This window comes from Antechinus flavipes, chromosome 1 (genome assembly GCF_016432865.1).
Source record: "Antechinus flavipes isolate AdamAnt ecotype Samford, QLD, Australia chromosome 1, AdamAnt_v2, whole genome shotgun sequence".
Classification (NCBI taxonomy): Eukaryota; Metazoa; Chordata; class Mammalia; order Dasyuromorphia; family Dasyuridae; genus Antechinus; species Antechinus flavipes.
The window spans coordinates 437360053-437504231 of record NC_067398.1 but is presented as its reverse complement, the minus strand read 5'-3'; the positions used below and the strand labels follow the sequence as shown (position 1 = coordinate 437504231).

The window sequence follows — 144179 nt, the reverse complement described above, 5'->3', positions numbered from 1 at the left end:
ACCATTTTGTCAGAAAGTAAGTTGATTCTTAAAAAGAAAAAAAAAGTATTAAACTTTTTGATGTTAATAGAATAATCATTATCAAAAGATACTTTCAGATCTGTTATGATCCTGCTTTGAATTAATGCTACCATGGAGAAAGTGGGGCAAACCTCACTATATACATATTTGATTTTTCTCATACCATCTAAAACAGAAGAATTAGCTATAAACAGGAAATAATTATGAAACTGATAGCCAGACTAATGTAGGAACAAGTCTATCGAAGAACAAACACCACTTTTTCACAGATCTCAAGGACTAATATTGCAAATATCATACATTGTCTTGTACTGAAGGACATGTGACAAAATACAGCAGCCAAAACCAGAGAAAGCCAGGAGGAAGTTCCAGGACTATTTAATGCTGCAGCAAATGGTCTTATACATCCCTAAATAAAATATCCTCTAAAATCATCAGTGGGTAGTTAGGAGTGAAGGTGGATGGGAGAGAAAGAATACACTAGTGTGGGAAAATTCCATAATATGAGGTAGGTAGATAGATGGATAGATTTTCCAAACCAAAAATCAGGAAATAGTTTCACAAAGTATGCTTTAAAAAAAAAAAAAAAAAACAAAGCCTTATTATAAGCAATTTCTTTTCCAAATCAGGACTTTTCCAGGAAATCTGGGACATACAGTCACTGTACCTCCTACAGGTTATGATTTTATTACAGTTTAACATAATGTAATGTTCTTAATGGCCTTGAGTAGGAAAAAAAAAAAAGATAATATTCAGCATACTCTAAATTGAGTCAGAACAATATTTAAAACCATCCAAAATATTTCTAATAGCATTTTTATAATAAAGGGCCAATCTTCATTTTTATAAAAAATTTTTTACTTAAGAGAACTTCACTTTCCAGTTATGCTAGATAAATGCAGTATTATTATAACGAGTGTCTTTGATCTGTTTATCAGATTGATTTTTGCCATGGCATACTTTGTTTTCCTTTTGGAAGGAAATTAGCAAATTCTAATTATCTAATGGAAATTATCTATGAAATATACATCAACTGATGACATTTAGAAGACTGTTCTATAGTCATATTGCTGGAAAAGGGAGAGATTCAACACTGACAATCTACATTTGATTATTGCAAGAACTGGTGGCAGCTTGTCAAATCTTCTGATTGCTCTTTGTTTTTCTCAAAGTTGTCTATCTTTAATCCATTTCACTTCTTATTAACACCTCTGCCAGAGGATAGGCAGAGGGTTGAATCAATTTAAATACTCATTAGCAACTCTGACTGAAGATTGAAGGGAGAAGAAATGTAAAACTATTTATTAAAATTAGGTTTATGGATTATCTTCAAAATCATTGCATCCCAATTGTTCTAAAATAATGGAAGATGACTGTATGTAAAGCTCTCAATGTTGAACAATTCATCATATTTTCAGCTGTTTCATTAAACTCTTTCGGCTTGATCTTGCTAGAAATTATTTTAACACAAAGAAATAGGAACCCTTACCTAAAAATAATCTAGGAGCTGAAGGATTCTGATTTCCCTCCTCTATTAGAAAGCAAATCACAAAAGTGGGTAGGACATAGATGTTTGTGGTGGTGATAGGAGGGTTCCTTCATTTCTCCTTAAGTGATGAAGTCTTGTCTTCGATCTTCTGTTTAGCGGGGCAGAAACTCAGAACTCTCCCAAATCAAAGTTAAAAATAGTGGCTGGAGAGTGGTTGGAATGTAATGATTTTTATTCAATTGTTATGTGTTACATTACAATAGCTATCTGTATTGGAAAGCTAATGAGATGAAATAGAGTGGGGGAAAAAAGAGGTCTGGGAACAAGTCTTTTGGCCATGACATGATACATTCTCAGTTCCATAAAAGGGGGAGAGGGGAATCAATTAGTAAGTTTTCAATGAAATAGATACATTTAATTATCTTTATATTATACCATAATAAATGTTTGTTGAATTTTACTTGAATTAAATTGACTTTCTGATGGGAAAAAATTTTAACAATAGTAATGTAATAGATATGTGTGGAAGTATTCAAGAAGGATGCTTTTAGTTACTAATTGTACATTTTGAACCAGATTTCTCATAGACTTTTTAATATGTCCATGACCAAACTTACTATATTTCCTCAGCCAAGCCTTATCCTTTTCTTCATTTTATTATCACTATCAAGGACATTATTGTTCTTTTAGTCAGCTGGTCTTAAAACCTTCAGGTCATCCTCAACTCCCACCTGGCTGAACTCCCTTTAAAGAAGGGACCCCCAAATTCCAAAACTCCTTGAAGGAGAGATTTTCCTTGGACCCTGCTTCTGTGGGATCTTGCCGGAGGGAAACAAGATAAACAGCTTCATTCTGTTATCTAGGTGGGACTAGTTGAGTCAGGAGTTGGAGAACCCTATTCAGTTGAAGATTTTCTATTCAGTTCCAGCTCAAACTCCACCTACCAACCTCATCAGGAGGGGGAGTAGGTCTAGGCTTGTAGCCAAAGGCTTCTATTATACAAATGGCTATTTTAAACCCAGTCCTTGTAGAGGACCTCACATACCAGGCCATGCCAAGGAACCCCTGCTCGCTGGGATTATTTATTATTTATCTTCACCTATTTCCATAACAAGACTTTATATCTCTCTGTCAGGATTTCTCTATTAGAAACTTTACTTCTCTGCAGGACTCCTCCACTACTTTACTTCCCTGTTGGGACTTTGCCACTGAGGAATTCAGCCTTTCTATTCATGCATAGCAAAAGCTGACTTCCCAATGCCTATAATAAACCTCTTTTACCAATCTAGGTTTTGGGGTTCATAAATTCCCTAACAAAAGATCTTTGTACCACCAGAAAGGGGGGTTCCCCAAACTCCCTACCCATGAGCCAAATCCTAAGGGGATTTAAGGGAGCCAAGCCTCTTTATTTGGTTCCCTGAACCCTGAACCTCTCACTAACCTCATCATTTAACTCCCTGACCACCAGGAACTCTCTGACCACCAGGAACCATAATCTCATCATTTTGGTTCCCTGAATCTAATCTCATCATTTGGTTCCCTGACCCAAAGGGAACCCCAAAATATAGATCTCATCACCTTCTACATCTTTATCATGCTCCAAGAACTACTTCACCATGGAACCAGCCTTGGTGGTACTCTCTGCTCCTTTGATTGGAGCACAGGGCAAAGAATACTACTCTAAACCTCTCACAGAAAGGCTACTTAGGCCAGTCTAATCTTCATTAGTCCTTCCCACTCTTTAAAATTCTTCACATTTCTTCCCCCATAATTTCCCATTCCACTTTCAGTTTCCTTTTGTGTATTGTCTTCTCCCATTAGATTTGTTCCTTGAAGGTAGAAATTGTCTTTTTCCTTTTACCAGTTATCCCGACTTTTGTCTTGCCGCTACTTCTCTGGAAGAGTCAGGCTAACAGTTTTACTCAACTCTGCTTCCTCTTTGCATACACAGCATTTAGCACCATATTTATTGAATGTTTACTTACTGATTCACTTTCTCTGCCTGTCTCCCTTTTCCCCTTCCCCTTTCTCCCCCTTCCCTTCCTCTCTATCTCTCTCCCCCCACCCCCCTCTTCCCTGCCAAAGCCCTCATCACCTTACACTATTGCAATAGCTTATTGATGGATCTCCCTATATTGTGTATCACCCTATTCTAATCCATCCTCAATTCAGTTGTTAGGCTGATCTTCCTAAATAGTTTGACCATATCAGTTACCACCTCCACTACTATTATCTAGTAAATTTCAAGGGTCCCAATTAGCTACAGGATAAAAAAGAAAACCCTAGTATTTAAAAATCCCTCATAACCTGGCCACTCTCTACCTTTCTAGTCTTCTTGCACCTTACTCCCCACTCCCCCAACTCTACATTCCATATGCTCCCGTGACACTGATCTCCTTGCTATTCCTCAAATAAAACACTTTCCTGATTGTTCTTTTCACTGGCTGAGTCCCATGCTAAAAATGTTCTCTCTTCTCATTCTGCCTCCTGGTTTCTTCAATTTCCCCCAAGTCTCAATTAAAATCCTACCTTCTGCAAGAAGTCTTTCCTGGTCCTGTTAATGCTAGTATCTTTCCTTTCTTGACAAATTCTGATTTAGTATATGTGCATATGTGTAAATAAATATATACAAATGTATGTATATATACATGTTTTGGGTGCACATCTATCATCAAATAGTTTGCATGTTGTTTTGTCCATAAAACTATGAGCTCCTTGAGAACAGGGATTTTCCTTTTTTTTATCTTTTTTTGATAAAAGGGATTTTCTTTTTTACATGTTTTTCTGTATCCCCAGTGATTAGCACAGTACACAAGACATAGTGTGAATGCTTAGTAAATGCTAATTGATCAGATTTCTATGTTAAAAGACACACATAAGAAAATCTGTTCTGAAAACAAGATTTCTCTTTCTTCTTGTCAATCGGCAAGCAGTTAATGAAAATAAAACCCAACTGAAATTTTAAAATCTTTTGTTCTTCTTAGCTGTTACCCTTAAATCCTATAGTCCAGCAATCATCCATCATAGATATTTAAGAGGAAACATTGCAAAGAGTTGTTACAAGAGGAATGTAAGAGAGTGATGATGCTCTTTGTTAAAAGTCAATTAACTACTACTTTGTTAATCTCTGCAGCACAATTTATCCAGTGCTTCACTCCATTTCAGTGTTCAAAGGGACTTCAAAGGTCTCTTTACCTGAATATTTACCTATGTATTTTAACAGCTTGTGTTGGCTGAACATTTTTCCCCTGGATACTTTTAGGTATCATACTTTTCATCAACAAAAACATTTTCTATAAGATGAAAAATTTTCTTTTTAGTAGAAATATTTTTCTATCCCTTTCAGCACTAAACTGTAACATGTGAGAAGTCAAAACCTCAAAGAGGCAATATTCATTATTATTCCATAGGAAATAGTTGCTTTAAATATTTTTTTCCTACTAAACGCTGATTTAAGGATGCCAGTAAGTCTCTTGAGGTAAATTGCAATAGTTTCATATTTCATGCATTTTTTTTTTATGTTTCTTCCCAGGAGAGAACCAAGACATTTATAAATATCCTATTTAAACACTGATTCAGTATGTCTTTCACATTCAAGCTTGAAAATTGTCTACCTTGACTTACCTTATGAATTTTATATTTATCAAATCCTAATTATAGTTTAAATATCATTAAAGAAAGAATCTACAAGATGCAAAAACTTCTAAATATTTTTTCCAATGGAGCCATATAACCTATTATTCAAATGCATCAAGTGATTAATAAAATGTTTTAGTATGACTTTCTCTTTAACTTAGAAGTCTCTATTTAAGAAAAGTCATGTTGGTTCAAAGCTAGATGAAACCATAAGAGATAAACTGTCTCCCTGAAAGATATCATCTTGATATTGCATTAGTAATGCATTTAAATAGAAAGAGTTCTTGATGTATACATCACATATTCTTTAACTCTTACTCTGCTTGAATCTATTTTATATATTTGAAATAAATTAACAAATCATGACTGAGGTACCGAATCGAGGACCTTTTAATAATCAATAAGGGCAATATACATGGTGTGTTGCTTTCAAGCAATTTGTACAATACCAAATCAATGATAAATACCTTCTTATAACCCTGGGTATTTTTGGTACACCATTTTTGCTCTTTGGTTAATATGTAGTTTTGTATCTTAATAAAAGGGATTGAGGAGATATAAGATGTCAGTGCTTTGTATAAAGTATATAAATATTATGAAAGGGTCACTGATGTTCTTATCTTTTATTAAAAGATGAGATCTTATACCTTTTTTAAAAGAAAAGATTAACATGTCTGAGAGGAAAGTATTAAATTAAGGTGGTTTTGCTAGAAATTCATGTATCACTATGAAATATTTGAGTCAATAACCATGGATTTTATACAACTCCAGAGTTTTAGTCATTAATAGTCATTATGCTCTTACTGTTGTTGCTGCTGCTGCTGCTGCTACTACTGCTACCACTATTACTACTGCTACTACTATTACTTTTAGGTCAGCTAAGTGGGATAGAGTGACAGGCCCTGGAGTCAGGGAGACTTATCTTCCTAAGTTCGAATCTGGCCTCAGAGACTTACTAGCTGTGTGATTGTGGGCAAATCATTTAACCTATTTACCTCAGTTTCCTCATCTGTAAAATGAGCTAAATAAGGAAATGGCAAATCACTACAATATCTTTGGTAAGAAAACCCCACATGGTGTCACAAAGAGTCAGACATGATTGAAAATGACTAAACAATGATGACTTTTTACCACACTTTACAATGTTACTCCACAGCTATTATTATTTCTGCTACTACTGCCACCATCACTGCTACTGCTACTGCTGCTGCTCCTACTACTTCTACTTCTACTCCTACTGAAGAAGGGATCCCGAGACTCTACACTACCACTCTTACTCCTACTGCTTGGAAATAACATAATAGAGACCCAGCCTTATGACCAGAAAGATCCAAGTTCCTGTACTACCTCAGACACATAATGACTGTTACCCTCCCTCACTCAGATTCAAATGGCTTTCATGTCATGGCATCACCTCCCTGAGTCATGGTTATCTTCGATAGTGAAGGACCAATTGCCTTTCTCCCTTCCTTCTTTCCTTCCTTCCTTTGTTCCTTCCTTCCTTGCTTTCTTTCTTAATTCTTATGGGCTAGATTTCTTTCTTAAGGATCATGCCTTAAAACCAAAACACTTACTCAATAAAAGGTCCCAGACCAAGAGGCTTAGTCTTGTTTTGTCCCTGATAGCCTCAGAGTTAATTGTTGGTTTTGACCAGCAACCCTAAGGGTCTTCCCCTCCTGGATTGATCCTTTTTTTTTCCCCTTTGAGTAAAAAAAGGCTATTTTTTGCCTCATTTCTTTTCTTACCTCGCCTTAATCACTGAATGGATGGTTGGCTCAGTCAAACTGAAACATATTAAAGATCTTAGCTTAAAAGGGCCAAGGTCTCCCACGGCATCTGGAGACATCTTCAATCATTCTGGTCTATATCTTATCTTTGGGCCTGGATGGCCCTGGAGGAGAAAGTGAGGCAAGTGACCTTGGACAGCTCTCTCCCACTTAAATCCAATTCATTTTCAGATTAAGGCATAATCTCCCTGATGTCAAGGTCAGTTTTGAGAACTAAGGATTGAACAACAATGACCTATTACCCAGGGAAATCACTTAACCTCACCAGATGGTTGTGATGTTGTGAAGAACAACTGAGATAATTTGGTGAGGCACTTTGCAAACTAAAATGCTTTGTAATGCCAGCCATTTTTATTAATTTGTCAGTGTTCTAGTCAACTCTATAAAAATGCAAGTGAGGTGGTGGTAACCTGCTGTGGGAGAGGGAATTGCATTATAAGAGAGTTCCCTATGTAAGAAAAATTACAGATTCCAGTCCTAGTCACTATCTTTGTGCTTATTATTATTAAAAACAAAAACAAAAACAAAAACAAAAACACAAGTCCTTTCCAGTTCTGAAATTGTGATCCTAATTCAATTGCCTAAAATGTGTAACCAGCACTAAACACCATTTTGCAGACATGATCTAACATGGAGAAAAGGAATGAAGTGATCTACTTCGAACTAAACACTTTATAAATACTAATGTTATCTATGAGAAGAAAAAGGGAAGGAAATTAACATTTATATAGGGTCTACTATGTGTCAGATACTCTACTAAGTGCTTTTTACAGATATCTCATTTGATCCTCACAATAATCTTTCAAGCTAGGTGCAATTATTATCTCTATATTACCACAATGGAAATTGAGGGAAATAGAGGTTTATATCTTGCCCAGGATGACAAGTGTTTGAGACGGATTTGAATTCATATCTCTAGGTTGAAAGTAACTGCATTATCCAGCTGCCTTTGTGCCTAAGATCATGTAAGCCTTTTTCTGACAGGCAAGTAAAACTATTGACTCTTATTGACCTTCCAGACAGTTATCCCATTTCTAAGAAATCACTTTCACATGACTAGCTCTCAACTATCCTGTATGTGATTTTTGAATACTTAAAAAAATATATTTGAAGCAAATTCTGAGATACATTTTCTAAGTTATCAATAAGAGATGAACAAAAGATTGCTGAACTAAAGGTAAAGATAAAGGTTGAAGTAAAGCTCAACTGAAACAATAATTTTGGCTAGATTTTAGTGAAATGTAGGTAGCAGCTTACCTATAAACATATACCCATTTCTGGATTTTTGTTTATCTGAATGTGGCACGATCATCTTAGTTTCTTAATAAACATAACTTTTGCAAACTTCCAACCTCCTGTAAGAGAAGAAAAAGTATTTTGTTCCTATTTTTATCAAGATCAAGGTGGAATCAATATTTTGCAAGAGTTATAATAATAATAGTATCAAAGCTATGAAGACAGGAAACTAAGGAAAGCATTTAACAGAAATCCAGTAGGGATAGGGTCCACACTCCTCTCATCTTATAGCATTCCCTTGTATTAAATACCACATATAAAAAAGTAAACTATAATCTGTAAAAAGCAGAATCAAAGTCCATTATCCCTCACTGTCCAATACCAAAAATTATTTGTCATATTTTTAAACTAAGTTGAAGGATTGGAAGTAAAAAGGTTGAGAAAATTTCAAAAAAACTTCGGGAAAATCTCACCAGCATTTGGCATCAAAGCAAAATTAAAGCCACACCCAATGCTATTGGTATTCTGTTTCATCTCACCAGAGGTCCTAGAGATCCCAGGATCTCTCTCTATAGTTCTATAGTCATACCAGGGATGGTTATCTGTTCCTTCATTTAGGCAGAATGTAATAAATGCAAATGTACTCCCTTTCGGCTATATTCCTTTAACTGATATATTGAAAGCGAATGATGACATTGCATAAATTGTTCCAGGAACAATTAAATATAGTTGTTCTTCAACATGTTTGGGCAATATTCTGTCCTGCTAGAATATTTCACCTCACACTGATTTTGTGATAGTGACTCCCATGGATGAAAATTGTTTAATCTCATGTAGGTATTAGGCTAGGGGATAATGAACTGTAGTAACCCCAACAGGCTGTAAGGATTGAAACTTTTATTAAGAGCACCAAGTACTAAGGAAGTGGTTTTTTTTTTTTTTTTTTTTTTTTTTTTTTTTTGCTGAGGCAATTGGGGTTAAATGACTTGCCCAGGGTTACACAGATAGACAGTGTCTGAGATCAGACTTGAATTCGGGTCCTCCTGACTTCAGGGCTGGTGCTCTATCCACTGCGCCACCTAGCTGCCCAAAGGAAGTGCTTTAAAAAATGATAGCCAATATTTAGCATTGTCAGCAGTTGTTGAGAGTTTGGATTTTAGAAAAGAAAGCTGATTAAATCTCATATCCCATGGTCAAAGTGAAAAAAATCTTAGATGTAGAGCTACAAGGCATTTCATAGATTTTCTAAATTTACCCCTTAATTTTTAGATTAGGACACCTGGGCCTGAGAATATTAAGAGACTTCCTCCAAAATCACACAAGTAGTATGTATCAGAAGCAAGCAGTGATATCATTCATATGCTATATTTATGTAAAATTAACTCCTATGCCACTCCCTTTAGCAAGACTTCCCTGATTAACTTCTCTATTCTCCACCTCTTCTATTAGCAATGATCCCTTGTTTTATATTCTTGCCCTTGCTGATCTCATCCTATTCATTTTATGTAGGCATTGAATAAATATTGTTTAATTGAATTTTTCCCAACTATAAATCCAGCTCTAATGTCTCTCCTGAACTCCTATTATATCCATATATATCCTGTTAATACCTCAAATAAAGCATGTCCAAAACTGAACTTATTATCTTTTCTCCAAAAACACTTTCCCACAAACTCCTTTAATCCTACTGAATACAATAACATCAACTAATCTTGTTAAATTAGAGGGTACTACAAAACAACCCAAATCTGAAACTTCAAAGTCATTTTTTTAACTCTTTTCTCTCCCTAATCCCCCATAATATGCAATTAATTACAAAGCCCTGTCAATTTTATCTCCATAACATTTTTCACCTTTGTCCCTTTCACTCTATTCACACAGTTGCCTTACTAGTTCTAGACTTAATCACCTCTTGCTTATTTAGCATTGTAATAATCTTATTTTGAGTGAATTTCTTTGTTTTTCATATTTCTTTTAAAAAATAATCAAGCATTTATTTCTTCTCCTTCCTTTCTTCTTAAAAAAGAAAAAAGAAAAGTAGACCACCTTAAAAAAAAAAAAAAAGCTTAGCCAAATAAAAAAAAAATTCTCATATTGGTCCAAAACTCTGTATCCCATTATACATATTATTTCATCATCTTTATGTCAAGACGTAGATATCCTGTTTATCAGTGTTCTGGAAAGATGACTGATTATTATGTTGATTACAGTTCTTGAGTATTTCAAAATCATTCATTTTTATAATGTTGATGTTACAGTAAAAATTCATTACCAGAATCTGCTCACTTCATTCTGCATCAATTCCTACAAGTCTTCACAAGCTTATCTGAAACTGCTTCTTCTCCATCTCTTTCAACACAATAGTATTTCATTACATTAACAGCCATAATTTGTCCAGCTATTCCCCAGCTGATAGGCAATCCTTTAGTTCCGAACTCTTTGTCTCTACAAAAAAAACTAGTCAAAATGGGATGTGTATATGTGTATGTGTGTGTGTGTGTGCATGTGCATGTGCTTACACACGCATGCACACCCATGTAGCACATTAATTACTTTCTTAATTTTTTTTTTTTTTTTTTTTTTTTGTGGAACAGGTTTAGTAGTGGATCAAAGAATTTATTAACTTTTGGGCATAGTTCCAAATTGCTTTCCAATATCTCCTCACAAATTCACAAATTCACAACACATTCACCAACACTGAATCAATAAGCTAATTTTCCAGATGCCCCTCCAATATTTGTCATTTCCCCATTTTGTCCATTTTTCCAGTCTAATTAATGGGTATATGGTAGAACTTCAGAGTTGTTTTAATATGTATTCCTCTAATTCTTAGTGGTTTGATTTTTTTTTTCATTTTTCATCCTTTTCCTTTCCTTTTCTTTCTTTCTTTCTAGAATTTTTTTTAACATAACTATTGATGGCTTAGATTCTTTCTCTTAAAAACTACCTCATCTTATGAATTTGTTCAACCATTCTGGAGAACGATTTGAAACTATGTCCAAAGGGCTATAAAACTATCCATTCTCTTCTACCTAGCAATACCACTACTAGGTCTGTATTCTAAAAAAATAAAAGGAAAAGGAAAAGGGAAAGAACCTATTTATACAAAAATATTTATAACAATTCTTTTTTGTAATGGCAAAGAATTGAAAACTAAGGGGATGCCCATCAATTAGGGGAAAGCTGAATGAGTTGAGGCATATGATTGTAATAGAATACTATTGTGCTATAAGAAATGATGAGCAATATAGTTTAAGAAATACCTAGGAAGTATTAAATGAGTTGATACAGAATAAAGTGAGCAAAATTAGGAGAACAAGGTACATAGTAACAACAATGTCATAACAATGATAAACTGCTCTGATTAGCTGCTCCAGAAACAATGATCCAAGACAATTCCAAAGGACTCATGATGAAAAATGCAATCCACCTCCAGAAGGAGAACTGATGAACTCTGAATACAAGTTGAAGCACATTTTTTAAAATTTCTTTATTTTTTGTCTATGTCTTCTTTTACATCATGGCTAATAAATAAATAAGTTTTTCATGACTTCACATGTATAATTGATACCAAAGTGCTTGCCTTCTCAAGGAGGGGAGGACAGGAAGGAGAAAGAATTTGGAATTAAAAATAAAATTTTACAAGTTATTAGAAAATACTTAACAAAATAAATAAAAATACATCGTGGGGGAAAAGAGCTACCTCATATCCTTTGATCATTTGTCAATTAGGAATTTAGAATAACATCTAGTAAGTCATTCTCTTTGTGATCTGCAACTTCTCCCTTTCTCATAATTCTCTCATTAATTTCCTGTTCTAACTTCATTCACTCTTTCCTAATCTCAACCTTTTAATTAAGCATTTAAAAGATGCTCCCACAATGATTTAAATCTTACAATCCATATTCTTTCTCAGTCTCCTTCAGAAAAAAAATTCCTGCATTTTATCTTGTTGCTCTACCACTTCATTGGGCTATCATGAGGGTCATCTATGTTAATGATTGGGAAGATGCTTTGACAAGTATTAAAATATTATATAAAAAAGATTTCTAATTACTTTAATCTCTGTCTTCAATATGTTGGTCAATTTCATTATCAACTAAATTAAACAAATGTTCATTAGGTAAGTAAATATGTTAAGCACTGGAGATTCAAAAGCAAATATAAAATAGTTCCTAATTTCCAATGGAAAATAATAGCTCATATTTGAGAACAATGCCATGTGATTTCATAAATATAATATCCTTACACCAGTAAAATCACACATCCACAATAAAAATAAAACAATAGCAACAATAATAATTCATCTACGTAACACTTTAAGGCTTATAAATTTCTTTACCTACAGAATCTAGACCTTCCCATTACTCAAACCAACCTTCTATCTACCACTCTCTGCTGCTCCTAAACTTTTGCCCCTCCTCATGCCATAGAATCTGAGTAAGGGAAAGAAGATGAACTGGTTTTCCATCAGTACTTTAGTAATTGAATTGCTTGTCCTCAAACATTTTGATTGCAATCTTCAAACATTTAGCGCATTCACCTGTGGAAGATTAGTCTTATTGTTCTTGGCTCCCATGAGTAGGACTAGAACCAGTAGGTGGAAATGTCAGGAGGCAGATATCAGCTCAAGATAGGAAAAGGTTTCCTAATAATTATAGTTATCCAAATATGCAATGAGTCGTATATAAAACTCTAGTAAGAACTTAAGATTATTTAGTCTTTTCTATGAGGTCTTCATCAAAATGTTCCTGATATTCATGGTGAAGCCAGATAGCTTGTTGGAAATAATGCAGAAAGGATCCTTGATGTTTATAAAGAGTGAAATTACTTTGGTTTCTTCTAAGTGAACAGAACATTCTATGAAGCTAGACCTAGATCAAGTACCAACATTAGCCCCCAAATAGGATTTGGGGCTACATCAAAGTGTAAATTATTTTAAATTATTAAAATCTCTCAGAAGAAATTGCTTAAGGGGCAGCTAGGTAGTATAGTGGATAGAGTACCAGCCCTTAAGTCAGGAGGACCTGAATTCAAATTTGACCTCAGACACTTACCCTGCCTAGCCGTGTGACCCTGGGCAAGTCACTTAACCCCAATTGCCTCCTGGAAAAAAGAGAGACATTGATTAAAAGGAGTGGGTGGCGTGGGGGAGGAAACCAATGTTTTTATTGATCTTTTGTTCTTATATCACCATTTCTAACAAATATATTCTTCCTTAATTCCCTATCTAGAAAAATCATCTCCTGTAACATTTTAAGAGGATCAAGAAAAGAAAACACAATTTATCAAAATCAACCAACATATCAGTCATTTGTGAACAGACTCTGCAATATTCCAGTCATTTCTCCCTTTTTCTAAAAAAGGAGAAGGTGCATTTTTCCTCCTCTTCTGTGGGATATGTTACAATTTTAAAGAGAATCAGCAGGAATAAAAACCCAAAGAAAAGCATATGTGGAGCTTCAGGTGCTTTGGTACTGAACGAGATGAGCTGAGATCTTTCAAGACAGTTGTGAAAATCAAGTAAGGCTTCATCTATTTCAGAGTTTGTGTAGGCCTGAAGGACTTTGAAGATTGAGTCAAGGGCATATCTAAGTCCCCTTCCTGCTATCCTGACATCAGCGTTTCCCTATTTTAATCAAATATGGGCAACTATGTACTTAATGGTCAAGTTCAATTTCTTGGGTAGTTCCCGAGTTTAGAATGTAAGATCCTCAGCCAGTAAGGATGAGGGTCAGTGGTAGGAGCGGGTATTTGCTTTAGGGATTAAAAGTGTTGACCCTGCCCCCCATGGGGCTTCCTCTCTTCCATTGTCTGCTCGATGGGTGGGATGCCCTTCTCTTGAAAATGTATAATAATCTTTGCTTTGCTTCTAGAGATCTCTTCAGCTATTTTTATTAAAATGGTGATCCCTCGCCATTTCTGAACCACACAGTACATGGGGTAGAGAGAGGATTTCTGGGAACAGAGTTTTTCTGAGTTTTTCTCAGTTCATATCTATAGGTACCTGCTTACTCTGCTAGCACAAAACCAACTCAGATTGCCTAACCAGTTTTATTTTCCCTGTGACAAACTGAAAAATTAGATGATTTGGGGGTATATTGTGAGTTTGTTCTTAATCATGATCCTAAATTTTCAGAGAGAAGACCTTTTAACTCTAGAAGGGAAAATATTTGAAAGGAAAGTTTAAATTGTTAGTTAAGCTACACCCCTATTCCTCTATTATTGCAAAAAGTTCACTCAGCAAACTCTGCCCAAAATTAGGATCTTCAATTGAGGTTCTCTCCTGTCAAAGATTTTAGATTTGAGATCTAGCAGAATCTGACCTACTTTTATTGTTATTCCTGTTATATAGATGAGGAAGCAGAGAAATACAAAGATGTCAGAAGATTTCAGCATAATTCATGAGGTAGGGTTTCAGTGTAATGAGTTAATTACTTGGCAGTACCACCTCCACTTTACCAGTTCCTTAGTGGCAGAGGAGTACTTATTGAGAGGTTACTTTTGCAATTCAGATTCCCACAAGGACCTTAATTAGCTTAACTGGGAATTGATGCCAACCTGAAGTCATACCTAGGTGTGTCAATATTACAATGCAAAGTCAGCCTTTTCCAACCATTTGACAAAAATAGCAATAAGAACATGAAAAAAATAGAATTTATGAGTTCTTTTTTTCTTGATAATAGAAAAGAATGCACTAACATTCACATTCTTCTTGTTGGGTAACAATACAGTGATGTTTTCATTGAGTTATATAATTTAAAATGTTTTGCTTATTAACTTTTGAGATCCATTTAGTTAATGTTCCAAAGGACTCTTGCATGTCACTGCATTCCTGTTTGCTCTGGGAACATTGGAAGAATTTTCCAAGACAATTTGGCAATTCCTTATTTCAAACTTTAAGAGTGTGTCTCTGGAGGTTGGGGGGAAAGGAAGGGCAGCCAGATTGCACAGTGAATAGAGCATCAGTCTTGGAGTCAGGACTTCCAAGTTCAAATCCCACCTCATATACTTATCACTTACTAGCTATGTGACTTTGAACAAGTCACTTAATCCAATTGCCTTTCAAAAAAAAAAGTGTGTGGAATTGATCATTTCAGCAACAATTTATTAAGTCCCTGCTATTTATTTCAACATTATAATCAGGATGTGGAGATTCTAAAGGAAATGCCTTGGAGACCATGACTATCATTTGCTGGGCCTGGAATCAGGAAGAGCAGGGTTCAGACTTTGTTTTTGATACTTACTATTTGGATGACTGAGATAATCTCTCCAAACCTTAGTTTTCTCATCTGTAAAATAAGAATAATAGTCAATCTGTCAGTCAATATGTATTTAATTCAGCACCGACCCTATGCCAAGAACTAAATTAACTACTAGGGATTAAAAGACAGTCCCTGTCATCAAGGAATTCACAATCTAAGAGGGAGAAAACATGAAAACAAATAAGCTATACAAAATTAATTAGACATAAATATCGAGGGAAAAAACACAAGAACTAAGGGATTTAGACAGGCTTCCTTTAGAAGGTGAGATTTTCTCTGAGACTTGAAAGAATGGGAAAGAGAGATAAGAAAGTAAAGCTTTTCAGACAGCTATCTATCTTTCAGGGATTATCATGAGGCTCAAATGAGATTCTGCATACAAAGAGCTTTAAATACTTTATAAATTCCAGTTATTATAATGACTCCTCTCCCTAAAGGAGTTTTGATCCATTTTGGGGAGACAAAGTACACACATTGGAAACATTAGAGAATAAGTATTGTATGGTACTGCCAATAAATGCAATTCAAATTTCTAAAAGGTCAGTGGTCAGATTTATTAAATGGATCAAGCTTCATGGAGGAAATAGAATTTGAGCTGACCTTTGGAGGGTAAGTAGCATTTGAACTAGCGGATGAGATAAAGCCATGAAAAAGCATGGAGGTAAGAATGAGTAGAATTTACACATGATAAAATGTGGAGACTGAATTTAACGGCACCTTCAAGTATTTGAAGGATTATAAAAGAGGCACTAATGTCCTATTGGTCCCAAAGGTCAATTAAATGATATAGTGGATAGAGTACTAGGCCTGGAGTCAGAAAGATAAGTTCAGATCAGATGTCAGACACTTTCTGATCTTGGGCAAACTACTTAACTTTACTGTGCCTCTGTTTCTTCATCAATAAAATAAGAATAATAAATTCAACTATCTTTTAGGATTATTGTGAAGATAAAATGAGTTAAAACTATAAAGGGCATTATATATCTCAAAGTACTACAGAAATATTAGCCATTATTATTATTAGGAATAATGGGTGGAATCAAGAAACAGATTTAGGCTCTATATCAAAAACAAAAACGAACACACAAAAAAACTTTCTAACAATTAGAATTATGCAAAAGCATACCTTTTCATTATTCCCATTCATTAACAATCTATAAACCAAGGCTAGATGACAACTTGTCTGTTATATTGTAGAAATGATTCTTTTTGAGATATAGGTTAAATTAGATGGTTGCTAAGGCAGATTCCTATAAGATAGCTAAGGGACATAGTGATTAGAGTGCTAGGCCTAAAATCAATAAGACTCATCTTCCTGAGTTCAAATTTGGCCTCAGACATTTACAAGTTGTATGACCTTGAACAAGTCAATTAACCTGTTTGCCTTAATTCCTTATCTATAAAATGGACTGGAGAAGGAAATAAGTGCTTAGACTAGCACCTTCCTCCATATTTCACAAAATGTTCCTCTAAATAGATATATGACCTTAAAAATCAAGAGAAATAAATCATAAATCTCTCATAGGTATAGGGAGGAGATGTAGTCTTAATCAAATAAGAAATAGAGGCAATAACAAAGATTAAATAGATAACTTGGATTATATGAAATTGAAAAGCTTCATAGACAAAATTAATGTATCTAAGACAAGAAAAGAAGTGGATAAATGATAAAAATAATCTTTGTATCAAATTTTATATCAAGATATGTAAGCAATTAACATGTATATGTAAAGCTATAGTCATTCCCCATAAGATAATTAGCCAAAGAATATTTTCAAAAGGATTGCAAAGTATTTACAACTACATGAAAAAATGCTCCAAACTACCGATAATAAGAAAAACATAAATCAAAATAACCATGAGGTTTCACTCTTGCCCACCAAAAAATGGCAATAGTAAGTTTTTTGATGGCTTAGGGGATGATAGACACACTAATATATCATTGGTGGAGCTATGAAATGGTATAATCATTTCATAAAGCAATTTGGAATCAAGCAAATTAACTAAAATGTCCATACCTTTTGAACTACACTCCATGCCTGGGCTAATAACCCAAGGAAGTCACTGTAAAGAAGAAAGTTCCTATATATGCCAAAATATTTATAACAGAATCTTTTATGAGAGCAAAGAATCAAAACAAAGTATTTTCCTTTTGATTAGGGAAAGGCCAAACAGTGATATATCAATTAATCAATCAATAAACATTTATTAATATGTGTCAGGTTCTCTGCTAAGTGCTAGGGACACACAAATGACCAAAGATAATCTCTGCCTTTCAGGAGTCTAATGAAGAAGTCAACATATAAACAAAAACATACACAAAAAACAATCCATATACAGAATAAAAAGGAAATAATTAATCGAGGAAAGGCTTCAGAATTAAGAGCGTTTAGGAAAGTTCTTCCTGAAAAAAAAATTTTTAGTTGGGACTTAAAGGAAGCCAGAGAAATCAATAGAAGGGATGGAAAAGGGAGAGCATTCCAGGAATTGGGGTAGTAAGAGAAAATTTCTGAAGCTGAGAATTGAAGTATCTTGCTCATGAAACAGTCAGGAGGCTAGTATCATTGGATTGAAGGGTACATATTGGGAGGTAGGATGTAAGAAGACTGAAAAGGAAGGAAATGGCTAGGTTATAAAGGATTTTTAAGGCCAAACAGAATATTGTATCTACTTTATAATGTGCTTTAGGCAGATTAAATTGTAGCATTTTCATTTATAGTATTTTCCATCATAGGAATTCAACCAGAGATTATGGGATTGGTATCCTCTGTGTCCTATCTTTCTGTTTCTGAGTATCATTAATTCTACAAAGCACATACCACTATCTACCTATATTCACAGATCACTACTTGATTGACAGTACTTTCACAGTCCTCTTGTAACCCATTCAACTAAGGCTATATATATACATTTTTGAAATAAAATCAAAATGGCCATCCAATAAACATTTGTACTTAGGCCATCTTTACTTATTCATACAGTCATTCTTTTCAGGCCTTTCGTTTAAAAAGCAACTATCTCATTTTCCAAGATTTCCTAATGAAAGGTATAAAAAACTTTCTCTTTCTTGCTACTGCTCTAAATAATGGGACAAAGGGATAAGACAAAGAGATCAAAATCAGAAAGCACTAGATTCAGGTTCCACATGATCCAGTGGTTCATTCTAAAAACATGGAGGAATATGAACCAAATATGAGAAGTCATTTAGGAACAAAAAGAATCAAATCTTTTTCAGATGACATCTTGGCGAATTGACTGCATTTCTTTTTGTGATCAGTCAAAAGCTTGTTTCATCATGACAAATGCACAAGAAATAGTAAATAGTGGAAGCAAAAGAAAATTCAAAGGTATTTTTTCATAGGCATACCTTCTAAGAAAGTATACATCATTACCTAGAGCAGGATGTTACAAGCAAAGCCTAGGGCCAAATGACTTCATTTGACTTCCTACAAATTTCATCAGGTACTCCACATTTATTTTATTGAGTGTAATAGTTTCAGTTCTTTTTATCCTCAGTAGTTACTGTCAGACACATTGTACACTGTCAATTATTGCTTCATATTTGGCTCTGTTCTATGGCTTTCACATTATAACAATGTGGGGAGAGTACACAGTGAGACAGAACTCAAAATGGCATCCAAAAGATACCATCAAAATTAGACATTGAAAATATTTTTCCTCTACTAAAATCTTGCTCCTATACCTTTTAGTGACTTGGAAGTGAACATACATTGTGCCAAAGGAACTGAAGCTCTAAGATGTTCTGCCAAAATGAAAAGATTTATGCAGAAGTCTAACAATGAAGAGCTATCATCATCCCATGATCTTGAAGAGGCTTATCACCCAGAAGGTTTACCACCAAGAAGTGACTATTTCTGTCTATTGTCACCTATGAAGGTGACTACTATGTATGAAAGCACATAGTAGAACACAGAGAGATGGTAATGTGTATCTACTCACATGGAGGAAGTCACAGACCTTTCACTATAATGCAATATCAACATTTCAAGGATGTTAAGTCCTAACAGATTTGAGAGTGTTAAAGCCTTTAAGGATTCAAGGTCTATTTTATTCTATTGTACTTATATGAAATCCTACAGAATTGTTAGCACAAGATCACAAACTATCAAAATAGAGAGATAGAGATCATCCAATCCTACTGATACCTAAGCATAAATTCCTTCAACAATAACCCAGATAGATGGTCACATACCCTATGCTTACAGAGTTCCCATGATGAATATCCAAGATTAGCCAAGGCAGTCTATTGCATTTTGGGGCAATTTTAACTGGGGAGAAATGTTTTCTTATATCGACATAATCTTCCCATCTTTAGTTTGAATCTATTACTTCATAGTTCTGCTCTCTGAGAGAAGCAAATCAAAATTAATACCTCTTCTAAATGACAGCTCCACAAATAAATGTTTATTAAGCACTTATTGGTGGCACTGTGCTAGATATAACGTGTGGGGGGAAAAGAATTGGAATAAAACTTCTCGGCCTTCCAAGATGTTATAATCCAGTTGCAGAAACAAAATACAACTAAAGTAAAAATCAAGAAATGTAACACAATTGGATTTCAGAATTGATGTAATACATACACACACATATATGTATATATATACATATACATATATCCTCTATTGTGAGATTGTGTGGGAAAGATGATAAGATCTAAAATGATTCAAAGAAGGAAGTGCATATCATAGAATAAGAAATCTTATCTAAATTGGTATCTGAGGAGGAACAACTATGACAAACTGTTACACATAAAGACTTCTAGTGATGGGAAACCCATTGTTTTATAAAATACTTCACATACATTTGAATAGATTCTATATAATGCTAGCAAGTTTTTCCTTCTAATGAATCAGACTTCACTCTAATTTCCATCCAACACTCTTAGTTCTTTCCCCATCTAGGGACAAGCTAAACAAATCTTATCCCTTCTCTAAATGATTCAATACTCAAATGGATTTTGTGATTTCATCCATTCAGGGGTTTCTTCCAACAAGGTTGATTGCCATCCATGCATGCCTTTCCTTCTTTTATGTCTCTCATCCATATCCTGAAATTTTGCTACCCAAAGTACTGAAAGCCTTTCTTTCTCTCAAAATGAAGAGGGTACTAGTGTAGAATTCTAGTTATCCATCTTTTGCTCTTGCCATGTGACAAGTCCATCTTCTCTTTCTGTCATATAATTTTTTATAATAGACTTTATTCCTGTTCTTCAGAACTATTAGTTAGTTCTATTGTACTTCATTCACATCTATCATAACCATATCCAAATGAGAATCTTTCAAATACTTGAAGACAGTTAACACAACCCCATTCTCTTTTATTCTCCAGGCTTAACCTTCCTAGTTTTTTCACTCATTACTCAACACAATTTCAAATCCTTTTAACATCCTCATCCTCTTCCTAGAAGGACTTGAGTAGTCAATATTCTTCCTAGCAGCATATTATTTCATTTCTTATTATGATCAGACAGAATATAAACTGTCTGGTCCTTAATTCTATGATTTTATTTTTGGAACTTTCATTAACTTTTTTGGTTCTCATAAAATACTGTTGACTCCTTTTGAGTTTGAAGTAGAGCTAAAAATTTATTTTAAAACTTCTCATATTTTTTTACACACATTTTTTGTCTAGCTATCTTCAACCTTCATTTGTATAGTTGATTTTTTTAACCAAAGTATAAAACTTTATATTTTTCTTCATTGAATTTCATTTATTAAATTTAGCCTATTGTTCAATCCTGTTGAATACTTTTTGGATTTTGACTTTGTCATCTAAGGGGTTGGATATTTTTCTCAGTTTTGTATCATCAAATGATTTGACATGGCGTATACTATATATACCTTCATACAAATAACTTAGTGATATTGACTAAAATAAGGCCAAAGATAGATCACTAGTACATTCTATTAAAGATCTCCCTACTGAGTGACATTTATCTACTGATTTTTATTCTTTGGGTCTGGTCATTTACCTAAATTTACTATTATCTTGCCCACAACTCTCTATCTTGTTCTCAAAGCTATCAGAAGAGGTTTTTGTCTTTCTGAAATCCAGGAACACTACTATGTCTACATCATTTCCAAATCTATTAATCTAATATTATAATTATATATTTGTATGTAGGACTATATAATTATATCATATTACAATATAATAATAATAGTAATATTAAATAAATAATAATAATCAACTAATGGACATACACAATTTCTACTTCCTTGCCACTCTAAAAAGGGCTGCTACAAACATTTTTTGCATGTGGGTCCTATTCCCTCTTTCATGATCTCTTTGGTATAAAGACCCGGAAGAGATACTGCTGGATCAAAAGGTATGCACAATTTTACAACCTTTTGGGCATAGTTCTAAATTGCTCTCAATTTAGATCAATATGACCTGTTCTTGAACTCATACTAGTTCTTCCTGATTATTATTTAACTAAGTATTAACAAACTATTTCTTTGGTGATGCATCCTATTTTCCCCCCAGGAACTGAAGACTTCCTTTAAGATCCTATGCTGACAAGGTAGAATAATTTCTGGGAAGCATTCAAAGATACTCACTTGATAAGAGACCACTGTTGAAATATCTTGTTTCCAAAAAGTAAACTATCTCCTGACTCGTCGCCTTGACTCACCTTCTCTTAGAACTTCCATTACTAAATTTTGTCACATTCATTTACTCTATCTGCTTTTTTTCTTTCTTTGACCAGCTAACATGGAATCTCCTTAAGAATCCTAGCTCTGTTAACTATATCTTCTACCTATCATCATCAATTTCTACTATAAGTCAAATATCATTCTTTAAGCCATTTGCTAAATGATGCTGTAACATACCTATTGACCAAAATCTGCTTAGCTAGTGATTTCCTCAGGATTCTAGACAAAACAACAATAACAGTAAAATTAGCATTTACACAGCACTTTAAAGTTTGCAAAGCACTTTATAAACTTATTTTATCCTCAAAGAAATCCTGGTAGGTAGGTGGTATGATTTTCCCTATTTTACAGTTGAAACACCCAAGACACAGAGAAGTTAAATGATTTGTCCAGGGTTACATGGCTTATAAGAGCTAAAGCAGGATTAAAACTCAGGTATTCCTGTATCCACTATACCAAGCTACCATCATAACACCTATCTGTCTCAGGTAAAGTACCATCAATTCACTTAAACAAATAGTTAACGACCTGGTTTGTGTACAGCACTGTAATGGACCTGGGGAAAGAAAAACAAAAGCAAGATATCCTCTATCCTCAAAAGGCTTATATTCTATTGAGAAGTGGAGAAGATAAAATATGTGCCTAAATACAGTCTAGTCCAAGAAAAACTGGAAGAGTAGCATTAAAACCTTAAGGTATTAATGAAGACTCCTTGGAAGTGGGGACATCTAAAGAAAGACTAAGCTTTTAGATGAGGGAGAAGGGCACTCTTACATGACAAATGCAATTTGTCCAATTTGGCTGGAACAAAGAATGTATTTTTTAAAATGGTGTGAAGTTAAGTATCTAATGAGATAATGAATGAAAAGTGTTCCATAAACTTAAAGAGTTAGATAAAAGCTGACTATTCATATTACCATGGTAAAGCAGGTGAAAATCAGATTGCAAAGGACCAAAAATACCAGGCTAGGAAGCTCAATGATATTCTTACTAGAAAAGGACTAACAGAGTTGGCAAAGAGGAAATGGAAATATTTGATAAATGAAGAGATGGTCAGAGAGACCGTGGCTGATTTAAATATATTCAATATCAAGAATCAAGATTTTAAAAGGTAGCAATTATATGCCAGGATATTAAAATGACTTTAGTGTATGATCATGCAGTATTGATAATCTTTTTTAAAAATCATGGAACTCTTAAGAATTACCAACAGACTAGAGATGAGCATATTGCTCAACTTTCATAAAAGGGAAACTAGCTTTCACAAACTATAACCTAATGAACTCAATGTCAACACCTTTAAAAAGAAAAAAAAAAAAAAGAATGAAATAAGGGGCAGCTAGATGATACAGTGGATAGAGTACCAGCCCTGAAGTCAGGAAGACCTGAGTTATAATCCAGCCTCAGACACTTAATACTTCTTAGCTGTGTGACCCTAGCTAGACTGCAGGACATGGAAAAATGACAGAGACCTTAGATAACTGCAAGCTAAATTGGAGCCACTGATATGTCATGGCAGCTGCAAAAGTCAATACAAACTTAGGCTACATCAATAAATACTAGAAAGAGGGAGAGGAAGGAGAGGGGGAGAAAGCTGGCTACAGAGATAGTAAAGGATCTAGAAACTATATTACATGAAGAATAGTAAACCAAAATGCTGGTTTAGTTTAAAAAAGAGGTTTGATCTTAAGTGATCTGGTTTTGAATCTGGATTCAAACTTATCAATGTCTATGTGATATATTGTATTTAACTTATACTTTAATATATTTAACATGTATTGGTCAACCTGCCATCTGAGGAAGAGGTGGGGGGGAAGGAGGGGGAAAATTGAAACAAAAGGTTTTGCAATTTTCAATGCTGAAAAATTGCCCATGCAATCTTATCTTATCTTGTAAATAAAAAGCTATAATAAAAATAATAAATTTAAAAAAAGAGCAATAGGAAAGTTTATTTGTCTATATGGGACCTCAAGTTGAAAGTAAGTCTGCATTCTGAGACTATATACATGATACTAAACAATTCTTAAAGTGGAAAAATTTTTTTTAAATTGATGTCTATGTGACCCTATGAAGGTTATCTCCTCATGTTGGGCCTCAGTTTCTTTATCTGTAAAATGATATTTTATAAGGTTAGCTCTAGACTCACTTGCATTTTTAAAACTCCATGATTCTAGGTAAACAAGTAAACTTTCATTACATTCATCTTACAAGGGAAAAAACTGAGGCTTCAGGATGCTAACTTACCCCAAATCACCCAACTAGTTGGTACTAGAGCCATTGAATTGATCATTTTGTTGTAGTAAACTTTTGGTTTTCCTTGCCAATAAATGGAGAAAAAGAGATTGATTATAGCTAGAGTAGATATTTAAATTATAAACAAATGTTAAAATTTTAAGATAGTAGATATTTAAAAGATCATTTGCATTTAATTCTGGAATTGGGCATGGTCAGATACATGCTAAGCTCTTCCCCTTTCTGTTCAGCCCTGACCTCTGTCCACATGGCCCAGATTGATGATAACCTAGGGTTTGACCACATAAAAGGTATAGAAGGCTCTGATTAATGTAGATAATTAGAAGTTGGTTCTAGGGAACAGTGATTTTTAAATGCCAAATGGAAGCCATTGGGACACAGCAGGTTGGGATTGCAAAGTTTTCCTTTAGGCCAAATGGACATAAAGATTACATGAGAGCTGCCCCTATCAAACAACAACCACAAATAGTTCTTATGACACATAGCCTACTGGTTTTCCCTGGTGTCATTTCCCAACTAAAGAGGAAAGATAAATTAATACCTGTCATTAACTGGCATCTGATCTTTCTCAAGGAAAGACTAACAAAAATTTTCCCTTCATTTGAATTCTATTGCTGCATAGATAGTGGTATTAATATGTAAGACTGGTCAGAGGAAAGAAGTAAGTGTTCCCAATTGTCCCACAAGAATATAAAAAGTTCTTAAAAATTTAGAGATAAATTAATTCTTTTTGTTATTTGAGTTTTGAGATACTCTTGGCCATAATGGCCACTTTACTAAAAACTACTCATTTATGCCTTTGTATCACAATCCATAGCAGCATATTCCCTAATTCACCCTTTTCTCCTAGGCAATTCTCTCCTGGGCATCAGCTCAGAGGACAATAGACATGTGACAAGAAGGGACTCTCTTGGTGTTTTCCTTGCTGTATGGTTCCATTCCTGCTTTTCAACCTAGCTCCAATTTGTCTTTCAATTCAATAAGCACTGATTAAGTACCTGTTTTGTGGAAGGTCTGCACTGCTAAGGTTCTGGGGACACAAAGGCAAAAAAATGAAAGTGATTTTCTCAAAGAGAAAGTGAATCAGTGCTCTTAAATTTCTCCTTTACTACTTTCTCCTCCCTTGTTTTCTCCTACCACATTCTCAAAAACGAATAAACAAATTCTTGATTTACTCTTTCCTGTAGTTTGAGGATTAAGACTTGCTCTAAGTGATACTGACTTTATTCTACTTGGAAATGAAGAGAGTTGTAGGTTGGAATCTGAGTTAGGGTAAAGTAAGGCTAAACAAAAAATACCAATGCAGTTAGCATGAGCCAATAAGGAACGTATCCAAAGGAGAAGACCTAATGAGGGATTGTCTCATAGAGAGGGGCTTCTGGAGAAATATTTAAGGGTTATCTAACCTGCTCTTCAGAAATTTCTAAGACCTTTGAAAACTTAGTTGCATGAAGGCTTCCTCTACCCATCATCAGGATTACCTCCAACAATAATTGTTTCTTCCTCAAGCCATCTTCACTCATAACACCAAGGATTCTTCACAAGAACAGAAAAATCAGAGAAAGCTGTACTCACTAACCATCTATGTGTCTGAATTGGTTGTCATTTGCCTTCTAGTACATGAAAGTATGAGGCACTAAGCTTTTGAAATTTCTTCTACAATAGACTTGTCATAAAAATCATAATCAAACAAATCCTTAAACCATTAATGGCTATAGAGAAAGAAAAAAAAAAGGTTGTCCATATGTGAAGAATTTCCTGAACTTCCCAGAAGCTGAACAAGAAGATAATGTGGGTTTTTGTTTTTTTTTTAGTTTTTTAAAAATGTAAATAATATTCTATTTTTTCCAATTACATGTAAAGACATTTTTCAAGATTCATTTTTATAAGATATTGAGTTTCATTTTTCTCCTTTATTCTCTTATTCCCTCTCAACGATAGAAAGAAATCTAAGTTATACACGTGCAATCATATTAAAGATATTTCTACGTTTACTCATTTTATGAAGGAAACAATATGAAAGAAAGGGGGAAACTATGAAAAAAATTGAAAAAAATATGCTTCAATCACATACTCTGCATATGGATAGTATTTCTCATCATGAGTCTTTTGTAATTGTCTTGGATCATTATATTGCTGACAAGAGTCTATCATAGTTGATCATAATGTGTCTTTCTTAAGAACAGGGCATGTATAGGACCTTATGAATCAAAAACATGAAGGAAAGTATTCCAAGGAATCTCCATTGTATTTCCTTAGAGCTGTTCTGTTTGGTACTTGCTGGTCTATTTTCTTTGTGCTTATTCTCTGTATTTATTCCCAGCTATATCTGTCAATAATACTAAGTGCTCACTATATGCAAAGGACTATGCTAGGTGCTAAAGACATTTTTTTTAAATGGTTCTTCTCTTCACCCGTATTTTCACTAAATTATACATTCTTCAAAGACAGAAATTAATAGAGTGTAGACTAATGGAGAAGAGGCCTCTTGGCCTATCTAGCTTTGTACTAGAGTGTTCTCAATGACACAAAAATGACATTAAGGGAAATTAGATGATAAATTGTCATTAGCTTGTTTAATAATCATGGGAGAATGTAAACGCAAACCCCCATATCTCGCTTTGCTGCCAATAGGACTGAAAAACTCTACTCCCAGCCATACTACAGCATAGGAACAGGCATCTTCCAAATGACTGAAAACCTGATAGAATTTGGAATTAATGCTTTGAAAAGAAAATGAAAACAGACAACCCACAGAGGAAAGTGGAAGGAATTTCCCCCCTTGTCTTGGAATCATATTGTCTCTGATATCATCAAGACTTAGATTTAGAGTTGTCTGTGTTTGGACCTTTGGCCATCAAATTGAATTGTCTTGTTTTACAGGTAAGAAACCTAAGGCCCAGCGAGGAAAAGAGATTTACTCTATGTCCCAAAAGTAATAATTATTAAAAGCTGGATTTGAATAAAAATCTCTGATTCCATTTCTCTCGACAGCATTGATATGAGATCAAAATTTCCCATGAGACTTGAGGAGCTTTGTTGAGTAAGGTATGGTATTCCTAATGCTAAGCACAGTGTTTTGCCATAAGTACTTAATAAATTCATTCATACATACATATCCAGGAAGATATTATAGTTAGTAAGCCAGTAATTTCATAATCAAAAAACATTTTTATAAAACACCTAGTCCTACCCAAATCCAATAAGTTTAAAATAAGGTTAAAAACACAGGAAGACACACAACATCAATATTACAAGGATATAAAATATCATCATCCTACTCATGCATATCATGATTGTCTATAAAATAATTTTATAAAATTGCCTGAGACTCGGAGAGGTTAGATTATTTGTCTGTGTTCACACAGTCCCTTGGCTCAAAGTCCAGTGCTCTGTCTTCTATTACCCCCACCTCTTATTTTACTAAGTTAAGTCCTCCATATTGTGTGAATCCTTTTATGAAAGTTTATTTTGTCTTTTTCAAATTTCTCTAATTTTATATATAACTGGCACTTACAAAGGTGTAGACAATAATATTTGAGTTGCAAGATTCCTCAGAGTTCAACCTGACCAAGAATCCTTTCTATCCAGGACAAGTGATTACCCAACCTTTATTTGAAAACCTTATTTAGCAAGGAAGAACACATCCTACTTCTTGAAGTAACAGATTCCATTTTTTAACATAGCACCAATTATTGGGATGGTCAATTAACTGGGTGGCACTATGGATAGGGTGCCAGGCTGGAAGTCAGGAAAACATCTTCCTGAGTTTAGATTTGGCATCAGACACTTGCTAGCTGTGTGATCCTGGGCAAGTCACTTAATCCTGTTTGCCTCAATTACTTCTATAAAATAAGGTAGAGAGAAAAATGACAAAATGTTACAGCATCTTTGCCATAAAAACCCCAAATAGGGTCACCGAGTGATATGTGACTGAAATCATTGAACAACAAGAACAAAATTATGAGGATTCTTTTCCTCACATCAAGCCAAAGTCGGTCTCTCTAAAAATTGTCCCATTGCTCCTTATACCCTCTGGAGAAAAAAAGCTAAACAAATCTGGTCTCCTTTGCTCCCTTCCACATGGCAGCTTTTCAAATATTTCAAGAAATATTCTTCCCAAAATCATATTCCCCCTGAGCTTTTTCTACTGGAAGACAAATAACTCTAATTCCTTCAGTCTATCTTTGTAAGATATGATCTCCAATCCCCTAGTCAATATAGTTCCTCCTCAGGTCATATTTAAGTTTATCAGTGCTTTTCCTAAGAAGTAGCATTCAGAAATGTGTGTGGACTATGGCAAAATAGCTAAAATTCATGTTGTAGATTTGTCAGAAGTTGTTCTAGGTTTCCTGCAGATTGTCTCCCACAGATGAGGATTTTGGGCTTCCATTATTTATGTCTCTCTCTACAAAAGGAAAACATTCTTTTTGCCTCTTGATGAGGATTTTGTTTTAACCTTCTATCTATTTGTTGAGATCCAAAATATTTGTTTTTACCTGAATTGCCTATTAACATCACATTGAGGATTACTAACTGAGCTGTGACCATTTCATGTACTGGTTGTACCTTTAGACATGGTCTTTAAAAATGAGAGCAGAAACAGAGATTTCATGAAAACAAGAGCTAGAAAGTCAAATTAAGAGAACTCAGTCAGATTTATACTGCTTCATTTACCACAAATCACATGCAACAAGCAATCAGTAGGGTATTCTGGAGTATAAAAAGGATCATGCGGAGGTGACCATTGAGGTCCCTTCATCTCTAAATAGTCTTGGAATGATTTGGCTCATCTGGATGGGTTATAATATGGATTGTTGGCAAGGATATGCATATCAAAAAGGTTGCAGATCCATTAAGTGTCCAAACTGGATCTCAGACCAAATTTTCTGCAAATTAATTTTCTTCTTGACTTCTTTTCACAGTCTTCTTCTTCACTTATTTTCACAATAATGATGGGTATTATTGTGCAAAATATCTTCTCCTTTCTTTCTGTATTGTCTATAAATAAACTTAGACACAATAAAGAGAGTGCTGGTCAAGATCATATCTGAATTCTGGCATCCTAGCTGTGGCAGTTGTTTTGGATAGGTTCAACTCCTCTAGAAAATTATTATGATCAAAATCAATATCTTTGTGCTTATTCATTAGCTATTTTCAAAGTTGGGCCAGTTAGGTAGAGGACAGAGAACTAGACTTGGCATCAGTATGACCTGAAGCCAAATTCAGCCTCAGATGCTACCAGCTGTGTGATCCTGGACAAATCACTTACCTTTGTTTGCCTCAGTTTCCTTGTCTACAAAATGAGCTGGAAAAGGAAATGACAAACCACTCCAGTATTGTTGCCTAGAAAACCCCAGATGAAATGAAGAGTAGGATACAACTGAAATGACTGAACAACCACAATAATGCTTTCAAAGTTGATAGATTATTTTAAAAAATAAGGCTGTGATTAAATATATACATACATATACACACAGATATATTTATGTATATTTATATATATATGTCTATATAAACATACACATACATATATACATATATTCTCTCTGGAGAGAGAGAATACTTTCTATAGTATGTGTGTATGTGTGTATATATACACATAGATATACATATACACGTATATGTGTAGTACTTTCTGATCTTTAGTTTTTTCTCTAATTTAGTGTCTATGTTCAGCAATTAACAAATCTATACTTTGATCTATGCATGCACTAACCAATTGTTAAACTAACTACATATACATGTAGAGTATATTCTGAAGTGACCAAATCAACTTTTTATTGTCTATTAGAGAATAGTCCATTCATTATTGCTTCTTGTCTTCAGTGTCTGTCATATTCAGAGCTAGTCTTGAATGAATAAATCAGTCATCAAGCATTTCTAGCATCTACTATGTGTCAGGCAATGTTATGGATAATGAAAAAAGTATTCATGATATAATTATGAAATTTCTGAGTAATCTGATTTTTTAGTTTTTGGCTCTTTCATTTTTTGATCCTGAACTTTATTTTTCAACATAATTTTCATTGTTTCTTTCAATCTCATTTACCTATCAAAGTCATTGAATACCAAAGTGTACATTGACTTTGGAGTCTCTTTTCAAATTGAACTCTTATGTTTCTTTATTTATTCAAGTAGATAGGCTCATAGGATTGAGAACTAGAAAAGCCTAATAAGGCTTATGAGTAAATCAAGTCCAGGGCTTCTTAAACTTTTTCCACTTGATGAAAGTGAGCCAAGATGGCAGAGTAAATAATGGCAGGAAATTTTTCCCTTTGCAACCTCTTTTTGCCCAAAAAATTTCTACATGATCCAGATATACATGACCCATATATATAAGTATACAAATCAAATATTTACTGATAATAAATCATAACTTGATGATCCCCATATTCAATTATGAGACCTCTATTGGGTCACAAGCCACAGTTTAAGAAGCTGGAATCTAGTACATCTTTAGATGTTTAGAAACTAAGATTCAGAAATACTAAAAGACTGAAAGTAGAAAGACTCAGAAATGTTAAATGACTAAAGATAGAAGGAAGGTAGAAACTTAAATTGAGACCAAAAATTGAAAAATGAATCACCTTGCTGCCGTCTATTAACTTAGGTGTCTACCTACTAGAAAAAAAATTGTTAGATTGAGTAGACTAAAGTAACCTTTTGCTTTTGTCAACACTATTGACATTCTTGCCCATGTGTCAATTTTTTAAATGCTGTTTTGACAAGACAGAACTTTAGCAGAAACTGAGATGATCATCAAATAGGTTCTTGTTAGTGTGGCTTATTAATTGGGTTGTGCCTAGTACTAAACTAATCATATCACATTGATGACAGTTAGATGTGATGTTGATCTTAGTTCATACTTAACTATGACGTTGCATCATGAAGCAAGTTGGAAAACTCGATTCTATAGGTAGAAGAGTCCACATAGTGCCTTCCCTTATCTGCTCAAGATATCTGTCTGTGAACTGGAAAAAAGAGGAAAATAAAGAATTGAGGAATACACCTTTTCATTCAAAACTCCTACAAAAGGAAGGAAGCAAAAATGAACCAAAAAGAAAGGGAAATGCTTGCCTCAGCATTATGTTAGCAATCAACTATTAAGCACCTATCCTTTGCAAGGTGCTATATTAGATTCTGGAGATACAAAGACAAAAATAAACTAATCTCTGTCCTTAGGCAGATAATATTTTACTGGAAGAAAACTCTGAAGTGAAAGCTTTTGATTTGGGGATCCAATTTATGAGCCTTAGAATGAGAAGTATATATTTTTAAAAGAGTCTTATAATGAAAAATTCTCCCCCCCCCACTCAGATGAAGAATAAAAGTAGCATATAAAGCAGAGAAAACTTCCTTTATATTTGTTGTCTAGTAATATAGATAGAATCCTTATATTTGTACCATTGAAAATGGCTATTCTAGCAGAATGCTGTCATGGCTCAAAGTAACAAGCAATAAGTAGATTATCACTTCTTGGCTTTTAAATGTACCTAAGTCTTCTTCAGGTAAGCATATATTTTGTCTCCAGCTAAATTATGGGCTTCTTAGGTATAGTCATCTCTTACCTTTTCCATTTAGGTCCTCTGGTGAGGACACATAACAAAGCAAAAATCTGATTCTTTGTGGGCTCATTAGCTTAACACAGAGAAAAATTGTTCTATGATTATAGATTGAATCAATATCTTCCATAGCTATCTTTAAGTAGTAACAAGGGAGCAGAATGGGAGAATGGGATTTTTTTTTTTTTGGAAATGTTCACAAATGTTGGTTCCATTGCAACCATGGACAATGTCAACTCTTACAGAGCTTTCTAAAAGAGTTCCACATGGATCTATTCTGTACCTGTTCTATTCAAAATTTTATCATGCTTTGAAAAAAAAAAACATGGAAAGGTAAGGGAGGATATTATTTGAGATTGGGAATAACATTATGAAGGGACTATGGTCTTTTTTAAAAGGAGCATAAACAAAATGTTTTTAACATAGCTAAAAAACATATATGGCATGCTTATCCAATCTATAAATGATACAAAGTTGGGAGGAATAGGCAATATATCAAACAATAGAAACTGTATCCAAAAAGATCTCAGCTGGCTAAGAGAACAGCTAATATTAAAAATTCAAAAAGATAAACAATCCACACAAGTATAGGACTGAATAGTTTTGTCTAGAGAGTACTTCATGTGAAAAAAAGTGCAGGTAGTCCTCCATACTCAATTTGAGGCAACAGTGGGAGATGGTAGCTAAAAAATGCTAATGTGATTTTAGGCTGAATTAAGCCAAAGTACCCAGAAGCAGTAAGACTGATTAACTCAGTAGATAAGGTGGTGGACCTGGAGTCAGGAAGACCTCAGTTCAAATCTAGCCTCAGATATTGTGTGACCCTTGTCAGGTCACTTAATATATAACTTTAATCTCCTGGAGAAGGAAATGACAAACCATGGCAGTGTTCAGTAGAGTCATCAAGGCCATGAAGAGTCAAAAATGACTGATTGATGGAACAGCTCCAAGAAAGGGAGATAATATTCCTGCTGTATTCAATACCTACTCAAACCAAAATCAAAATATTCGATTCCCATTCCAGGTACTACATTTTAGGGAAAACATTGGCCAATGAGTATATAACCAGAGAAGAGAACCCAAGGATGATTAAGAAAGTGGAAGTCATATCTAAAAGATTTGGTGATTTTTACCTTGGAGAAAAAAATACTTTACTTCTCTGAGTCTTAGTTTCTCACTCTGGGATTAAAAGGGGAGAGGGTTTTCCTTTCTAGCTCCAAATTAGGAATACAACAATAGCATTTTTAATTTATCTAAGGATGACCATATGGAAAAAGGAACAGGCTCATTCTCTTTGGTATCATAAGGTAAAACTAGAAGCAGTGGGAGGGAAATGTCAAAGAGAAATTATTAGATTCCATAAAAGAAAAACCTTCCTAACAATTAGTGGAATGAATTGCCCCACAAAGCAAGTTGCCCAAGTGGAGGCTTCATTAGTACCTACCAACAAATGTGTAGTTTACCAAATGTTATACTATACTGCTTCTGAGATTCCTCCAAAATCCGAGAGCTTTTGATGGTGATTCTGCAGCTAAAACAAGACAAATCTCTCTTCATATATCTTAAATTAAAGTATTCTTCTTAAATCCATCTATAAAAAGTAAACACCATGAGGGAGACTATAGTCCTTCAGAAGGGCTGGCTGACTGATTAACAGTCTAGGAAATACCTTGATTTAAGAGTTGCTGAAAGAAATGGCTTTTCTAAGACTTTTAGAAGTATATAGGTAACTAAAAAGAAATAGCATAAAACACAGAGACATTGTCAAATCTTCACATTCCTGACTACCAGCCAGGAAGAAAGGGCTATGTATGTATGATATGCAATGTCATATATTGTATATAATGTAGGATAGTCTTGAATAGTATAGAGACTAAATATTAATAGTTCAGAGTTTAAAAAAACCTAATTTTTTCATAAAGTCCAAATATTTTAGGAAACAAATTAATAAAAACTCCTGAATCTCCTCTAAAACATTTTTATAATCTGCATTTTGCTTCAATGAAGCTTTCAAGTATTTATGAAGTGTCTACTATGTATTAAGCACTGTGCTAGGCATAAAGATACAAAGGCAAAAATGAAATAGTCTCCATCTAAAGGAGCCTACATTCTATTGCAGAGAAGCACTTAGATGTGCAAATAAATAAATGGAAAATATAAACAAAGTAAATACTAATTACTGGCAAATGGATCATTCGCTGTTTAATAAGGGTAGTCAATTCAATTGGGAAGCTTTTATTGTTTGAAAATACTTTTTTTTTCTTTATGTTAAATTAGAATTCATCTCATAATTTCCTTCCATATGTGTAAAGGGTTGAAACTCTTGAGTCAATGCACTGAAGTTGGACAACCAAGCACTTAAGGCTAATTATTGATTGGACAATACTCTATAAGCATATGCTTGGAAAATGGCCCTTCCCACTATCCTATGCTGTCTCGATAATTAGTGTATACAGAGAATTGTAGGAGGAACTAGGGGATGGAGTAAGACTAGCCAGGGTCACTTCTGGGCGGGAGACAAAAAGGAGAGGTTGTGGAGATTCTGCATCTATCCAATTCAATCCTATCCTTAAAGACCAAGAATAAAGACCAAGGACTTTTGCTTATCCTGACTCCGGATGATTCTAAGGTATTCAGGGTACTAAAGCGGTCATCACATATATGTTCCTAATTGAATCTCTGTAGCTTCTTAGAATGTGTCTTCTAACGTCATCCTAAATATTTGAAGTCACCTATAATAGTCTTCTCCTGGCTAAACATTCCCAATTTATTCAACCATTCCTTAGATGATAACATGGTTTTGAGTCATTTTCATCCTCATTGTCTTCTTTTGACAAAGTTCTAGTTTTTTAATTTATGCCTTGAAATAGGGAACTCATAACTAAATAAAATAAACCAAATGTTGTATGAATAGTGCTCTAACACTTCTCTTGATTTAGAACCTATCCTATCAATATAGCCCAAGTTGCATTAGCATTTTAAATAGATGATAAATTCTACACATAATTTTCAAAACTGTACTTCATTCTGAATTTCCTTAAATTCTTTGTGAGATTTTTTTTAAAAGAACACTTTATAAATGTGAATGTCATCCTTGTGCTGGGGCCATGTTAATCTTCTCTATGCTGCTCCATTTTTAGTATGTGTTACCAAAGTGAGCACTGTATTTTGGGGTCTTTTTATGTTAAATTGGTCTTGTTTGGTATTACTTTTGCTAACCTCTTCCTTATCTATAATCTCCTTTCCTCCACTAATGGAGAGTAAAAAGAAAAAAAGTCTTCATTACAAATAATAGTCAAGTAAAATGAATCTATATAATGACCATAGCCAAAAATGTTTGTACTCTCTATATCCATCCTATCTTTTTCAAGAGGTGGGCTACATACTTCCTCATAAGATCTCTGAAATCTTATGTTTATATTCCAAAATTCTTACTTAGCTCCGTTTTTTTCTTCTTTCTTTTTTGCTTGAAAGTTGCATTATTTTAAAACAATAAACATACTGTATATATTAATTCATATTTTGTTAATCTAAAGCCCCTTCAGTTTTTTCCAACAAATTCCTATCACATCTAATCTAGTTTAACCTATACATATAATTTATGTTTTAAATCTAAATACTAAACATTATGGTTTTTTTTACAAGTTTACTTTAGTCTGGTTTCCTCATTTTAATTTTTTAAAACCTAATTCTGTCATCTATTGCATTAGTCATCCCTCTGAATTTTATATCATCTTCAGATTTAATATGTATCTCACCAATATCTCTATTCAAGTTGCTGAGAAAAACAAACAAAAAAAATATTGCTTATGATAGCATCAAGGATGCAATTCTTTTCCACAACTCCCTCTAGATTGATAGTGATCCATTACACAATATTTTACATATGATTGCTCGTGCTGCTATGATTCCATGTAATTATATTATCAATCTAGCTATATTTTCTCATTATATCCACAATGATATCATGAGAATTTTCAAATGCTTTGGTGAAGTCCAGATATATTTATTTGTAGCATTCCTTCAATCTACATTTCTAGTGTAACCTATCAAAAAAAAAAGTACTAATTCACATTATTTACTATTTATAATGTAAAATATAAGACACAAAAAAACTGTCTTTTTTCCTTATATCATTATATAAATAATAAAAGAACTTGAAGTAACCATAAATCTATCTGAAAAACAACAACAACAACAAGATATCACTTAAGGATATCACCAAATATAGCATATAATTTCAATCCGTCTGTGAAAGACAATAGACAGTACCATTCTTTGGTATATATGCATAAGTTGTTATATAGAAATTAAAATGGGAAGTCTCCATCAGTATCACTTTTAATCATTTTAATGGGGAAATGTGTAATATTTTTCATAATAACAATACATATATATTTTCATAATCATAATATACATAATGTATAAAGTCTTACATATACATATAAGTCTGAAACATGACAAAGGGCTAAACCAAAAAATTAAAAAATGAATGACAAATTTTTAATAATTTAATTACTTCTATGTATTAAGGCTAGATTGGAAGGAATCATTCTTAGAACTAGTTTATCCTGTTAACTCCCTTATCTCAGGTCCAGGTGTTGTCCATGAACAAATTAATGATAATAGCAAGGAATTAATCAATGGTAGCAACAGCTGCAAAAATAATAATAGGATCAAAGATTTCAGCCTAGACAGGACCTTACAAGTCATCTAATCTAAACCCTAATTGTACAGATAAAGAAACTGAAGCTCAGAGAGATTAAATTATTTGTGCAAGATCACACAGGAAGGAAATGTAAAAATCAGAATTTGAACTCAGATTCTCGGCTTCAAATTCTGTCTGGGAAAAAATAATGTTTTGCTCACTTTGAACATTTATAAATACTTTAAGGGGATGAAAACCCCCGAAATCCTTATTTTTGAATTTTCAAGCCCCATTCTTACCCTTTAACATTCATCTCATCAACCCAGCTCATGATTTGTGCCAAAATCACACTCTTAGTTTAGTTTTTAAAAATCTGTCTTTTGTTCAGAGAGTGGGTGATGGAAACAAACACAAGTGACTCAGTGAGATTCTTCCTGTCTCCCCATTCCTGCTTCCATCTCTGTAAATTGTTTTCTATCATCTTCATAAAGGACAGCTCTGAGGACTGCCATATCTTGATCCTTAACTATATTGTTGTTTATTTACTACATAGAGTTTTAAAACTGATCTAAAAATTTAAAAATCACATACAATAAACAGTGGCATCTTAATAAAAGGAAGATCATTCAGGTAACATGGTTTTCACTGATGTACACAAGACTAAAATTCTTCAGACTTCTAAATGATTTGCAGTATGACTTTGGCTTGACTTTCTTTAACTTTGACATAGAAATAAGATATTAACTTTACTAAATGTTACTAGATTTCTAATAAGGCATTAAATATAACTGAAATAGATGTTAGTTTCATCAAATATAAAATGAAGTTGCCCTCCTATTTAATAAACATCAGAGGTTTCCTATTACCTCCAGCATCAAATATAAACTCCTCTATTTTTCCCTTTAAAGCTTTTTATAATTTTCCTACCTTTCTGGTCTTTTTATATGTTACTCCCACCCATACACTATATAAAGGTCCAGTGACATTAGCCTCTGTATGGTTGTTCACATGTTACACTCCATCCCCTAATTTTGGGAATTTTCACTGACTGTCTCCCCTATTACTGGGATTCTCTCCCTCCTCATCTTCAAGTCCTGACTTATCTGACTTACATTAGGCCCCAGCCAAAAACTTATATTCTATAAGGTCTTTTCCAATCCTCCATAATGCTAGTATCTCCTGATTATCTTCAGCTTATCTTGTATATATCTTATTTGAACATATTTGTGTATATGTCATTTCTATTAGACTGAGTTTTTTGATAACTGTTTTGTTTTTGATATTTTTTGTGTTGGGGATGTTTTGGGAGATTTCCTTTTTGTTCTGTTCTTACTTTCTTCTATCCCTCTCTCTTTTTTTCTCTCTTTCCTTTTTTCCTTGGCTCTTTTTTCCTTCCTCCTTTCCTTCCTTCCTTCATTTTTCTCCCTTATTTGTATTTTCAACAATTTGCACAATACTTAGAACATAGTAGGTAATAAATAAATGCTTCTTGACTTGATTCAAATTACAATAGATGATCTTTTGTGTCCCTTCCTGTTCAATCATTTTGTGATTTAGTAGTTTTCCAGAAACTGTGTAAATTGGAGATATATTATTTAAGCTTGAATAAGAGAAGAGAAAAGCACCTGCTATAATATTTGATATTTACCATGTCTAAAAGTCATAACTAAAGTTCTTCACAAATGGTAGGACTATTCTCATGAAAATGAAGCCAGAGAGATGCTAAGCATCTTAACCAGAATCATACTGAATATTGATATTTTGTCTGTATTAGAACCATAGTAGCCAAATTATAGACCATTGAGTATCCTATTGGACCTTTCATTCAGTTCAATTCCACTAGACAAGTATTTATTAAGAATCTACTATGGTGATATCATCATTAAAAAGTAATCAAGAAATGGAACAAACATAATCTCTGCTCTTAAGGACTTTATAGTCAAAACAGACAAAATGTATCATTTCCCAGAAACTATTTCAATATATTCTCAATATAGAGCCCGCTGGTCTTGCTCAGAACATTTGTAGCAAAATATGGTAGACTTCCTTTTATTGTCCAGATCACTGTTTTATTTGTGAGGGGAGAGTTCTTAGCAAAAAAGGGAAGTCATATTCTTTGAGGCCAAAGCACTCCCCAGTGGAACATTAAAGAAACTAATGATGTCCCAGTAGATTTGTGACATTAATTTTACAGCTTCCTTCTCCAGAACCAAATGAAACAATTGCAAACCAAGTTGAATTTAGCACTATTACTAAAATGAGCGAAAAGAAAAGAAAATAATAAGGGAGGATCCTCAAATTAAGAATATGCTATTTTACTTAGTCAAGAGAAAAGCTGAATCAAGTTGTCAGTCCCTAAAATACAAACAAACAAAATCACCATAGTTTAGAAGGGGGAATCATTTTAAAATCACCTTACCATCTCATGTGGTAAGAACATGAAGCTGTTTTCAAGGAGAAAAAACTTTCTCTCCATCCAATTTCTGTTGCAAGGCCAGATAATATGACCCCAGTATTAATCAAGGCTAAGGTCCTATTGAAGCTTCATGATGTTCCAGTGTAGGAGTGTTCCTGCCAACTCCTCTCATTTCCAACCTTGGCCACATTTCTGACTGATGCATTTTGGCTTGCCTGAATGTTTAATTGGGACAGGACTTTCTGGTTAATTTCATATTCATGAATTAGATCACCCTTACAACCAGCCCAGTGGTCTCTTCCATTTAACAAATCTTTCTTAAGTGCCCACTGTGTAGAAGGCAATGTGATTACCACTTAGAACTAGATAACTGCAGTCAACCACTTGGAGTATAACACAATGTATTTTGCACCATGCTATCATGATTAAGGCTAAAAATGGGCTTGAAGTGATTTGTTAAAAATTGAAGGAAGATAGAAAAGCATATAGACACTTTCTTTTATTTGAGTATGAATATTTGTAACAGTGGCTTTGCTTTGGTTTTGTTTTCAGGGAAAAGGGTGAAAGAAAAGATGTTAATTGAAAAATTTATAAATAAAAGAAAATATACAAACTAATGAATAATGAAAAATTTAATGATCTGATGGATGTGGCTCTTTTCAACAATGAGATGATTCAGGCCAGTTCCAATGATCTTGTGATGAAGAGAGCCATTTACACCTAGAGAGAGAACTGTGAGAACTGAGTGTGGATCACAACATAGCATTTTCACTCTTTTTGTTGTTGTTTGTTTGCATTTTATTTTCTTTCTCATTTTTGCAAGGTTTTGCAAGGGTTAATGTTGAAAAATTATCCATGACTATGTTATGAAAATAAAAAGCTTTAATTAAAAAAAGAAAAAATTAATGAGAAGTGAATATATACATATTTGCAAGCAAAAGCAAAGTTAAAATTATTGACATAGCAAATACAAAAAGAGTCATGGGATTTAATAACAATAATATCTGATACTTATTTAGCACTTAAAAATTTACAAAATGCCTTACATAGATTTCCATTAGATCCTTATAGTAAATCTATGAGGTAAGTACTAAAAGAAATTATTATGATGAATTGAGGATCAGAGAATCAGAGGGTCAGGGAAATTAAATGGCATGTCTACAACCACCCAGCCAGAAAGGATTAGAAGAGGGATTTGAATCTAGGTCTTCAAATTCTAGCATCGTATGCTCTGTAATATACTGTCTAATCATTTCAGTTGGTCTCCTCTCTTCAAAATTAGTCAATGAAGAATTCTCAGATGAAGTGGAAACTTGGAAGCTTGATAAATGTCAGGAGGGAAAGGTCATTCCAAGTATTTCAAAAGGGGAGATTATATAGGAATTTAAAATAATAAATAAAAAAGACATTTCTGGCATGAAAGAAAGAAAGAGTATGAGATTTTAATTGGCCAAAAATATAGTAACCAGTACCTACTTGAAGCCTATGGCTTAATCCAGGGGATGGGGATTATCTCAGAATTATTCTATAGGAAAAAACACCCACAAAACTTAAAAACTTTGGCAATAGATGAGATGTGTGGGCACTAGTTTAGAACTTTAGAGGATTATAGCTCATAAAAATTTGAGGTATCTGATGTATTCAGATCCCTTTTCTTGTCAGCACAAGAGAAACACTTTTCATTCACATTACATTCTGAAGTAATCATACTCATTTTGAGTTGATAATGCTGTCAAATCCTCTCCTGAAAATAAGTAGAACAAGTTAGGATTTGGAGGACTAAAAGAGAAAAATAATTTTTGGTGTTTTAAAGAAATTTTTTTAAGCTAACAGTTTTTCTGATAATTCATTTTCTTAGACATTCATTTTCTTTATCTTCATCGTGAAAATATGTTGTGAAGTTTTCATCATGTCTTGGTTAGAACAATCTTATTTAGACTCTCCTAACCTAGAATTTATCAGTTCTGTATAATATATATCTGTCTTAGGATAGAGGCCATCACTATTCTAAGAAAAACAATCCAAAAACCTAACTTGCCAAAGGAAAATCACTGGAAGATATTAAGCTTAAACAACTGTGGCTAGAATTAGCCACAGTCAACAAGTCAAGTCAATAAATATTTATTAATCGTTTACCATGTACCAGCATGTAGTGCTAAGCATTAAAATTAGAAGAAAAAAAAAGGGCAAAAAACTATACCTGCTCTCAAGGAGCTCATAGTCTAATGCAGAGCCTGTGAAAAGAGAGAAGGAAGATAAGTGACTTCAGATAAAGAAAATTCAGCTTTCCTGAAATACAGAAGGATGTTTGATCATTTATTATCTATGCACCAAAAGCTTTCATATTTAAATAGGGTTTTTTTTTAATGTTTTCAATTATACCTCAAACATATACTAGACCCAGATTATTATCCATTTGCAGTATTTTTCCAAAATGGATATACCAGTTTGATGAACTCTATGATTTATCCATCCAATTGACTGTCTGGACAAATGGCATTCTTGTTATTGTTATATAATTAGTTAGATTTGCTTTGTTAAACTTGCTGTGCTCTGTTGCTTAACAATTTAGGATTACTTGCTTTATACTTCACTTATATTGCTTCTTTTGGTATGTCACTGAAATATTCTGCTAGTGATGCTTTTGAAAGATATGCCATCTCTTTAATATCCTTTTCATAAGAATCAGTTAATGATGAAAAGAATAGTCTTACTGTGTAAAGAATAAATTTAAGTTTGTCAATGATACTAGTACAGATGAATATTGTGATATGCAATTTGAATAGAAAAAAAACTTTCTTTTCATATATATACTCCTAAATAGAACCATTTTGAACTGATTTGGACAATTTTGGGAAGAAAATGATCTGATATGAGGTATAGATTTGAGGACTTGGATAGCTTTATTAATAATGAAAAAAATTGTGAAAAATTTAAAGTTACAAAAACTAGAAAATATATTTTCTGTAATTAAAAAAATTGGGAAATATGAGTGTAAAGAAACATAGCTTCAAGGGCACTAGAGATTAACCATGATGCTGAAGTATTCAAACTACAAAGTAGGTTGTGTACCTAAGCTAAAAGAAATTACATAAAATCTTTGGAGACTGATGTATAATTTTATAAGATGATCCATTTGTTTGAGGAGATTTGAGGAGCTCTGATATTTTAAACAAAAGATCCTTCACAGAGATTCTGTAGGCTTTTCTTTGAGCAGCCACAGCCTCTGTAGCAGGGGAGCTGAAGGAATATAACAGAGGGGCTGACAAAAGGGTTCCATCTTCCCTTACAGGTAAGAAGCTGATAGGAGACTTCAGGTAAGTGATTCCTGATTGGTCAGAGAGATAATTAATTGATTGACCCTAGTGAAAGCGATTGCCCTTCCTTCCCACCTCTCTTAGCTTGATTTATTTATTCAATCAAATGAGTAGGGTAGTTGTGAAGGATCAGACAGCTTTACTGATCCAAATAACCAAAGGTATAAACATGGTAACAATCAAATGAAAGCCAATGTCATATAGGAATTATCTTACAGCTGGCTGCAGAGAACCAATCATATCCTCTGAGATTTGGCTAAAACAAAGAACCCTGATTTGGAATACAGCAATACATTAGCAGGACAAGCTCTCATAGGGTAGAGCTTGCCACCCTTTTGAGAGAGAATCACTTGGCCTTTTTTTGACCTATTTTGCATGTGCTTTCTATATATTTATATATAATTAATTTATTGAATCAATAGGACCTGTTCACAACTATTTTACACATTTGACTCTGTTAACTCAGAATAAGAGTGGTTCTCATCTAAAAATATATAACAAATCATTTTTGTTGCATTAATTTCAACTGAGAGATTTGGGATACTTCTCTTACATTTGCACGGCACAGTTATGAACAATTAATATCTTTCAAATTATTTGAGTCTTCTTTATTTTTGTAAAGGATGTTTTGTAAGTTGAATTAATGCTATATCATTCATGGGCATGTTTTATTAAATAGATTTCTACGTATCTTATATATTCTGAAGAGAATATCTTATTCTCTCTTCTTTTGGTTTTGTTGAGAATATGCAAAAAATCTGGAGATTTCTTGGGAGAGTTATTCTACTTTGCTACTTTGAAGAAATTATTAATAGCTTCAATTAATTGTAGTTGAACCATTAGAGTTATCTAAGAAATTCATATATCTTCAAAAAGAAATCTTTTTTTAATATTATAAGCTCTTGATTTTAGACAGACACTATCATAATGAGAAAAGGATCATTTACTTCAATATGTTTAAATTTTTAAATATAAACAGATATTGTATTTTATGTAAAAATTTTTCAGCATCATGTGAAATAATTATGTTTTTTGTTAACATGGTCTTTTATGATTTTTGTTTTCTGGATATTGAATCAACAATGCATTAATTATTAGTATGAATCCAATCTCATTCTAATTTAAAATAGTTTTTGTAATTCTTTGCTAATATTTTATTCAATGTTTTTGCACTGGTATTCATTAGAAATATTGATCTGTAGTTTTCCTTCTCTGTTTTACTGATTTTACCTGTTTTAGATATAGGGACTATATTTGTCCCATAGAAACAGATTGGCACAATATCTTCCCTCTCTATTTTTTCCAAACATTTTATATAACATTGAACATAATTGTTTTGAGGGATAATTAATAGAATTCATTTGTACACCCATCTGTACAAATTTGTACATTTGTTTTCTCCTTTGGGAGAATTTATTGATATGGCCTAATCAATTTCTTTTTCTGAGATTGGGTTATTGTAATTATTTATTTAGGATACTAGACCTGGAGTCAGGAAGATCTGCTACCTTAAACATCTATTAAATGGGTATTTGGGCAAATCATTTAATCTGTATGTCTCAATTTCTACAACTTTAAAATGGGACTAATAATAGCATCTACTTCACAGGGTTCTTATGAAGATCAAATGACATAACATTTGTTTAGTGTTTAGCATAGTATTTGCCACATAGTAAATACTTAATTTTATTTTCTTCTGTTAATGACTTTTATGTTTTTCCATCTAGTATTGGCTAAGAAATAGACTAGTTGATAAATAGAATAGGTTAGGTTCAAAGGACAAAACAGCTAATAACTTTAATAATCTAGTGTTTGACAAACCCAAAGACCCCAGTTTTGAGATAAGAACACATTATGTGACAAAAATTGCTGGGAAAATTGGAAATTAGTATGGCAGAAACTAGGCATTGACCCACACTTAACACTGTACACCAAGATAAGGTCAAAATGGGTTCATGACCTCGGCATAAAGAATGAGATTATAAATAAATTGGAAGAGCATAGCATAGTTTACCTCTCAGACCTGTGGAAGAGGAAGGAATTTATGACCAAAGAACTAGAGATCACTATTGACCACAAAATAGAAAATTTTGATTATATCAAATTGAAAAGTTTTTGTACAAACAAAACTAATGCAGACAAGATTAGAAGGAAAACATAAACTGGGAAAACATTTTTACAGTCAAAGGTTCTGATAAAGGCCTCATTGCCAAAATATATAGAGAATTGACTCTAATTTATAAGAAATCTCCAATTGATAAATGGTCAAAGGGTATGAACAGACAATTCTCAGATGAAGAAATTAAAACTATTTATAGCCATATGAAAATATGCTCCAAGTCATTATTAATCAAAGAAATGCAAATTAAGACAACTCTGAGATACCACTACACACCTGTCAGATTGGCTAGAATGACAGGGAAAGATAATGGGGAATGTTGGAGGGGATGTGGGAAAACAGGGACACTGATACATTGTTGGTGGAATTGTGAACACATCCAGCCACTCTGGAGAGCAATTTGGAACTACGCTCAAAAAGTTATCAAACTGTGCATACCCTTTGATCCAGCAGTTTTTCTACTGGGCTTGTACCCCAAAGAGATACTAAAGAAGGGAAAGGGACCTGTATGTGTCAAAATGTTTGTGGCAGCCCTGTTTGTAGTGGCTAGAAGCTGGAACATGAATGGATGCCCATCAATTGGAGAATGGCTGGGTAAATTGTGGTATATGAACGTTATGGAATATTATTGTTCTGTAAGGAATGACCAGTAGTTTGAATACAAAGAGGACTGGCGAGACATACATGAACTGATGCTAAGTGAAATGAGCAGAACCAGGAGATCATTATATACCTCAACAACGATACTGTATGAGGATGTATTCTGATGGAAGTGGATCTCTTCGATAAAGAGAGCTAATTGAGTTTCAATTAATCAAGGATGGACAGAAGCAACTACACCCAAAGAAAGAACACTGGGAAATGAATATAAACTGCTTGCATTTTTGTTTTTCTTCCCGAGTTATTTATACCTTCTGAATCCAATTCTCCCTGTGCAACAAGAGAACTGTTCGGTTCTGCACACATATATTGTATCTAGAATACTGTAACCTATTTAACATGTAAAGGACTGCTTGCCATCTGGGGGAGGGGGTGGAGGGAGGGAGAGGAAAAATCAGAACAGAAGTGAGTACAAGGGATAATGTTGTAAAAAATTACTCTGGCATGGGTTCTGTCAATAAAAAATTATTTTTTAAAAAATGACTTTTATGTTTTTGGAAATATTTATCCATTTTAAGCTGTCAGTTTTGTTGGCCTATAATTGATCAAAATATTTTCTAATAATTTTGTTATTTCTTCATCTGTTGTGAATTCTCTTTTTCACTTTTAAGTATAGTAATTTGGTTTCCTCTTTTGTATCAAGTTATTGAATATTTTAATCTATTTTATTCATTTTTTCAAGCAATTTTAGTTCTACATATAATTAAATGTTTTACTTGTTTTCAATTTGTCTCTTAATTTGGTTTTTAAAATTCTTATTTTAATATTTTATTTATGTTTTTATATTTGGGTTTTCTACCTTTTTTTTAAGTAGCATGGTCAATTCATTGAATAATTGTTTGTTTGGTTTTTTTTTCCATTAATGTTTAAAGGTAAACATATTCCTCTAATGACTGCTTTGACTATATCCCAAAAATTTTGGTATATTGTCTCATTGTCATTTTTTTGATGAAATTATCTGTTGTCTCAAATTATTGTTCTTTAACCTACATATTCTTTAGGAATATATTATCTATTCTCCATGTAAACTAATTTTTTTTCAAAAGTCGTTTATTATTTATAATTATATTGTATTTCTGAGCAGCAAAAATATATCAAATTCTTTTTCTTTTACAATTGTTTATGAAGCTAAACCCCAGCACCTATACAATGCATACTATACAACCAAGAATAGTATCTTCTTTTTAATTTCCATTCATTGTACACAAAAGATTTTATGTAGCTAATCTTTCTAAAATTCAATTCTAGTTTCTTTCTTCTTTCTTGATTTTTTGGGATCTATTTAACTCTGAAAGGGGAACATCAAGATCCATAACTATTATAGTTTTTATATCTACATAGTAAAAGTAATTTGATTAGTTTTTATCTTAATTATTAGATTCTAAGCCATTTTTATGTTGGTGAAGAGGGGTTCTAAAACTATGAAATTATTCCAATGACACTGAAACAGTCACTGTTTCAACAACATTGACACTCAAAAACATTGAAATTATGTTTTGGTATAAAGAGTCAGACATGACAAAGAGCTAAATAATAAAATCTTCAAATATAACATTAATACTAAATATAATGCTTATTTATCTTAAATACATCTACTTTTACTATTGTCTTTTCTAAGATCATGATTTTGTTTCAATCCCTCATTTTAATTGTATAAAACTGTATCCCTCAGATATGTGAATAACATTGTTGGATTTTGCTACTACTACTTTTTTTCATCATATGAATAAGTTTATTACATTCACATTCATTCATCTTTATACCCAGCCCGGCTGCTTTTCTTGCCCTTGAACCCTTACAAGTAGAACTCTAGTTCCTACTTCATGGCCACACTAATTGCTTCACTACTTGTAATTGGCTCTATACACTTGACTATGTCATTCTTTTGCCATGCTTTTATGTACTTCCTTACTATCCCTACTTTCTATCTCCTACTCTGGAAGCATAATAAATAATGCATTGTTTCAGAAAAAGCCATGCCATTATATTGTCCTATAACTTCACTCTCTAATCTCTATCATTTGCCTATTCTTACTATAAAAACAACTGACATTCATAAAGCTTTTTAAGTTTACAAAAATCCTTTACATACATTATCCCTTTTGATTCTCATATTAATCCTATGAAGTTGTTTATTTGGTATTATTCCTATTTTTTTTAAAAAAAGGACATAGAGATTCTATGACTTATTTATGATTAGATAGTATCAGAAACAGAACTTAAAACTCCACCTTTAGATCCAGCACTCTCTATTAAGCTATATTGCCTCTCAATATCTTAGGATGTACAAATTAAAGATGTGCTCCAAAAAGATTGGCTTACCTACTACCATTGCCAATAATCTTTAATTCCTGTCTGAGGTACTAATGATGGAAAGAGAAAGCAGAAGATGACTAGAAAAGTTTAAGGTCACAAATTTCCATCTGTGTTCAATTTTGAGTTTTAGGAAGAGAGTTTGGTAGCTATTTCTGTAAATTACAGCATAATAAGGTCAAAGAGTGGAGGAGGCCTTAGTAGTTATTAAATGAAATCTTATTTTACAGATGAGAAAAATGAATCAGAAAGAGGTTAAGTTCATTACTTAAGATTACCCAGCTAGTAAGATGTCAAAAGCAGAATCTGAACTCAAGTCTTTCTGTCTCCAAGTTTAGTACCCTATATACTTACTCCATTTAATTTTATTATTAATTGAACTTGAGAAGATCTTTGACTTAGAAATACATTGATAAGATTTCTAGTAATTGAATAAAGATTCACAGCAATTCTGTATTATACTTAGTCTTATCAAAACTTATAAAATCCTCTGCATGGGGGCAATCTCTGGGAATAAGGGAAGTGATTTTTGGGATTTAGCTAATGTGCCTATTTCTCCATTCCAAGCACTCACACTCTCCTAGTATCTGGTCTCAATTTATTCTGTGTTGTCAATCTACCTATGGTACTTCCACTTGGTTCTTTTATAGGTCCAGTATAAAGGGAGTCTTTATTCTTGTAGTTCTAAACCACAAATGTGTGGGTCAATCAAACCATATGTAGAAAGTTAAAATTAATCATATCCTCTAAGATGTATGAACGGTTCCAGGAATACCCAGCCTTTGAGATCTTCTCAACCGTCTCAGTGAAGTAAAACCATCAAACTCATATAATTTAGAGAGATGAAGTCAAAGACCCTAAGATTTGCTTCCATGAAGGTAACACCATCATGGAAATTTATCTTTAAAAAGTAATTATTTCGACTGAGATCAGTTCCAATGATCTTGTGATGAAATGAGTCATCGATACGTAGAGAGAAGACTGTGGAAACTGAGTATGGCTCACAACATAGCATTTTCACTCTTTTTGTTGTTTCTGTATTTTGTTTTCTTTCTCATTTTTTTCCTTTTTGATCTGATTTTTCTTGTGCAGCAAGATAATTGTATAAATATATATATATATATATATTGGATTTAACATATTTTAACATTAAAAAAATTTGGAATACAAGATTTTGCAAGGGTCAATGTTGGAAAATTATCCATGCATATGTTTTGAAAATAAAAAGCTTTAATTAAAAAATAATAATTTAATTATTCCTCTTTTATACAGACAGTGAGGGTCTAAAATTAGCTGGTAAAACTATAAATAGGAGAAAAAAAAAGATAATTTCAAGAGATTCTGCGGACTCAACAAAATTTGGCAATCATATTCAGAATAAGAAAAATAGGAACAGATACAAGGAAAATATGAACTTTGTTAACTGGAAAGAGAATGGTATATGCAATTAGAAATAGGTTTGGATGGAGAGGAAGTTTGGGAAGGTAAAATAATCAGTTTCCTTTTTGGACATGATATATTTAGGGTGCTGATATCCAAATGGATATGTCTATCATGCAATAGTCCATATCAGGGTGGAATATAAGAAAAAGATTAAAGAAGAATATATGATTTGAGAATCTTCTTCTTGGGGATAATTGAATCCAAACGTTCAATGATGAGACTTCTGAAGGTAAGTTATAGAGTAAAAAGGGAAGTAGGTCCAGGATGCCTATAGGACACTACCTTAGGTAAAAAATGATTAATAACACATGAAAGGATATGAAAGAGAAACAATCAAGCAAAAAGAGGAAGAAGTAGAATTTGGTGAATGTCACAGGAGCTAAGAGAAGATAATGTTTAAGAATATCAAAATATGTTGAGAGGTCAAATAGAATGAAGCTTGAAGGAAGTAATTGGATTTAGCAGTTAGAAGGTCCCATGATAACACTGAAGAAAGATGTTTCAGGAGAGTGGTGAAATCAAAAGCCAAATTACAGGAGACGGAATGGAAAGTGAGGGAAATAGAGGCAATATTCTGTCTAGGAAATCTTCCAAAGTATCTAATTCAGCAGTTAAAAGGCTGACCAATTGAAGGAATTTCAGGGATAACTCAGTTTTTTCCAGTGCAGCTAGGTTATTATCTCTTAGGTTTAGTGTGAGGTTTGGGGGATGCCCTAGCTCTTATTCTAAGTCCTATATCCATTAAAATAAATATTAATAATCCTCCAATGAGGCTCCTTTTCAAAATCTTTTGGTAAATACAGATTGCCTCCTCTGCTCCCTAACCTTGTCTAAAGTTTATTTACTGCCTGAAAGAACTCTAATAAATTAATCAGGTTTGGTCTTACCTTAGGGAAACGAAGTTCCCTTCCTCAGTAAATAATGTTTGCTTAAATGTTAACAATTATTACATATTCACAGAATTATCCTTCATTCTTGTGAACAGACCCCCTCTAGTGGTTAAAATTGGCAGGAAAGCAGTTGTTTCATTTATTTAGCATTTGTTCAAAAGTTTGGGAATTAAATCATAAGTCAGTTTCTAAACACAAAGCTTCTGCTGCTCTTTATGCCTGGATTCCCTGTTCTTTCCGAGGCATTATCAATTACTATCAATTAAGCATTTCTTTTGCTAATCAGTTTGTGGATCATTTTACTTTATTAACAGCATCTTGACCAGAAGGATTGGTTGATGGAGGTCCAACATGTTTTTGTTTGTTTTGCTAATGTCTTTTGCTTTTACATTAGTCAAATCTCTCTTCTCCCTCACTTACCCTGTGCATAATCCCCAAATATAGAGGGGACAGAGTTAAACAAAAATAACTAACACATTAACATTGTCTGAGAGTATATGCAACATTCCTGGCTCTAACTGTTCTTAGCTCTTCATTGAAAGGAGACAGTTGCATTTGCTTATCTTTTCTCAAGGGCATTATTGTCAACTGGAATGTTTAAAAAAAGGAGAAATCCCCATTTCCCTCTAGCGTGGATGAAAATAATCTGGGTTTCAAAGAAACCTTAAATAAGGGAAAGGAACCTGTATTTGCAAGAATGCTTGTGGCAGGTCTCTTTGTAATGGCCAGAAACTAGAAACTGAGTGGATGCCCATCAAATGGAGAATGGCTGAATAAATTGTGGTATATGAATATTATGGAATATTATTGTTCGGTAAGAAATGACCAGCAGGATGATTTCAGAAAAGTCTGGAGAGATTTACATGAACTGATGCTGAGTGAAATGAGCTGGACCAGGAGATCATTATATACTTCAACAACAAGACTATATGATGATCAATTCTAAAGGACCTGGCCATCTTCAGTAATGAGATGAATCAAATCAGTTCCAATAGAGCAGTAATGAATTGAATCAGCTACACCCAGCAAAAGAACTCTGGGAGATGACTATGAATCATTACATAGAATTACCAATCCCTATATTTTTGTCCACTTGCATTTTTGATTTCCTTCACAGGCTAATAGCACACTATTTTAAAGTCCAATTCTTTTTGTACAGCAAAATAACTGTTTGGACATGTATAGTTATATTGTATTTAATTTATACCTTAACATATTTAACATGTACTGGTCAACCTGCCATCTGGGAGAGGGGATGGGGGAAAGGAGAGGAAAAATTGGAAAAAAGGTTTGGCAATTGTCAATGCTGTAAAATTACTCATGCATATAACTTGTAAATAAAAAACTATAATAAAAAAAGAAAAGAAAAGAAAAAAAGAAAATAATCTGGGTTTAAAGTGATCCTAGAGTCTATTTATGTTATCATAACCTTTGAGTTCATAAAGAAGTAATATCTTACTGAGTCAAATTTATTAAAAAAAATAAGTTATTCCTCAAATGATAAATAAAGGATATGAATAAAGTATTTTTCAGACAAAGTAATCAAAGCTATCTATAATCATATAAAAAATGCTCTTAATTACTAATGATTAGAGAAGTGCAAATTAAAACAATTCTGAGATACCACCCCACACCTGTCAGATTGGCTATTTATTAGACAGAAAAAGAAAATGACAAATGTTAGAGGGTATGTGAGGCAGTTGAGACACTAATATTTGCATTGTTGATGGAGTTGCAAACTGATTCAATCTTTCTGAAGAGAAATTTGGAAGTATGACCAAAGGACTATAAAACAATGCACATCCTTTGATCTAGCAATATTAGGCTAGCAGGACTTTAGCCCAAAGGAAAAAAAAAGGAAAGGAAAAGAAAATAGTTTATTTGTACAAAAATAGTTATAGCAGCTCTTTTAGTGGTGGCAAAGAATTAGAAATGAGGGGATATACATCAATTGGGGAATGACTAAACAAATTGTGTTATATGAAATTGATGAAATACTATTGTGCCATAAGAAATGATGAGCAGGATGATTTCAGAAAAACTGGAAAGACTTACATGAACTAATGCAAAGTGAACTGAGCAGAATCAAGAGAATAGTGTAGCAAGGGTCCTCAAACTTTTTAAATAGGGGGCCAGTTCACTGTCCCTCAGACTGTTGGAGGGCTGGACTATAGTAAAAATAAAAACTTTGCTTTGTGGGCCTTTAAATAAAGAAACTTCATAGCCCTGGATGAGGGGGATAAACATCCTCAGCTGCCGCATCTGGCCCGTGGCCGTAGTTTGAGGACCCCCAGCAATACAGTGATCCAAGACAATTTCAAAGGACTAATGATAATAAAAAAAAATGCTATCTGTCTTCAAAGAAAGAACTGATGGAATCTGAATGCATCAAAATAGAAGCATACTTTTTTTTTTTAGTTTCTTTTAATTATTGTTGTTGTTTGGTCTGTATTTCCTTTAACAATTTGACTAATATGGACATATGCTTTGCAGGAATTCACATATATAACCTATAACAAATTGCTTTTCTTCTAAATGAGAAAGGAGGAGAGAATTTAGACCTCAATGTTTTAAGAAACAACTACTAAAAATTGTTTTTATGTGTAATAGGAGGAAAATAAGATTTTTAGAGGAAAAAAAATTTTATATAAAATGCTTATTATTTCCCCAAAACTCTTTCCTAACTTTTGTATTCACTCAGAGCAAAAAAATGTATATACTTAGAGAACAAAGGGGGAAGTTATTTAAAAAAAAAAAAAAAGCTAAATCTCTTTTGAACTAGGTAAACCTCAGTTTTGTACTTTTATGACTAGAGTGGGCCTTTTCTGCCTTCAGATTTATTGCTCAGGCTCACCTACTGCATGTATCTAAGAAGTTGAAAAGGATTGATTGCTACTCCATGGAACTCAGTTACCACCAGCTTCATTTTCTTAATCTGTTCTACTGAAATCATTACCTTATGTATTACCTATCATCTCTCATTATCTGAAGGTAACCAAAGGAGGCTGAGCCCAGTATCTCTTCAACAAGTCTATTAACCTTTCTCTGTTGATGTGTTTGAATGTCATTACCAGTACCTGTGCATTAACAAGCTAATAAGTTGCCAATCATAGACCAGTAAATATTGAAACAGTCATCCTGCAGCTTGGAGTACTTCTAACTGTAAATATATTTGTCTATTTAGGTTGCAGATTTGTACAGGTAATTGCAAAGGTAATGAGGCAGTATTAAAACATGTTTCTCTCTCAATCACCTTTCAGTGCTTGGGTTGGGCAAACAGGAAAGCTAAATGTCTTTACCCACAGCTGCTGGAGTAAATCTCTTGGCCCTGTGGATGTGTTTGGATTTTTTTTTTTTTTTGAGGAAGAACTATCAATCTCTATTCTTTCAGGCTATCTCTACATAAAGTGCAAGAATCTTTGAGATTTGACTAATACAAATCAAAACCTATATAATAACTGTAAGTTATCCTCTCCATGGCTTCAATTTCTCTGTGAGATTGTGCCACAGAAAGTGTACCAAATGGCTTCCTGTTCTTTTCTTGCCTTTCACTACATCTCACACAGATTTTTTTTTCCTCACAAATTACATTCAAAACTGTCAACATCCCATCTTGAAAGTTCAAAACCAATTGTACCATTTCTATTTTAATTTTTACACAAAAAACCCTTGAAAAACCTGACTCCCAAGTTGGATATATCAGTTAGATTATGGTCTAGAGACTCCTCAAGGAGGTGTTAAAGTTATTTTTACTGATAGATATCAATAGCCCATGAAGGAATGAATAAGTTTATCTGCAATTAAAGAAATAGTTATTTGAAAATTAATTTGGATTGCTGAAGGGATGAAATATGGTTCCTGTCATTATTTCTATTCTTATTAATGATGTACCAACTATTAGCATATATATGCTAAGACTAAAATGAAGACTTCAAACCATTTGCAAGTAGGCTAACAAATCAAATAACCACTGCAGAAAAGAAGAGAAGGGCTGCAGGAGCCAAAGTAGTCTGTTGTTGGATCTGCCAATACATTTTGAGATGGTAAATTGGAAAATCATCAATAGTATTTGTATATCCCCAATCTGAATTAACAGCCTATTTGTTGATTAAGGACCTGAGAGAACTGATTTTTTTTTTTAAGAACAGTGTATAGAGTGTAGCAAACTGTCTAACTCAATCACCTGCACCAGGTTTCATTTTGACCAAGTTTTATCAAAGGAATATCATCACGGTAAGCATATCTCAACTAGGGAGGCTTAAAATTTATTTTGATTTGCTACTTGGAATGATTTGGCAGATAATCCATAAAGATGCTGGAATATCTGATTTAAAGTGGTTTAAGTTCTGTTTCTCCTTCCTTATTTTCTGCCCTATATCAAATCCCATATCGTAGTTATTTGTACACATACTATATTCTATGTTGGATTGTAAACTCCATGAGGGGAATGTGTCTTTTAAACAAGGCGTTTCCTCTTATAACTAGTACAAAATTCTCCAAATAGTAGGTGCTTTTATAAATATTTATTGAATTGAAGCCATTAAAGGAGATGAGAAATATTTTGGCCCAAATAACCCAGTGTGGCTTAGAACCTTTTAGCTTACTTTCTACATTTATCCTGTTTTACCATTCCCAGCTATCTTAATTTCTCTCTATCTTTCTTTTAAAATACTTGTAGCCTATTTAACATGTATTTGTCAACCTGCCATCTGGGGAAGGAGGTGGGGGAAAGGAGGGGAAAAATTGGAACAAAAGATTTGGCAATTGTCAATGCTGTAAAATTACTCATGCATATAACTTGTAAAGAAAAAGGTATAATAAAAAAAGTGATTAAATCACTTTAAAAATAAATAAATAAAATGCTTGTGGCCCATACTACACAATTTAACTCTTGATTTTATATTACCCAATATTATTCTCTATCCAAAAGAGAAGATGGAAAAACTAGGTTTAGAGATACTAAGTCATACTTGACAAGACACAAGCTTGTAGATAATCAGTTTATTTTTTCATAAAATGAGAATAAGACATGTGACCTGGAAATAATATCATTAAGTATAAAAAAACTAATCACAATTACTTTTCAGTTTTATTGTAAAAAAACATTGGAAATGTTAAAAATACAATATAAAGTGAGTAATTATTATCTATTTGAAACACATGGTATAGACACATAAAAGAAACCATTACCTAAGCAACCTCTCAATTGTAGAGAACGCAATTCTTCTTAATATGTTCATTTTAATCATTTAAACTAGAGGACACTTGTAAGTTCTTTATTAAGAAACTAATATAGAAATATTGAGTGGGAAAATCCTAGATAAAGATATAGCAATCAATTGTTTTGTATATCTAACTATGGAGGAATCCTATTTTAAAGTTGGTATTAAAGAAACAATTTTCTATTTTCTAGTTATTTGAGCATATCTGATTTGGTCCATATCAATCCAAGATATAATTCAATTGGATTCTATATTTTTCAATGAATGAATGAATAATGAGCATTTTGTAAATATATTAACTGTTAATCTCATATTAAAAAAACTGGGGGAAAAAATGTCTCCAGAATAGAACTTCATTCTGTTATTTATGTGTGGTCTGCCACCTAGTGTTCAAGAACAGAAATGAAAAATAATTTGGAGCAGCCACCACCTGATTTTCTCAACCTACCTATGTGGCAAAGCAGAAAACACCTTGAAGTATGACATATCTTAAAAAAAAAAAAAAAAAAAAGAGGCTTCATTGTAAATCTGAAAGAAAAAAAAACTTAAGAATTAAGTAATATGTGAAATTAGGGTAAAAATTAAAATGCAACATATAAGAGACAGTTTATAGAGGAAGACATTTTTAGCAGATTTGTATTCCTCTTCAAAATAACCAAATGGTGTAATTTCCCACTGGCCAGCTGGGTGCCAGGGTCCCTATCCACCAAGAATACTTCCTCTGTCTTGCCTAAGGAGTGGATAGAGTGCTTGACTTGGAGTGAGAAGATCTCAGTTCAGATCTCACCTTGGATGCTTAAAATTGGGAGACATGAACAAATGACTCTACTTTTCTTATTCTCAGTTTGCTCATTAGCAAGTTGGAAACAGTAATAACTGTGGCTCAATTATAGCTCAGAGAGTTGTGGTAAAACACAAATAAGACTGCTATTGTTAATTACTATGGGGGAACAGATAAGTATGTGCAAGGTATTATGCTAAGCACTTTACAATTATCATCTCATTTGACCCTTACTATCCCCACTTTACAGCTGAGGAAACAGGCAAACAATGTGGCTTGTTCAGGGTCACATAGTTATTAAGTGTTTGAGGCCGATTTTAACTTAGATCTTCTTTTTCTAAGTGGTACAGAATCACCTGTGACCGGACCTGGAGTCAGGACTCATCTTCTGGAATTCAAATGTGGCCTCAAACACTCAGTTACTAACTGTGTGACCCTGGGCAAATCACTTAACCCAGTTTGCCTCAATCTCCTCATCTGTACAGTGTGCTAGAGAAGGAAATGTCACACCACTCAAATGTCTTTGTCAAAAAAAAAAACCCCAATGGGGTCATGAAGTCAAACACAACTGAAAAATGCCTGAACAACTTCCTGATTCTAGGTGTTCATTTTTAGACAATAGTTATAAAGGGCACTAAACTTGGCCCAGGAATTGTGGGTGTGAAGTAAAGTCAAAGAAAACCAAAAGTGCTAGTAAAGACAGCACTGATAGGTTAAACACCATTTTGTATTGCCTATGTTGACATTTCCATTAGCATGAAAAATTCAACTTGATTCACTTACTCACAATCAACTGGAGCTTAAATCTTGTACTTTCTTACTCTTTAGCTTCTGATACTATTCCCCTTCTAAATTCTATCTCTCTAAATACAAGAGCATATTGTAATAAAAATGAAATCAAATTCTCTGAAGCCAGGAGTGAATGTGAAAAACTTTATTAAAATTTTGTAATAAAATAACAGAAGAGAAGAAATATTGGTAAACATACACACAGTCCTCCAAACAGATCTAGAAAATTCATGAAACCCAGGTCAACATAAGTCAGCAGAGATATCTGTGGACATTTAGGATTTGGAATCTTTGACCAGATCATAGATCCAAGGGGCCTACTGAAAAGAACACCTGCACTCAGGAATGCCATTCTGGAGTAGGGAGTGGTTAGAAGTTCTAAGTGTTATACTGAGGAGCAAATTCAGCAATCAGCAGCTACAGTGTTTGGAACCCTAGAAGCAGATAAAGTTCTCAATTCTAGCTTTTAGTCTGAAACCTGAAGAGGAATAATCAGTCAGGAAACCTCAGGTTAAACAGAAGTCTACAATTATGTTACTCTGACTCAAAACTTGTCAACTGGCTAATAGTGGCTAAGTCTAGCAGCAAGTTACTGTTGCTCAGATCCAAAGCCAAGTCAGGAACTTGCAGAGCTAAGACTAGGGGGACAGCAATTAAATTTTATTTTGAACTTGCAGAGCTAAGACTAGAGGGACAGCAATTAAATTTTATCCTGAAGAAGGTCATTTTGGGAAATAGTCACCAAAAGATTGTCAGTGCCCCAATGCAAGCTTGTCTCTGAAGTAATAGAATAACACAGCACTCAGGTCCTGACTTTTTTTTCCAAAAGTACTCAGAATCTGACAGTAACATCAAGTATGAATTCAGAAAGTCATGAAAGAATGACTAAACAAAAAACTTTCACCACAAAAAAAGCTATTAATTATGATAAGGATGCTCAAAACAGAAATCCAGAAGAAAATGACTGCAAAATATTTCCAAGCAAAAATCTCAAAGAAAAACTTACTTCAGATACATATTTAATTAGAATTCCTAGAACAACTGAAGCAATTTTTTTTAAAGTTTTAAATTGCTTTTATAAATGAAATGAGAGTACTAGAGGGGTAAAATGAAAAAGAAACATGAAGTATAAGGAAAATAAGTGGAAAGGGAATTAACATTTTGGCAGAAGAAAAAAAAATCTTGTTTAAGCACCAAATCCCTGAAAATTAGAATGAATCAAATACAAAACAAAAATAATGATACCAGGAAGGAACAAGAAATATTAAAACAAAAAGAAAACCCCCAAAATAGAAGAAAATAAAAAGTGTCTCAGAAAATACAACTTACCTAGAAAAGAGGTTAAGGAGAAAAAAAATTAAATCACGGAACCAAGAAGAATTTCAACACATTTTAAGAAATATTAAAAGAAAATTGTTCAGATTTCTTAGAACCAAAAGGTAAAATTGTAGTGTTCTGGTTGGTTTTCTGGAGGTCTTTGGACTAGCCTTCCTTTCAGCAGAGTAATCACAAGAATAGCCAAGGATAAAGTCCAAATTCTTTATTATCTGCTTCACAGTCTATTTCCTTGCCTGGGGCCTGGGCCAGCTTTCTAGAGGTCCTCCAGAATGTGTTGTGGTTTGTGGGAGGGAGGCAGGAGGACTACCATGACTGTCTTGAAGTCTCCCTGAGTCCAGGAGCTTGTGCTCCAGGCTCTGTCTTCCCTCAGTCTGTTTCAGTCTCCTTCTAGGTCTGACTTTAGCCTCTTAAATACTCTATTATAATTAAATTCATTTATCATACTGCGTATAAGCCAATCATTATATCACTAGGAACCATTATTTGTTATAAGATTAATTCAATCATACTGAACTAGAGAACTATTAATCACCATGCTAAACTAGATAACCATTGTCTTATCAATTCCACTTAGTTAATACCTTGTAAGAATCCTGGTTTCAGAGTTCTGGCCCATTACACAAAATAAAAATAGAAAAAATCCAATTGTCATCTACTGAAAGAGCTTTGAAGTCAAAGAAAAATTACTATAAATAATAAGAATTCGAGTACCAAAAAAAACCACAGTCAGGATTATAATAACATAATTTAGCCATCACCACTTTAAAGGAGCAGAGCTTGGAATAAAATTCCAAAAGCAAAGGACACAGGCTTACAAACAAGAATAACTTATCTTTCAAAACTGAGTAGATTCCTACAAGGGAAAATATGAACTTTTATTGAAATTTTAGAGGATTTCTAAGCATTTCTAATATAAAGACCAGAGCTGCATAATAACTTTGAAGTTCAAACATGGAAGTTAAAAGAAATATAAAAAAGCAAACATGAATGAACAATTATAAAGGACTAAATGAGAATAAACTGCTTACATAAAAATGGAGAGACAATACATATTCTTCTCTGAATCCTATTATTTTAGGAATCACAGAGAGAGCCATTTAAATAGAAGGCCTGAATTGCTGATCTTAAAGGAAAGCAAAGAGAGAAGGGGAATATACTAGGTAAGGAAAGGAAAGGAAGATGAAGGAAAATTATCTTGTCTAATTCAGTCCAATTCAAATTTATTGAGCACCTACTACATGTCAGGCACTGTGCTAAGAGCTAAGGATACCATTAATTAAAAAAAAAAAATTGGTCCAATCCAATTATCATTTTATGTGCCAACTATGTGTTAGACACTATGTTAAACACAGGGAAAAGAGTCCCTTCCCTCAAGAAGCTTCCAACCTAAGCGGGGAGACAACACACAAAAGGAGGTAGAAAGGGATGGAGAAGAGGAGATGAGGTATTCACCATGGGACAGCTGAAATCAGACAGAACAGTAAAGCTGACAAGTCCAATTTCTTTCCTCTATAAAAGGAGTTTGGTAGTCCATCCTCTAGTCCTCCAATCAGAGGCAAAAAGAGGCCGAGGGAGGTGTTAATTAAAGCTTGAGTTAGCTGGGTGATGAGGTTAACCTGGGAGGGATATCTTGTTAATGTGATGAAGTGCACAAGTAGAAGTAGGCACAAAAAAGGAAGTGAGGTAATGGCTAACACCTGAATTGCACTCTCTTGAGCTGGTCAGAGGGAAAAATATACATATGAACAGAGCTGGGCAGAAAAATGCATTTCACTCAGCAAGGAAACAGGAGGAAAAAGAAAGAAGGGAGAAGAGGAATGATAAGTCTGGAGACAGGTAGACCTGAGTTCAGATTCTAGACAAGTCTCTGGTCTATTTGCCTCAGTTTCCTCATCTATAAAATAAGTTGGAAAAGGACATGGAAAATCACCCAGATATCTGCCAAAAAAAAAAAAAAATCCTATGGGGTCATGAAGATTCAGACACGACTGGAATGACTGAACAATAAGATTTTGTCCAAATTTTAGTCCTAAGAAAAACAATTTCTAAGCATAATCATGCACAAAAACATGTATAGCTCTTTTTGAGATGATAAAAAACAGGAATCTGAGGGAGTTCGCATCAAGTGCACATGGATAAACAAGTTATGGTATTTAAATGTAATAGAATACAACTGTGCTAAGAAATGACAAAATGACAGAGCAGAGAGACTTGGGAAAATGTGTATGCACTAATGTAGAGTTAACAAAACAGGAGAACAATTTATACTTTGGCAACAATATTGTAAAGACAAATAACTGACAAATAACTATGAAAGAAGTAAAAACTCTGATTACCATGATGTTGTTGTTCAGTCATGTTAGTTGTCCAACTCTTTGTGAGTTTTTTTGAGGTTTTCTTAGCAAAGATACTAAAGTGACTGGCCATTTCCTTTCTAGTTCATTTTACAAATGAGGAACAGAAGTAAACAGGATTAAACGACTTGCTCAAGGTCACACAGTTAGTGTCGGAGGCCAGATTTGAACTCTGGAAGATGAGTCTTTCTGACTCCAGGCTTAGCACCCTAGCTACTGTTGCCCCCTACCTGCCCTGATCACTGTAAAGATGAACCACAATTCCAGAGGACTCATGAAGAAATATGTTACCCACCTCCTGAAATGAAACACACAAAGTTCAGATTAAATTCATTTGTATATTTATGCATTTATGCATTTCCTTTTGGACAAATGAGAAAATATGGTTTGCCTGATTACAAGTTAGTAACTGAGGTTTTGTTTTCCTTTTATTCGCAAAGGGGGAAGTAGAGAAGAAAAAATGTTAATGACTGAAAAAAAGTAATTGAAAAAATAATTTGTTTTTAGCAGAGTAAAACTCAACAATAATCTGCATTATAGACAGATTTAAAGATGTTTTTAGCCTTCTGTAGTAGAAATGACAGGACAGCTAGATGGTACAGTGAATAAAGCACCTGACTTGAAGTCAAAGAGATCAAAATTCAAATCCAGTCCCAGACACTAATTATGTGACCCTGGGCAAGTCACTTAATCCTGTTTGCCTCAGTTTCCTCATCCATAAAATGAGCTGGAGAAGGAAACAGCCAATCATTTTACTATCTTTGTCTCCAGTATCTTTGCCAAGAAAACTAAGGGGCTCACAAATTGGACACATCTGACTCAAGAACAACAAATGAAACTAGAAATGATGCAAGAGATATTCCTACATGGCAATAATAAAAGGAAATACTAGAACAGCATTGTAAAAATTTAAAGTCCTTTCTATTTTTTCCATATATCATGATTAAAAGAAAAAAAACTCTCTAGATCTTGTTTGGCTATAGACATGCATATTTGTAGTTGCAGATGCAAATTTGTAAACCAGGTTGAATCCTGTAATCCACTTGTGTTCCAGAGTTCTGAGTTGCAGAGTGCTAAGTCAAGAGTTTCTGCAGTATGATCAGTATCAATATAGTGAGCCTCTGAAAAAAAAAAATAGACTGAACAAAGAGTTGTCAACTTGTAAGAGACAGAAATGGTACAGGTCAAGGCTCCCATGAAAATCAGTAGTAAAATTTATCCGTGCTTTTTTCACACTTCAACTAATCTGTGATCTTATTAATATCAGCACTTCCTTTTTTGATACAGATTAAAAATCTTCAATACATTTTCACCTGTAATAATTTGTTCTCCCATAGACCCTCCACAAGGGATCTATCAAACATGCTGAACACTTTTCTTTGTCTTTTTACATTTTGATATATTTATGCAGCACTCAGGCTGTCCATATCCCTTATTCTCAACATATAAACGATATTTCTTTATCCAAATATACATTTCTTTGATGATATCCCTGACACCACATCTGTCACAGCACATCAATGGACAATGAAATCAAGTTGTGTTCACCACATATCTTTCCATTCTCCTGTGGTTTACTTTCAAAAGAGTTAATATACTAGCACATATAATTGGACAGATATTGCAGTTGAGTGAGCTAAAGTAGGCATCAAATAGTGAACAGCTAAAAGAGGGTAGGCTAGACTGCACTTGCTTCTAAGTGCTTGGATGTAAAAACTAATTCTTTCAAATAAAAATACTTTCCTAGTGTGGCTTTATAAGGTTGCAGATTTTGAAAAAACACAAAGTCCAATTTTTCATTATAAGGATTATGGATTTATACATAGCTACACATAAATATCATTGATAAATATTTTTGTTAAGTCTTAGTCATCACTGATTTTCCTAAAGTTTCAATAACCAAACAATGATTTAAAAACTGTTATTTCAAAAAACACATAAGTCATTATTTTACAGCTAAATTGTTGAGTGTTTTTAACTTTTAAAGTGTAAGCTTAATGTTCGCCAAAAGAGAAACTATTTATTAGCATAAAAATGTTTAAGTGGAAGAAAATGGTGGGCTAGTTGATGGTAGACCAAACATGTGTATGCCAATAGCATAATGGAGAAAACAGGATTACAAAAAAGAGCAGTATTATAGAGAAAAGATTGTAGTTTCGATCTCATTAGCTGCAAAGTTCAAAATATTTACATTAAATTATTTTTTAAAACTCTTGTTAAAATCTGAATATATCTTTTAATAATTTCTTTAAGGACAGAGACTGGCTTTTGTCTTTGTATCCCAAGAATCTAACAATTTCTTATGCAAATAAATGTCACAGAACTCACTGTTGAATTTAAATATCAGCATTTTTTATTTCTTCCACATATGTAATATTTTAGCTAAAACAAACTAAATTAAATAAAAAAACCAAATTCATCTTGCAGTAATATAGTACATGATATTTTAGGTACTTATACTAGTCAACTGTACAAGTACAATAATTGTAATACTTATACTTTCAGTATCACCTATTCAACATACAAGACAATGAATATAATTCCCTAACTTGAACATTTTTAACACTTTTAAACATTTTTAATTTCACCAAATATGAAACACATTAACAACACAAAGCTTTTATGTTTCATTTACATTTCAGCTTATGGCCTTGAATAAATTAATTCTTTTAAAATATCTATCAATCAGTGCAATTTTCCTTTGTATGGTGGAAGAAAGAAGCCAAAAACTGCTGAGGAAAGTTTGCTGGAAGTAGAATAGTGCTACTTTGGAGTATACCAACGAAGTCAGTGTGAGTGTACTCTTATTTGCATTGGAATGTTTACAAAAACAATCAATATTATTGGAATCAGTCAAACTGGATAAAAGACTCTTTGGAAGATAAAAATGGCATCAAATATTTAGTCCAAGGGATTTTTCATTGCTTATTTTGACATCCTTTAAATATAGTCTTCTCCTGGCAATCTGCAATAGGATAGTCAACAAACAGTTTAAAATAAATTCTCCCTATGACTGGCACAATTATTAAGTAGTCACAAAAACCGTATTAATTTCAAATGTCACTAAATGTAGAATATGATTATATAGAATGATAAACATCTAGCCACTGAGCAAATTTTCCTTAATAATAATTAGACTTTGGTACCAAATAAAGTCTATTCACCTGAATCCTTACAAAAATTATTCTGACACTTGAATTGCTGTTTTCAAAATAAGATTTAAGACCCAAGTTGCATAAGACATTATTATCTAAGGAAGAAGTTAGTTTTCCAATCTTATAATTCAATAAAATATGGCTTTTGAAGCCCTAAGATTTTCTTCCTATAGAAGTTTATTTATTTTTAACTTAAGGGCACATCAGTATGAAAATATCAAGTTAATAGGATATTCTGAAAACCATATTTTCTGAAGTTCCTCCATGACTATTTCAACTCACAAGTAATTGGACAGTGATTATTTTATGAGCCATATTTATTTTGGAGTTCTTCCTCCTCCCCTCCATATATTCCTCCCTCATTAAAACCATTAAAAGAAGTTAAAAGAATACTTTTCTGTACTTTGCCAAGTAAGTAAATTCTAATTTTTATAATCTTGAAATCAAAGACAGTTTAAAATCAACCTTATACTTTGAAAGAGGCATTACTCATTCAAGTTCAATTTGCAGTTGGATTTGAATGATTTGCCTTCCCCAGTATGTGATGTGGGGAAAAGTCGTTTGTGATTAAATTATGCACTCAAACCATTTCAATTATTCTTCATCATCTCTCTGAAGAGGTATTAGCTGGATTTCTTTGGCAATTCTTTCTGCCAAGGCTCTGCTGCTTGCAGCAATTACTCTTCGTGACATTAAGTCAAAAGGACCCCCTAAAATCAAAATCAAGCACATCAATGAATCACATGCAGTATAGGAGGGCTCAAAATAATATCAGGATACATAAAGTACAATCAGTTACACAGTGTTCTATGCCTAAATTTTAGAAAAAAAAAAGTATACCTTCCTAAGATGCTTAAATGCTAGTATTAGATAAATAGGATTCCAAGGTTTGTTTATTTTATCTGGTATAAACAAATGCCCTGTAAATATTTCATTCCAAAGTCTGGAAAAGAAATTTATACAATGTTCTCATCCCCTAGGTGTACAAGGAAATATATCTGATAGTTAAACCTCCACATCTTTCTATCTACAACCCTTTTATTCTCTTGCTGATTCTTTTCCCTGACCTCTTAGCTACCTTGAGCCATATCACCATGTAATTTTTTCAAAAAAATTCACAGCTTTTTAGGTCAAATAATTGTTTGACTTTTATTGTTCTTTCTTTATGCAAAACAAATCTTAAACTAGAAAGAAAAGAGAAGCAAGACAGGTGAAAAAGTTCTGTTCACCAAATTCAGATAAAACTATCTGAATAAGCAACTATTCACTCCAAAGTGCTTTGGGAAATAACAAGTCTCTATGACCCCCAATGGAATTAATCTGGGCTACTGACACTCACTCTGAGAAACATAAACAAATATCAGTGAATCAATTCAGAGACATTATTTGCCTCCATAACACTTTTTGTTATTTTCATTTTTTGTGAACAATTATAGATTTCACTAAGGTAAAAGCAGAGTCAGTCAACAAGCAATTATTAAGCACTTAATTAAAATTAGTAAATTTCAGAAGGAGACTTAGAAAACAGACTAAACGTTCTCCATCACCATATGATTTACCTGTTACATCCAAAAGCACTCCACCAGCTTCAGTAATGATTACACCAGCTCCTGCCATATCCCAGCAGTGAATGCCCATTTCATAATATGCATCTGCTCCTCCACTTGCAACAAGGCACATATTTATTGCTGCTGTACCAACACCTCTTATCCTAAAAGACAATATTTTAAACAAAATTTACTAAGAGCCCATTTGGGATTTTCTTAGCAAAGATACTAGAGTAGTTTGCCATTTCCTTCTCCAACTCACTTTACAGGTGAAGAAACGGGCAAACAGGGTTAAGTGACTTGCCCATGGTCACACAGTGTCTGAGTCTGGATTTGAAATCAGGCCTCCCTGATTCCAGACCTTGTGCTTTATTCACTGCCACATTTAACTGTCCCATAATTTCTACTATAGTAGACTAAAACATCCTTAGATACCTCTATAAGGCAGATCATTGTTAAGTTTTACCTCCTAATAACAAATTCTTTTTTAATTACATTTTTTTTTAATGACTAAGGCAGCAATCCCCTTTAATAAACTTTTCCTATTATGAGCCAGGTATTCTGATAAATGTTAAGGATATATATAAGAAAAATCCTTACCCTCAAGGAACTTATAGTTTACTATGAGCAAACAAAAGAAAGTTGAAAAGAGAGGGAGGAAACCAGAGGGTCCCAATGCTGGGTTCTGTGGTGTTGAAACCAAGTAAAGCCAATGACAGAAAATGGAAAGTTACTTGGAACTTCTTGCTGTTTTCAATCACTTTATAGAGTGCCACTTAAAATAGCTATTATCCATTAATCTATGGGATAATTAAGGCTAATATATCAAAAAAGATTAATAGTGTCATTTCTTGATCTTATACATATATTCTACAAAAATAATTTAAAAAATTGACTCTAACAAAACTAAATTATTTAATATAGTTTATCACTAGAGTGGTTTATTATTAGTATTAGTAATATTAACATTAACCAATGAGACAATATTGCTAAGATGAATGATTTAAATTTTTTTTTAATCCCAATAATAGTAATATAACAATAAGATTCAGTTGTCACATGCTTTTGGTTTTGTCAAACATGAAATGATTAGCTCATTTATGATACATGAGAAACACTAACAGTAAACATATAATATACAATTATATAATAAAACATAAATATGATCTTGGATTATTTAAAATATCAGTACTTTAGACACTGAAAATCTTTGGTTTGTAATTTTTAAAAAATATATAAACTTTAAAAAGCAACACAGTATCAGGATCAGTCATCCTTGACTGAATTGTAGCATTACTCTAAAAATAAAGAGATTAAAGATAAAATAGCAAAAGCAGCAACAAAATACAGCTTTGTTTCATTTTTTTAAAATGTAGGCTAGAAGAAAGGCAAATCTACCATTTTAAAAAAGCAGGGCAGGAATGGACGGGGTACAAGTGGAATCTACAAAATGTAAATTTGTCTTGAATTCCTGGCAAAATTCTAGAATTTATCGAAAGTATCAAATGCCCAAATGTCTATATACAATTGCCCAAAATTTGGGAAAATACAGAGGAACTAGAAGCCTTAAAAAAAAAAAAAAGGCAAATTTGAACTCTTATGTTAATGGGATGAAATTTATGTTTGGATTTTGACACAAGATTAATATATCTAATTCAAATAGTTTCCAATTCTAGTAGCAAGTTTTTGCTCTCCTGATCCATTTACACTCCTAAAAATTATTGAAGATCCAAAGAGTTTTTGTTTATATAAGTTATGTTTATAGATATTTACCACGTTAGAAACTAAATTGACAAATTTAAAAAATATTTATTAATTCACTTATAAACAACAAATTCAATTTACATGTCAATATGAAAATATATTTTATTAAAATATTTATTTAAAAAAACTAGTGAGAACAGTGGCCTTGTTTTGCAAATTTTTTTCGCATATTTGCAAATATGTTTTGCATATTTTTATAAATCTCTTTAATGCCTGGTTTAATAGAACACAATTGGATTCTCATTTGCTATTGATTCAATCTACTGTAATACATTGTTTTGGCTGAAGTCTATATAGAAAATCCAGCCTCAGAAATATGTATATCATATGTATTTCTTCCAAATATTTATACACATGTTTGAAAGCTGGAAAAGAGATGACTATTTTACTAGGTATAAATAACACATAGCTATAATTATTAAAATATTTTGACTTCATGTACACCTCACTCCCACCAAAAGATTTTGGGGATGGGGTCCATAGATCACAATTTAAAAGTTACCTTTTCCAAAAGCAACTCCAGAGATCATTATATTTCCAGAAAAAGTTGATCACTTTACACCATACAGAATGACTCAGTTTTTAATACTCATACTACCTTAGCTCCCTCTCACTACAGAGTTAGAGGATGAAGTAAGAAACCCTAAGTTCCAAAATTTTCCTTAGGATTCAAAATTTTCCAAGTAACTTTCCATTTTTCATCACTGACTTTACTTGGTTTCAACTCCACAGAACCTAGCATTGGTACCCCCTAGTTTCCTTCCTCTCTTTTCATTTTTCTTTTGTTGCCCTCAGTAAACTATAAATTCCTTGAAGGAGAGGACTGTCTCTTTTTCTTACACATATCCTTAATAATTATCAGAGTGCTTGGCACATAGTAGTAAAAGTTTATTAAATGAAAGTGCTGCCTTAGTCAAAAGAAATAGAACAGATAAAAAGAAGGATAAAAACAATATATTAAGAAGATAAACACATTTGGCAAAACATGACTTAAAGTGGGAAAACATGGCAAAGAATATTTGGTTGAAGGTCAATTGAGGGAAACACAAAACTGACTTTATTTCCCACCAAAAAGGGGAAATAGATGAGGGCTCTGGGAAGTCGATCACAAGTCTAGGCACAAAGAGTGATGAGCCTGTTCAATTAAGAAGACATCTCTGCAAAAAGCAGAACAAAATGAAAAAATCTTCACTTAATGATAATTTTATTCTTGAAAAAAGTAGAACAACAAGAAAAATTTTATTCTGAATATGATTTTCAATAACAGAGAGGAGCTAGTGCTAGGGTGAAAATCAGCATAGCCTAATATACCTTAAATTGGAAAAGAAGATTTCAAAGGATTCTGAAAAAAGATGTATGGAATCCCATTAACTAAAATTCTATAGGGGAAATTATCTCAGAAGAGATGGGATGCTGAAGAATAGAGAAGATTCAAAGGGAAGCAATAAGGAAGAAAACTAGGATTTATCTGAAGAGACTAAAGTGATTCAAAATCAGATAGATTAGTTCAAAGTCAATGTCAACATATCAGAATCTCTAGTGGGGATTATCTGTGCTTGGCCCTGCAGTGTTTAACATTTATTAATGACTTAAATAAAGGCACAGATTGTATAAGCTTAAAATTTGTAAATAATAAAGGTAGAAGAAGATAGATAATCAACTAGACAGTGAGACACAGATTCTTAAAAAAAAAAAAAAAAAAAAACAGCAAACAACAACAACAATAAAAACCCTGATAGATCCTAGGACTGGCTTGACTTTAATAAGATAAAATTCAATAGGGAAAAATGTAGTCTTATGTTTGGATCCAAAAAAATTAAATCCATAAATATAAGATAGAGAAGTTGTGGTCAGACAACAGTCCTGAAAAAAGATTTGGGAAGTTTAGTGAAGGTTCAATATAAATCAGCAACGTGAAAGGGTAGCCAAAAATAACCCCCAAAACTAATGCTATCTTGGGCAATATTAAGAAAAGTACAGCTTCCAGCACCAGGAAGATAATAATACCATTACAATAGGTTCTTATCAGACTTCATTTGGAATATTATTTTCATTTCTGGACTAATTTAAGAAAAACATTCCAGAGATAATCCAGAGAAGGGCAACTAAAAGCTGAAGGACTTTGAGCCCATGTCATTGGAGGGTCAGATTAAAAAACTAGGGATGTTCAACATGGAAAACAGAATACTTAGAAAAGAAATGGTAGCTCTAATTAAGGAATGTTATAGAGAAGGATTAGACTCATCCTATTTCAAAGAGCAGAACCAGAGGCCAAAGATAAAACTGCCAAAGAAATAAATTTAGGTTTGATAGTAGGAAAGGTTTTCTCAAAATTAGAATTGTTCAGGAAGTAGGATGGATTGCCTCAAGAAATAGAAAGTTTACTCACTTTTAAGAACAGATACCTTATCAGATATGCTATAGGAGGGATATATATATATATATATATATAATATATTTACTATATAGCTACTAGATGGCCAATTAAACCATCTTCCAAATTCTCAAAGGTTATGTATTTATGGGTATTTAGTGTCCATCTAGAAAGTGATTCATCAACAACAGGTCACCCCAGAATGAAGTCATTTAGATTTTAACTAGATTTTAGCCAAGCATTTAGCTATCTCTTAAGTTATCCTTCTGAATAAGAATAAGTCATATGGGCTACAACAGTACAAACAGGTTTACCTGGAACTGAATGAATAGCCCAGTGGAAAAGAATAGTTATTACTTGCTCTTATGAGGTCTCTAAAATTAGAGTTCCTTAGAGATCTATAGTTTTTAATATTTTAAACAATGACTTGGATAAAATCATAAATGTCTACTTAACATATTTTTATATGACCCAAGCCTAAAAGGGATCATTAACATATCTGACATTAGAGTCAAGTTCCCAAAAGATCTTAAGAGACTACATTGGAAGACTGGATGAAAATTAGAAAGATAAAATTGAATAATGATTTTTTTGGTCATAATTGAACTTTTTTTAAAAAAGCAATATATAATATTATTAATATGTAATTGATATAAGCGATAACATAGGGGAGTTATAACTAGATAGCCATAAAAATGAAAAAGATAAGGAGTTTTAGTAGTCTATAAACTCAAAACAAATCAACAGTCTTATAAATCAACTCCAAAAGATATACACTAAGTCAGATTTCAGAGAGACAGTATGGCCAGTTTTTAATTGTTGAGATTCTCCAATTTTAAATATGCTTCAGAAAGATTGCTGCACCAAAAGATGCAGCAGAGTGAGAATGCTACTTTTTAAAACAAATCCAAGCACTAAAGCCAAACAATCATGCTACTTTTCTGTGGTCCCAAAATTCATACTTGTGTGTAAAAAGTTAGGAACAGAAATATTTTGCTGTTTTATAACACTATGCAATCAAAGCAAAATAGCTACAGAAGTCATAATTTTGAATTTCCCAATTTCTAAAAGAAATTTCATATAATAATCACAGTAATAATGCACAATTACATAGTTCTGTATACTTTACAAAATTCTTTCCTCACAAGAATCTGATGGGGTAGACCATTTTATTGTTACTACTATTTTAAAGATAAGAAAACTTATGTCCAGGGATGTGATCTTTCCCTGTAACTAATTCTCTAAGCTTTAGTTGCCTTATTTATAATACTCATGATCTGAAATAGTTCAAAGATCTAAAAACAAGACTTACAGTTTCCACTGAACTAGCAATCATTCAAAGTAAATTATCTCCAAACGAATATGTAATCAGATGATCTAATCTTAAAGATAAACAACCACTTGAATAGTAATTGTGAAAATAAACAAGTTTCTATATTTAAAACAAACATGAAGAGTGAATTCAATCCTGGACCAGATGATCTCAAAATTGGAAACAATTAACAATCATGTAAACCTGTAATTATTCAATAATTTTATTTTTACATCAACTCTGAAGAAGTTATCAGGAATCATAATGAATGAAATATTTGGTTTTCTTAAAGCCACTTCTTATATTAAATTTCAAGAGCCCCGAATCCCAAATAAAACCGAAATTTACTTGAAATAATATTTTTAACACTTTTTGTCTTTGAAATATTCAAGGAAAAATTCTGTCACTCTTCAACTATTAGTTTTTAAGCTTTTTCTCCACATGAACATTCTAAGATGACTGAATAAGGATTAAACCACATTTTAACCTTTACTATATTTGAGATTTACAATTTCTGAGGGGAAAAAAAAACTTTTATTATAAAATATTAGAATTCTCTGAAGTTTTCATCAGAAGATGATAACAATTTACCCATGAATAGGAATACAAAGTAGCCTCTCCATATTTGAAAGAATAATTTTTACAATCTCTGGTTCTCGGCTAGATCCCAATTCTGTCACTAAAAGTGACTTAGTAATATCTAAAAAGAAGAAAAACAGATTGACATTAAACACTTGAAATTTCAGTATTTTTAACTTGGAACAAAACACAACTTTCCATTTAAAATTCAGACTAAATCATGACCCATTACACTTTTTTTCCATCAAATAGGCTTGAATTTCAGCCTATAAATTTTTGTTTTTAACAACAGAGAACTAACTAACAATATAGAGGACATCCATCACCTTATGGAATATCATGTGCTACAAAGGCTAGGATAATGACATTTTACATGTAAGATTGGATTTGTGTTCAATATTTCTAGATCTATATATTTATATAAAACAATATCAATGTATCAAACTAGAGTGTTTTAAATAACAAATATGTGGAAATTAATTCTGCAAAAAGAAATATACTTTCCTACCATTGATAAAGTTAGCTAAAGAAAATGTCATGCAAGATCATGTACTCAAGTAACAGAATATCCAACCAACCATACTACAGGCAGTGTTTAGGTTAATCTAGGATTTTCTTGGACTCCATGGGAAATGAGCAAGCATCACCCATATAACAATTACAAGCATGCTAAACCCTTTGGTTTGCCTCTTAATTACAGTTATCTCTATAATTGGCACAGGCTTTTTGTTCTTGGGATAACTCAACTGAAATCAATACAAAAGTTTAGATGCTTGACTGTTTCTACTTCATCAGGTACTAGTTATCCCAGTGCTTGGAAACTGTGCATATTAAAATTTAAAATTGCCCTAACACTTTTGGTATATTTTATGAGACTAAGTAGAAAACTTATAATTAATGAAAAACCTTCAAAAATAGAACGGCATTCATAATTTGTCCTAATTCCTTCATTTTAGAAATGAGAAAACTGATGCCCGGAGAAATAAAGTAGTTTGTCCAAGGTCACACAAACTACAGAGTTAGGATTTGGACTTCAAAACCAATGTTTTTGCACTGCACTGCTGTTGTATTGTATAGAATGGAACAATTCCAAATCATATTTTCTTTCTCTCTTTCCATGATGGGTATTAAAGGCTGAGGCATAACTAGAAATAGGAAAAAAAAATACCAAAACACTGGAAGGAAAACAATAATCTTGTACTACACAGTATCCCCTTCCACATATTCACACAGTTCAGTGCTGATGAATTGAATGCACCTTCCATATCTTTGCCAGACTTTGACTGGAATTCTTATAATCCCACATCAGGTACTGTCACATCAGTTTCAGCATTATTTTTATTTCCCCCAGAATTAAACCGAATGGCTAATACATAATAGGTGCCTGATAAATGCCTGTTTACTGAGTCTTCAGTGTATGTATGTATGTGTATATATATATATATATATATATATACACTAATTTCACTAATCAAAACTAATTTTTCCCTTGTGAATTTTTTATAGTACTTTGTCTAGATCTTTGCTTTGCCTTTATAACATTTTATCCTGTATTGTATTTAGTTATATGTATATATATTTACATATATATTAATTTCTTTGCATATATAAATATACAACTAGGTATATGTACATCTTTTTTCCTCATTAGACTCTAGAAGTTTCTTGTGGACAGGGATCCTGTCACTTTCATTTTTTTTATTCCTAGCTTCTAGCAAAATCTTGTACATAGTTACACTAATGTTTATTGGGCTGTATCATTTGAAGAATCCAAAATATTATAATAAAAGTAATTCAAAGCTTTCTGAATAATTCACAATCATCTATTTTCTATCACCAAAATTTACTTAATAAACTTACCTTCTTGTCCTGATACCTGAAGTTTTTGATCATTGCAAAAAGCCCCTTTTCCTCTCCTGCCAGTATACATTTTATCTTCTACACAACTGTATACAACTCCAAATTCCATCTACAGAAGAGAAACAATTATAAAAGTATAATACTAGGCTCAGTGTATATTATTCTTGTTATGTAAGCAAGAGAATATATTTACATATAATTATTTTGGTAACTGGACCAATGAATACATTGGTATAGAAAACTGCAGCTTTTATTTATTTTATTTTTCTCAAGTATTTTTTGGCTGAATTTTCTTTTGCAATATGGCTAAAATAATCAATATAAATTGCTTCTCTTTTCAAGAAGGGGAGAGAGACAGGAGGGATAAAGAAAACTTGGAATTAAATTTTTTTTTAAATAAACGTGGAAATTTTTTCCATGGTAATTAGGAAATATTTAGGAAAATTATATATAATGTATATATATATATATATATAAAAATTATATGCACATATAAAAGAAAACTTCTGTCAATTCTGAATAAGGGGTACTGTTTAGAAAACCAAGAGGTTACATGATTTGGCCAGGATTACACAGGCAGAATGTTAAAGGAAGGACTTTAACTATGGTCTTTTTCACTCTAACCACAGCATTTCATTCACTACTCCATGCTGCCATATGCTCACTTAAATAAAATAATTTGGTTAAATGACTTCTCTCTTGAATATTTAAAATATAGATTTCTAAAAAAGTGTCAGTATGAAAAGATCTTTAGGTCATTTAGTCCCAAATATGAAAATAAAATTTAAACCCTCCAAACTATTCCAAAGTTCCTTTCCACCTTTCTAGAAAGTTGTCCTCTCCTGGATCCTACCTCCTTCTCTTACTTTCTGTCCCTTCACTTCCTATAAACTGAAAAGTTTATGAGGGAAGGTCTTCTCTTATCTGTGATTCTACAAAGCTTTTTATTTTTAAAATATATGCATAGATAATTTTAATTATTTATTGATTTTTAATGCTTTATGAATCATGTTGGGAGAAAATAAGTCAGAGCAAAAGGGAAAAACCATGAGAGAAGGAAAAAAAATCAGAAAAAAAAAAAGAAGTGAACATAGCATGTGTTGATTTACATTCAGTTTGCATAGTTTTTTTTTTTTTTTTTTTTTTTAATAACTTTTTATTGATAGAACCCATGCCAGGGTAAGGGTAATTTTTACAACATTATTCCTTTTTTTTTTTTCCTTTTTTTTTTTTTTTTCCTTTTTTTTTTTTAAAACACCTATTCTTTTTATTTAATAATTACATTATATTGACACTCATTTCTGTTCCGATTTTTTTTTCCCCTCCCTCCCTCCACCCCCTCCCCTAGATGGCAAGCAGTCCTTTATATGTTGGATATGTTGCAGTATATCCTAGATACAATATATGTTTGCAGAACCGAACAGTTCTCTTGTTGCGTAGGGAGAATTGGATTCAGAAGGTATAAATAATCCGGGAAGAAAAACAAAAATGCAGATAGTTCACATTCGTTTCCCAGTGTTCTTTCTTTGGGTGTAGCTGCTTTTGTCCGTCATTTATCAATTGAAACTCAGGTCTCTTTGTCAAAGAAATCCACTTCCATCAAAATATGTCCTCATACAATATCGTTGTCGAAGTGTATAATGATCTCCTGGTTCTGCTCATTTCACTTAGCATCAGTTCATGTAGGTCTCTCCAAGCCTCTCTGTATTCATCCTGCTGGTCATTTCTTACAGAACAATAATATTCCATAACATTCATATACCACAATTTACCCAGCCATTCTCCAATTGATGGGCATCCATTCATTTTCCAGTTTCTAGCCACTACAAACAGGGCTGCTACAAACATTTTGGCACATACAGGTCCCTTTCCCTTCTTTAGTATTTCTTTGGGATATAAGCCCAATAGAAACACTGCTGGATCAAAGGATATGCACATTTTGATAATTTTTTGGGCATAATTCCAGATTGCTCTCCAGAATGGTTGGATTCGTTCACAACTCCACCAACAATGCATTAGTGTCCCAGTTTTCCCGCATCCCCTCCAACATTCATCATTATTTTTTCCTGTCATCTTAGCCAATCTGACAGGTGTGTAGTGGTATCTCAGAGTTGTCTTAATTTGCATTTCTCTGATCAATAATGATTTGGAACACTCTTTCATATGAGTGGTAATAGTTTCAATCTCATCCTCTGAAAATTGTCTGTTCATATCCTTTGACCATTTATCAATTGGAGAATGGCTTGATTTCTTATAAATTTGAGTCAGTTCTCTATATATTTTGGAAATGAGGCCTTTATCAGAACCTTTAACTGTGAAAATGTTTTCCCAGTTTGTTGCTTCCCTTCTAATCTTGTTTGCATTAGTTTTATTTGTACAAAGGCTTTTTAATTTGATGTAATCGAAATTTTCTATTCTGTGATCAGTAATGGTCTCTAGTTCATCTTTGGTCACAAATTTCTTTCTCCTCCACAAGTCTGAGAGATAAACTATTCTATGTTCCTCTAATTTATTTATAATCTCGTTCTTTATGCCTAGGTCATAGACCCATTTTGATCTTATCTTGGTATATGGTGTTAAGTGTGGGTCCATGCCTAATTTCTGCCATACTAATTTCCAATTATCCCAGCAGTTTTTATCAAATAATGAATTCTTTTCCCAGAAGTTAGGGGCTTTGGGTTTGTCAAACACTAGATTGCTATAATTGACTATTCTGTCTTGTGAGCCTAGCCTTTTCCACTGATCCACTAATCTATTTCTTAGCCAATACCAAATGGTTTTGGTGACTGCTGCTTTATAATATAATTTTAGATCAGGTACAGCTAGGCCACCTTCATTTGATTTTTTTTTCATTAATTCCCTTGAGATTCTCGACTTTTTATTGTTCCATATGAATTTTGTTGTTATTTTTTCTAGATCAATAAAGTATTTTCTTGGAAGTCTGATTGGTATAGCACTAAATAAATAGATTAGTTTAGGGAGTATTGTCATCTTTATTATGTTTGCTCGGCCGATCCAAGAGCACTTAATATTTTTCCAATTATTTAAGTCTGCCTTTATTTGTGTGGAGACTTTTTTATAATTTTGCTCATATAATTCCTGACTTTCCTTTGGTAGATAGATTCCCAAATATTTTATGGTATCAACAGTTATTCTGAATGGAATTTCTCTTTGTATCTCTTGCTGTTGGGTTTTGTTGGTGATGTATAAAAATGCTGAGGATTTATGGGGATTTATTTTGTAGCCAGCTACTTTGCTAAAATTATGAATTATTTCCAATAGCTTTTTGGTAGAATCTCTGGGGTTCTCTAGGTATACCATCATATCATCTGCAAAGAGTGATAGTATGGTTTCCTCATTGCCTACTCTAATTCCTTTTATATCTTTCTCAACTCTTATTGCCGAGGCTAGTGTTTCTAATACGATATTAAATAATAATGGTGATAGTGGGCAACCTTGCTTCACTCCAGATCTTATTGGGAAAGGTTCCAGTTTTTCCCCATTGCATATGATGCTTACTGATGGTTTTAAATATATGCTCCTGACTATTTTAAGGAAAAGTCCATTTATTCCTATGCTCTCAAGTGTTTTTATTAGGAATGGATGTTGGATTTTATCAAATGCTTTTTCTGCATCTATTGAGATGATCATGTGGTTTTTGTTTGTTTGGTTATTGATATAGTCAATTATGCTAATAGTTTTCCTAATATTGAACCAGCCCTGCATTCCTGGTATAAATCCTACTTGGTCATAGTGTATTATCCTGGTGACAATTTTCTGGAATCTTTTTGCTAATATTTTATTTAAGATTTTAGCATCAATATTCATTAGGGAGATTGGTCTATAATTTTCTTTCTCTGTTTTCAGCCTACCTGGTTTAGGTATCAGTACCATATCTGTGTCATAAAAGGAGTTTGGTAGGACTCCTTCAATCCCTATTTTTTCAAATAGTTTATATAACATTGGAGTTAATTGTTCTTTAAATGTTTGGTAGAATTCACATGTAAATCCATCTGGTCCTGGGGATTTTTTCTTAGGGAGTTGATTGATAGTTTGTTCTATTTCTTTTTCTGAGATGGGACTGTTTAGGATATTTACTTCTTCCTCTGTTAGTTTGGGCAAGCTGTATTTTTGGAGGTATTTTTCTATTTCATTTAAGTTGTCGAATTTATTGGCATAAAGTTGGGCAAAGTAACTCCTAATTATTGCTCTAATTTCCTCTTCGTTAGTGGTGAGTTCTCCCTTTTCATTTTTAAGACTAACAATTTGATTTTCCTCTTTCTTTTTTTAATCAGATTTACTAAGGGTTTGTCTATTTTGTTGGTTTTTTCATAGAACCAACTCTTAGTTTTATTAATCAATTCAATAGTTTTTTTACTTTCAATTTTATTGATCTCACCTTTTACTTTTAGAATTTCAAGTTTAGTGTTTGACTGGGGGTTTTTAATTTGTTCCTTTTCTAGCATTTTTAATTGCAAACCCAATTCATTGACCTTCTCTTTCTCTATTTTATACAAATAGGCCTCTAGAGATATGAAATTTCCCCTTATTACCGCTTTGGCTGCATCCCATACATTTTGGTATGATGTCTCATTATTATCGTTTTCTTGGGTGAAGTTATTAATTATGTCTATGATTTGCTGTTTTACCCAATCATTCTTTAGTATGAGATTATTTAGTTTCCAATTATTTTTTGGTCTACTTCCCCTGCTTTTTTGTTGAATGTAATTTTCATTGCATCGTGGTCTGAAAAGGATGCATTTACTATTTCTGCCTTACTACATTTGAGTTTGAGGTTTTTATGTCCTAATATATGGTCAATTTTTGTATAGGTTCCATGAACTGCTGAAAAGAAAGTGTATTCCTTTCTGTCTCCATTACATTTTCTCCAGAGATCTATCATATCTAGCTTTTCTAGTATTCTGTTTACCTCTTTGACTTCTTTCTTATTTATTTTCTGGTTTGATTTATCTAATTCTGAGAGTGCAAGGTTAAGATCTCCCACTATTATAGTTTTACTGTCTATTTCTTCTTGCAGCTCTCTTAGTTTCTCTTTTAAGAATTTAGATGCTACCCCACTTGGTGCATATATGTTTAATATAGATAGTGCTTCATTATCCATGCTACCCTTTAGCAAGATATAGTGTCCTTCCTTATCTCTTTTAATTAGGTCAATTTTTGCTTTAGCTTGATCTGAGATCAGGATGGCTACCCCTGCTTTTTTGACTTCACCTGAAGCATAGTAGATTTTGCTCCAACCTTTTACCTTTAACCTGCATGTATCTCCCCGCTTCAGGTGTGTTTCCTGTAAACAACATATTGTAGGATTCTGGCTTTTAATCCATTCTGCTAACCGCTTCCTCTTTATGGGGGAGTTTACCCCGTTCACGTTTATGGTTAGAATGACCAATTCTGTATTACTTGCCATCTTGTTAACCCCGGTTTATGCTTTCCTCCCTTCTTTCCCCTTTCCCCCCTTCCAAGTATTAAGCTTGTGAGCACCCCTTGCTTCTCACAGCCCTCCCTTTTTAGTGTCCCTCCCCCCGCCTTAGAGTTCCTCCCCCTATCTTACCCCTTTCCCTCCCAGTTCCCGTATTCCCTTCCGCTTAGCTTATTCCTTCCCTTTCCACTTTTCCCTTCTCACTTTTCAATGAGATGGGAGAAGTTTCACCATAGATTGAATATGTCTTAAGATTTTTCACTTAAAGCCAATTCTGAAGGCAGTAAGATACCCACTATATTCATCCCCCTCCATTCTTTCTCTCAGATATAATAGGTTTCCTATGCCTCTTCATGAGATGTACTACCCCCACTTTACCCTTTTTCTGGTACAATGTCCTTTCCACATCAATTTCTAGAACAAGGTATACATGTATTCTTTATACATCTATATAGTCAAAATATAGTTCCCAAGATTAATCTTTACCTTTTTAGATTTCTCTTGAGTTCTATATTTGTAGATCAAACTTTTTGTTAAGTTCTGGTTTTTTCATCAGAAATAGATGAAATTCGCTTACTTCGTTGAATGTCCATCTTCTTCCCTGGAAAAAGATGCTCATTCTCGCTGGGTAAGTTATTTTTGGTTGCATACCAAGTTCCTTAGCCTTTCGGAATATCATATTCCAGGCCCTTCGATCTTTTAATGTGGATGCTGCCAGATCCTGGGTGATCCTTATTGTGGCTCCTTGATACTTGAATTGGGTTTTTCTAGCCGCTTGCAATATTTTTTCTTTCATCTGAGGGTTCTGGCATTTGGCCACTATATTCCTTGGTGTTTTGATTTTAGGATCCCTTTCAGTGGGTGATCGATGAATCCTTTCAATGTTTATTTTTTCCTCTGTTCCTATGACTTCTGGGCAGTTCTCTTTGATAATTTCCTGGAAGACAGTGTCCAGGCTCTTTTTTTCATCATGTTTTTCTGGGAGTCCAATGATTCTCAGATTGTCTCTCCTGGATCTGTTTTCCAGGTCTGTTGTCTTCCCCAGAAGGTATTTCACATTTTTCTCCATTGTTTGATTTTTTTGGATTTGCTTGACTGATTCTTCTTGTCTCCTAGAGTCATTCAATTCCACTTGTTCAATTCTGATTTTCAGTGAAGTATTCTCTTCACTCACTTTTTTAAAATCTTTCTCTAATTGTCTAATTGAGTTCTTTTGTTCTGTGGAATTTTTTTCCATTTCGCCAATTTTGTTTTTTAGAGAGCTGTTTTCTGTTTCCAGTTCACTAATCCTATTTTTCAAGGATTTTACTTCTTTATCCACTCTCTCTTTAACTGACTTCTCCAGGCTCTTTTGCCAAGCCTCCCTCTCCTTTTCCCAAGCTTCCTTCTCCTTTTGCCAAGCCTCACTCTGCTTTCCCCATTTTTCTTCTAGCTCCCTTGTGAGAGCCTTTTTAATCACTTCTATGAGGTTCATCTGTGCTGAGGAACAGACGATCTCCTCCTTTGGGGAATCACCTGGGGACTGCCTGTTTTTAGTCTCCTCAGGATTTAGAGTCTGCTCTCTATCTGTGTAGAAGCTGTCAAGGGTTAAAGTCCTCTTCAGCTTCTTGCTCATTCTGTCTATTAATCAGAGACAAACTACCAAAGAAAAACAGAAAAAACTGGAGTCTTTCTTTGGGGGGGGGCTGGGTGTGTTATCGAGCTTCTTCTACAGACTGCAGGGGGCAGCAGTGAGGCACTAGCAGGACTGTGCTGCGCCTGCGCTCTGAGATCCCAAAGCGTGCTGAGTCACTGAGGGGGGGAAGGGGGGGCGGCCAGGTCCTGAGAGACTCCAGCTGTTTGCGGTTGTGTTTTTCAGCCCCGGTGTTTTTAGCTTCTCTGCTGGGCTGTTGACTTGCTGCAGGTTCCAAACCTGTAGCGAAGCTCTCCCCGCAGAGACGGCTACGATCACTCTCCACCCCCTCTCCAGTCTGCTCCTGTGCCCTCACTGCCGCTGCCCGCCGCCTGCGCCCGATCTAAAACCGCCCCAGCCCTCCAGTAAAGACAGACCTTTCTTGGCGGATCTCAAGGATGGCTTCTCTTGGTAACTATTTGTGGGTTTTTTTCAGTCAAGCATTGATTCAGAGGCTTGTAATGAAGTGGATAGTGAGAGAAAGCGCGGAGCTTATGCAACTGTGAGCCTCCTCTCCGCCATCTTAACCGGAAGTCATCTGTGATTCTAAATTGGAAGTTTAGGCCCCACGCATCTTCTTATATTATACCCTTCCTGGCTCAAACTAATTATTATAGAAATTTCCTGAAGCTTTCTTCACACTTCCTACCTAAAACCAAACATTTATATGTAAGAGTTGGCCATGATTTAAGAAAACTCTAAAGGCCTTTCATTACTAATAATCAGTCAGTGCAATCTCATTGAGAGTTTACTATTTGTATGTGGTCTCTGTCATTTGAATGGAAGCTTCTTGTTTTTTGTGTCTCACTCTCCCTCCTTCTCTCCTCTATATATTAGCACAATGCCTAATATATAGTAAAAACGTAATAAAAATTCACTTAACTGACAAAAGTACTATCTATGCTAGATTATGAAGAGAATAAAAAGAAATTCTAAGGCAGTATCCACTGTTAGGAGTTTATAATCTAAATGAAATAAATAGAAGGGGGCCTGATAGCAATTATTTGTAATGATCTGTACATAGATTGATAAGGGATCACCTCACCAATTTATGCTGCTTATTACTACCACAATAAATATTAATTTGCTCATGTCACTTCCTTGTTGAAAACTACAACAGTTTCTCATTCTCAGAATATAAATCCCAAAGTCCTTAATTTAGCATTCAAGATCCTTTCTAATATGGCTCCAAGTTAAAAGAAGCAGTGTAGTATATATGGTTAAACACAGTAAAATTGGAGTCAAAGGACCTAGATTCAAATCTCAGCTCTGTCAAGGGGTAAACCGCTAAACAACTCTGAAATTTTAGTTTCTTTGTATATAAATTGAAGGACTAGATGACCTCTAAGATCCCTTCTAATGCCCATTCTATTCTGCCTACTTTCTCTTCCTTTTGTCTTTCATTAGTCCTCTATACAAATTCTTCATTCAACCAAACCATTCTAGTAGTCCCAACATTTGTGAACATACATTTTATTTTTCCAACTTTGTGCCCTTGTTCCTAATTTATTTTCTGTTTCTTCAATATTGTCCCCACTTCTAACTATGCACAAATCCTATACAGTTCAAATAGCATCTCCTCAATGACGTCTTCCTTAATTATCCCAGACAAATTCTCCTCCATCTGAATTCTTGTATCTACCATCTCTTGTCCTTTTTTATAACACGGTGTCTTATATTTGAACATAAACATATATATATATATATATATGTGTGTGTGTGTGTGTGTAAGTATATATATATACTTACACGTGTAAGTATATACTTACACACACACACACACACACACACACACACACACACACACACATATATATATATATATATATATATTTTTATCTCCTCACTTAATGTAAATTCCTGGTAAGCAGGAGCTAGAGTCTTCCATTTTTTTTATATGCTCATTATACTTTGCAGGTAACAGGTACCCAATGAATATCTGTAGATTAATCTGGTGAAAAAGCCTAATGTAAAAGTTAATTCTGTTGTTTCATAATACTTCCTTGTCAGGAAAGCCTTTATATTTATTCAAAATCTATCAAATCACATCTGCAGTCAATCCCTCTTTATCTTTATTTAAAGAACCCACATTTACAAAATCAAATAAACAGGTTTAGACTAAGCAAAAAGTCCACACATTTTTCTTGGAAGTTATTAAAATATTTGAAGGCTAATTCTAATTTTATTCATTGCAAAGATATGTAATAATAATTAATAATTATTTTCATGTACAATACTAGGTATGTATATTGTTTATATATATACATTAACCAATTACAGTGAAACTCAGAAATCTTTTTCCAAGAAAATAATATTTCATAATTCAAGACAGATTTCAATGCCTATAAATTTTAAATACCTACATACCTTTTTCCCCACAACAAAGCCAATGGAAACAGCTACAAATGGAAATCTTTAAAAAAAAAAAAAACAAGAAAGATAACAAATATTCCAAATAAATAAGTTTTTTTTGATCAGACCCGTTTGCAAAGCTATGCACAATTCTATACTGACAGCTTCAAATAATATGGAAAAAAGGCAAAATATTATGTGCTTTTTTCTACAGAAGAAAAACTAATATGATACAATAATCTTTTAGTTTTATTTTTAAATGACTTAATAAACATTTCTCATAAATAAATAGAGTTTTGAACTATTCTGACTTTATTTCAAATTAAAAGCTACTTTCTCTTTGTCAGGACAATTGAATTATTAAAAATTAATTCTTTCCAAGAATCTTCAAGATGATGTATATTAAGTATATTAAGTATAAATAGAGAGGTGATGAACTAGAGATAAAGAATGAAATATACATTTTTAGAGATGTCTAAAGTACAGATTCCATTTACCTGATTGTACTTATCTATCACAAAGAAGAGCTTTTAGATTTTGAGGAGGAAAAAAGGGGGGCAATAATAATGATTTCAAAAGAAAAAGAAAGAAAAAAAATCAATAGAATATATTTCAAATTTACAAAAGAGAATGAAAGAAATTCCAGGAGAGGAGGCAGCTTGAGAACTACCTTTTAAATCTGTTAATGGCTGATCACAATGGAGATTCACAATTCCATATCCAATACTCTTTTTTGTTTCTTTATATGTGAAAATGATCATTGGTAAGTTCAAAACAAAAAAAAAAAAAGAATTACTGATAAGATTCTTTTTTTTCTTTTTCTTTTTTTTTTAATTTTTAAATAACTTTTTATTGACAGAACCCATGCCAGGGTAATTTTTTACAACATTATCCCTTATACTCACTTCTGTTCCGATGGCAAGCAGTCCTATACATATTAAATAAGTTACAGTATATCCTAGTTACAATATATGTGTGCAGAACCGAACAGTTCTCTTGTTGCACAGGGAGAATTGGATTCAGAAGGCATAAATAACCCGGGAAGAAAAACAAAAATGCAAGCAGTTTATATTCATTATATTCATTTCCCAGTGTTCTTTCTTTGGGTGTAGCTGCTTCTGTCCATCCTTGATCAATTGAAACTGAATTAGATCTCTTTATTCACTTCCATTAGAATACATCCTCATACAGTATATAATGATCTCCTGCTTCTGCTCATTTCACTTAGCATCAGTTCATGTAAATCTCTCCAGTCCTCTCTGTATTCATCCTGCTGGTCATTTCTTACAGAACAATAATATTCCATAACGTTCATATACCACAATTTACTCAACCATTCTTACTCAACTCAATTAATGGGCATCCACTCATTTTCCAGCTTCTAGCCACTACAAACAGGGCTGCCACAAACATTTTGGCACATATAGGTCCTTTCCCTTCTTTAGTATCTCTTTGGGGTATAAGCCCGAATTACTGATAAGATTCAAGGCAATTCCAACAGACTTAGGATGGAACATACTGTTTGTTTCCAGAGAGAAAACTATGGAGACTGAATATGAATCGAAACATAGCATTTTCATCTATTTTGTTTGTTGTTTTTTTTTTTCTTTCTCATGATTTTTCTCTTTTGATCCAATTTTTCTTGCACAACATGAAAAATATGGAATTATGTTTAAAAGAACTGCACATATTTAATATACATCAAATTATGTGCTCTCTTGGAGAAGGGGGAGGTAAGGGATAAAGGGAGAAAAATTTGGAACACAAAGTTATACAAAAATTAAGAATGAAAGCTATCTATACTATTTAGAAAAATAAAATAGTACTGAAAAATTTTTTAAAGTGACCAATGGAAAATATTACTAGATTTAAAAGATAGAAAGCACTATGAGAAATAAAATGATTAAGTCTGATTACATTAAATTAAAAAGGGTTTTTAAGGTTTTGTACAAATAAAACTAACGTAGCCAAGATTAAAAGGAAAGCAAAAATTGAAGGGAGGAAAGGAATTTTGTAAACAATTTTTCAGATAAAGTTCTACCATATAGGGAACTCTGTCAAATTTATAAGAATGAGTCACTGTCATTCCCTAGTTGATAAGTGATTAAAGGATATGAACAGGCAACTTTTGGAAAAAGAAATCAAAGCTATATATAATCATTATTAGTTAAAGAAATGCAAATTAAAACTTTAAAATATCTGACACCTAATAGATAGCTTAAAATGATAGAAAAGGAAAATGGCAAACAGTGGAAGAGATATGTAAAAAGTAGTACACTAATAAACTACTGGTAGAACTGTAAATTTATGTGATCATTTTGAAGAGCAATGTGCAATATGTATAAAAAATTATAAAATTATGCATATCTTTTGATGCAATAATACTACTCAGGCTTATCTCCCCAGATGATCAGAGCAAAATATTTATACCAGTTCTCTTTGAGGTGGGATGCCCATAGTTTGGGAAATGGCTCACCAAATTGTGCTATATGACTGATAGATTGCTAAGAAATTAAAATAACAAAGCTGATTTTAAAATGTATGGGAAGATTTGAATAAAATAATGAAAAATGAAGTAAGCATATAGAACCAAGATAACATTGTATATAGGAGCAGCAATGTTGTTTTAAGAATTAAGTGAGGGGGAGGGTGAAGTAGGGAGCTAGGTAGTACAGTGGATAAAGCACCAGTCCTGAAGTCAGGAGGACCTGAGTTCAAATCCTCCAGAGAAATAACTGATCAGAAGAAGTATGCATATGATCTTCTCTAGGGCAAAGTGCAGAAGAAGGGAGGGAGGAAGCTGAAACTTAAAATGTAACCCAAAACAAAACTTTTTTAAAAGTTTTTTTTTTTAAAGTAACAGAAAATATCACTAAATATCACTTTATCACTCTCAGCTGAAAACTTGTCTCATATTTTATAGAAAAAATTAAGGCCATTCACCAAAACTCCCTCTTCCTTATCTCCTATCACTCAGAAAGGTTGTCCTATTAACTCTTCCTTTAAGAAGTGGATTTACTTCTTACTAATATTAACACCTCTACTTACTCAAGTGATCCCACTCTATCTCCTTTCCTTCAACAGACTGCCCCTTTTGTCATTTCCAATCTTTCACATGTTCAGTTTTTCCCTGTCTGGCTGATTTTCTACAGCCTGTAAACATGCTCATAACTCCCCTATCCTGAAAAAAAAAAATAACTCTCATTTGATCCTTCTACCCCTTTTAACTATCGTCCTTTATCTCTTCTGCCCATTATAAATGAACTCCTCAAAAAAGCCACCTACAATAAGTGCCTCCACTTTTCTCTCATTCTCTTTTTAACACATTATAATCTGGCTTCCAATGTTATCCTTCCACTTAAACTGCTCTCCAAGGTAATTCTCATAGTTTTCAGATACAATAGTCTTTTCTCAATCTTCATTTTCCCTGACTTCTCTGTAGTTTTTGACTCTATTAATGACTTCTCTTCCCTGGTTTTCTCCTATCTATCAGACTGCTCTTTCCCAGTTTTCTTTGCTGGATCCTCATCCAGATCATTGCCTCTAAATATAGATTTCCCACTTCATCCTGTCCTGGGTCCTTGTCTTGGTGATCCTTCACTTGGTGATCTTATTAAGACCCATGGATTATCATATTCATGCAGATGATTCTCAAATCGATCTTTCCTGCCCCAATCTTTCTTCTCATCTCCAATCTCACATCTCTAACTTCTTTTCAGACTTCTCAAACTAGATGTCCAGTAGATATCTTAAACTCTTTATATCTAAAATGAACTCATTATCTTTCAACCTAAACCTCCCCGCAATGTATTAATTTCCCTTTAAAGGGCACTACTATTCTGACAGATCCTCAGGCTCACAACCTAGGAGTCACCAACTCTCATCCCTCCGTATCCAAGCAGTTGCCAAGGTCTGTCAATTTCACCTCTTGAATATTTCTCGAATATGTCCCTTTCTCACTCATACATTGCCGAGACTCTACCGCTGGCCCTCATCACCTCACAACTGCATTAGCATAATAGCCTGCTGGTGGATCTGCCTCCCTCCATCCAATTTATCCTCCATTCTGTCACTAAAATGATTTTTCTCAAGTTCAGATCCGATCATGTTATCCTCTCTCCCACTCAATAAACTCTAGTCTCTCTACTGCCTACAGGAGCAAATGCAGAATGCTCTGGGCATTCAAACCCCTTCATAATTTAACCTCATCCTACTTTTCCAATCTTCTTATACCTTCCTACCCAACAAGTATTCTTCCATCTAATGATCCTGATCTTCTGGATATTTGACAAAAATATTACATCTTGTAGTTCCAAGCATTTTCCTCTGGCTGTCCTAGAATGATTTCCCTCACCTCCAACTACTTATCTCCCTTCCTTCCTTACTAAGTAAAGAGCTACCTTCTACAGAAAGCCTTCCCTAATACTTCTTAATTCCAATGTCTTCTCTCTTTTAATTATTTTCTTTTTATCCTATTTATAGCTTTTTTTGTACATATTTGTAACCTTGTTGTCTCTCTTGTTACACTGAAAACTTCTTGAAGGAAGGAACTTTCTTTTGCCTCTTTTTGTATCTAGTGCTCAGGAATGCCTAACATTTAGTAAGTGCTTAATAAATGTTTATTGCTTAGCTGAAGAAAAAAAATGATGGTTTAGGAGAACAGGTAATGAAAGATACCACCCTCCTCACAACAGAGAGGCAGAAAATTACCAAGAGAATATTATATAGAGTCAAGTGGGAATTCTACCAAGCCTCAGCACTTCATCCTGAATCCTCACCTACAGCCCTGGAATCCACACATCAGAAATACCTCCACCCCAGTGTATCTACCTCTGATTGGGAAAACCTTTGCCTTCCAGACCTTCCTCTCCTTTCAGATTACTTTTATGTTTATTCCTCTATTAGAATGTAAACTCCTTGAGTAGAGACTGTATTTTTTTTCTATAAGTATCTTCATTATTTAGCATCATGCTTGCCACATGGTAAAGACTTGTTTGATTGACTATTGACTAAATACTAATATTTCTTATTTAACTGTTTTTCTTTGTAATGACAATTCGGATTGTAATAGGTGAAGAAAGAAACACCCCCCCCCCAAAAGACAGTGATAAAAAGATAAATTATTATCAATAAAACACTTTAAAAATAATAATAAATGATCTTTTGGTTTTGCAACTAAAGCCTGCTTTCTTCTCTCATAGAAGAATAATGTTAATCTTTTATTAGCCAATTCTGAATTTGGTGGATAAAAACATTTACATCATTAAAGGAAGAAGAGGTTAAAAGTTTTTCTTTGTAAAAGGAAGTATGGTATAGAAGTATGCCCTGTATGAAGGCAAGAAGCAGGAGCTGGATTACATCAGATAAAGACAGATAATCCCCCAGGGTATATGTATATGAGGAAGATATGTCTGTTCTCTCTATATATACTATTTCACTTGATGAGCTCAGCAGTAGTGATAGACTCAATTATTGTCCCTGGGCAGATGATTTTCAGATCTACATGTATAATCCTATCCTTCTATTGACCTCCAGGTTCACATCTCCAACTGCTTATTAGACATGTTGAATTGGATGTCTATTCATAAGTATCCTGAACTCTACATGTCCAAAACTGAAGTAATCTTTCACTCCAAATCCTCCCCTCTTTCCAATTTCCCTATTACTGTCAAGAGTACCATCATCTTCCAGGTATCCAAACTGACAACCTAGGTATCATTCTTAACTTCTCACTCTCTCTCACACCATATGCCATCAAGTGTCAAATCTTGTTCTATTAAGTCTTAAAGGTTTAATAAGTGCCTTTAACATTTCTAACATCTAACATCTCTTCTAACATCTCTTCTCTCTTCTGATACTGCAATTACTTTACAATATCACTTCACACTTGACTATCTGCAATAGCCTGCTAATTGGTCTCCTTACTTTAAATGTCTTTCTAAATCAATTAATTCTTCCTCCATTCAACTGTCAAATTGATTATTCTAAAGTACACATCTGACCATGACATTCTTCTATTCAATAAATTCCTGTGGCTCCTTCCTGGAGCAAATGTAAAATAATCTGTTTCACTTTTAAAGAGCTTCAGAATATGGCACCCAAATTTCCAGTCTTCTTATATCTTACTCCCTTCCCTCCCCTACACCTCTATACTATGCAATCTAGTGACACTCATCTCCTGATTCTGGGAATTTTCACTGTCTAACCCCCAGGCCTAGAATGCTCTTCCTCTTCATCTCTGCTTCTTGGCTTTCCTGGATTCCTTTAGGACTCAAATAAAGTTCTATCTTCTGTAAGAAGCCTTTTTCAATCCTTCTTACCTTAGTGTCTTTTCCCAATTTATTCTATATGTATCATTTGTACATAGGTGTTTGCATGTTGTTTCCCTCATTAGTCAAGAGTGCCTTGAAAATGGGAACTACTTTTTGCCTTTCTTTGTATCCCCAGGTTTTAACATAGTGTCTGATGCACAACAGAATACTTAATAAATGTTTGCTGACTTGATTTGAACAAGTTGACAAGTACATTGCCACTATGACTAAATTATTTTCAGAATCCCTTTAAACTATTAGGAGGGGAAAATACTAGCTTTTTTGTAATTTTAAATCTCAAAACAAAAGATTTCTTTACATTCTAGCAAAGCCACAATACTATTATTCAATACCAATAAAGGCATTTATTATTTAATATAACTGAGATTTAGATTAATATTGAATTTTGTTGAAGAAGTTGTTTGTTGAACTAAAGTGCCACTTCTGGGAGGAGCAGTAACAAAAATCAGAATTAGCTATTTAGGATTCCATAGTCATCTCTATGATAGGCAGTAGAGTCAGGAAAGACTGGGTTCAAAATCTACCTCTGGCACACAAGTATATAACCAAAGGCAAGTCATTTAATCTTTCAGTATTCCCAGGAAATTCTCTAAGACTAAATTTCAAAAAATTGTTGACCTACATTAGTGGAAAGAGTCCAACACTGATGATATCAGAGAACAGGCCAAAAAGAAAATGACAACTATGGACAGACATCAACTACTATCTTAGGAGAGAGACAAGATCCAGAAAGCAAGAGCACTAATTAAAAGTTAGAATTGGATCACATGTGAAAAGTAAGGAGTTCAACAGAGAAGATGGGAGAAGACGGGAGGACAGAGCTGTGCTGGTAAATCTTAATAATTAGCCCTCTTTGGATGTAGAGGAGATATATGATTATTCTTTTAAGTTTGACATTTTCTCCATTACTTTCTTAAGTCTATCAATGTAATTAAGCCTAGAGCTGTAACACCTGCCAATTTTTGAGGTGTAAATGATCACAATGAAAACATAACAATAAGCTGTAAAGAATCAAAAGAAACTGGCTTTAGCACATGTGTGGTCATAGGTATTACCAAGCATTACAAAAAGGATCAGGAAATACTTTCTCCTTTGAAGCTATTTATTGTTTATATATTTAGGGTCAGAAGGAACAACAAAAGCTTGCTTTTTATAAATGAGGAAACTAAGACTCTGTGAGATGAATGACTTGCCAAAGGTCATATAGACAATAAGTGAAAGGGCCAGGACAGACTCAAGACAACCCCTATCTTGTATGTGTAGGTAAAGAGAGATGAGAGACAATGACAAAGATCATAGATCTAAAACTACTGTGGACCTTATGTATCTCAAAAGGCCATCAAGTCCAACTTCCCATTTTACAAAAATGAAACTAAAGTCCATGGAAGCTAAGCTACTTGCCCAAGTCACATAGATAATAACTGCCAGAGAATTTAATCCAGTTTTCTTGATGCCTGAGTCAATGCTCTTTTTAGTATAAGTGTCTGATCTCCATTAAAAAAAAAAAAGAAAGAAAGAAACAACAAAAAGAACTATTCATTTAATATTAATCTTATTATTATCTAATGGTAATTGGTTATATTTCCCTGAAATCCTTTTCTTTACTATTCTTTCTAATCTATACTAACTCCCTATTCTTTTCAGATTTTGTGTCTCTTCTGACTATCCTTTTCCTCATATGCATTATAATCCCCTAATTTGTTCAATATTTAAATTTTCATTTGGTTCTACAAAGGAATATAAGCTAGCCAAGGGACAATTTGGTGACAAATAGAATTAGTTTATAACCCTAATAACTACATTCCTGATTCCTGATTGAGAAAGTCAAATAGTATTTATTAAAAACAACCCTAAATATTATTTTGTAAAAGTTAACTATTTTTTGAAGAAGTGTGAGTAGGACAATGATTTTTCTACATGGTGAAATGTTAAAAGTTTTAGAATCCCAAAACAAAAACCCCAATAGCATTCAGCACGAAAAAGAATTAATAACAATGACAAAAAAAAGCTAACATTATATAGAACCTATGCTTACAAAGCCCTTTATACTCATTAATTCATTTGATTCTTACAAAACATGGTAAAAATTTTTTTCATTGTATTGATAGTAGTATTATTGGACTGGTACATACCTATGAACAAAATTAGTAGTTCCGTCAATAGGATCAATTATCCATGTGGGATTATCAGTCAAGACACTGTATTCCCCAGCAGCCACTGATTCTTCACCAATGAAACTAAAGGATAAGAATACCAAATGTTACCAAGTTCATTTTACTTTAATTTTTTTAAAGACATTACACAAACTCAGCAGTCTACTCTCACAAAATCTCACAAACTCAGAATTACAGATTTAGAATTGCAATTGGCAACTAGTTCAACATGTTAATTTTAGAATGAATAAATGAAAGCCTGAGAGTTGACTTGCCTACTGCCAAACAGGTTATAGTAGCAAAGCTAGAATTTTTGAAAATAAATTTTTATTTTTCCAAAATACATGCAAAATTAGTTTTCAGCATTCACCTTTGCAAAACCTTGTACTTTAAATTTTTCTCCCTCCTCCCTCCCCGCATAGGCAGCAAGCAATTTCCTGAACATATTTCCATATTTGTCATGCTGCACAAGAAAAATCAGATCAAGAGGTAAAAGAAATCAAAACCCACAAGAAAAAACCAAGAACAGTAATGTATTGTTGATGAAGTTTTGAACTGATCCAACCATTCTGGAGAATAATTTGTGACTATGCCCAAAGGACTACCCTTAGTTTCCCACATCCCCTCCCACATTTATCAATATCTTTTTCAATTATCTTAGCCAATCTGAGAGGTGTGAAATGGTACCTCAGAATTGTCTTAATTTTAATTTTTCTAATCAATAGTGATTTAGAGCAGTTTTTCATATGACAATAGATGGCTTTAATTTCTTCATTTGAAAACTGTCTGTTCAAATCCTCTTTTGACCATTTATCAATTGGGGAATAGTTTGTATTCTTATAAACTTAAGTCAATTCTCTATATATTTTAGAAATGAGGCCTTTTCAGAAACACTGGATGTAAATTTTTTTTCCTTGGAATTTTGAACCCAATTCCTCTAATCCCATATTCATCATTCTCCTCTGCTGTTGGAGATCTATAAGAACACAGATCCAATTCCATGCAGATCCAAGTTCTTAAACAGTTAATAGGACTTAATATAAATGCAAAGTTAGTAGGAGTCAGAGTTCAAGAAACTGAAAAGTGCATTGGATACAAAGATAAAAACATAAAGAACATCAAAAATACAGGAATAAGAATCAGTATGATATCAAACCAACCATTCAAGGTACTATGCATATGTACCTGGCCTGGATCTGTCTAAATTAAAGAGGCATCTTATGTAAATAAACACATATCCTCAAGTCAGTGGGGTCTTTGCCCTTTTATAAACCTTCCTTTTCTTTTCTATTTCAGTTCACTTCAGCAGCATTCTCTCTGCCTGGAGCAGACCTGGTGCAGGGTTACCTTATGGTGACATAAGGACAGGATATAATGATCGAAATCAACATTAGTAAAAGGGGGAAAACTTAGATAAATACAAATACAAATACAAAGGCAAAGTGCCATGAAGAATCTGGGGACTGAATTATGTAGCTAATTAATATAATTATCCTGGGCACATCACTTCACTTCTGGTCTCAAGTTCCCTCATCTTTAAAGTGAGGTAGTTGGACCAGAGGCTTCTCAGATCTCCTCCAGGTCTAACTCTATAATCCTTTCTTAAAGCTCTTCTTTGCAGTTGCTACTAGATTCATTTCCCATTTTGTACTAAGCATGCCTAGAACATAATAAGCATTTAATAAATGTCTGCTAATTGATAGCTAAAGATATAGCTGTTGTTCATGCAAAAAGGCTGTGATTACCACTAAGAATAAACACTGGTAAAGGAAACCAAAGCTTGAATTACTTGTACAGGTATAACTGGGTTTTTTCCTCTCTCCTCCTCATAAAGTCAATCTCTTTTATCTACAGCATGAAAGTCTTCCTACCTTGATTTGAAACTCACCTCCTTCCTCACTAGTAGTTTCAACTTCTCCTTCTTTCCTGAGTGCTTTTCAGCCAGTATTTGAGTTGTTATTTTCTTTACTCCTACACAAAACCTCCATTTATCTATATCACCCTTCCAGTTTCTTTCATGGGCCAAAAATAGACAGTCTGATCTTATACTAATTAAGTTCCATTGCAAATATGATAGTGAAGTTTCAAAAGAGAGGCCATCCAGCCTAATGGATAGAAAGCTGGCCTACAAGTCAAGGTGACCTGGATTCAAATCCCACCTCTCCCAATTCTAGGTATGTGGCTCTGGGTAGATCATTTAACCACTCAATACCTCAAGCAACACTCTAGGAGTATAAGTGGCAAAGTAGCTTCCAATTTGCCTTAGCACAAGGAACTTCCTTATCAGAGGTCTCTACAACTAAAAAAAAATTCCAATGAATTTAATTATGACTCCACCTGTTTCTATTTCTACAGTATTTATACTCTGTATTTCAATACTTGAAATTGAAAAAAAAAAAATACCTGTGAGAAGGAAACTTCTCTCTTATGGCAGAAAGCATCATTTTTTCAACTTTTTGGTCAGTGGCTGTAACCAGATCTGCTGGAGAACTCTTCATCATGACAGCCATCTCTTTTTTTAAAGCTTCCCGAATCATCTAAAGAGATTGTTTTGAGTAAACTCATTGAAAAAAAAAAGAACAATTACCAGAAAAAAACACAAATGGTATGAAACATGAAATTACTACTCAATAATATCTACTATAATCTACCTTAAATTACATTAAATTATCCTTCAGAGATAATGGAAGGAAGGTTGTAGCTGGAAGGACTACTTTAAAGATAAGCTGACCACTTCCCTCATTTTATAAGTAACAAAAGCAAGGTCTAAAGAAAAGAGTAATTTATCAAGGCACACAGCTAATTAGCAGAAGAAGTAAAACTAAAAAGTCATATCATCTGATTATAATCTAAGCTTTTTCCAAGACTCTTTACAATATCATAAATTCATGTTCAGTTTTAGATACTGAACTTTAGACTCAATTCTGTCATCTTTTCATTATTATAGTAGTAGTATTTTAATCCAGGAGAGAAAGGATTATTTCTTTGAATTAAAAAGTGATATTTAGTCAAAAGAAAAATGAATTTCATTAATTTTTTAAAATCTCATTTAAAATAGCAACATATATTGTGTACCCATCAATGTATATATAACCCAACTTACCTCTCCAGCTTTTCTTGCGAGAGTTATTGCATAATCCATGCATTCTTGCCAAGGATCGGCCATTTTCTCCTATATGTATTTAAAGATATTATGTAAGATAGCTACAAATTCCCAAAAGTCCTAATCCTAGCTGAAGAATATGTTGTTGAAAAGTTCAGAGTCACTACCTTCTTCATTTAGGAATTCATAAAATTTTAAGATACCTTCTGTATTCATGTAATTTCAAAGATTACATATTCCAACCCCCAAATTTTAAAATGTAATTACACAGAGAAGTAGAGTGACTTACTAGGATGGGGCAAAGTGAAAATACTTATTAATCCCATGATGCTTTTTTTATTTCTATTTTTATTTTTATAATAACTTTTTATTGACAGAACCCATGCCAGAGTAATTTTTTACAACATTATCCCTTGTACTAACTTCTGTTCCGATTTTTCCCCTTTCTCCCTCCACCCTCTCCCTTAGATGGCAGGCAGTCCTATATATGTTAAATATGTTGCAATATATCCTAGTTACAATATATGTATGCAGAATCGAACAATTCTCTTGTTGCACAGGGAGAATTGGATTCAGAACCCAAATCCCATGATGCTTGATCAATTTCAAGGGCTTATTAAGATTTCACCTAAATTTATTATTTATTTTTACGTTTCTTTTTTAAATTTTGAATTTCAAATTTTCTCCTTTCATCCAGCCCCTCCCTCAGCCATTGAAAAGGTGAACAATACAAATTGTAAACATGAAATCATGCAAAATATATCTCTATATTAACCATATTATCCCCCCAAACAAGAAATATTTTAAAAGTAAAAAAATACTTCCAAGTTTTCTTTTTAGATGTGGATAGCATTTTTCAAAATGAATCCTTTGTGATTGTCTTGGTTCATAATATTGATCAGAGCAGATAAATCTTTCAGTTGTTCATCAATACAATATTGCTATTACTATGTACAATGATCTCCTGGTTCTGCTCACTTCATTTTCCATCAGTTCATACAAGTCTTTCTGTTTTTCCCCCCAAAATCATCTAGTTCATCATTCCTTATAGTAAAATAGTATTCCATCAAAATCATATGGCACAACTTATCCTGTCGTTCTCCAATTGATAGGCATTCCTTCAATTTCCAATCCTTTGCACAAAAAGAGCTGAAATAAATATTTTTGTACATAGTTCTTTTCCTTTTCCTTTCAATCTCTTTGGGATACAGATCTAGGTAGTGCTGGGTCAAAAGGTATGCATAATTTTATAGCCCTTTGGGCTATATTGTTCCCTTAAAATGGTTGAACCAATTCATAATTCAAATAGTGTATTAGTGTCCCTGGTTTTCCACATCTGTCATTTTCTTTTTGTGTCATATTAGTCAATGTGAAAAATGTGAAGTAGGAAAACACTTTTTCATATGGGCTATAATTAACTTTGATTTCTTCTAAAAACTGCCTAGTCATATTATTTGACCATTTATCAAATAGCTTTTACTAGAGAAACTTCCTGTAAAAATTATTTACCAGTTTCCTACTTTTCTCTTAATTTTGGCTGCAATGATTTTTTGTGCAAAACCTTTTTATTTTCACATAATCAAAATTATCCATTATGCTTTGAATTATCACACCTTTTTTGGTCATTCACTGTGGATAACCACAGATCTGCCAGGTTAAATTTTCCATGCTCCCCTAATTTGCTCATGTCACTTTTTGTGTCTAAATCATGTACCCATTTTGACCTTATTTTGCTATATGAAGTAAGATGTTAGTCTATGTCTCCTTTTGCCAGATTGCTTTTCAGTTTACCCAGTGATCTTTTTCAAAAAGTGAATTATTTCCCAAAAAGCTTGAATCTTTAGGTTTATCAAACACTAGATTACTAACTATTCTATAGTAAATATATCTAATATAGTCCATTGATCTACCACTCTATTTCTTAGCCAATACCAGATTGTTTGGCTTTGCAATCTGATACTATTAGGCCACCTTCCTTCATGTTTTTTGTTTTGGTTTGGGGTGTTTTTTTTGGGGGGGGGATTTAATTGATTCCTTTGATAGTCTTGACCTTTTGCTCTTCCAAGGTAAATAGTTATTTTTTTGGAGATCTTCAAAACAATTCTTTGATAGTTTAATGTGGCAATGAATAAATAAACAAGTTTGGGTAAAACTGTCATTTTTATCCCATTGGTTCAGCTTACCTATGTGTAATTAACACTTTCCCAGTTATTTAAAACTGTCTCTATGGGAAATGTTTTGTAATTGTGTTCAGAGCATCTGATTTTGTCTTGGCAGGTCAAGTCTCAAGTATTTTAATTAGAAATTTTCTATCTCTTCTTGCTGGGTTGTGTTGATAATATTGAGATGCTAATGATTAATGTGAATTTATTTTATCTCCTGAAACTTTGCTAAAGTTGTCACTTGCTTCGGCTACATTTTTGGTTGATTCTCTAGAGTTCTTTATAAGTATATCATTATATCATCTGCAGAGTGATTTCCCATTTCACTTACTCAGTTTTATTGGCATATAACTGGACATTTCATCTTCTTTGGTGGTTCATTCCACTTTTCATTTTTGATACTAGTAAACATGGTTTTCTTTTTTTAATTCAAATTAGTCAATAGTATTTATCTACTTTACTATTTTATTTTTTAGGGTTAAATTTAATATCCAATTAAATTTTTTGAATAACATTTTATTTTTTCCAAATTATATGTAAAAATAATGTTTAACATTGTTTAAAATTTTGAGTTCCAAATTTTCTCCCACTTTATCTTTACTCCTTGCCCTGAGACAGTAAGCAATTTGAAATTGGTTATATATGTACAATCTAAGAAACATGTTTCCATAATACTCATCCTGTGTAAGGAAAAAAACACACAAAAAAGTGAAAAAAAAAACTAAAGAAAGTGAAAAATAGCATGCTTCAATTTGCACTCAGACTGTTATCAGTTCTTTCTCTGAAGATAGATAGCATTTTTCATCATGAGTCTTTTAGAAATGTCCTGGATCATTATATTGCTGAAATACTAAACTAAATCATTCACAGTTGATCACCACATAATATTGCTGTTATTATGTGTATCATAGTTACACAGTTTACATCAGTTCCATATAAGTCATTCCAGGTTTTTCTGAAATCCTGCTTGTCATTTCTTATAGTAATACTCCATTACAATCATATACTACAACTTATGTAACTATTCTCTAGTGGATTAACATCTGTTTCTAATTCTTTGCCACCACAAAAAGAGCAGCTATAAATATTTTTATACAAAAAGGTTCTCCCCCACCTTTTTTAATCTTTGGGATATAGATTTAAATAGTATTGTTGGGCCAAAGTATATGTACAGCACTTTGGACATAGTTCCAAATTGCTCTTCAGAATGGGTCAGATCCGTTTACAATTCCAACAGTTCATTAATGTTCCATTTTTTTCCACATACCCTCCAATACTTATAATTTTCCTTTTCTGTTGTATTAGCTTATCTGATAGATGTAAGGTGGTACCTCAGAGTTGGTGGTTTTTTTTTTTTTAACTATGCTTCCAGGGTCCTTTACTAAATGTACTTTTTCTTGTACTTATGGTCTAAAGAGAGTACATTTAAAATTTCTGCTTTTCTGTATCTCTTAAGTTTTTATGCTCTAATAGTCAGTTTTTGTGAAGATGCCATGTATAGGTAAGGAAAAAAATATATACTCATTTCTATTCTTACTCAAATTTTTCCAAAGGTTTATCATTTAATTTCTCTAAAATTCTATGGATCTCTTCAATTTCTTATTTTATGGTTAGATTTATCTATTTCTGGGAATAAGGGTAGCAAATAGTATATAGTTTCACTATTTTTTACTGTACCTCTTTTTAAATTTCTTCTTTAGATACCTATTTTGGTAAATATTACTGATATTACTTCATTGTGTATTTTTGAGTGATATAGTTTCTCTGATTGGTTTCTTAACTAGGTCTTTTTGTTTTGCTGAGATCATGATTGCTATCCCCTGCTTTATTTTACTTCAGTTGAAGTCTGAGTCAGCATCAGCCTCTTATTTTAACTAGATGTCCTTTTGTATCAAATATATTAGTTATGGTTTTTAAGCCATTCTGTTATTCTCTTCCATTTTAGAGATGAGTTTGTCCCATTCACATTCATAATTATGATTACTAATAGTGTATTTCTCTAGATCCAATTCTACCTATCCTGTTATTACCCTAAACCTCCTCAAGTATGTTTTGTTTCTATTGCCATTCCTAATCCAATCTCTCTTTTGTTACTACTCTCCTTCTTTCAGTCAATTCTCATTTCAGTGAAGTTCAAGTGTTGCCCTGTTGAAGGCCACAGATATTGCGGAACCCCAGGTGAGGTATAAGACTCTTTAGTCCAGTAAGGAACAACCATCTGGTTGTGTCTGGTTTAGCTCCCCATACCCTGTAAGGCATCTCAGTCTTTCTGTGAAGTCAGGGGCATGACAACCTCTGTTGTACTTGGAGCAGAGTATGCAGACATGCACCTTGGCACGTACTATACTGACATAGCAAGGAAACATTTGCACACAAAAGCAAATTGTTTATGTAGTTGCACATGTGCAGTACCCTATAATTATGTATTTGTATTATATGAGTATATGGTATGTAAGACTGAGGGTCTCTTTGAATAAATGGACTCCTACTTGACTATCCTCTTGAGTCCCATCTCTTCATTCCTCATCCATGATCAGGGTTCGGACTGGTACCAAAGTCCTCCTGTGAACAGATCCAGACACTCCCCCCCATCTCCTCCAAGTATTCCCCCTGCCCATTAAAGCTCTTCCTTGTACAGGAAGAGTGAGATAATTTTCCCCATTCTTCCTCTCCCTTCTCCCATGTCCCAGTAAATCTCTTTCTCATTCCATTTTTTTTTTCAATATAATCAACTAACACTTGTGTCCTCTATGTGAACTTCTTATAACTACCCTGATGATAAAGTTTTTATATAGGATTATAGTTTAACCTTATTAAAATCTTAGTGACCTTTTTCATGTTTACCTTTTTATGATTCTGTGGAGTCTTGTGTTTGAATGTCAAATTTTCTATTCAGCTCTGTTCTTATCAGAAACACTTGAAAGCCCTCTATTTCATTAAATGATTTTTTAAAATTTCATCAGAAGGATTATACTCAATTTTGTTGGCTAGGTTATTCTTGCTTATAATCTCAGCTCCTTTGCTTTCTAGAGTATCATATTCTAACTCTTCATATTCTATTCATATTCATATTCTAACTTCTTTAACACAAGAAGGGCTAAATACTGAATGATCCTGACTGTGGTTCTATGATATTTAAATGATTTCTTTCTGGCTACTTGAAATATTTTCTCCTTGATATGGGAGCTCTGGAATTTGGCTATAATTTTCCCAGGGATTTTCATTTTGGAATCTCTTTCAGACACTAATCAGTGGATTCTTTCCATTTCTATCTTACCTTCTCTTTCTAAAATTATGGGGCAGTTCTTCATAATTTCTTGAAATATAACAACTATGCATTTTCCCTTGATCAGCTTTTAGGTAGTCCAACAATTCTTAAATTATGTATCCTTAAGCTATTTTCCAGATTATTTTTTTCAATGACATTTCACTTTTTCATCTATTTTTCATTCTTTTAACTTGTTTTATTATTTCTCATACAATCATTACTTTCACATGCCCAAATCTTTTTGAAGTTCTTTTATTTAGTGAATTTTTGTCCTTTTATGTTTGAAATAGCCAATTGTGCTTCTTAAGATATTATTTTCTTACTGTTTTTTGGTGCCTCTTTTGTCAAACTGTTAATTCTCTTTTAATAATTTCCTTGAATTTCTGATTTTGTTGGCAGCTGTTTTCTTGTTTTCTGAATTTGTGTCTTGGTTTTCTTTGTGACTGCAGTAGTTTTTTTATAGTCAGGTTCTTTTGTGGTTGTTGCTTATTTTCCTAGTTTATTTCTTGACTGAACTTTGTTAAGTTTGACTTTACTTACTTACAGAGAAAAAGGCACCAAGCTTCAGACTTTTTCATTATACTATTTTCAGAGCTAGTTATCAGGGTCTGTAAGTTTTCAGTGTTTTCAAGGTGGTATGTTCCAGGGAGATATGTGATTTTTCTTTCCTGGTCTCCACTCTGGTCCTTACCAAGGAAGAGCCCCTGTTTATCTATAGCCACAGGCACTAGCATTCCTCAAGGACCTAGAATTAGAATGAAGGTTCCTGTTGCCCTGTAGCTACCTTTCCACTCTGGAATTGTAACCCAGAATTATATTTGGGCAATGAAGTTGCCAGATAGCATCAGGTTTTGAGCCCAATGCCAGCAAAAAGTTTCTTTTTTGATTTGTTGTCTGATCAAAAGATGCCAGAGAACAGGGAATGAAAGAAAATAGAGATTCAATAAATAGTATAAAGGTATAAATATTAATGGAATCAAACTCAAAAACAAATGGATTCCTGGCTGCAAACTGATTTAGAAAACCACAAATTAACATTATCCATTGTCATACTGTATTTTCATTTATTTTGTTAGTTATTTCTTAATTACATTTTAATAGTTTTCAGCCACACTTGAAAATTTTGCGGAGCTTCAAGTTTAATATCACCTGTGATGTAAGAAATGAAAGAAAAGCAAAAAAAAAAAAAAAAATCTATGAGGTCTAAGCTGAGAATACAAGAAAATAAAGGGAATAGGATCAAATAGAGTATGAATAAAGCAAAAAAGGAGCTTATGAAAGTAATGTCTATGTTATAGATCCTCTATAAGGTCTTTCTATTGACTTTTCCAAGGTGAAATTCTGAAGAATCTAAAAATAACTAACAAAAAGATAACTAAAATTTTAAAACATCATCTAATACAATGAATTTTTATAATATTTCTGATTTATGGTAGAACTGTCAGGTTGTTCCAAAAATGTAGGAATCTTCTCTTATGTGTAATTTTCTATGAATAGGATTATAAGCATAATATTTCTGTCTAAAGAGTGAATATAAATCACACATGGTTAAAATTGTTACAATGGTCCTCAAATTGCAGAAAGAAAAGGGGGTGGGGGGAGAAACTTGAGTTAAAGCAGAGAGAAGGCTAACAAAATTGTTCTTGTCTATGTTATAATATAAACATCCTATAGCACTTCATGACTCTTCATAATCTATTCTAGCTCCAATCTACCTTTTGGGCCTTCCTTGTCTCCTACTATACCCTATAGTCCATATTTTAACCACATTGAACTCACTACTCACTATCTAAAGAAACCTATATTGCTTTGGCTCTGCTTCTTTGCTTAAACCTTTTCTTCAACCTTCAAACTTAGGGGAATGGATGAGACTGCAATCAATTAGCCAGTGAGCTTGGCTTTGATTCCCAGCAAAATTCAAGAACATTTTATTAAAGGGATAGTTATTAGGTATTTAGAATAACCACAGATCAGAATTTTAGAAGAGGAAGGAATTTCAGGAGTCATCTTGTCTAACCCATACCATAAAGAAATCTCTACTATAATACATCTGACAGGATAGGTATAAGGACACTAAAATATCAAACTTCTACTTGAGGGAGGAAGGGAAGGAACTCTATGGAGATGAATCAACAGATCTGTATATTCAGTCCTATATACATCTCCCCTGAACTTCATTCCTGCATCAAAAATACCTCTACATTTCAAATTAGATGTCCCAAAGATATCTCAAACTATCTAAAGCAGAACATGTTCTTTTCCTTAAAACTTATTCCCTCTTCCAAACTTCTGTTTCTAAAAAAATGTACCACCATTCTGCCAATTTCGTAGATGTATAGCCTGAGTATGTATCCTTGTCTACTCACTCTACTTCACCTTACACATCCAAAGAATTATCAAATCTTGTTTCAACTGTCACATCTCTCAAATCTTAATCCTCTCTGCTAACCTGAGTTCCTTTTGTTAAGTGCTTTACATACATTATTTCACTTAATTCTTATAATAACCCTGTGAGATAACATTATTATTATCCCCATTTTAAGATATAATGAAAGGGAGATCAAAGAGAGGGTCATACACTTGTTAAATGTCTGAAGGAGGATAAATGTGGAGTAGACCTTCTTAATATGATTTGTAAGACTTCCTCCAACAGCATTTGGCACTACTGAAAAAAGAAGCAAATAAGTAATAGTAGATTAATCTAGGGTTGGGGTTTGGAAGTGGACAAATGGTGATAAAGCAAGATAACAAGCAATTAGATAGTATTTAAGATAGCATATAGCTGAACTGTAGAATCAAGATTTCAAAGAAGAGAAGAAAGGCCTGAGAATAAGTTAATGGCCTAAGAAAGCAGGGAAAGGTGAAATGATTGAAGATTACTGTGGTCTGGTATTTGGGAGAATTGGCAGGATGGTTTATGGTCAGAGAAAAGGATTTCATAGTTATGGAATGTGGTAGTACACCTATAGAAGACGAGATCAAGGGTGTGAGTTATGGCTGAGTATCTGAAGAGCAGGGAATGTACAGATAAGTCACAGGAGTCAAACATACTAATTAACTAGGAAACAAAAATATTTCTAAGGAGATAACATGTATGGACAAAAAAAGGATTGTTCCAAACTAGAGGAAGACTGAGCTACGTATCAAATTCCTTGAGAAAAAAAGAGAAATGACAGCCATCAGATCTGATTATGATGATCTACACATAAGGGATTGCTAAATGGTGGTGGTAGGTAAGGGGAACTGGAAGAGGCAATAAGGAGTAAAAAGCATGTTCCTCCTCCTCTTGGTCCAATATGTCAAGAGACACAAGAGAGAGTGCATGTAATAACTCAATAATCAGGGACTGTCTTCTGGATAAGGTCAGATTTCTATGATACCAGGAAGACAAGATAGAGGAAAAGGTGCAATATAAAAAGTAGTTGGTTAACAACACAATAAGGTTTCCAATAAGGTACAATGAATGAAAGAGAGCAGACTGACAAAAGAATTTATTGGTAGGATTGACATAGATGGGCAAGAAGGTTTAAGGAGTGGTACTAGGGGAAGTTTTCACCTAAATCACAGGTATTCTGCAAGGAAAAAATAACTACATTCTTTAGATACGATTATCATTCCTAAGCAAAAAGGGGTAAGGATAGAATAAGTGAGTTTGACTTATTTTGCAGACTATTTTCTTCCTTTTTTTGGAATCATATCATTTTGTCTTTTTTTCCATCTTTCAAATACCACTGATAAATTCCACTGTAATGGGCTGAAACTGAGTTGATGCACTGAGGTCCGGGCACTTAAGGCTAACTACCAATTGGACAATACTCTATTAGCATATGCTTGGAGAAAGAATGGCCTTGCCCATTACTCTGTGCAGGTTTGAACTGTTTGGCTTATAGAGAGATTGAGGCAGGATTTAGAGGGTGGAGTAGGACTAGTGAGCAAGGTAGCTCGGATGGGGAGAAGAAAGAAGAGATTCTTGTGTCCCCGAGCTCTTCTTTCCCTTCGATAAAGAATAAAAATCAAGGACTTTCGCTTACCCTGACTCCGGCTGATTTTAAAGTATCCAGGGTGCTAACGCAGTCTTCACATTCCACAATCATAGTCTTCATTTCTTTCAGTACCAAAGAACACAGTTCATTTGGACAACAGGATATGAATTCAACAAAGGTATATAAGAGATCTCTAATTGCTTCTTATTTATCTTGGACACCAATTCCTCATTAATCTATTTGTTTTGTCTTTTCCAATCCAAAGTCCTTTGTATTTCGCAGAGAAAACAAAACCAATATAAGAACTACCTTCTCTTTGTTGGCCATCTACATCTAAAAATAGTCTACTTTCTTCCTTGATCTACTTTTTATCAATATAGATAAAATATACATTTTTTTAAAAACCTAATTTTTTTTAAATTTTCATTAATAGCCTCAGGTCATTCAGAGCTTTAGCATTTCTGCACTATTCTTACAACAATATTTTATAATGTTTTAGCAATCCTCTATTACCTTCCCTTGCTTCCCTCTTCTGTATAAATCTTTATTAATATGCAAGTTGGTTGGTGAATTCCCTGGGCATCCACAAAAGTCTCTCCAAACAACTCCTGTTTTTTCTTCCTGAGAAGAATTGTTTGCGTTTGTCTTCAAAATTTCACTGTTAGGAGACTCATATCCCTCCTGAGCTGACTTTCCCTGTAGAAGTAGCACAGATTTATCAAGAACAGTTTATGCCAAACTAACCCCAATTCCCCTTTTTAAAAGGATAATTTGATCAGTAGTTGAGAGGAATGACAAAGATATTGATAAATATCTTGCCAAAATTTCTGCATACAAAATCTGTACTACTTAACATATGGACAAGAAGAAGTATGTGCGAAACTGTTGTTTTTAGGTAATTTCAGAAATTGTTCTATGATCAGATCCAAAGAATAAACACTAATAGGCAGGTGCTTCTAGGGTTCTTTTCTTGGTCCTATTCTTTCTCCAAGCTCATATATTAATAAGAGTATGGTCCAATTACTATTTAGCCTTATGTGCTTGGGACCTCAGTGCATCAACTCAAGCCTCAGCCCATTACAATCCTGCTCTACATTTCTATAAGTAACAGGTAATGAAGGCATAGATGGCATGTTTAAAAAAAAAAAATCTGACAAATAACACAAAGCTAGGACTTAAATAGATCTCAAGTAAGGTGAGAAAAGGAAACAGATTAAGATTCTACCAAAATGAAATTTAACAGATGTGCATAAAATCCTATACTTTGTTTTAAAAAATCATCTGTACAAATCTAAGATTGGGATGGTATGAAGGGGTAACAATTTGTATGAAACAGAAAACCTGGGGATTTTATTTTAAGTTCAAAGGAGCTAACAATATGACACAGTTGCCAAAAAACTATTATCATAGGCTAAATTAACAAAAGAACTTTGAAGATTAAATTTGCTTGCAATCTGTTCTAGTCAGATCACATTTGGACTACTCTCTTCTACTCTGTTTCATTTTAGGAAGGTCTTCAGCAAACTGAAAAATGTGAAAAGCATTATATGGATGATAATGAACTTTCACATTATGCCATGAAATTTGATTGAAGGACACGTAATGTGTAGTTTGCAGATAAAAGTTAAGTTCATGTATTTGTAGGTATGTCAACCATTAGCATTAAACTTTTTTTTCTTGAATCTAGAATCCAGAATCAGGAACAATGGGAAAAAGTTATCAAGAAGTCAATTTAGGCTCAATACAAGGAAAAATGTCCTCCAAATTAGAGCTCACCAAAAATGAAATGGCTTGCCTCTCGATGATGGATCTTTTGTTACCAGAGGTCTTCAAGTAGAACTTAAATGACTACTTAAATGTTAAACACATATTTTGTCACATGGAAATTTTTTGCATTTTATATGTATTTTTTATGCTGAATCAAAAATGCAAATGGAATTTTTCTAAGCCCCAATTATTAAGTGACAGGTAAAAATTTACATATTATATACTATAAGGTGATAAAGTACAGTTTGCTTGGGGAGAATAATAAGAAATCACTATGTAGTTGGCTTATTCTTGCTTGTCATGTAAAATACCAGTTTATATGCTAGTTGGCAAGAAAGCTGAGATGTTCAGACATGTACTGAAACTTATTATTCAAAAAGTTCTGTCGGTTATATGCCAGATATCATTTGGTAAATATCTTTATCATTTCTTTTTCTCAAGTGCATGGTTGATGTTGATGTGAAATTATTTAAATACTCAGTATGCCTCTTGCATATGTCAAACACTTAAACAATTTTTGTTATGATCCAATTCATAAATAGCAGAGAAAAAAATTTACTGATCTAGTTAAGAAAACATATTAACCCTATTTTGGTTTTAAAATTAATTTCTATAAGCCTTGGGCCCCTCACTTGTACTATTAGACTAACTGGTGGGATACATGGATCTCCTCACATGTTCCTTGCAGTTCCTATAATTTGGAGAGAACAGAAAAGAAAAATTCAATTTTTGCTTAACAAGTATATTAGGGATTACTAACAAATCTAAATATACTATTCAACATCCAAATCTACCATCACCTGAGATAGATTTTAATAATTAGAAACTCAGAATTTGGATGAATCTTGATTTACATTGTAACAATATGAACAAGAGATTAGTAAAATGATCCTCAGGAATAAATATTCTCAGCTATATATTTAGTAGCTCAAACAGATCTAAATAACCTTGTTCAAGATCATCATTCATCCAAAAATCAAAGTCAACCTTTAGCTTCTAGACTACATGGATGGAATCTCCCATAAGAGAATTCTAAAATGTTTAAAACACAGACCTTCCTCTAAACGTTAATATAAATACTATTTTTGGTATTATTGGTGGAGATCTGAAAAAGATTACATTTGTATTATGCATATATACAACTTGGATATGTCAAACATACCAGCATATGAAATGCCTTTATTTGTAAATATGAGTAAAGAAAAGAAAAACTCCTGCTATATTTGAGAGCAATATCAATTGCAGTGGTCTCAAAAGAAACAATTCATTATAGGAAAAGAAAAATTTGACAACAACAGTTAATTATTATTTTAAAGATTCCTCCCTCCTATTGAACATTATATTTGATCTAATTTGTTGAGACCAAAAATATTCAGGATTTGTCAAGATAAAAGATCAATAAAAGCTTTCTTTACCTGAAAAAAATAAAATTTTAAGAATATTTTAAATAAAATTTTAAGAATGGGAAAGCTAAAATCAAAGAAGAGATATCTGTGGGTTCTCAAATAAGAAAAAAAGAATGAAAGACAAATTTTTTTTTGAAAGACAAATATTTTGAGGCATAATTGAATTTAACTATAAGAACTCCATAGAAATCTCTTTTTAAAGTGATCAAAATATTTGAAGAAACTATAAGACAAAATTACCAAGAAATTTTCAATTAATCATTGCCAAGTAATGACTCAAGATGTATTAGTTTTATATTTGGATTTCTTCATGAAAAACCTAAGTGTAATTGTGATGAACAATGCAAACATTTCCATTTAAAAAATCTTCACAACAGAAAACTAATACCATAAATCTAAGCATATTTACTTACACCTGCTGGATACAGAGGCAGAATTCCACAATAAAATGCAAAACAAAACAAAAAACAAGAATCACCATTAGTTACATCCTAGATGAATTAAAAAAGCAAAATTTTGTTTTAAAAAATCATTTTTGAAAAAAAATATTTGTGATTTAAAATGGTAGGTAAAGGATAAAATCTGAAGCCATTTGAAAAGACAAAACAATACTAATTTTATCTTCTCCCATATCTAACTCAAATAACTTCTTGAAGCCTTTCTGATTCTTCTTTACCAAAAATTATCTTCCTTTTCTCTTTCAACTTCTACACAGTTTATATACCTCTTCTATTGCAATACCAACAACAATCTAGGAGTTATTTGTTAAGTACCAACCAAAAGAGAAAATTCACTGTCATATGCTAAAAATGCAAAAGCAAAATGAAAAATATGTAGTTCCCCCCTATATAGGGGGAACTACTGGGACAATAGAGCAACAAAACAAGTACACAGATGATACAAAACATGAATAACCAACATAATCAGGTAAGTCATCTTTGAAGAGGTAGCACAAGACCATTCACTCACAGAAAGAGGCAAAAGTGAGGAAAGAATTACCTCCTTTCTAAGGAAAGGAGATAATCTGTACAAGAGATGGTGGTAGGAGATGGAATACCAAATTCAAGGAATAGTATGCACATAAATCAGTTTGGCTGGAATGTAGATGTCTTAGGAAGAAGTAATGTTCATTAAGCCTAGAAATAAAGACTGGAGCCTGATTGTAAAAAGTTTTAAATGGAAATCTGAAAAACAATCTCTATATTAGAAGCAAAAGTCAGTTATTGAAAAGTAACATGGTCATTAGACTTGTGCTTTAGAAATATTTGACAGCTATGGGGATGAATATATTGAAGTTGAGAGATTATAGAAGTCTGAGGTCCAATGGAAACTGTTTGAATACTCCAAGGAAGAAGGAAAATGTAAGAAGTTGGGAGTGGAGTATAATAATTGGAGGACTAGCAAAGTGAAGCAAAAAAAAAAAAAAAAAAAGGAAAGAAAATAAAAATACCACTGAAATGCTTAAATAATAAATGAGCAGAAATTATTTCAGAAGACAGAGAAAAGCAAACCTGCTTTGTTACTATTATGTTAAACCTAATAAACTTTTAAGTCAAACTCTGTAATCTAAGTTCAATTTCATATATACAATCCTCTTTTCCATATACTGAAAGGTTCAATATTCTTAAGTTTGTAATGTTTATAAGTTTGCAGGATTGAATTAGCTCAAAGGAAACCGTCCAAATGTTCATAGGGACTATTGTGTCTGATCTATGGCAGGGCATTCTGAACTCAGATTGACCTGATCAGCCACAGTCTAACACACTGTAACTTGACTCTTAACATAGTGATGTCAATCTGATTCTCTTTCAGAACAATAGACAACCAACCATAGGACAATCAACCATTCTTATTAAATTTGTAATAAAAGAAAATTAAAAAAAAATTTTAATCCAGTTGAGCCTTAACAAAATGCAAATATACAAGAAATGTTATGGATACAGAAATAACAAGGCTTAGTAACCGATGAAATAGAAATAAAGTGTCTCAGGGAAGAAGAGAGCTGTGGATGAAGGGTTACAAACATGCATGAGTAGAAGGCTGGATGGTATTATCTTTAGAAAAACAGAATTATGGTGAAGGGGTAGAGAAGAGGGAAAGACTGTGAATTTTGTTTGGACATTTTTAAAGATATCTACAGTTGCTACATTATACATCACATTATATTTATGTATCTTTCTCTTACTATTACAGAAACTCTTTGAGGGCAGGGATTATATATTTCATTTTAAATCAAAGTGTCACTTTACTTAAAGCAGAAAGAGCCCTTAGTCCGAACCATTCTACCTGAGAGTCAGAGATTTTGCCAAGAGTATACAGGTAATAAATAGAAGAATCAGGATTCTGCTGCAGGCACCAGGTCTGTCTCTCCCAGTACCCACAAGCCATTACACTCAGTCCTATGACTGGCATGATGGGGATGCTCAATAAATATCACTAAATAAATGAAATGGCTGTTTCTCAATTAAGACACAAGATTCAATAACTTAACAAGCATTTATTAAATTCTTTCTGTATGCAGGAAACAGTGTACAAAGACAAAACCTAAAGGTCAACTTTAAACACTGCAGGGAACGGAGGCCCAGGGAGACTGAGGTTGTCTAAAATCACATAGGTTTAAAAAGGTTTAAAAAAAAAAAATCTGCAGACAAAGAAATCGACCTAAAATAATGACTAGAAAGACCTTTCCACAATATTTCCAGAGGGTGGAGAAGAGAGCGAGGATTCCTGGGAAGCCGAGGTTATGGAGTCTGGGTCATCCTCTCCCCAAGGGTAAAGGCACAGGGAAGGGTACCCGGGATTAGAAGAATGATGTCAGAAAGGTGGGACAGGGCAGCAAAAGTGGGGGAGAGGGGCGCTAAAGGCACAGGGAAGGGTACCCGGGATTAGAAGAATGATGTCAGAAAGGTGGGACAGGACAGCAAGTGGGGGAGAGGGGCCTGACTGTAGTGCGATCTATCTCCCTCCTCCCCATCCCCACCCCTGCAGAGTTCCCCCTCCCCCTTCATTCCCAAACCCTCAATCACCGCGGGCCAGGACCGCTTTTCGCTGGGATCCAGACGTCACGCCCTCCTCCCCGCATCTCACACAGCCCGGGCAGCGCCCTGCCCAGCCCCAGTGCGCAGGTGCCAGAATAGGGCCGCCACCATAGCCCCGCATCCCCGAGAGTGGGCTAGAGGCGGGGGAGAAAAAAGAGGAACCAAGGGGGTCCTTATGCCGCGTGAGGCGGAGTTGCGGGGGCGGAGGCGGGATAGAAAGGGTAGGGCACCGAAGAAGTGGGGGTGGGGGTGGAGGGGGCGAAGACAGCCCCGAGCTCACCTTCCAGTCGCAAGCTCCAGACCAGGCTCTTTAAAGCCGTTAGAATCTCTTTTTCCGGATCGGAAGCCGTTCATCTTTGGGCAGGAAGTCCCGCCTTTCTCCTGGAATGTTCCTGAGGCCCATGGGGGCCCGAGGCATGCGAAGAATGCTTGAGGGCAGGTCGTGCAGCCCGCTCCGGCTGGCTTCTCCCTTGGCCTCTTTTCCATCTCCCTTTCTTTACTTTCTTCCTTACTCCTTGGGTCGTCCTTAATCTGTCCCCTCCCTCTGTCACGTTCTCCCCCATGAACCTCTTGCTCTTACTTCCAGAAGATTCAGCTCGAATTCACCTGCTATTTACTTACTACAGGTGACACTGAGCAAGTCCCTTCACCGCTAGTTTCCTCAGTGAACCCGTATGAAATGGAGATAGTAATATCACCTATTGCCATTAGTTATCATAGCTGCGTGCTGGAAATGAAATCTGTTCCTGGAATCAAGGAGACACGTCAATAGATAGTACTTTATATTTACTTTTCTAAACTCCATGCCTAAACTTTAGTCGTAAACAGGACCTTATGAGAGAGTAGCAAATGAGCCTCTTTTTTGTGTGTGTTTGGTCTTTTTCTTTTTTTTAAGCCTCCCAGTGTGATATCAATTGGTTCCTCCCTATAAACTGCTTACTAATTCTGAGAATACAACTTTATTAATAAAGATTACCATCCATATGGAGCTTCTCATTCTATGTTTTCTCCCCTCTTCCTTTCTGTAAATGGCCCACAGAGAATCTCGTAACATACCAAGGTCCTTTTAGTTCTTTTTGTAGATATTAGTATTGCTTTTGGACTTTTGATCTATTGGTACCTGATTTGTCTACCGCCTTTTTTATGGGGCCATAAGTTTGTAGCTGGAAGGGATGACAGAGGTGACCTAGCCCAAAACTAACATTTTTCACAAAAACAAACGGAAGCTAATTTAGCTGCCCAGTGTCACTGGGGTAGTAAATGGCAAAGCCAGAGTTTCAAATTTAAGTCCTCTGATTCCAAATCATTGATCTTTCTACTGTACCACATTACCTACTTTAAGTCATATACATACTTGATGTGTTTTATCGAATTTTTGGAGACCAAATCATCATTGATCATCTTCAGCCTATTCAGAAACCCATTATGTTTTTCTGTTTATTTCCCTTAAAGTCACCTATACTTTTGATTTTTATGGAATTGTAGTGTTGAATGATTCATAGAGATACAGTATTATTGAGAATATACTAGTATTAAACAAATGTACTTTTGTGGCAAGGAACATCATAGCATTATTGAAAATGCTGTATAGTTTCTGAAATGCATTTCAGCCCTTTCCCCTTCTATTCAATTCTGGCAATAATTCATCATCTGTAGTGAATATATGTCAGAGGGGTTATGGTCATATCAGCATTGAATGTCAGGCAGAATTTGAACCCTACTAAACTGTTATGATCCCAAGATGAGCACTATTTCTACTATATCACATTTCATCTTCATATAATACTATATATAAAAGGAAATCTAATTTAAACACAAAATGGATATGTATTTCCCTAGTATTATCCCTGAGATTCCTAAAGTTGTTTAATTATTTTTACAGATGGGAGATTGGAGACAGTTCTGAAAAGATCAAGACTGATCCTACAATATTTTTTTTAATTGAATCTATTTACAAGTAAAGCTATCTCTCTTACTTTGGGGGATTGGGGTGTTAGGAGTATGGATGCCCCTTCAATCTGGAAAATCTACATAAAAATTTTTTGGCCCTCCATACCAGATTTAAAAAGTCAGAATTATAATTATATTAAAAGGTAAAATATATTCATATTATACAATACTATACATGCATTTTATTCTGAGTTTCTAAACTTTTTGTGTATTGTCTGCTGTCCTTTATATATTGTCTGTGGCTTCCACAAAAATTCCCCAATATTTCTATTTAATTTCTTATGCTGATGGGTAAGATAGCAGAATCACCATGGGAAGAGTCACAATGTGGAAGGAATAGCTGTATTTGATTTTGTCCTGTAACTGCTTAAGTCATGGTTCTTTGTCTCTGAATTTAGTTCACTGTTGAGCTGGCCTGTAAGAGGAGAAATGTAAAAATCCAAATTTTTTGCCTCAAGGAATTTTAATGGACCTTGGAGAATATATGAGAAAGCAAGGGACTGTAGGCCTGATATCTTTATTCCACCAAGTTATCTTTCAAAGATGTGTAGTTTACTATACCAAATTATGAGCTATTCTTTCATGGGGATTCAAAGTGCTCGTAAGAACCAAAAGGGGTGGTAGTATGTGATTGCAGGCTCCAGTTACCAAACCTCCAAATAATCATATTGTTCCCTATACCTCAGCTCTGTAACCAGTCATACCATTCTTAATTCCATGATGTTATCTGTCCTGTTCTGTTGTTTTATACTCCCCAAAAACCTACATAAGAGGAACTGTCCACTCGTTCAAGATCTGTGGCATAAATGGAGGCATGGACCTATTTATTGATAGGTAATGTGCCCCTGCTAATAAGTGAAGGTCTGCCTCACTTTACTCTTTTTATTAAAATTTTATGGAAACAAATTTGAAGTATCTATGTGGGTGTCCCTTCCACAGATGCAAGTTAGGGAAGATTCCCTCTGTGTCTAATCAGTTAAATACTTGTAGTAATTTCTTTACCCTGATATGCTAGATAGAACCTCATGAAATCACATGACTGCCTTCATTTGTGCCATAAATCTTGACTATGTAAAATAAATTGCATAAAATTGATTCATTAAGTATATTTTATGCCATTAATCACAAAGAATATCTCAAAATTCTATGGGTCTGTGAGCACACACTCAATAGTGACTTAACCAAGTGTATTCCCATTTAATTTACAAATCTCTGTTGTAAGTAAGCTACTATGATACATCAATAAAAGAATATAAAATTTTTAAAAAATATTTTGAAGTCTTAAATTCAATCCTTATATAATTCAACTGCTTCATAATGTAGAAAATTACTCTAGTGTACATAATTATAAATAGCCACCTGGTTTGTTGATCTATTCAGGATGATGGCAGTGCTTCATTCAATACCCATTTAGAATATTATTAATGACCATTTAGTCCATCCTCACTTTATTAGGAAGGAAATGGAACCAGAGATGTAATTTAAATATGGTACAGTCTAAACTGGAATCCAGGTTTTCTGGCTCAAAATTTAGTATTTCTAATATATCAACTTGGGTATGCTCAATCAACAAGTGCTGTGTTAAGAGTGCCAAGAACTGTGTTAAGAGGCTAAGGACACACAAAAAGCAAAAAACAGTCCCTGTCATCAAAAGAATTTGTATTCTAGTGGGGGGAGACATCATGCAAACAGCTATAGGCACAAAGTAAATGAAAGTTAATTCAGAGAGAACACAATGGAGAGTTAGGTTTAAGGATGACCAAAAAAAAAACTCCTGCGGAAGATAGGAGATGAGCTGAGACCTGAGGGAAGCCAGGAAGCTGTGATGAGGAAGAGAGCATTATTCCAGATAGGGAGGACAGCCAATGAACATAACATGAAGTTAAGAGATATAATGTGAGTATAAATTCTTTACACAAAAATAATATAATACAGAGCTGAAAGGAACAGAAAAGATTAATCTTAATGGTAATTAGATTTTCCCAATTTAAAGAAATTTCATGTTGAATACCATAAAGCAAACTAGTAATCCTTTTCAGAAGATGAATAATCTCCTCCTAATTTACTTATCTTTGCATAAACCTGTATTTCTGTGCATTCATTCAATTGAACCTCCTCTCTCCAAAGTCTTTAAGAATCTAATTGACAAATCTAATGGCCCCTTTTCAATATTCAATCTTTTTGACTTCTCGGCATTGAAGCCTTTGACACTGATGATCATTCTCTTCTCCCTGATACCTTATCTAGGTCTTCATTACCCTAGTTTCTCCTGATTCTTCTCTTGATGTATCTAACCAGTCCTCCTAGTCCCCTTTGCTGAAACTTCCTCCAGATCATCTTCACTAAATACTAACGAATCCTCAGTCTTTATTCTTTGCCACCTTTCTTCTCCCTTTATATTACTTCACTTAGTGATCTCATTAGCTCCTATTGATGTGGTTCAGCTCTTAGGAAGGATGTAGCAATAACCAATAAGGCCAATTGACCTTAAGAGTGATGTAGGTAGAAATGACATATATTTTTCCTTAGGCTATCCTACCCCAGTTAATTCTATATGCTAAAGCCACAAATATTGCTGGCTGTCAGATAGCAACTTGGCCTGTGATAATGGGGTTTCTGAAACTAATGAGCAACAATAATGAGGTGCTTAAAGTTCTTGCAAACACAAAACAAAATTGGGTATCTGCCACTTGACTTTGTGGCATTTCAGGCTTAAAAAATGCCTCTGGAAGGTTCTCCCACTCCTATTCCTTCACCTCCACCCCTTACTTCCCCACCCCTACTTCTACCTTACCACCCCATGAGCTCTGGCCAGAGAATTATGGTATTAAGCCTGCACACAATAGCAAAACCAAACTATTCCTCAATTCTATCTCTAAATCATAAAACATCATTAACATAAAGCTACTGGTTTCTCTAACTTTTTTCTATAAATTTATCTTTCTCGCCCCTGGTTCTTTCTAACTTTTGGAACTTGCCCACTGTTAGCAATGCAAAAAAAAAAAAAAAAAAACCCCAAAAAACAAACAAACAAAAAAATCTTGCCTCTTCACTTAGATACAAACTGAGTTTGCAAATTCTATCACCATACCTAGGGACCCTAACATTTTGGGGGTGTCTTCCACTTCAACACTTGCATTCAATTATCATCTCTATGCAGATGATTCCCAGATTTAGGGCTTGTCTAGCCCTAACCTCTCTTTTTACCCTTAATTAAACATCTCTGACTACTTATTAAATATCTTGAATTGGATATCCTGTGAACATCTTAAAATTGACATGTCTCAAACTGAATTCATTATTTTCCCCAAAAAAACCTTTCTTCTTCCTGGCTTCTTTGTTGTAATTGAGAATGCCACCATTCTTCCAGTTCTTCCAGTTATTCAGACTTGAAAATTAATTTTCTTTTAACCTTACATCCAATATCCAACATGTTGCCAAAATATGTTGATTTTACCTTATGCCCCTTATGGAATATGCCCCCTTCTCTACTTTGACATTCTTTCACCCTGATACAAGTCCTCACCAACACACAGCTGGACTATTGCTGTAGCCTGCTTTTTTGTCTGCCTACCACAAGTCTCTCCCCACTTCAATCCATCTGTCATTCAGTTATCAAAGTGATCTTCCTAGGACAAACCCCTCCCCCACATTATATTGTGAGCTCCTTGAGGGTGAGAACTGTCTTTTGCCTTTTTTGTATCCCCAGTGCTTAGCACAATGCCTAGCCCATAGCCCAGTGCTACTGACTGATTATTCAATAAAGTCCAATGGTTTTATATCCTGTTAAAAATTAGAAATGAAATCCTTTATCTGACATTCAAAGTCTCTCAGAATCCACCTTATTTCTTTTTCCTATGTTGAGGTTTTACACAAGTTATCACAAGGTATCTCAAAAGAATTTGCAGACTCATGCCCATCTCCAAATCAAGGGGTAAAGTTTATTAGAATTAAAGTGAGCTAAATTCCAAAAGAAGTTAACAATGAACCAGGAGCAAGAAAGTAAATTTACACAGAAATGTTAGAGAAACCAGGTGCTACATGTCTCTGATATGCTAATTTTACAGCTTAGAGGTAGAATTGAAAATGAGAGTTTGGTTCCAACTTTGCACAGAGATGCAATATCCATAGTACTCAGAACAGATCTCATGGGGAAGAGAAAAGAAGAAGGGAATCTTCCCAGAGATATGTTTTAGGCCTGGAAAGGCACTAAGTTAAGTAGCAGACACCCAATTTTGTTCTATACCTGCATTAACTTTAAGTCATTATTGTTGCTCATTAGTTTCAGAAACTCTGTTATTGACCAACAGTATATTATGTGACAGCAATATTGGTGGCCTTAGAATCCTGGTCATATAGAGTAAACTGGGACAGGAAAGCCTAAGGGAAGAAATACATCATTTCTACCTACATCACTCCCAAGTCCAGGTAGCTTTAGGTTATTGCTATATCCTTCCTAAAGGCTGCACTATATCAATCAGATATCATAACTTAGCAAGATTAGCTTGGCAGAAATGTGTAGGAGGCTATTGAATTGTAGCCGAGTGAAGTGTAATAAAGACAGAAAGTAGAGTGGTGATGAACATGGAAATAAAAAAGGAAAAAAGTGACCATGGGAAATGTCACAGTGCTAAAAGCTACAGGATTTGTAGGTAGATTGAATATGGAAATAGCGAGGAAAAGGGAAAAGGCAAGAATAATGTCTAAACTGCAAATGTCTAAATCTAGATGACAAAGAATAGTCAGCACCATTTCTAAACATAACAAAGGGGAAAAACGAGTTAGTTTTGAGGTAAAAAATGAATTATGTATGCAATGCATAGAAATTCAGGTGCACATTTTTCATTTAGTTAGCATGTAACTCAATATATATAGTACTGGACCTGTTGTCAGGAAGACCTAATTTTAGATCTGCTCTCAGACACTTGGCTGGATGATCTTGGGCCGATCAACCTCTGCTTGCCTCAGCTTTCTCTAAAATTAAAACAATATCACCTATCACCTATAGCTATTATGAAGATAAAATGAAACAATACTTATAAAGTGCTTTACAAATTTAAAGTGCTATATAAATGTTTGCATAGTAGGTACTTAGGGTAAAAAAAAGGGATTCAAGATTGAGTTATACAAAATTTTTAAAATATTCTTTCTTTCTTTTGATGAAGATGAAAATAAAAAGCATCCAGCTCAAGCATCATCTTTCTGGTTATCCTTTCAAGACCATCTGACCTGGAAGAAAAGCTATTATCTAGGCTAATATTCAACTGGGTTATCCAGTTGTATATTACTAAGTTGCTTTCCATGTCACTCTATGGCTTTTTGTTTGTTTGTTTGGGTTAAGCTTTTTTTAAATTATGGTAAACGTAACTGGAAGAGTCTATTCTGCATCTGAAATCTTATAGAATTTCATCTTCCTCTAGTCACTTAACCTTTACCCACTATTCTAGGTATTTAATATTTATCATTTGGATTATGTTGTGTAACTTATCTTTCTTTTATCTTTAAATTAGACTGAAAGATTCTCAAAGGCTAGAACTGTTTCTGTTATTAAATTTTATTCCCTTCAGAGTCTAATATATGACAGGTGCTAAATAAATACTTGTAAGTTGAGTGTAAGAATTTATTAGACAAGAGATTTTAGCTTTTCATCCTCTACATTTAGAACTGTAATATTTTTTAGCTTTATATAACAGAATCATAAATAGCATTTCACAGCCAAAACACATGGCTACTGTAAAAGGGGCAACTGATGCTGAATCTGCCTTGTGTTGTGGAAAAGAAAGCTGAATAATGGCTAGTGCTAAGAAACTATTTAATGCCCCACCTTCAATAGCAACTGTTTTGCAAACTGGAAGAGGCAACATAAACATTTTAGAAAAAGAGTATCCAAACAACAAACCCAAAGCAGGAACTAATAGTCCCAGGAAAAATACCTTCAAGTTAATTGTTTTTGTAAATATGAATCCCATCTTGAAACTCAAATATATCCCCACAGATATTAACACAAAACTAAAAGGTTTAATTATTTTCTCCAAGTAGTTTGCCCATTTAGGTACTTTCCGCTTAATGATTATGCCTCCCGATATTGGTATAACTATGAAAAGAAGGGTTGTCATGATTTTAGAAACAGGGATATGAAGTGAACCATGCAGTCTCAACATTCTACTATAAATATACGAATTTAGAGGCATCATTATCAGTGCTAATAATGTTGAAACACAAGTCATTACAATGGCCAAAGTGATATCACCTTCCAGAAGCAGGGCAAAGAGATAGCCTCCTCCTCCTCCAGGACAGGTACAAGTCATAACAAATCCAAAAGAGAGAGTCTGGGATAGTGCCAAAACTCTAGTAAAAATAAATCCACAAAGCGGCATGACAAAAAATTGGATAGCTGCACCAAGAAGTATTGGTAAAGGTTTCTTCCATGCAATCTGGAGTGTTTCCATTTCAATCTTGCACCCAAATGCAAATTTATTAATTAATATTATTGGCAAAATCAGCAGTAGAGCATAATTGTCAAAATGCAAAGGTGCCTTTAGAAGAGTCTCTATTTTCTGTTTGAAGATCACCTTGATTCGGATATCCTTTATCTCCTCAATGAGTCTATCTTGCCCACCTACAAAATCCCACAGTTGAATGGTTAAACTTGTCTCACCTGCTTTCTTTGTCAGTAGGTTTATTTTAAAGTTTGTAACCTCCGAAGATGTCTTGGTCACGTTCACCACTTGTGCCACTTCCAGGTCTTTTAAATCTACAGAAAGATAGCTTCTGTTTGGCTCATTGCTCTTGTAGTTTGATTTTACAATCAATGCTTCTTCTGTCTTCGTGTAAAATAGGACTTCGGTCTTGTTTAGACTCAGAAAATGAACAAATGGTTTCTGTACTTCACCCAGGGACATACCCAAGATTTGCAAAATGAAAAGTTTCATAATCATTTTAGAAAACATATTCTCTGTAGCTATCAGAGCAGAAAAATTGGCTCTGATTTAAGAAAGAATTTTATCATTTCCAGTATTCCAATTTCTGGTTGCTTTAAGTTGGAATAAATAATGAATTGTTTTTCCGGGATCAAAGTTCAGCAAAAGGGAGGAGAATAATGTCACTTGGGTTCTTCAAGTAAACACAAGGTTATCTAGTTACATAACCTGTTTAACTTGAAATCATTTGTTAAGTGAAAGAAAGCAGTGCTTTAGGAATTCTAGTTGGTGTTTTTTTTTTTTTTTTCATGATGTAACAATCTCAGTGAATATAATTTCCTTAAAATCCTTATAAAGAAAAGCAGAAATATTGAACATATTTTTGACTATAACACAATAAAAATTATACTCAATAAATGACTTTTAAGTGAAGAAATAAAATTTAACTAGAAACTAAATAACAATTGTATGGGTCAAAGAACAAACTGCAGAAACAATAGAAAATTTAATCAAAGAAAATAACAAAGAAATAACATACCAAAACTTTATGAGGTGCATAGAAATGGTTAATCTTAGGGGGGAATGTAGACCTCTAAATACATTTACAAGCAAAAGAAAGAAGAAATAAGTCAAAAAATTAGGTATGCAACTAAGAAACCAGAAAGCCAGCATAACTGGATAATTTTAACAATTTTTCATTAAGGCACCCTTGGTGAGAATACTGATCAAATCTAAAGCAACAGAAAACATTTCCAATATAAGCAGTCATGACCAAGCCCACATCCATCTCAGGATTGCCTCTTATGAATTTAGCAAGGTATTTTTATAAATAGCTATTCCAGTTTCAAAGATGACACATGAAAGATCATAGGATGTCCTCTTCCCTACTCATTACTACTTCCAGAGGGAATTTTCTCTCTCTGTTCACTCACTATTGCTAATACTTATTAACAACTCATCATCATTTATCCAATGCCTCTGTTCTGCTACTTTCTCTTCTGCCATCTCAACACTAAAGAATCACAACTCTTTCTTCCACTTTTCATTCATTCCCTCTGCAAAACTATCCCTCTTCTTACAGCAAGTTCTGTGCTAGAATCTTTGCTCTTGTCATGAGACTCATCAATAACTTCAAAATTCTTATGTTCAAAATTTAGAGTTGGAATATACCTTAAGAGATCGTTTAGTTTAATCTCTGTTTGTAAAAAGAAAAATGAGGAAACTAAGTCCTAAAGAGATTAAACAGTCAAGTCATATCAGAGCCAGATAAGAAAGTAGTAAGTAGCAAAGCCAGAATTTGAACTTGGCATATACTATTCTAGATTTAGCAAGTACTGTACCTTTTCTAGAACTCACCCTTTTCCCTTCTAGGAAGGGGACCTCTTTTAATAGTGCCTAAGATATTATAAATTTGCAATTGACACATTGAATACTCCAGACCACACCACTCTGCCTTGTCACATTGGGGGTGGGGGAGTTATATCTGAGCAATAGCTAAGATTTGTTTTAAAGATTTCCCCACAATCTTCTAGGTAAAGGGCAACTAGCCAAAAAGTGAAGAGTCTATTCCCTCCCCTGGACTTGAATTCTTAACTATCAAATTGGAATGAATCTGGATCTATGAAGATCCCTAGGCCTTAGTCAACTATTTTCAACTGCTCAATGTCTATATGAAATAATTTGATATCAGCATAAATTTGAATGGATATTTAGAACACATTTCAAAGATCTGTGATTTCATCAGTGTGGATATTTAAACTGAGCCACATAAATATATCTTTTTAAACATAAATAAATGCAGACTCTGCTACAGGCAGCTTTGCAAGATTCTTCATAGAGAATGTTTTTGTTGTTCAACCACTTTTTCACAACCCTCATTTGGAATTTTTTTGTTTATTTTTAATATACACTGTTTTATGAATTATGTTAGAAGAGAAAAATCAGAGTAAAAGGGAAAAACCACGGGAAAGATTTTTAAAAAAACAGAAAAAAAGAAGTGAACAAAGTATGTGTTGATTTACATTCAGTGCCATTATTCCTTTTTCTAGTTGCTAATTATTTTATTTAAAATCTTTGCATCAATATTCACAAGGAAGATTAGTCTGTAGTTTTCTTGCTGTTTTGGTCCTTCCTGGTTTAGGTATCAGTCCCATAGTTGTATCATAGAAGGAATTTGGCCATACTCCTTTTTTACCTATTTTTCCAAATAATTTACATAGTATTGGATTTAATTGTTCTTTAAATGTTTGGTAGACTTCATTTGTGAATCCATCTGGCCCTAGAGATTTTTTTCTTAGAGAGTTCATTGATGACTTGTTCAATTTTTTTTCCCTGTAAAGGGACTGTTTTAAGTATTTTATTTCCTGTTCTGTGAACCTGAGCAGTTTATATTTTTGTAAATATTCATGCACTTCAGTTAGATCGTCAGACTTGCTGCTAGAGTTGGAAAAAATATCTCCTAATTATTTAATTTCTTTTTCATTGATGTTATCCCCTTTCATTTCTGATTTTTTTTTTTTCATTTTTCTGATCAAATTAAGCAAAGGTTTATCTGTTAGATTTTTCATAAAACTAAGAATTAGCTCAATAATTTTCTTAGTTTCTATTTTATTAATCCTTTTCAAAATGTCTAAATTGCTATTTTTAATTTGTTCTCTTTTTCAGTTGTATGTTTAATTCATTGATCTCTTCTTTATTTTATTTATGTAGCTATTTAGAGATATAAAAATTCCCCTAAGATGCTTTGGCTGCATCCCATAAGTTTTGGTATGTTGTCTCATTGTCATTTTCTTAGATGAAATTATGGATTATTTCAGTGATTTCTTGTTTGACCCACTAGTTCTTTAGAATCAGATTATTTAATTTCCACTTGGTTTTTAACCTACCTTTTCCTGGCTCTTTGAATATAATTTTTATTGCATGATGATCTGAAAAGGAAGCATTTACTATTTCTGCCTTTCTGAATTTGATTGAGATTTTTTTATGCCCTAATACATGATTTTTATGTAGCTTCCACATACTGCTGAGAAAAAAATTCCTTTAAGTTCCTATTCCATTTTCTCCAGAGGTCTATCACATCTAGGTTTTCTAAAATCCTATTAACCTCCCTACTTTCTTTCTTGTTTATTTTATGGTTAGAATTGTCTGATTCTGAGAGAGGACAATTTGAGTTCCCCTACTAGAATAGTTTTATATTTCTTCCTATAATTAGCCTAAAATCTTTCTAGGAATCTGCATGCTCTACCATTTGGTATCTACACATTTGATATTGTTACTACTTCATTATTTATGGTACCCTTTATCAATATGTACTTTCTCTCCTTATCTCTTAAAGATCTATTTTTACTTTTGCTTTATCTGAGATCAGAATTGCCACCCCAGCTTTTTTTACTTCAACCAAAGCATAAATTCTGTTCTAGCCTTTTACCTTTACTCTGTATGTGTCTTTTTGTGTCAAGTGTGTTTCTTGTAAACAACATATTGTAGGATTCTGTTTTTTTAACCCACTTTGCTACTTGCTTCTATTTTATGGCAGAGTTCATCCCCTTCACGTTAGCAGTTATGATGACCAGCTCTCTATTTCTCAACATCCTATTTTCTCCCCTGCATAGATTTTTATCATTTTTCTACTCTGTCCTTAGTCGTATTTTTTTTTAACCTATTCCACACACTACCTTATATTCTATCAATCCTTCCTCCCTTCTCTTACTTTTTTCCCTAGTGTTTCTGCCATTCCTTCTATCCTATCCCTCCCTTTTCTTGTCTTCTTTCTCCTCCTCCTTCTTTTAGGGTTAAATAAAATTTTAAACTCAACTGAGTGATTAAGTTATTCCTTCTTAAAGTCAAAACTAATTAGATCAAGATTTTGTACAGGAATGTCTTCCCCATCCCCAATATTTGGCATTCCTATTACCCTCAACCTGACCCAACAGTGCTATTGTAAGATTCAGATATGGTAGCATATTATAAAACACTTTGCAAACTTTATTGTTTATAGTTATTGTTCCTATGTCTTCTCTTTTATTAGTACTTCTGGTGATGAAGTTTTAGATAAAGAATTACTCTCCATTACCAAACATGATCTAATTGCTATGTGTGTGTGTGTGTGTGTGTGTATACATATATATATATATGTAATGATGCTTAAAACTTGAATTTGCTGAAACACAGTTTTCAGCCCCAAACTTACTTTCATCATGCCTACAAAAATATTTTATATAAAACTCTATTACACAGTGTATCATTATCAGAGTCAAACTAAGCTTAAAGCATCTTTTTTTTAAGAGTACATAGTTTTAATATTTAATAAATTAATTTAAGAATATTGTTTTCCTAATGATTATGGGTTGTCCTTGAATGGCTATTTTAAGTAAGAATCAGCATTTTCCAAAAATTGCTCTTCATTATTAAGATATTCTAAAATTATATTTCCACCATTATATAAAGGACAATCTTCCTTGGTAATATATGTGTCCAAAGATTGATCTGAAGGTAAGGCTTCTCCTGTTGCAATGTTACACAATCTTAATTTCTGTAAAAGAGACAATAAGAAAACAATTAGCAATCACACTTTGAAGAAAATAATCTACTAATTTTCACAAGACAATTATTACAAATTAGTTAATACTACCTTAGCTGTTGCTTTGTTGTTCTCATTTTTAAGATTGGCTAATGAAGCTGCAAAATCCACCACCTTTCCAATACTCCATTTACAACAAAAGAACATAGGCTTGCTTTTCTCCTTGCTCCCTTTAGGTAAGAACACTTGAAAATAAATTCTTTCTGTCTGCAAAAATAAAGTTAAAAAAAAAAAAACAACTCAAAATGCATTTTCTTTGGCCAAGAGAATACTACTTTTTAAGTAAGAGGAATAGTTTTTTTGAAGCCAATGAGGGAAAAAAAAGAGAGACAGTATAATAGCTAGGTGAACCCCAATATAAAAGGGAAGGTATTAATCAACATACCCAAGGACTTTTGTTAGCGATTATTAGGTTTTCAGCAGAGAAATACTGGGAATTAATGTGTCCTTACTAAAATCATTCTGAATAAAAGATGACATCTCTCCTTCCAGAGCAAAAACCACAACAAAAAATGTGAGCTAACAACTTTCATTTCATCCAAAGGATAATTTATGTTAGAACTCATTTTTGATTCTAAAAAGGTTAATAGAGGAGAAGTAGGGTTCACTTTATAGAAATTCACTTTGTAACTAGCTCTGTGGGAATTATCTATATCTATACCCTAAGGAAGGGCCATAGAATACTCATACTGAAAAGAACCTCAGAAATCATAATATAACTCCTATTGCTTTTAGTGGGGTAAATGAAGTCTAGAGAAGTTTCATGATTTGTCCAAATATAGAGAGAATTAAAAGTAAAATATAGATTCAAACTCTTGATTTCCAGGCCACCTATAAACTCCTGCTTCTTCCCTCATCTGTAGTAGATGAAGTCTTTTGACTTCTAATCATAAAGAAATGTCTATATGTAAAAGTTAATTATTGCTACAACAAAAATCCATTTAACAAAAAAGTTCAAGACCTAGAAATAGGACCATTTACTTTAAACAACAGAAAAATAAAACTCTAATGTGGTTAAATATGGACATCTCTCTTACTTATCCACACACATATGCTGAGTACACATACATAGAGCTCTAAAGTCTAGTAAGATCCTAAAATTTGCTGTAATGCAGTAACACACACATTTTAAAAATATCTAAGTCCAACCTGTGGCAAAGAGTTATCTCCATCAGCATGCATTTTTAATTTCATCAGTGCAACCTTTGCTGCAGTTTCACTGCTCCTTGCACCTCTGCGCCCTTTACTTACTGCAGCGCCTTTTTTAGAATCTGAAAAATAAGAAAATTTGTACCTATTGAAATTATCATAGGCTATATTTTCTAGTTCTACTACAAGTTCTTCACAATAAATTAAAACACTAAGAATCACCCAAAAATAGTCTATAATATCTTTTTAGAGTTTAAAGATTCTATATTTACTAGGCAGGTGGTGCAGGTGATGAGGCCATAACTTACCTCTGAGGAAAATTTCTATTGAAACCTTCATCACCTTGCGCAGAAATAACAGGAGAGTTTGCATAAAGCAGAGATTTTGCAATTTTGCATAGCCTTTTATTTACAAGTTATATGTGTGGATAATTTTATAGCTTTGACAATTGCCAAACCTTTTGTTCCAATTTTTCCCCTCCTACCCTCCACCCCCTCCCCTAGATGGCAGGATGATCAGTAGATATTAAATATATTAAAGTATAAATTAGATACACAATAAATATACATGACCAAACCGTTATTTTGCTGTACAAAAAGAATCGGACTCTGAAATATTGTACAATTAGCCTGTGAAGGAAATCAAAAATGCTGGCAGGCAAAAATATAGGGATTGGGAATTCAATGTAATGGTTCTTAGTCATCTCCCAGAGTTCTTTCACTGGGCATAGCTGGTTCAGTTCATTATTGCTCCATTGGAACTGGTTTGGTTCATCTCATTGTTGAGGATGGCCAGGTCCATTAGAATTGGTCATCATATCGTATTGCTGTTGAAGTATATAATAATCTCCTGGCCCTACTCATTTCACTCAGCATCAGTTCATGTAAGTCTCTCCAGGCCTTTCTGAAATCATCTTGTTGGTCATTTCTTACCAAACAATAATATTCCATAATATTCATATACCACAATTTATTCAGCCATTCTCCAATTGATGGGCATCTACTCAGTTTCCAGTTTCTGGACACTACAAAGAGACCTGCCACAAACATTCTTGCATATACAGATCCCTTTCCCTTCTTTTGATCTCTTTGGTATAAGCCCAGTAGTAACACTACAGGATCAAAGGGTATGCACAGTTTGATAACTTTTTGAGCATAATTCCAAATTGCTCTCCAGAATGGCTGGATGTGTTCACAATTCCACCAACAATGTATCAGTGTCCCTGTTTTCCCACATCCCCTCCAACATTCCGCATTATCTTTCCCTGTCATTCTAGCCAATCTGACAAGTGTGTACTGGTATCTCAGAGTTGTCTTAATTTGCATTTCTCTGATTAATAATGACTTGGAGCATATTTTCATATGGCTATAAATAGTTTTAATTTCTTCATCTGAGAATTGTCTGTTCATATCCTTTGACCATTTATCAATTGGAGAATGGCTTGATTTCTTATAAATTAGAGTCAATTTTCTATATATTTTGGAAAAGAGGCCTTTATCAGAACCTTTGACTGTAAAAATATTTTCCCAGATTATTGCTTCCCTTCTAATCTTGTCTGCATTAGTTTTGTTTGTACAAAAACTTTTCAGTTTGATATAATCAAAATTTTCTATTTTGTGATCAGTAATGATCTCTAGTTCTTCTCTGGTCATAAATTCCTTCCTCTTCCACAGGTCTGAGAGGTAAACTATCCTGTGTTCCTCTAATTTATTTATAATCTTTATGTTTAGATCATGAACCCATTTTGACCTTATCTTGGAGTAAGATGTTAAGTGTGGGTCGATGCCTAGTTTCTGCCATACTAGTTTCCAATTATCCTAGCAATGTTTGTCAAACAGTAAGTTCTTATTCCAAAAGCTGGGGTCTTTGGGTTTGTCAAACACTAGGTTGCTATAGTTATTGACTGTTTTGTCCTTTGAACCTAACCTATCCCACTGATAAACTAATCTATTCCTTAGCCAATACCAAATGGTTTTGGTAACTGCTGCGCTATAATATAATTTTAGATCTGGTACAGCTAACTTGGCTTCTTTACTGCCCATGTGCAAACTACTTAATATCTTAGATTCTCAATTTCCTTACTCATAAAATAAGGGGACTGAATGAATTCTAATATACCTTTTTTCACTTCAAAAGAGTATGATCCATTTTTAGAAACATGAGAAAAATAAAGAAAATATATACTTTACTTAAAAATGCCATATCTTTACAGTGCACAGAGTGCTAGATCTGGAGTCAGAAAGAGCTGGAGTTAAAATATGGCCTCAGAAACTCATTAGTTGTGTGATCCTGACTAAGTCACTTAACTTCACCGTTTCAGTATCCTCATCTATAAAATGGATATAATAGCACTTACCTCCCAAGATTACTCTGAAGATAAAATGAGATAATATTTGTAAAGTGGTTTGCAAAATTAAAGCACAACATAAATACCATTATGATGAGGATTATCATTATCATCCTCATCCTTCTCTTTCAGTATGACTCATCCATATTTTTCACCTATTCCATTTGTGATTAATGGATTCTGGAAGGCAAATGTTTAGGGATTAAGAGTTAGGGTCAGGGTTGTATGGTCTTCACAATGGCATCTCAAACAGAGATGACAGGATTATATGTTTAGAATTGAGAGGAATCTCAAAGGTTATCCTGTCCAACTCTCATTTTAGAGATGAGGAAATAAAGCTCCTGGAAGCAAAATGATTTATCCAAGATCACAAAAGACCTAAAGAACAGAGTTGGGATTTGAAACCTGGTTTTCTGATTCTAAATCCAATCTCTTCTCACAGTAGTATCTTTAGTCCCATGTAACAGAAATTGAGAGCTAAAAGTAATTTCAACCGCCATCTAAAACACTGAGGTCCCTCCAATTCTCAAATTCCATGAATGGAATTTCAACCAAACTAAGCAATTCATAACAGATAACATGAAAAGGATAATTCATGCAATTTTGAATCAGAAGTCCCACTTTTAAGAACCACCTGGTGATGGTTCTTCAACCAATAAATTAACAAGCATTTAATTAAGCATTCCAAAAGTGCCAGCATTTTACTAGCTCATGGGGATAAAAAGAAGAAAGTTTTTAACAGGAAGCTCCCATTAGAGAGAGAGAGAGTCAAAAATATATATAAGTATAAATAAAACAGATACAAGGTAACCTCAGGGGAAAGTATTAGCAATTGGGATGACCAGGAAAGGGCTCAGGAAGAAGTTGGCATTTGAGCCAAATCTTTCATATACACTTCTTTTTCTCTTATAACACAACTGTTACAAAGTATAAGCCCTTGTCACTCACATCTGGACTATTGCAATAGTAAGTTGGTTGGTCTCCCTGCTTCTAGTCACTCTCCACTCTAGTTCATTTAGCTGTCTTAATAAAGATGTTTTAATAAAATACAGGTGTGCAGCCCATATTCAGTAAACCTAGTGGCTCCTTAATACCTACAAGATCAGCTATAAACTCCTCTGACTTTCAAAGCTTTTCACAACTTAATCCCTTCCCATTTTCTAGTCTTCTTATATCATACTTAACATTCCCTTCACATTCCCTTCCCTTCCTATCCCACCTCTAGCCTCCTTGCTATTCCTCAACAGACACTACATTTCCCAATTCTCCCTCTTCACCTCTGCCTTTTGGCTTTCATTGTTCATAACTTAGCTTAGTTCTACCTTCTGCGGCAGGCCATTCCCCTCCTGAAATCACCTTCCACTTACAATGCATATCCTGTTAAGATATAAGTTGTATTTGCATATTGACTTTCCACACTAAAATATCAGCACCATGACAGTATAAACAAGTGTTTTTGCTTTTCTGCTAGTGCTTAACAAAAGCTTTTTGAATATCTCTGGAGCAGATTTCCGAAGCAAGCAAGAGCTTTGAAACCAGCAGACCATACAAAGTAAAGGAAATCAACATAATCAAATACTTTAGATCTTACCTATAATATCTTTAATAAGCTGCTGTGTGACAGCCATTCGAGCCTGAGGAACTTCCAGTTTTTCACATTCATGGTCTGACTGGTGCCGGTGTCTACACAAAACAGAAAAGCAGACACTGTTGGATTTCATAAACTTGCACAGAATCTAAAAATACCTGCAATCTTTGAATGGTTCAAATATCACCTCAGGCAAAAATTCTTCTCACAGAAGGGACATAACACCGGCACAAGCTCTTTTCCACTGCAATCTTTGTATGAACATGAGTAAGATGAATGGTCATCAGTCTTCAGTCTCTCACTTTTTATGTTCAACTAGAAATACAGAGAGGGAAAAAATGTTCTCATAATTCACAAAGATAGAAAATAAGATTTTATTTAAATCCGTTTTGAAGAGATACTTATAGCAATAGCTTTATTATTTTTATAAATATCATCTTTTTGTCAACATCATATTTATATGCTTATTTTATATTTTTTATTTTAATTCTTAGAAGACAGATCTTTTTACATCTAATAAGTTAAATCATTACACACCCAGCAGATATTGATATTTATATAGAGACTAAAACAATTTCTATCAATTTACTTCCTTGTAATTTTTCACAGTATCCTGCTGTTGGGCTCCAGCAAGGGAGAAAAAAAATCTGTATAAATACGAGTCAATAAAAAACCATTGTTTTCTTGTGGACCTTGTCAAAGGTAAACACAGGGCCCAAATCTTTAGGCAGACATGCAGCATGACACAGTATAAAAAGTCCTGAAAAAAAGTCTTGTGATCTTGGTTCTGATCAACTCTGCCACTATGTGACTTTGGCTTAGTCAAGTTACTTCTCTAAGTTTCAATTTCCTCATCTGAAAATGATGGGTTTCACCAGATGATATTTAAGGTTCTTTCCAACTTTGAAATGCTCTATTTTTAAAGCTGGACTCTTTAATTTGTACATATACAAAACAAAAAACTGTATATGCCAACATATAAAAGATTAACCTTTCTTAAAATGAATATCAGAAGAAAAATAAAGGTCAGAGAAAGTCAGTTTTTCACATATATCTTTATCTGGCCAAATTTTATTTAGTGTTGGGGGAAAAAAAGATTATAATTCCTAATCCCCTAATTATTTTCCAGCCTTTTTATTTAAAAAAAAGTTAATATTCATACCTTAAATAGAAATATAAGAATGTTTTAAAATGGATTATGGGAAAATAGTTAACATACTTATCCATACCTCAGAACAGCCATGAGATTCCCTGCTTCTGTGTTCAAGACTTAAACCAAAACCAAAACAAAAGAAAATCAGAAAACACAATTTTAAGCATTTAACATTATTTTTAAAGATATTTTGCATTTATTTTGCTTTTACCATATGTAGCAGTAGTGTCAAAATCAAAATGGAAACAGATCCCTACAAGTTCATAATGACTTTGAAAACCACAAAATAATATTATTTATGCTGTGCTGAATTTTTATTTATTTTGTCAAATGTTTCTCAATTATATTTTAGTGTAGTTTGGGCCCTATTTGGGATTTTTGCAAGTGCAAGGTTGCTACCTTTGATGTATAATAGTCTCAAGGCTATATAAATTTGTATTATATAATTTATAAATTATATGTGAAATTCTATGTGAAATATATTCTCTATTATATAATTAATGGTCAACTTCAACTCTCCTATATTGTCTTTTTTTTGTAAAAAATTGAAAACAAAATAATGGTATCTTAATAGTAGAGCCAGGAACTGGTCTTATGATTTCACTAGTAAATGGAATATCCTCTGACCACTGCAGGCCAGTATCTTGTTTTTTTTTTTTAACTTAAAACTTAAATATAAAATAGGTAAAAAAAAAAAAAAAAAAAAAAAAACACATTGCTATGTATACAGAACCTGAGGATTCAAAATATAAAATACATTTCCATCTCAAGAAAGTCTATATAATAAATACTATACATTGTGTTCAAAGCTGTCCATCTTTTCTGTTTCCTTTTAAGTTTCCTTTTATTCTCTGATGTGTACTTTTTACTTTATTCTTTTTTTTTGCCTTCTCCACTGCCTTCCCCCCAAAAGGCTAAAGGTTAAAATTAAGGGGGAAGCACACACAAAAACATACAATTTATATATATAAAATCATATCATACATACATTCATATGCATCTTCTTAGATAACATCCATTAACTCACCATTTCCTACATCATAGCAATATTCCAACCTTACAGTCTAGTTATTTTAAACAGTCTAAAACAATACTGATATGGCTGACATACAGTGAAGTTTCCCTATTTTTCTCTTTTTAAGTTTAACTTCAGCTTTGTCTGAGATCATGATTACTACCCATTTTTTTAACCTAATAAATTCTACTCCTGATCTTTACTTTGTGTGTATCTCTTATTTTCTATCCCTCGTAACTTCTCTACTTTACTTCTACCTATTACCTTGTCCTATCACTTAACCTACTTTCCCATACCCAATCACTATGAATCTCTCCTTTAGACTCTCCTTGCCTTTTTTCCTATCTGAATGTGGAAGAATGTGTGAGTGTGTGCATACATATATATTTATACACACACACACACACACACACACACACATATATTCTTCACTCTTTATCCCTTTCCCGTTAAGACATATTTCTCCCTAAATGCATGTTGTTCTCTTTAATCCAGATCTGATGTGAGTAGGGTTCCCTCTAAAAATCTTCTCTCCCTTCCCTATTTTCTTGCTTTTAGTTCTTTCTGAATTTAGAAAACTTTTATATCTTTCTAAATATATATGTATTGTTCTCTCTTTAACACATTCCTGAAAAGAGCAATTTCCAGAACTACCAACCTTCCTATGCCATCTTTCTCTCATACCTCATTTGTATAAGATACTTTTTACTTTTTTCTACATGATTTTGCTTTTTCGACTCACATCACACTAAATTCTAAATTTCTTAGTATTCAATTTCTAATGAATTTACATTTCCATGTATAAAAAGTAAATATTCTGTCCTTAATGAGTTTCTTATAAGTAGACTTTATGTTTACATTCTATTTCTCTTGGATCTTGTATACTAAATTTTCTATTAAGTTCAGGTTTTTGGGTTTTTTTTTTTTTGTGTGTGTGTGTAACAAAATCCTGAAAATCTGGGAATTCACTGAATACCTTTTTTTTTTTTTTTTTTTTTTAATTCAGAATTATGCTAACCTTTCCTGGATTTTTTTTCAGCTGCAACCATAGTTCTTTTGCTCATGAATCTAATTTTCCTTTTTTTTTTTTTTTTTTTTTTGGGGGGGGGGGGGAGAGGTGGGTGAATCTAATTATGGCTCCACCATATTTGAATTTTTTTTCCTTGTTCTTATAAATATTTCTTCTTTAAGCTGGGGATTTCAAAATATGGCTATATTATCCTATAGGTTTTCCTTGTAGCATTTCTTTCAAGTAGTGATTGATGAATTTTTTTCTATTTCTACTCTCCCCTCTTGTTTTAAAACTTCAGAGCAATTTTCTTTAATTATTTCTTGTATTATTTGTATCAAGCTACCTTTTTACTCCTCCCTCCTATAAATGCCCACAGGCAGTAGCACAACTGGGCTTATTGTCCCTTACCAGCAAAAGTTCCCTCAATCTTTTCCTACTCAGAAACCTGACACCCATCACTGTCCTAAAAGTGAAAATACTCTGTGGTTGAGCTCTAGACTACCTTCTAACCCGCTGGTCCCAGGGTTGCCTCTTGCTGCTTTGATGCTAGCCTGAAAGTGTACACTTTCATTGGATAAATCTCCATCCTGGGATTTTTATTTAGGAGGATCTTCTCCAACCCTTTTGCCCCAATTCTTATTTATTTTTGTTGACCCCCCCATTTACCTTGAGCTCTATTTTGTCTTGGTTGTGGGGGAAATCTGGAAAGCTCAGATTTTCTGATCTATTCTACCATCTTTTCAGAATTTTATCCCTTGTCTTTTAACTATTGAAAACACTAAGAGATTAAATGACTTACTCAGGGTCACAATGCTGGTATATGTCAGAGACGGGATTTAAACCCAGGTCCTCCTAGTTTCAAAATCAAGATCATGCCTCTCTTCTTAATATTTACAGCAAAAATTGACCATTATATGTCGCCTCTCATTTGTATGCCTTATGGTATTCTAATTTAGGGTTTAAACTTTGCAAATATCTTCTTTTATTGGCTTCATTAGCATGTACTCTGCTTTTACATTTTAATTCTAGACAAAAATCTAGACGGTAGTCACAGACAGAAAACTGCATGGGGGTAAAAGAACATTCATATACCATTCACTAGTGAAGAATAGTTCACAAATATTACAAAGCTTCTAATTTTTGTCATTTCTCAAAAACCATTAACAGAAAAATATAAAACTCAATAATAAAGCATTCCATAGTATGTTACTTCTAGATTGATGGCTATCTAAAATTAAGGTAATTTAATTGGAAAACAATCTATCCACCAAATTGTATCTTGCCTTCCAATAATCCTTTCCTGAAAACTAAGTTCCATCAAGGTTTTATTTAATATATTATTATATAATATGATAACCAAAAAATATTTTCAAAATACTCCCGTCAATTGTAAAGTTTTGCTTTGTACACCAAAATATGTTCTTTAGATCACTGGAGAGATTAGATAGCCCAGGTTTTGTTTTGATTATAATGACAATCGTCATAAACTGCCCACTTGGGGCCATCAGTTTTGTACAATATAAGGATTATTAATTATCATTGATTCTCTGTGTGTGACTGCAATTCACACATTTAACTGGTGTTAGAACCTCAGATAGGTTAGTAGTTCATATGTGGAAGTACAAATCCATGAGTAAGTTTTATTCCAATAAATGTTATAATGAATATTAAATGATAGCCACAAAGCACAACTACCTTATTTAAAAAATGATCTCCATTTTATCAGTAAGACAGATCCTGATGGAGATCTTGACACTAATCCTCCATTTTATAAAATACTGCTAATAAACCTTACCAAAATATTCCTGAACAGCCATCACACACAAATGGAAGAAAATCTAAAATTAAAAAAAAAAGATATTTAACTTCGCAGAACATGGTTTTATTTTGTTATCTTATGAAAACTTAAAAAAAAAGTAATATTTCTTTGTAGGCAGATCATGCTATATATGATACAATCACATGAAACTTGTGAAAAGAAGATAATGTAATTGGAACTATTAGAAATTAAATGTCTTTGCACTAAGAAGAATGAATGAGAAGTCAGACGTTCTAAGTTTTATTTCCTGATCTGCTTTTTAATTTTCTGGTATGATTTTCCTGATAATTCAATAAACTGCTATGTGTCTCAATTATAAAAGGAAAATAGTAATTATGTGTCTCTTTCCTACATCACAGAGATACTTTTATGATAAACTAAGATATAAAAAGCAAAAAAACAAACAAACAAACAAACACTTGAAAAGAAGATTAAAGCAAGAGTAGAGAAGAGGATAAATACTAACGCATGGCATAGTACAGTAAGAATGATAGTAGGAATGCTCAGTATGAGTGGAGGTAAATTGTTAAAGATAATAAAAAGCTTTTCAGATTTGTTTGAACTGCATTAGAGAATTAGTGAAGAGCCAGGACTACTGTCTGTTGGTTGGGATGATAAGAATACTAGAAACAAGGATAAACTTCTTGATTCTTATTTTGTTTCTTTCTCTTTTTTTCTTTGCCAAAGAGAATGGCCTTTGGATTGAAACAAATAATAACTTTTACAAGATTAAAGGATAAAAGAAAAAATTAAGAAAATGGATTCTGCAAACTATAGGTCAGGATTCTTAACTTCTATTCCTGGCAAAATTATAGAAAGTCTCATCAAACGTTTTATAAAGTAGCACAAAACTAAGAAACAAGAGGCCAAGAGCCTCATGGTTGGGAGTCTCTCGCTTAACTCCTCTCCTGGTTTCCTTTAAGTTTCAGCTTCTACAGTATATCTTCTACAAGAAGCCTTTCCCAGTCCTCCACATCCTTAGGGCCTTTCCGCTGAAACAATCTCCAAATTATCCTATCTATATGTGTTTGGAGATAGCTGTGTTCATGATTTCTCTCCCAGGAGACTATGAGCTTTTTAAGTTCAGGGACATTTTTTCCCCCTCTCTGTATCCCTATCACCTAGTAAAATGTTTAAAACACAGTAAGTGCTTCATAAATGCTTACTGACTTATTTCATGAATACCTTCAAGAAAAGAACAGGCACCAAATCACATCACAAAAAAGAAAAATGATTGTTTTGACAGGGAACTGGTTTCTAAAGTTGGCAATAATTTCTAAATGAACTATCAGAAAAACACAACTAATTTTCTGGAGTAAAGATCAAAACTAATGACAAATTACAAAAATTAAAATGAAAAATATGGCATGCAAATTTACAAAAGAGAAAAATTTGAAGGCCTTTAGATGACAAAAATGAAATTGATAGAATACAGAAAAATAGAAGAAATCTCAAATGAAAAGCTGCTAAGTGATGGCAGTAGGCAAAAAGTCTGGAAATGGCAAAGAGGGAACTGGAAGCCTGCCTGTTTCTGGCTCAGTGTTGGGGAAAGGGGGAAAAATGATATTAACCACTGGAAAGGATAAGTCAGGAATGCTGTGTCCTCTAGAGGGAGCTAGCTTTCTGTGCTTGCAAATAGATGTTAAAAAATGTGAAAAGAGGTTAGGATGAAGGGAAAAGAGTAAATAATAGATGTTCCAAAGGATACAACAATGTAATGAGGAGTGAAGAACAGTAAAGGTAGATTTGGAGATGAAAGTGGAGTAGTAGAGAGAATATGGCTTGCCTTGGCTATTGGTAACTCTGAATCACAAGGACTAATAAAAGAGGAAAATATAAATCTTTACTTGTCATAGGACAGGGGCAGTGCCAATTGGCTGGAACTCCTATTCTCATGAAATCCATGATGTTTAAGGCTGACATTCATCTGTTCTCTCCTTAAAAAAAATTTTTAAAGGACCTATAGAGATTCTGGGACTTGGGATAAGGACAAGAGATGCCTTTGGTTTACCTTGTGAGGGTGGGATCAGCCTATTAAACTAGGCAGTAGGTTACAGAACAAATAAACCTCTAAATACAATTCATTAAGTCCAATGCTGAAGCCTCATCTCCTCAGCAAGTACAGTAATAGAGAGTCCAAAGAGAAGGTAAAGGAAAAGAACCTTAGAGAGAACAAAGCCCCACACCTGCCTGAACTAGAAATGGTAATGGAAAGCTGTAATACTGCTGTGGTGGCTAAAGTTAAGTTGGTAGAGCTGCTGAGTGGTGTTTTAGATTCCAAGGCAATAGGTTCTGAGCAAGAAAGCCTTATGATCCTTTCCCTCAGAAGGGGAGAGGCTGGGATAACCACTTTTACAAGTAAAACAATGGAAACTTTGATTCCCACTTCAGTTTTTAATAAGAGGGATGGCAGTTCCTAGAAACAGCCATGCTTCTTTGCCTATTGTCAGATAATGATATGTAGTTGGATGAATAGTTTATAGAGTTAATTCTTGGATATATATTACACATGTTTCCTTAATGTTGAGAACTACTTCATAAACTGAGATATGAGGTGAATTTTTGTAATTCCATACAAGGTAAATGTCTATTCCAAGATTATGCAATAGACAATTAATGACATGTTGCTCTGTCTACAATATGTCATTCCTTTAAATACTTTTCCTGTGCCTCATACTTAATTAAGAGTATGGACAAATAACTCCAGATATATTTACAAAAGGAATGTACTTCTGTACTTCATTTGAAAGAGAGGTAGAAGCTACAACTTATTTGAAAGAACCTCATTCTACAATGTATCTAAGTGAATAGAAAAGAGATTACTGATTAACACTTTCTCAAAAAATAAGTGAATAGAAACCAGTATTTATATATCACCTAACAAAATTAGTCTATTTCAAGGAACTGCCCCATAAAGAGCACAACAAAATAAAACATTTAGCTAAAACAGTCATTTTATACAAAATGAGGATGAGAGCATTAGTAAATTGGATTTAAATGCTACTGTTGCCTATAGTCATAGGGTATGTCAAATAGGGAGAAATGGTATAAAGATCTTATGCTATAGTAGAAAAAACAAAAAATTCCAAATATCTGAATTTATAGTCCCAGTTCTCCCTCTATTAGCTGTAGTACCTTATATACTTAACTTTTCCAGGCTTCAGATTCCTCACCTGGAAAATGAAGGGGTTGGGCCAGATGATCTCTAAGATCCCTTCCATTTTTAACATATTATGATTCTTTGAAGAATGTCCTAGGAAAGACAGGAAAAGGGATACTAAAAAAGTGTTAATTTTAGATTAATAAAATAAGAGTATAAATAGAAATGCTACTACATGTGTGAGGGAAACCTAGTTCTCAGTACTAAGTGTGAGTTCTCTGAAATTCAAAGGATTGTAGCTGGCAAAAATTCATATACTCTTTGTAACTTTGATGTTGCCATCAAAGTCTAATTCCTGGTACAACATTTTTCATTAAACTACTTCACTTAGACGTCTTTGTTATAATACAATGTGAAGAATTCAGTATGAGTTAGCTGTGAATCTTCCCCTAACAAGGAAATTTATACCTTAGCAGTGTTGTGATGACAAAATTTTCATGTTAATAAATCTAGGTCACTATTTCTTCTAAACCAAAAGCAGATTGACTATAGTAGTTTTAAAGGGATAAAACCATACATCCCCCGACAAGATGCTTAGCATTATTTGCCTCAGTTTCCTCATCCACAAAAAAGGGGATAAGAGCACTTACCTGTCAGTGTTTATGTGAGGATAAACCAAAATTTTATTTGTAAAGTGTTTTTTAAACCTTCAATTGGTAACTATAGAAACACCAGATATTATTAAAATAGATAAATATATCATAAAGATGTAAAAATGTTAAGCAGATTGCTTGTCCTGTGCTATAGTGCCACGATCTAATAAGGTTAGCTCTATTACTTAGCTCTACAAATGCGCAGCTACTTCTACAGACACAAACAATGTGACTTAGAAGACCCTAAAGATCATCTAACTTAGGGTTCTTAAACGAGGGTATGTAAATTTTAAAATATATTTTGATAGAAATACTCCAATATTTCCTTTGTAGTGTTGTGTATTTTGTTCTATGTACTTAATCGCAATTCTGAGAAAGCTCATAGGCTTCACCAGGCTGTCAATGTGTCCTTGACACAAGAAGGGCTAAGGATTCTGGGCCCAAACTCTATCTTTACAGATGTGGAAACTGAAGCCCAGAGCTCAAGCTGCTGGCTAGCGTCCCAACTGAAGAAGTAACCCAGAATGGGCATTTGCACGCCTCTGCTATTTTCACTATACCAGCACCACTGTCGGCTTGACTGAAGAAAAATGGGGAACAATGTAAAGTGACCCAGTAGTCCGTTTTCACCGAGAAACGCCGTAAGGCCGAGGCCAGTTGCGTCTGAGACGGTAGCAAGAAAGCTGCAGGTTGCTCCTCAGCAGGAACCCCAAACATACTGGCTTTGGAGCCAAGCCACCACAAGCCGGGCGGCGCGTCCCCGCCCCTCCAGCCAAGCCCCGCCCCCTCGCACGCCCTGCCCATCCGCTCAGCTCGGCCTTCTTTGCTACTCTGACCCTTTCTTTCTCTTCCCTTCCAAATACCCCGAGACGCCAAGAGGAGGCTTAAGTTGCTTCCTAAAACCCTCCGGAGTCACCTTTCTGCCGGCAGTGCTCCACCTGGCAGTGCTTTCCAATGTCCAACTCGGCCATCAGTACTCTCACGGCGGCCTGCAAAGCTGAATGGACTGAGGGGAAGAAAGAGATTAGGCCGGAAGTACTGAGGCGCGCGGTGCTTTCTGGGATTGTGGCATTTTCCGGCTGCTACTGTGTTTGGTAGAATTTAAGTGATTGTGGCTGGGAGGTAGAGTAGGAGGGAGCAAGAAGAGCCTGTTTCCAGGCTTGAAAATAGAATGAGGTGGCTTCTGAATATAGGCGGTGCACATGTGCAGGACGACTTGGCGCGGCTGGAGAACGTACCCTTGGGACGGACTTTGACTTTGTGGGAGCGTCGGTTTGCACCGGCATTTAATCTGACCTCATACCTTGAAACGATTTATTTAGCATCACACATCCTACCAGAAATCTTCGGATCCTGCCCTCCTTCTTTACCGCAGACAAATGGGAGTGCGGACCATCACCTGCGATACGGAGGAAAAAAGCACGGGCTTTAGAGTCAGATTAGATCCAGGATCTGTTTTCAAATGCCATCTCTTCCTTAAAAGGAACGAGCTGGACTAATTAATTGGCTTTCCGAGAGCGTTTCCTGCTGTAAATCTGTGATCTGCCATTTAGGCTATTTCTCCTACTTTCACTATGTATACGTAGACTTTTACCTAAAATGATTTGCAAAACTAGGAAATAGACAATAGAATTCCACATCTGGAAAAATGGTGTTGGGACCAATTTACCGTCGTTGCTCTCAAGGAGTTTACAAATCAATGAGGGAAGACAACACAAAAGGAAGGTGAAAAGTAGGGAGGAGAGAAGGTACCTTAGGACAGGAAATGAAGTTAGGAAAATCCATAAGTAGTGCAGCCGGATTGTAGCTGCAAACCCTCCTTGAGAGTTTGGAGTACATGGCCCCAGCCTTCTATGGGATAGTGATGAGGGACAGTAGCAGGGCATAAGGAGTCTTGGAGGAGGATAAGGTAATGAAGTGCAAAAAACAGAGCAACTGGGGTAGTGTTTTAGGAATATTTGAGGAGAGAGACAGACCCTTTAAAAGCCAACTGGAAACACAGGAAGTAGGCATCGACACTATTATTCATATTTTTCTACTGGCTGCTTTCCCTTCCATCGGAATTAGTTTTAATCAGTACATTCCTCATCACACTCAAATAATAGGAATATGAATCGGATGGAAGATGAAGGTCAGAGACGAGAGGAATTCAGCCTGTCCTGTACATCAAGTGGGAGGAATTAAAGAGTGGTCAAATTTGAAATCCCCTATGGTGTTTCAAGAATATGAACATGAAGATCTCTTCTGACTCTCAATTCACATGAGTTTCTTTCAGACTTTTGTAGGCTAAATATCTTCAGTTCTTTCAGATGGTGTTAATTATCTTCCTCTTTATATTGTCTCATCTCTGGCATGAAGCGGTGGTAGGGATTTAGTCTAAGACTGAGTTTCAGAGGGGAGGGACTGACCTGCACTGGTAGTGGAAATATTCTCATTTGGAAGTTCCTTTGAAATCACTTGTTCAATCCCTATTTTTACTGATCTGTACACACAAGCATATCAATATCCTTCCTAAAATGTGGCACCTTAATGTGAACCCAGAGCTGATGTAGTCTGACTAGGAGTACAGTTTAGCAGTACTATCATCTCTATCTGCATGTTAGATATTAAAGTAGAAGCCTAACATGGTCATTTTGGGATTACCACTTTTCAGAATTGGTCCATATGAGCATGCAGTTCACTAAAGCCCTCTTTGTGGGCTACTGCAGGATGTGAATGAAAAGTGAGCACCAAATGTTGAAGTTGATGCAGACACCAGTTGTTGAGGTTTGGTCATATGAAGAATTTATAGTGGCCATTCTCCTTGGCAAAAGGTAGGTTTGTTTAGAAGAGGTTACAGATAAAATGAAGAGAGAATATACACCAAGAGTGGTTAATAAGAAACAGAGTTAGGAGATTACATAGCAAGAAAAGAGATTTTACTGGAAACTGAAGGGATGCCCATTAATTGGAAAATGGTTAAATAAATTATGGTATATGAATGTTATAGAATATTATTGTTCTGTAAGAAATGACAAGCAGGATGAATACAGAGAGGCTTGGAGAGACTTACATGAACTGATGCTAAGTGAAATGAGCAGGACCAGGAGATCATTATACACAGCAACAACAAGATTATATGATGATCAATTCTGATGGACATGGCTTCCTTCAACAATGATTCAAACCAGTTCCAATTGCTCAGTGATGAAGAGAACCATCTACACCCAGAGAGAGGACCATGGTAACTTGAGTGTGGACCTCAACATAGCATTTTCACTCTTTCTGTTATTTGTTTGCATTTTGTTTTCTTTCTCAGTTTTTTTTTTCCTTCTTGATCCGATTTTTCTTGTGCAACAAGATAACTGTAAAGCTATGTGTACCTATATTGGATTTAATATTATTTTAACATATTTAACATGTATTGAACTACTTGCCATTTAGGGGAGGGGTTGGAGGGAAGGAGGGGAAAATTTGGAACAGAAAGTTTTGCAAGTTGAAAAATTACCCATGCCTATGTTTTGTAAATAAAAAGCTTTAATTTAAAAAAAAAATAGAAATGAGAAACAAAAAGAAAAAAAAAGTCTTGTGCTACTTGTGTCACTATGGACATGCAATCCTGGGTATTAAGAAATACCACAAATAAAATATTAATGCCTCATATATGCTAAAAAAGAAAAAAAGAAAAAGGGTTTTAATAATGATGTTTCGAAAAGACAAGTTCCCTAGTGGAACTCACAATTAAGTAGGAGAAAGGAAATACCTCATGAGATCGGGGCTTGCCCTTAGTTTGTGGGCTAAATCCTAAAAAGAACTAGCTATGAGAAGGAGAAAGGCCCCATGAGGCATTTGAGGGAGAAGAGGAGAAACACCATGAAGCATGGTGGGAGGAACAGAGGTAAGATACCACATGGCACACTGCTTCCCCATTGGGGGGATGAGAGGAGAAATAACATGTGGCATGGGGGAAGGAGGAGAAAGACATCATGAGCTAGAGTGTTGTGATGGGCTATAACCTCAAGAAAGATTCAGCAAAGATGGCATGAAACATGGACAGATTTAGAGGGGAAATTTAACCTCAGGGGTTTGATATAACTTGCATTTCCTGGCTAGACACAGTGAGGTGGGGGCTATAAAGTTAAACTGATCTCTGTTGCCTTAGAGCAATTCCATCAATATTTCATTCTTTCTCTGCCAACCACACCCTGTTATTCAGGATCTTAACAACATTACTGTCTAGCTGAATCACAATTTTCTAGTTATATAGATGAATTTTTTGAGTCTAAGTCTAGGTCTTTGCATTTATCTTCTTCATTCTTTTAGCATTGTCCCTTACTTCAAGTCTTCTGAGGCATGTTCAGATTCCAGTTTTGTTATTTAAGCTATTCAAATAAATCAGTAAAAATTTTTGATTAATCCATTTTTTTGATAAAATGTCTTGGATGAATGGGAGATATGGGACTGTTTCTTGATTTGTGCCTTTCACTGTATTTCAGTTTCTAATTCAATTAGACCAAGGTATAAAGAAACTCTAGATGGAACAGTGGACAGAACACTGGGCTTGGGATCAGAAAAATTGGAGTTCAAATATGACCTCAGACATTTAATAGCTGTGTGATCCTGAGAAAGTCACTTAATTTCTTCATAAAACTGGGGAAGGAAATGGCAAACTACTTGAGTATCTTTGCCAAAAAAATCCTATGGACAATCCACAGGGTCACAAAGAGTTGGAAATGACTGTGTCAATTGTACTGGAATTTCCTAAATTTCTAATCCTAAAATCTGTGGGTTGTCAGAGCTGAACAAAGTAAGCTAGAGATAGTAGTCAGGCATTAAACAAGTTTTAATTTAAAGTGAGGGAAAGGGCTTTGCAAGGAAGACATTTGTGCTAGAGCACCCCTCCACACTAGGGAGTGGGGCAGAATGAGAGTATAAAGAGACCTCAATATTTATGGCTATATATATAACACACATAATGTACATATATACTTATACCTATGGCTATGCAGTAATTAGAGCCCTGACAATTAGGGATAAAAGCAACATCGTGACAAATTTGATTCAGAGTAGAGTTTTGTGATCAGAAACAATTCTACATTTTTGTTGTTGCTGAGTTTGTCCAGAAGGTGCCTACAAAGGATTGTTGTTATGCCAAACTCAAGTCACGCTGGAAAAGAGTGTTTTCCAATATTTTGATAACTGAATGACTGAACAATAACATTTCTTTTTAAAAAAAGAACAAGCTAAGGTATCTAAGATTTTTAGTAAATGTAACACTAGCCAGTGCCAAGTTTGTCAAACAAATGAAATGATCAAAAATCACCATTTGTTGATAACAAAATGCTTGTTAATTGATAGATTGATTTGATATAACTCAAAACAACAACAAAAATCCCCATTATACTTCATCCAATCAGTGGTTATCTGGCCTTTGAAGAACTCCAGTAAGGGGGAACATCATAAATTACATTTTTGGATGGATTTTATTCTTAGGAAGTTTTTCCTTATATCAATTCTAAATTTGACTTTTTCAGGTTCTTCTAATTGCTTTTAGGTCTGTTTTCTTGGGTCAAAGAGAATAAATCCAATGTCTCATGTGACAGGTTCTAAAATAATTTGAAGACAGTATCATTTCTCTCCTTTCTTTCAAATCTCTCTTCTCTAAATTAGCTCTCCTAATTCCTGGGTAGTTTATTCTTAGCTGCATTCTAAGCTCTTTTGCCTTTCGGAAAATCTGATTCCAGGCCCTTCCATCCTTTAATGTCGAGGCAGCCAGATCTTGTGTGACCCTTATTGTGGCATCTCCGTATTTGAACTGTTTTTTCCTGGCTGCTTGTAAAATTTTTTCTTTAGTCTGAAAATTCTGAAGTTTGGCCACAATATTCCTTGGATCTTTACCATATTCATTGTCTTCCTCAAGATATTCTACAGTTTAACAATGTTCTTTTTGAAGTATGGTGCCTGGAACTGAAAAGAATTGGCCAATGTGGTCTGACCAAGACCAAATACAGCAAGATTATGAACTTCTTAGTTTTTTTGCCCCTTAGTAAATGGTCTTTGTGAGTTTATGTCAATTAATCAATATGCATTTATAGAGTGCCTACTTTGTGCTAAACACTGTGCTAAGTGATAGGGATACAAAAATGGCATATGAGTTTCTACCTTCAAGAAGTTTACATACAGTCTAATGGGGAAGAGAAAATGCAAATAAATATATGCAAAGCAAACTACACAAAGTATAAATAAGAAATAATTTTAAAAGAAGGGAACAGAATTAAGAAAGGTTGGGGAAAACTTCCAGTAAAAGAAAGGATTTTAGCTGGGTTTAAGGAAATCCAGAGAAGTCAGTAGTCAGAAGGGAGAACATTCCGAGCATGGAAGGCAGCCAGAGAAAATGCCTGGAGCTAAGACATATAGTGTCTTGTTCTTGGAACAACAAGGAGGCTTATCATTGAATCAAAAAGTGCATGGTAAGGAATAAAATGTAAACAAACTGGGAAGGTAAAGGAGTTACATTATGAAGAGCCAAATATCATTTTAAAATTTTAATCTTGGAGGCAATAAGGAGCTATTGGAGTTTATTGAGTAGAGGAATGATCAGAAGTGTTCTTTAGGTAAAAAAATAAACAACAACAACAAAACCACATAGAGACCTGAACTTAATTAGGCTGATCTACACATAAAAGACTCTCAGTTTATCATCAAGACTTTGGAATTTTTTAAAGACTGTTTTCCTTTGGCAAAATCTCCAAGAACTCTGAATCACTTCTTCCAAATGAAGAATGGGAATAGGATAAGACTTTACAAGACTGATACCAACTGATATCATATAATTTTAAAGTCCAACAATCTTCCCAGACTTGATGCAAGGTACTGTGTCAGGATCTAGTTGCTATGAGTCTCTGTGGGACTTAGTTGTTCTGAAGTTTCTCTTTCCTTTATGTAATTATCCTTAATTTCCAAAATTTCCTGGATATTAGTATTCAATAGATGTGACTAAATCAATAAGAATCTTCCAGTCAGTCATTATTTAATCTCCTGGAAATATTCTGTTTTCTGATCTTGATTACTTATTCATGATATATATTTTTAACTGAAGTCAAGCATAAAAATATGCTAACCTGTTTTGGTACCTTTGGCAGTAATGCTAAAGCACATCATAATTGTCATATTTAGATTCTGAATTGGTTCAGTAACACCAATTATAGATATTTCAGTGAAATTGAGATAATGGCAGATATTATATGCAGTACATTTACAGTCTTTATATCTCTCTGATTTCAAAATTGGTGCTAAATGAATTGTTGGGAAATATAGATAAAATAAGAAATACCAATTGTGTAGCTAAGTCTATTTACTCTTATCTTATAATGTTCCAAGTTTTTTTTTTTTTTTAATGAAAGAGTAAGATAAATTAAGAAACATTTAT

At 33.7% G+C, this 144179-nt stretch overlaps 3 protein-coding genes and 2 pseudogenes across 3 annotated transcripts; all 5 read right to left on the bottom strand.

Annotated features, from left to right (window-relative positions):
* LOC127546469 (fatty acid-binding protein 12-like) overlaps positions 1 to 5 on the bottom strand; it is a 9349-nt pseudogene extending 9344 nt beyond the window's left edge.
* A 34986-nt stretch (positions 6 to 34991) lies between these two features.
* On the bottom strand, positions 34992 to 35089 carry LOC127546043 (uncharacterized; annotated as a pseudogene).
* Positions 35090 to 62549: 27460 nt separating this feature from the next.
* IMPA1 (inositol monophosphatase 1) lies at positions 62550 to 111287 on the bottom strand. The gene is made up of 9 exons (XM_051969982.1): positions 109767 to 111287; positions 93863 to 93931; positions 93163 to 93296; positions 90739 to 90843; positions 82290 to 82335; positions 72811 to 72919; positions 70963 to 71071; positions 64934 to 65085; positions 62550 to 64084 (listed from the first exon to the last, which is right to left on the bottom strand). The coding sequence occupies exons 2-9, from the start codon at positions 93923 to 93925 to the stop codon at positions 63969 to 63971; spliced, it is 834 nt and encodes a 277-aa protein (XP_051825942.1). The 5' UTR covers positions 93926 to 93931; positions 109767 to 111287; the 3' UTR covers positions 62550 to 63968.
* Positions 111288 to 112867: 1580 nt separating this feature from the next.
* On the bottom strand, positions 112868 to 118774 carry SLC10A5 (solute carrier family 10 member 5). Its single transcript, XM_051969981.1, has one exon. It carries the CDS (start codon positions 118384 to 118386, stop codon positions 117082 to 117084), a length of 1305 nt encoding a protein of 434 aa, XP_051825941.1. The 5' UTR covers positions 118387 to 118774; the 3' UTR covers positions 112868 to 117081.
* Positions 118775 to 122629: 3855 nt separating this feature from the next.
* ZFAND1 (zinc finger AN1-type containing 1) lies at positions 122630 to 138262 on the bottom strand. Its single transcript, XM_051969983.1, has 8 exons — positions 137688 to 138262; positions 132995 to 133037; positions 129249 to 129288; positions 128207 to 128334; positions 128023 to 128114; positions 124085 to 124206; positions 122987 to 123142; positions 122630 to 122887 (listed from the first exon to the last, which is right to left on the bottom strand). The coding sequence occupies exons 1-8, from the start codon at positions 137740 to 137742 to the stop codon at positions 122717 to 122719; spliced, it is 807 nt and encodes a 268-aa protein (XP_051825943.1). The 5' UTR covers positions 137743 to 138262; the 3' UTR covers positions 122630 to 122716.
* Between the last annotated feature and the right edge of the window lie 5917 nt (positions 138263 to 144179).

What these genes read in the sequence shown, in the direction of transcription:
- IMPA1 (XM_051969982.1), bottom strand. Translation starts at nt 93,925, where the DNA reads ATGGCCGATCCTTGGCAAGAATGCATGGATTATGCAATAACTCTCGCA. An exon ending in TCGCAAGAAAAGCTGGAGAG is followed by an intron (nt 93,297 to 93,862) that starts GTAAGTTGGGTT and finishes CAATCTCTTTAG; the next exon opens with ATGATTCGGGAAGCTTTAAA. An exon ending in CTTTGTATTCCTATTCATGG is followed by an intron (nt 65,086 to 70,962) that starts GTAAATTGTTAT and finishes ATTGTCTTTTAG; the next exon opens with GATAAGAGGTGTTGGTACAG.
- SLC10A5 (XM_051969981.1), bottom strand. Translation starts at nt 118,386, where the DNA reads ATGTTTTCTAAAATGATTATGAAACTTTTCATTTTGCAAATCTTGGGT.
- ZFAND1 (XM_051969983.1), bottom strand. Translation starts at nt 137,742, where the DNA reads ATGGCCGAGTTGGACATTGGAAAGCACTGCCAGGTGGAGCACTGCCGG. An exon ending in AATCTCATGGCTGTTCTGAG is followed by an intron (nt 128,335 to 129,248) that starts GTATGGATAAGT and finishes CTGTATTTCTAG; the next exon opens with TTGAACATAAAAAGTGAGAG. An exon ending in GAGATAACTCTTTGCCACAG is followed by an intron (nt 123,143 to 124,084) that starts GTTGGACTTAGA and finishes TTATTTTTGCAG; the next exon opens with ACAGAAAGAATTTATTTTCA.